This window comes from Cydia amplana, chromosome 26, assembly GCF_948474715.1.
Source record: "Cydia amplana chromosome 26, ilCydAmpl1.1, whole genome shotgun sequence".
NCBI lineage: Eukaryota > Metazoa > Arthropoda > Insecta > Lepidoptera > Tortricidae > Cydia > Cydia amplana.
In genome coordinates this window covers 5,382,957-5,516,674 of record NC_086094.1, presented here as the reverse complement: position 1 = coordinate 5,516,674, position 133,718 = coordinate 5,382,957, and the positions used below count along the sequence as shown (strand labels likewise).

At 39.7% G+C, this 133,718-nt stretch overlaps 9 protein-coding genes and 1 long non-coding RNA gene across 10 annotated transcripts; 6 read left to right on the top strand and 4 right to left on the bottom strand.

Annotated features, from left to right (window-relative positions):
* The first annotated feature begins 18,624 nt into the window (after positions 1–18,624).
* Positions 18,625–35,288, top strand: LOC134660246 (spermine oxidase-like). Its single transcript, XM_063515992.1, has 8 exons — positions 18,625–18,768; positions 21,046–21,225; positions 23,095–23,304; positions 24,753–24,969; positions 30,602–30,780; positions 32,140–32,410; positions 34,050–34,159; positions 35,022–35,288. The coding sequence occupies exons 2-8, from the start codon at positions 21,053–21,055 to the stop codon at positions 35,260–35,262; spliced, it is 1,401 nt and encodes a 466-aa protein (XP_063372062.1). The 5' UTR covers positions 18,625–18,768; positions 21,046–21,052; the 3' UTR covers positions 35,263–35,288.
* A 3,241-nt stretch (positions 35,289–38,529) lies between these two features.
* On the top strand, positions 38,530–40,757 carry LOC134660252 (uncharacterized). The gene is made up of 3 exons (XR_010097862.1): positions 38,530–38,665; positions 39,413–39,566; positions 40,652–40,757. It is a non-coding gene; the product is annotated as an uncharacterized LOC134660252 (long non-coding RNA).
* A 30-nt stretch (positions 40,758–40,787) lies between these two features.
* Positions 40,788–43,784, top strand: LOC134660235 (uncharacterized). Its single transcript, XM_063515980.1, has 4 exons — positions 40,788–41,020; positions 41,680–41,901; positions 42,742–42,793; positions 43,635–43,784. Exons 1-4 carry the CDS (start codon positions 40,984–40,986, stop codon positions 43,747–43,749), a joined length of 426 nt encoding a protein of 141 aa, XP_063372050.1. The 5' UTR covers positions 40,788–40,983; the 3' UTR covers positions 43,750–43,784.
* Positions 43,785–46,155: 2,371 nt separating this feature from the next.
* LOC134660075 (zinc finger protein 136-like) lies at positions 46,156–48,777 on the bottom strand. Its single transcript, XM_063515774.1, has 3 exons — positions 48,668–48,777; positions 47,567–47,693; positions 46,156–46,747 (listed from the first exon to the last, which is right to left on the bottom strand). Exons 1-3 carry the CDS (start codon positions 48,775–48,777, stop codon positions 46,160–46,162), a joined length of 825 nt encoding a protein of 274 aa, XP_063371844.1. The 3' UTR covers positions 46,156–46,159.
* A 4,457-nt stretch (positions 48,778–53,234) lies between these two features.
* Positions 53,235–56,317, bottom strand: LOC134660329 (uncharacterized). The gene is made up of 2 exons (XM_063516077.1): positions 56,216–56,317; positions 53,235–55,744 (listed from the first exon to the last, which is right to left on the bottom strand). The coding sequence occupies exons 1-2, from the start codon at positions 56,305–56,307 to the stop codon at positions 53,242–53,244; spliced, it is 2,595 nt and encodes an 864-aa protein (XP_063372147.1). The 5' UTR covers positions 56,308–56,317; the 3' UTR covers positions 53,235–53,241.
* Positions 56,318–59,739: 3,422 nt separating this feature from the next.
* LOC134660073 (uncharacterized) lies at positions 59,740–60,480 on the bottom strand. The gene has a single exon (XM_063515773.1). The coding sequence runs from the start codon at positions 60,478–60,480 to the stop codon at positions 59,740–59,742; it is 741 nt and encodes a 246-aa protein (XP_063371843.1).
* Positions 60,481–68,115: 7,635 nt separating this feature from the next.
* LOC134660191 (uncharacterized) lies at positions 68,116–69,403 on the top strand. The gene is made up of 2 exons (XM_063515917.1): positions 68,116–68,570; positions 69,255–69,403. The coding sequence occupies exons 1-2, from the start codon at positions 68,262–68,264 to the stop codon at positions 69,393–69,395; spliced, it is 450 nt and encodes a 149-aa protein (XP_063371987.1). The 5' UTR covers positions 68,116–68,261; the 3' UTR covers positions 69,396–69,403.
* Positions 69,404–70,218: 815 nt separating this feature from the next.
* On the bottom strand, positions 70,219–70,758 carry LOC134659923 (protein LLP homolog). The gene has a single exon (XM_063515615.1). The coding sequence runs from the start codon at positions 70,687–70,689 to the stop codon at positions 70,258–70,260; it is 432 nt and encodes a 143-aa protein (XP_063371685.1). The 5' UTR covers positions 70,690–70,758; the 3' UTR covers positions 70,219–70,257.
* A 483-nt stretch (positions 70,759–71,241) lies between these two features.
* On the top strand, positions 71,242–94,199 carry LOC134660072 (serine/arginine repetitive matrix protein 1-like). Its single transcript, XM_063515772.1, has 20 exons — positions 71,242–71,548; positions 78,093–78,216; positions 78,704–78,871; positions 79,417–79,538; positions 81,222–81,297; positions 82,337–82,505; positions 85,328–85,450; positions 85,853–86,014; positions 86,329–86,619; positions 86,658–87,047; positions 87,088–87,363; positions 87,506–87,574; positions 87,724–87,792; positions 87,939–88,217; positions 88,361–88,534; positions 88,570–88,746; positions 88,901–89,071; positions 90,182–90,306; positions 92,040–92,634; positions 93,679–94,199. The coding sequence occupies exons 1-20, from the start codon at positions 71,482–71,484 to the stop codon at positions 94,180–94,182; spliced, it is 4,131 nt and encodes a 1,376-aa protein (XP_063371842.1). The 5' UTR covers positions 71,242–71,481; the 3' UTR covers positions 94,183–94,199.
* A 23,724-nt stretch (positions 94,200–117,923) lies between these two features.
* Positions 117,924–127,044, top strand: LOC134660116 (uncharacterized). Its single transcript, XM_063515820.1, has 8 exons — positions 117,924–118,038; positions 119,732–120,538; positions 121,259–121,377; positions 121,880–122,014; positions 123,298–123,412; positions 124,652–124,776; positions 125,689–125,802; positions 126,929–127,044. Exons 2-8 carry the CDS (start codon positions 119,768–119,770, stop codon positions 127,008–127,010), a joined length of 1,461 nt encoding a protein of 486 aa, XP_063371890.1. The 5' UTR covers positions 117,924–118,038; positions 119,732–119,767; the 3' UTR covers positions 127,011–127,044.
* Positions 127,045–133,718: the final 6,674 nt, after the last annotated feature.

Sequence of the window (133,718 nt, the reverse complement as noted above, 5' to 3'; positions counted from 1 at the left end):
CATAGATCGTGAACCGCTATTTTATTATGTTACTTGCTGTTACGGAACCCTTCATGCGCGAGTCCGGCTCGCACTTGGCCGCTTTTTAGGGTTCCGTACCCAAAGGGTAAAACGGGATCCTATATTACTAAGACTTCGCTGTCCGTCCGTCCGTCCGTCCGTCCGTCTGTCACCGGGCTGTATCTCACGAACCGTGATAGCTAGACAGTTGAAATTTTCACAGATGGTGTATTTCTGTTGCCGCTATAACAACAAATACTAAAAACAGAATAAAATAAAGATTTAAGTGGGGCTCCCATACAACAAACGTGATTTTTGACCGAAGTAAAGCAGCGTCGGGCGGGGTCAGTACTTGGATGGGTGACCGTTTTTTTTTGCCGTTTTTTTGCATTATGGTACGGAACCCTTCGTGCGCGAATCCGACTCGCACTTGCCCGGTTTTTTAGTTACTTGGTATTGTATTGTACCCTTTTTAGGATTCCGTAGTCAACTAGGAACATCTCCTCTACAAGTTAAGTGGAAGTGAATTTTTTTGTACTTTGTTAATACCAGTGAAAATGGTAATTATATGCTAGTTTTGTTTTAAAAGTATTTTCACACAGATCTCAAGATCACGTTGCTATTCGAAACCTATATTCCGATTTGTGAACATTTTTAGGGTTCCGTAGCCAAAATGGCAAAAAAGAAACCCTCATAGTTTCGTCATGGCCGTCTGTTCGTCCGTATGTCACAGTCATTTTACTCCAAAACTATAAGATTATGGGTATTTTAATAAAATTTGGAACATGTGTTTTTATATGACATAGGAGGCAAACGAGCACACGAGTCACCGTGATGGTAAGAGATTACCGTTGTCCATGGATACCCGCAACACCATAGGGGTTGTAATTTCATTGCAGGCCTCTTTTATTGAAAGTTTGAAGGTTGTAACGGTCCGAAAATACCACACGCGACAGTTCATTCCACAGTTTGTCTGTGCGAGGCAGGACGTGTCTGGAGAAACTCATAGTTGATGGTCTTCGCATGCTCTGACTGCTTTGTAATAGTTTACTTGAGGACTCTTTACTAGGTACCTACTACTCCTACTAGATAAGTGAGATTTGCTCTCACGCGGACGCCGATATGCATGTCTTCAAGCAGGTTATTAGTATCAGCTATAAGTAGGTCAAATAGATCGGTATAAGGGCCCCCCCACATCTGGCGTCTTTCGAGCGTCGGCTTCTACAATTCTATGGCCGCTGCTCGATGCAACGTCGACGCAGCGTCGACGCAACTGCGCAGCGACGTCATTTTCCATAGCGCTGACCAGACGCCGACAGACGCCGACGCTCGAAGGACGCTAGATGTGGGGGGGGCCTAAAACAGATAAGAATAAGTTCAAAGTAATGTACATACCTACATATTTACACTTGGTTTACCGCCTCCGCCTACTAGGACTGACAAATAAAAATAAGTGATGGTACTAACTAATGTATTATGTACCTACCTACCTATGATTGTAATTTCTTTTTGAAACTTATTTTAACGTGTGAAATTTCTTTAGATAATTTAATGTAGGTATGTATTTTTTTGGGTTCCAGCACAAACTTCATCAGCTGCTGCATCTACCAGTACTAGCCAAGCTTGTCTGCAATCTGGACTATTAGGCATTCAACCGGATAAAGGTACCTTTTTTAACCGACTTTCAAATCTCAAAAGGAGGAGGTTATCAATTCGGTTGTGTTTTTTAGGGTTCCGTAGTCAAATGGCAAAAAAACGGAACCCTTATAGATTCGTCAGGGGTCATCCATTAATTACGTCACACCAATTTCTATGTTTTTTGACTCCCCCCCCCCTTGTCACACTTGGTCACATTTGGCAAACCCCTCCACCCCTAGTGTGACGTCACATTTTTTCTACGAAATCGCCAAATAGAATTAAGTAAGTACCTAAGTATTATTTTAATATACTAACTTGGTCAACTTCCGCGGATGTAGTATTATGTTTGCATTGTACGAATAATGCATTTACGAGACCAAAGATTTCTACGGAGTTTCTTTAAAATTAATTTGGACTTGTTACAGATTACACTACAACGAAGAATGAATTGCTGAAGAAGCTCCAGAAAGTGTAATCGACTTTACTTTATTCAGCTTTTTGCCATCTTAAAACCATAGCTAGGAGTACAGAGGGAAGTAGGATATAAATAGTAAGCCTAATTCATAACTGCCATAACGAAAACTACTTAGAACACAGTTATAGGATTATTTGTATCTTGTTGAAAATGAACATATTTTACATGTCAAGATATTAGGTACATTTTATTCACAAAAAGATTGTCACATAGGTATATTTATATATTTATTTAAAAAACACAAGACAATAACAGTGACATAATCTAAACTAAAACAATGAGCATTAAAGTAATAAGTCCTCGCTGTATCACAATACTTATTCATGGCACGTATTTAACCGGTCAACTAATTAATTGAATTTGAGTAGTTTAAAAAAATAGAAATGGGTACTAAAATTAATAGATTGGCAACAAAAACTGAGCCTTAAAATATATCAATATGAGACAACATTTAATGCCGTTGCAGCTTTTGTTTATTTTTAAGCAGGTACCAAATATTTATTTGGCAACTGAATTATTATATTGGAGACCATTTATGAAGCACATTTTAAAAAGAAAACGGCTATCTATTAATTAAAAAATTAAGTTCTTTTAAAATATTTTGTCTGGTCACTACACGATCCTGTTTTCTTTTCAAAATGTGCTTCATAAATAGTCTCCAATATAATAATTCAGTTGCAAATAAATATTTGGTACCTGCCTAAAAATAAACAAAAGCTGTAATGGTATTAAAATGTTGTCTCATATTATATATTTTAAGGCTCCGTTTTTGTTGCCTAACTATTAATTTTAGTACCCATTTCTATTGTTTTAAACGTAGGTCAGGAAATGAATGCTCAAAAAACGTTGTAGAGGGAAATGCTAGGAACACAATTTTTGACTCCGTAACTTTGTTTGGACTAGTTAGGAGGTGAACATATCAAAAGTCCCCGGCTGTAGCCCCAGTGCTGGGGGGTAGAGGGGGGTAAGAAGGTCGGATTTTTCGATTTTTCATTGATATCTTGGAATGTCTTGGAAACTTTGCGTCTTAGCGACATGAATACTAAGACAAACCGAAAGCTTGTAAAATTAGTTACAAGCTTTATCCAGTCAAGTTTTTCGATATCTTGAATAGTTTTTGAGATACCCGCTCTTGAAAGTTTATTCAGGGATTTTAATTTTATCTTGATATCTACATCAGTGAAGCTGTTAGGCCATGTTTGGTATCATTTTCGTATAAATCGGGGGTGCTGAATTTTATTTTTGTTGGGTGGTCCACCACCATTCCTAAGAAAAAACTTTCAAGAGCAGATATCTCAAAAACTATTTAAGATATCGAAAAACTTGACTGAATAAAACTTGTAACAAATTTTATCAGCTTTTGGTGTTTCTTAGTAGTCATTTCGCTAAGACGCAAAGTTTCCAAGATATAAGTGAAAAACCGAAAAATGAGACCTTTTTTGCCCCCTCTACCCCCCCAGCACCGCGGCTACGGCCGGGGACTTTTGATATGTTCACCTCCTAACTAGTCCAAACAAAGTTACGGAGTCAAAAATTGTGTTCCTAGCTTTTCCCTCTATAACTTCTTATTGCTTGCCCTACCTACCCAAATTCGATTAATTAGTTGACCAGTTAAATACGTGCCTTTTGTTTTATTCGTATTAACTTGGTGATTGTACTTATGTAGCCATTCTGTGTCAGGGGTTAATAAGGGTCACATCACACAGTCCACAGCAGATCCGGCTTAAAGTTACCTACCTAGGCATATATAATTTCGATTCTTAAGTGTGTTAGGTATATATAATTCGGTTAGTTCCTACTTCCCTCCTACAGTTATATTTTTGTTTACCTTATCCTATTTAAATATATTAAATTCTAAGATTGGGTAAAAAATCTTTAGACCAAAATATTTGATTTTGTAACGAGCACAGTGTATCCGTTTTTAAATTCTACCTGAATATATTTTGTACAGTTCAGTGTGTAAAAATATAGGTACAGCATAATTATTTGTACATTCAGTATTCAAATTGTGCAATAAGAACAAATATGTATATACCAAGTATCAACTTAAGAAATTAATAAACTTTGTTATAAACTCACTGGTGTTTTATTTTCTACGATAAAAAAAATGTATGAGTAGGAGAGGAGTAGGATTATCAAGCGGACGGTTTTTATCGGTTTAGGAAGTCACTATTATCGATTTTTCGCAGCACTACTTTCCATAAACTAATTGTCATTTGGCTTAAAGGTCTCGTAACCAGGCCATAAAATCCCAGAAAAAAAACTTTTCATTATGTTGGTATGAATGGAACTCCGACGATAAACGTCAAACCAAACCGTTTGACAAGTACTGTCAAATAATTACGTACTATGGAGTTCCGTCTCTTAGAACGTAGTGATTATATGCTCTTTGCATATACCACTAAATGTCAAAAAGAAAACAGATTTAGTATAATTACTAGGTAACAAATTATATATAAAGTTTAAATTTTAAACCAATCGTCGTGGGTCCTAACCCCGGCTCTTAGCAATGAACTTCTTGTAACTTGTGTGAAAAATATCATTTGATATTACACCAATTACTTTATGGTGAAGTAAAATATCATGAGTCATGAGGAAGACGGAGTAGCCAGTAGCCACAATAAGCTATATTTTTGTCCTCTGGGTTAGATGGCAGTGAAATAGGGAGAGATAGTGAAGAATGCGGCAAAATAAGCATTTATTGTGTTGTTAGTAGTTAGTAGACTAGTTTTTTCTTCTAAAAATGAAAATTGACGCAACAGCAAGCTCATAGCCCCCTATGAGCCAGTCTGTTAGGTGCAGGCTTAAGGGCTAATCCCGGGGGAAGCGGAGCGTCGGCGACTAGCTGGTGCATCTGCTTATTAACCTCTTCTCACTTTTACCTCAGGTCCTTTGATTAATAAATTAAGGTAAAATTCGTAAGAACTAGTGCCTGTGTCATATTCTAAATTGGACGCTATGCCTAATTAGTTGTTATAAATTAAATACAATAATTATTTATTTAATTAAATTTATAACAACGCAACGTGGGGTTATTCATGATGAATTTTAATGGCTTATATAAGACAGCGGTCGTACGAGGGGCGTTCAAAATATTCTCGGTATTGATATCTTACAACCTCTTCTAAAATTTCTTTCGTTACTGGCCGCTAAGGTTTATTCATTGACATTAAAAAAAAGTATAATTCGAACCGAGATGTTCTTTTGTTCTTCTGCAATTGCTGAACAAACATGAACATCATGTGGGAATTGACAATGTTAACTAAATTAGAACATCGATGCGTGATAAAATTCTTGACAAAACAGGGTAAAAATCAAAAAACCATAAAAGAGGAAATGGATTGTGTTTACCGTGAGTCTGCTCCTTCTTTATCTACCATTCAAAAGTGGTCAAGCGAGTTTAAACGTGGAAGGGAGAGTGTTGAAGACGACCCTAGACCTGGCTAGTAGCTACTTCACAAGAAAATATTGATAAAGTGGAAAAACTTATATTGGAAGATGGTCGAGTGAAGGTAAAATCTATAGCACAAGTAACCAATCTCTCTATTGGTACCGTACATGATATTATCCATGACCATCTTAATATGTCAAAAGTAAGTGCAAGATGGGTTCCGCGAATGCTGACTCGGCTTCAAAAAGACATGCGTGTAGCTTGTTGTTCCGATTTTATTGACCTGTGCGGTGAAAATCCTGATGAGGTGCTGCAAAGAATAGTTACTGGAGATGAAACCTGGGTTCATCATTATGACCCAGAGAGTAAACAAGAGTCCATGCAGTGGCACATTAAGGGTTCAGCTCATCCCAAGAAGTTCAAGGTCATCCCTTCAGCTGGCAAGGTCATGGCCACGATATTTTGGGATTGTGAAGGAGTATTACTGATCGATTATAAAGAAAAAGATGTAAATATCACAGGACAGTACTACGCTAACATTCTACGTCAATTAAAGGATGCAATCAAAGAAAAGAGGCGAGGAAAGTTAACCAAAGGTGTTATGCTTCTGCATGACAACGCCCCCGTCCATACTGCTCATATTGCCAAGGCAGCTATTGTTGAATGTGGGTTTGAAACTGTTACTCACCCACCGTATAGTCCGGACTTAGCCCCCAGCGACTTCTTTTTGTTCCCCAATCTTAAAAAGGATCTGCGTGGAAATAAATTTTCCGATGATGAATCATTGAAAGCGGCAGTGGAGGAGCATTTTTACACCAAAGATAAAAAATATTTTTATGCAGGATTAAAAAAAATAATTGATCGATCTTTTAAGTGTATGAACATAGGGGGGGAGTATATTGAAAAATAAAAATATCAAACTTTTCGTACTTGTTTGTTTTCATTCTCATACCGAGAATATTTTGAACACCCCTCGTATATTGCCTCAGAAATTTGGATTTTGTCAGTTTGAATGAACAGCAAACTGGAGACATTGAGATTAATTTTAAACTTATTATTTTAGGTGTTCGTAAGAAATAAGGTATTGACAGACATTGACGGAAAATCGCGAAAACCCGGCCAGGTGCGTCGGACCACGCAAAACGGAGGAGGATTCCATACTTACTTCTTCTACCATGTATCCATATGCCAAAATAGCAACAAAAAAGCCGAACAAAAATACCGTTTCTTCGCAGCACTAGATTTCAGTCCTTTTTTTAGAAAAGTAATATGTTTAGGTACATAATATATATATGTAAGTAATTTTGTTATGTGAAACTTATATGTTGTGTTACGAGACTTACGAGTAGGTAACTTTAAACTTTAACAGCCTAACAGATCCCAATAAGGCCTAGTTTACCCTCTGGGTTGGAAGGTCAGATGGCAGTTGCTTTCGGAAAAACTAGTGCCTACGCCAATCCTTGGGATTAATTGTCAAGCTAACAATAGGTTCTCATGATCCGTGGCAAAATCGAGATAACGCGAGGAAGAATAACTTTGTCACAAGAATATTTGGCCAAATATAAATCCTTACTCTCGTGTATTTGACCTACCTACTCGTATTGAGTCGTATTTTGCCACCTAGTAGCCTCGAATTGGTTGTTATATGTGGCTTTCCATAAATTAAGGGTCCTTATGCTTCAATAAGGACGTTTTCATGGGGTCCCGTTGTTTCCCATAAAGTTTTAAGTCATAATGTATTGTTTGTCATATTATCATTACTCATAAAACTGAAACCGTTAACATTTCAAGATTTTAGTTAGGTTATCCTATAGATAGGTTAGGTTAGATTTGTTTTATGGCAATCCTGAAAAGTGACGCGTTTCTGAACTAAATGAATTATGACTAACGAAAATTCGAGCAAACAATACATTATGGCTTAAAACTATTTGGGAAACAATAGAGACCCCGTTTTCATCTGAAGTTGCAATAGAAATTGAAAAAGCCACATTTTTTCAAGCTTTTACTTAGTTTTATCTGTCCCGTTGGTTGTCTGTCTGTTCCAATGTGGTTCCAATCAAATCATGCAAATTAAATCCCAACAAAAACATAAATGTGAAATGAGAGCCAAGTTCAATATTGAGAATACGTGTCGTTGTTGACTCGCCGACAAAAGAATTGAGATCTATATGGGTGCCAAGTTCTGTGCTGTGTAGAAAATCCTGAAATTATAAAGGATTTGTCTTGGCTAGTTTTTAACAACAAACCAAGTTTTTGAAAAACTAACAGAAAAATATATATTACCTATATGCCTATACGTAAAAACTAGCCAAGACAAATCCTTTATAATTTCAGGATTTTCTACACAGCACAGAACTTGGCACCCATATAGATCTCAATTCTTTTGTCGGCGAGTCAACAACGACACATATTCTCAATATTGAACTTGGCTCTCATTTCACATTTATATTTTTGTTGGGATATCATTACTTTTTGTACAGAAATTACTATAGTATTCATCATGAAAGCAGTTTGCCTAAGCTGAAAAGGAGACCCTCGCTAACGCGCGGTTAATTGACAAAAAGTGTATACGCCTTATAGTCTACTTTCATTCCAAATATCAAGTTTCTAAGTAATCTAGAAGTGGGTTAGGTTTTTGGTCTATAAGTATGTTTTTTTCCATCGATATATCAATAATTTCCAGTTTTCAGATTTTTCCCTCTATATGCACCTAATATTCTACCTTGATGCCAAATATCAAGTTTTTAAGTCATCTAGAAGTGGGTTAGGTTTTTGGTCTATAAGTATTAATTATTTTTTTTTCCATCGAAATATCAATAATTTCCAGTTTTCACATTTTTCCTTCTATATGCACCTAATAGTCTACCTTGCCAAATATCAAGTTTCTAAGTAATCTAGAAGTGGGTTAGGTTTTTGGTCTATAAGTATTAATTATTTTTTTCCATCAAAATATCAATCATTTCCAATTTTCACATTTTTCCTTCTATATACACCTAATAGTCTACCTTGATGCCAAATTTCAAGTTTCTAGGTCACCTGGAAGTGGGTTAGGTTTTTGATCTATATGTCAGTCAGTCACAAAAATGCCGGTTTTTAAACGTTAATTTATCAATAACTGTTTGAGCTATGTTTATGAAATAGTGTATTTTGAACAAGCTAAGGGACTTGAATACATGTGCCAAATTTCATGTGTGTAGGTTAAGTAGGTTTCAAGTTGTGAAGGGGTCAAAAGTAGCTCGAAATGGTTCGTGTAATATTACACACGGTTGCTGCGTCGCCAGTTCCTTTTTCTTTGAACTTGGCTGGACACGCTACCGCGTGTCTAGATTTGACCCACTTCTCGGGTGTTCAATGAAGCTGAAAATTTACATAAGTACATAATATGTAATATGGGTGACAATACAATATTTTTATGGTTACCATCGAGTTGATCTGATGGTGATGATACAGACAGTGGTATTTTAAGTCTTTTTAACTTTGTGATAAAACAACGCAACTTAATTATATTTGAAAATATTTAAAGAAAAATACAGTCAGAAATTAGAAATATTGTTATCTAACCTCTCTATCACTCTTGCATATTCGAGCGATAAAGAGGCAAATAGCTGAGTTTCGATTTTCGCACTTCCCGATAGGCCCCTTTGTAAACAAACCGCCTTGATGCGTCTATGTCAAATTATTAATTGTCTGTGAAAACTTGTTAAAAAAAGTTTAAAGCAAAGGCGTAGGCAAAGAGTAGTATAATATGTATATAGCTGGTCAACCAAATCTTGTCAGTAAAAAAAGGCACGAAATTCAAATCTTCCATGGGACGATATCCCTTCGCGCCTACATTTTTCAAAATTGCCGACTTTTTCTACTGTCATGATCTGGTTGACCAAGTATACCTATATAGCGCTGGCGGTACACCGAGAAATTCAGTAAAATGATGCAAATGATGTTAAAGGTATGAAAATCGGATCTTTAGAACATTTGAAACAATTTGACCCGAAGCACCAACAAATAAAAAAAAAGAGAGGAGTTATGACGTCATCTTTTTTTGTAAGGAATAAAAAAATATTGTTTAAAAACCTATCGTGTTTGGTATTAAACGAAAGGGCTTTCTGAGCCGATTCCAAACATATATCACATCATTACATTTCAGTATTTTTTTTAAATTATAATATAAATAATTTTCAAAACATACCAATTAAGTTTGGGATTCTCCAGATACAATACGGTAATTTTTTTTTTGTAAAATATACCTCTAATCTTATACCTAATATCCTCATATCTAACCCTAATAAAGCAATTTTGAAATTATATACATTTAGGTTTTTTTTTATTTTTCAATTTTACATAGTGTGATCTATGAATCTCTCAATTAAATATTTAAAAAGAAAGCATAAAATTAATATATAACGGTTTTTTTCAGAAAGTCGCTTATATCTCGGAATCTATAAGTCGTAGTAAAAATTGTCTATGTAATAATTAAGAAAGAATTAACCGAAAAAACTCACCTTTAACGTCCCCCCTTTCCCGAGTTCTCCACCCCCCACTCATCAGAACTTTTTCTTACTTAAAGCTTAGATATTACCAAAGGAACATGTAATAGTATTTTATGCAACTGTTGTTTAAGAGAGGTCAAAAAAGGCGAGTGGCGTGAGTAACAATAACAACAAACAACAACCGAAAATTGTTAATAAAGACGCCACTAGTATTTTTTGACTCGGTTAAACAACGTTGCATACAATACTTTTTCTACGACCAAGCTCTTACTTTGAAATGCAATGAAATAATAATAAAAATGGATGATGATGATTGTTTCATGTCCTAATGTGATAGGTTGTTCAGTGCGTGGGTTTCTTAAGGGGAACGAAAATTTTATTATTTTTGCGCTACGACGCACGGTTTAGGAGATACAGCCCTATAAATATTTTTCTTCCTCTTTTTCTTTTTTTTTCTTTTTTTTTCTTTTTTTTTTCTTTTTTTGTGTTTTTTAAATCTTACTTAGGGGTTTCTTAAAGGGGAACGAAAATTTGATTATTTTTGCGCTACGACGCACGGTTTAGGAGATACAGCATTATAAAGTTTTTTGTTTTTTTTAAATCTCTTTTTTGTTTTTTTTTTAATATTAATTAGGGTTTCTTACAGAGGAATGAAAATTTTAATATTTTTGCGCTACGACGCACGGTTTAAGAGATACAACCCTATAAAAAAAATTCTTAATTTTTTTTTTGTTTTTCGTGTTTTCTAAATATAACTTAGGGGTTTCAAAGGGGAACGAAAATTTGATTATTTTTGTGCTACGACGCACGGTTTAGGAGATACAGCCCTATAAAGATGAAAATAATCTTACCATTAACCAAAACATGTCTATGGTTTACTCATCTGTCAGAAATGACAATTAAAATTAGGTTGGAAACAATGTATTCCATACAATATTTTTTAAATGGTGATTACACGAAGTATCGTAAAAGTGCCAAAAAGATACTGCGTGTATGCACAAATATTTTTTTGGGGAATAGACTCAAGACTTGTGTTGATAACTATAAGTTAGGGGTTTAAAGGTGTGTGCACGACCCTTTAAATGACAAATAAAAGTACGGGAGTAGAAAAAGCAAGTTTCAATACTCTTATTTTACCCGAATGACATTATTACTCGTATTGAGTAATTCGGCAGGGCTATTATTACACTTTGTAAAATTGAAAAATTAAAAAAAAACCTAAATGTAAATAATTTCAAAATTGCTTTATCAGGGTTAGATATGAGGATATTAGGGATAATTTGAGGTATATTTTACAAAAAAAAAATTATGGTATTGTATCTGGAGAAGCCCAAACTTGGTATGTTTTGAAAACTATTTTTATTATAATTTAAACAAAATGACTGAAATGTAACTATGTGATATATTTTTAGCATTGGCTCAGAAAGCCCTTTCGTTTAATACCATACACGATAGGTTTCTAAACATTTTTTTTTTATTTCATACAAAAAAATATGACGTCATAACTCCTCTCGTTTTTTTTTATTTGTTGGCGCTTCGGGTCAAATTGTTTCAAATGTCCTAAAGATCAATCGTACCGATTTTCAGACCTTTAACACCATTTGCAGCATTTTACTGATTTTCGCGGTGTACCGTCAGCGCTAGAAGTGGGCAGCAAAGAGTAGTATAATATATATATATATATATATATATATATATATACTCTCCCGGCCGATTTCGACCACGGCGACTGTTTCAACTCCGCTGCTGAAGACAGGACAGTCGGCAGTCAACGTTTGTTCCTAATAAATATAACATTGATGAATCAAGGCGGTTTGTTTAAAGAGGGCCTGCCGCGAAACCAATTTCGTTATCTGCCACCATTAAATTTCGCTCGTATATGCAAGAGTGATAGAGAGGCAGATAACGAAATTTCCCCCACCCCCCTTTGGATGGTTCTTGTTTGAGTTATAATGTCACTGTATTGAGGACTCAACCTTTCCATTTTTAAAGTGTTTTTATATCGACATGACACTGGCTACTGTAGTACGTAAATGCCAAAAAAGAAAAAAAAACGCTGTCATAGTAACGAAAATAATAAACACGTCAATCGAAATAAACAACGTAATATCCAAGAAAAATTTGCAAAATAGTATATGATAAATATGTAAAACATCATTAATTATCGAATTAAGATTACATACAACTTTGTGTAAAAAAAATTGAGGCAATTATACAGCCCGATTATACGGGTTACATTTTGAAAAAGATGATTATCTTGGAAAGAAGAGTAAATATACATAGGTGAACATAATGGTGAACAAAGGTATAGTAAAATAGGTAGGGACATAATTCAGGGTTTGCTTGTCTGGTCCACGCATGCTGTACCTATCACGACCACGGCACGGCCGTCTCCTGCTAACTTTTCGCTATAATAGTAAAATCATAGGTCTAATACCTATGATTTTAATATTATAGCGAACAATATTTCATGTTCATGATCTCGAATTTAAGACTTTAGCTTAGATTTATGGCGTGCGGCCTAGCGCGCGTTGCCTCTATGAGGAGCTGTCAAAGCGCTTTATATCTGTATGCTTTTGATGATGCGGATCAGCATTCTTATCCAGCGGGGCAAGCGGCCAGCCTGCAGAAGGGCACCCTACCGCACTTGGTAGGTCACTACACTCACTACCAGGATTTAGGGCTAATAATTTATTTATAAGTTTTTAATACCTTTAAACGAGCAATTCTTGTATATTTATTTATTTATTTATATGTATAATATATTTCGGGGATCTCGGGAACGGCTCTAAACGGATTTAGATGAAATTTGCTATATGGAGGTTTACGGGGGCGCAAAATCGATCTAGCTAGGTTTTATCTCTGGGAAAACGCGCATTTTTGGGTTATTATATGTTTCCAGAGCAAAACTCGGTCTCCCAGACATTAAGTTTTTAATTTAAGTGTTTTTATCATGTTTCATATTTAAACTTACAGATGTGAATCACCAGCAGAGTTTTTGGAGAGGTGTGGTTTTCTTATTTCCTGTTACCAACCTGAAACACCATACCTACCTAAATATCAGAAAATAATAAAGTGAAGAAAATTAAATAAAGTTGAATGCTTAAAAACTTTAATGTTTTATTAAAATTAAACGAAAAAAAATGTGTAAACTGAAATAGATCAATTTTTTTTATTTGTAGTTGAATAACATATATGTATTTAATCTCCTTTAATTAAAAATCATCTCTGAGTAGATACATATTAAACAATAGGTACTATTAGGTCTTGGTAGTAATGTTAGGTCTTATGACCTACTGTATTTGACTATATTACTTACCAAGACCGGAGCCTGACCTGTCAGTCGCCAACTATTTTGATGCTCTTTGTAGGTAGCATCAAAATAGTTGGTGACTGACAAAGTTACCAAGTTACTAAGGTAGTAGGTACCTATATAGTAGCTACCTACTATATAGGTACCTACTACCTTAGTAACTTGGTAACTTTAGGGTCAGTAGCGCAATATTTAGTCAAAATATTTTGACTAATTTAGATTATTTTTATGCCAAAAAAGTAATACAAGCTATTCATGTTCCACTTAGTAATAAAATACGGACTTTTCTGAATATGTGGTTTACGAAATGTGTTAAGGTACAACTTGTGGTTTATTAACGTGGTTTAGAAATAGGCAGCTTGAGTTGAGAGAGGTGATGAGTAAATTGTTTCATTTTTTTACAATTTTGAGCGTTTATAGGAGAATGTGTGGAGCAAGCATTATTTGACGTGTAGGTGTGGGTTCAACAAAAAGATCGCTTGTCAATAAGGCATTCTTGCTGTTAAAATTCAATTATTAATAGCCTTTATCGACCATCAGCAATGTAGTCCCTTTTTGATTGATGGAAATTGTCACGTAAGTTCCACTACTCGCCGCCGCATCGCCTACAGCGCATTCGTTGGTCTATCGCTCACAAGATGTCATTAATTCATGTAAACTTACGTACTGAAAAAAAAAAGTTTTACTCTTTGCTATAAATTACCCTTTCGCACGTCAAAAACTCCAAGATGGTGCTGAAGGTCATAGAGAACCAAGTCTACCTTTGGAATCATTACTTGTCAAAATTTGACATTAGCAATCCACAGTTAGGTGACAACCAAACCAAACCATTATAAACCTTAAAGTAATAATAAAACAAAGTTGTTTTTTGTTAAATTATTGTTTGTACCAAATGAACTTCAGCACTTGATGAACTTCAAATGAACTTCAACAGTTGAATTTCAAATGACGCGAAATTTGACAGTTGCACATGTCGAATAGGGGCCCTGGAACAGGACAGGATAATAGATCAACAGTGAATAATAATAGCACTTATAATTTACAGTATAAATATCTGGGAGACCGAGCTTTGCTCGGAAAACATAAAAACTCAAAAATGCGCGTTTTCCCAGAGATAAGACCTAGCTAGATCGATTTTTCGCCCCCGAAAACCCCATATAGCAAATTTCATTGAAACCGTTTGGGCCGTTTCCGAGATCCCCGAAATATACATATATATAAATAAATAAACATACAAGAATTGCTCGTTTAAAGGTATAAGCTTATACATATGGTGCTACTTTGCGGCACTATTACGGTAATTAGTTACGTGCCTATACGTCGAAAATTTAAAGGGTCATATCATATGTAAAAACGTTGTACATTTAGGTGTGAATTATTAGGTAATCCGCGACTCGTGCCGATTTAAAACACTCCCTTCGCTCGGTGGTGTTGTAATTTTCGGTGTGAGTTTCCCACTTTTAGTACTTTGTATCGTAATTTATTTAGGTACAAGGGGCAGTAACCTCTTGTGCTAATGATGAAACTCGAGCTAGCAAAAATAGCAAAGATCTTGAGCGTTGCGAGGGTTTCAAGGTACTAGAGTAAAACAGGGCCGTGTCCGCTTCGTTTTCTGTGGAAAGCATCAGGTGATCACCTGTCATTGTCATAGAAAAGTCGGCGACGGAAGCTCCGGCCCGGACACGGCCCGGTATAACGTGAGTCATCCTTTAAACGCAACATTCACAGCAAAACGTGGAAACACTAAACGTAAAACATAACAAATCAAATACAAAAAGAACGAAAGAAGAATTTATCATTCAATATATATTATCACTTAAAAGTCAAATCACCTCGTCACAAGGCGGCACCCTCGTCCACCTATTGGTTGCCTCAGCGTGAGCAACCATGGCTACGACAACCAGGACGACCAGGAACATTACTTTAAAGGACATCTTTTTAATGATTGACGATTGAAAACAGAAATCTTATGAGACGCGTTAAGTTGCTGAGTTGTTAGCGCAGTGATATTGTGAAAATCAGTGATTCATTTATATAGTATGCCCTAGGTAGACAATGAATGTAACTTTTTCCTTATTTTTCTATACCGGAGGATTCCGTAGCATGCTGGTAATCATTATCTATTGACATTATTTATGAAGGACAATTCTAAAATAGGTAGGTACCCACTTATTTTAAACTTAGGTAGGTATAAAATATTTATACAGCGAGACATAGGTAGGTGTTTTTTTAAAACTTTGATCACGTTTTGTAAAACTACTGGCTCTATACAGGCAAACTTAGTTTGAGATTCAGGTGCCATTGTTATATAATAGGGTAGGTACCTAAAAGTTGTAATAACGTTTTTTATTTTTATATTTAATATGTTACTCCGCTTCCTACATGGCTCCGCCATTTTGAAAAAAATCCAAACACTGACAAAAACCTAATAGAACCTGGTTATAACATAACCGCGAAAATCGAAGTTCGCAAATTACGGGCATCTTTCTATATCATTCTTATTACGCCATCATTGGAATAAAAGAGAAAGATCGCCGCAATTTGCGAATTTCGGTTTCCGCCCCCCTGCTCACATGGTTTCACATGAGAATCGGTCGAGAAATGCGATTAAAAGCGAAGTTTAGACTAGCAAGAGCTTGCACGCAATTTTCATTGAATTGAGATAACTGACCAAAGTTTTAAATGCAATTTACCTTATTAGTCGGCAATGTGAGTTTAATTTGCATGCAAGTTGTTGCTATTACTTAGTCTACCTTGAGCCTACCTATAAGCTGAAACTGGGACGCTTTGGTCGGTCAATTATGTATTTGTGTTTGTGATCTGCAATGTAACTAACTTAAGTAAATAGAAAAAACGGTTGCACTGCGGGAGTGCCGGCAGAAGTGAAAACTCAAAGACTAGTGCAAAATGTCTGCAGCACTATGTATAATTGAGGTTAACGCCATCTAGCGTTATTTCGTCGCATTCGGTTACTTGAAACCCCTAAGCACATCCCTGTTAGTACTCGAGTTATTATACCAGTTAGAGGGAAACTCACTAGATGGCATCTAAATCAATAAAGAAAAACTCAATGACATTGTAAGAGTTTTTCGATCAGGTCACGTGTCCGTCTTGCGGTCACGTGATCTGTCGCGAGTTTAACATTTTTTCCCCCCCTCAAAAAGTGCACAGCGCCGCTAAAGAAGTTTTCACTTCAATAATTTCAGAATCAACCTTTAAGGAAAATAACACTCGTTAAGGTACCTGTTAAGCTAAACAAAGCCTAAACTGCATATCTCGTAGCACAGATCCTTACAATACACCTGTCCATCGGGTTTCCCATTCCCACAGACCAATATCTTCTAGATGGAGCGTATAAAATCACTTATACTCTGGCAAGTTTGTCAGTAGAAAAAGGCGAGGCGAAAGATTTATGTTTAACAAATATTAATTTTATGATTTAGAAGCGTTGGTGGCCCAGCGGTAAAAGAGCGTGCGACTTTCAATCCGGAGAGTCGCGGGTTCGAACCCCGGCTCGTACCAGTGAGTTTTCCAGAACTTGTGCGAAATATCATTTGATATTTGCCAGTCGCTTTGGCAAGGAAAACATAGTGAGGAAACCGAACTAATCCTAATAAGGCCTAGTTTACACGGCCCTCTGGGTTGGAAGGTCAGTAAAAGCGAGTGGTCGAAAATACTCGTATACGAAAATTTGTCACGATTTTTTTCGCATGATCCTAATAATACCTATTTTTGAAAGTCACCATTCGACCGTGTAGTGATTGACTTTCGATGGTAAGGACTTAAAAAATATTTATATTTCAATCAAAAACTAGCTAATCTAATAAACACATAAAATCTAATAAATTAATTCCTTTAAGATATTTTTTTATTGGCGGCATATAATACAAATATGTGACTAAAATTGTGGATTCCTACTTTCTACTGATAGAATTGAATACGAGTGGTCAATACCACTCGATTCTCAAATTCTATCAGTAGAATTTCAAAAATAGCATTTCATCGTTTTTCACTGATTTTCGAGTGACGAAATCGAATGGTCGAGATTCAAAAATCGGCCCCCTGGTGGCAGTCGCTTTCGTAAAACTAGTGCCTACGCAAATTCTCGGGATTAGTTGCCAAGCGGACCCCAGGCTCCCATGAGTCGTGGCAAATGCCGGAATAACGCAAGGAAGATGAAATATTAAGTTTTAAGCGAGTAATATTTTTACTCATATACCTCCCATACAACTTAATGATTAATCCTTAGGAACTGATGTTTGGAGTGAGCATTCACTTATTTCTGTATACAGAGTCCATAAGAGGTAGTCTATGCCTTTCAAATCGTATATAAACGGAGCGAAATCTCAATTGAGCGCACATAAACACTCAGCTTTCCAAGATGGCGGCACTAAAGGTAGCCATGTTGTTTCTCGTCGTGTTCGCCCTGCTGGCGATGGCAACGGCGATCCGCGTGGACCCGTGCAACGAAGTCTGCAACCGAAGCTTCCCGGAGAAGGACGAGTGCTGCCGCGCGCACGGCTACAGCCGGGGCCACGCCGACTGCCGCTACGGATGGATGAACTGCTGGGATAATTAGACATCGATTTTGTGGAATTTGTTTGAATAAAGAGCTTTATCGCTTTATTTGTGATTATTCTAATTACCCATACTTACTCAAAAAGTACATAGGTACGGTCGAAGATTTTAATTTATGAACCATTTCGTACCTCGTCACTGACCAAAGAATATAATACTCACTAGCTGTCCCACCTGGCGGTCTAGCACAACTTGCGTTCTCGCGCGTAAGTCCATACTTGAAGTCGCGCCAGATGTATGGAGCCGCGCGCGAGAACGCAACTCATGCTACCGCCTGGGGCCTATTTCTCGAATGGTATTCGACTAATATTATTAGTCCACAAACTGTGAAATCGTATGGGTTTCCATGACAATTTTTCGCCAATCTGATTAAATTGTCCAATCAAAACAGGTGGTGGATCGCAAACTCCAATCTTATATTTATGGTGATATTTGAGCGCTCTAAACTGAAATAATGCCACAAATTGGTATTCTTGCGTCCGCACCCCATTTTATCGGTAATATCGGCCATAATCAGCTGTCGAATTCGGCGAGCCAAATTGGTGTTTGCGTCCGCACGGCCTGATTTGATGGGACAATTTAATCAGATTGGCGAAGAATTGTCCCCGTCTGGATAGGCCTTTACTTGCACCCTATTTCTGAACGAAAGGAAAATGTCATAATAAACGTCAACGTCAATAACAGGTGTTCAAGGTTCATGTTCATTCGGTGCCCTTTTCTCTCTGTCAACTAAAATAGTACTGATTAGAATCGTAATAAATTCTTATCTTTTAAAACCCTAAATCCCTAATTATTACATAACATTTGTACTGCTGATAATATTATGTAGTGTTTATCAAATCAGTGTCTCTTTATCAGTTCACGAAGCAAGTTTCAGTGAATAAAGGTGAGAATAAAATGCATAACCTAAAAAAAAACTTTAGTTAATAGTTATTTATTGTTTGGTGATATGTTTCGTTACTACGGTGCACCGTCTCTTGAAAGGTAGCTACGTAGTTATGTTAAAGTTTTCGTCTTTACTATTGGTTAAAAAGGAAAGGAATATTACAGAAATAAAGTACGTTTAGTGAAAGAAATCTTCAGAACGCCAAATATCGTGTGTTATTTTGAAGTTACATTAGTTACACATAGCTTGCGTGGCATCAACCCCATAGTTATCTCCCAAAATACAGTAAAGCAAATCAGCTAACCCCTTTTTTATAAGCTTTTATTTTTGTACTAGGTATCTAACATTGTAAAATCCTTTATGTATCAAATAACATGTTTTTCAAATGTTCGATACTCCTGTATTCATATTGTTCTCTTGTAAACTCTAATCTATTGACATTTTCATCTTTTGCTAACTAAAGTGCTAACAAAAGATACGCATAAGAAAAAGATACATATACTTATCTCATCATCATCTTCATCGTCTTCCTCGCGTTGTCCCGGCATTTTACCACGGCTTATGGGAGCCTGGGGTCCGCTTGGTAACTAATCCCAGAAATTGGCGTGGGCACTAGTTTTTGGGCATTAGAATACATATACTTATCTAGTAAAATAATATGTACAAAAATGTGTTTATGGTATTATTCACATATGTTTAGTCACTACTAGGGTTGCCAACTATTTTTTGGTGGAATATAGTATTTTCCAGAATAAGGCATCAAAAATATAGTACATTTCAAAAATATATAGTACTTTTAGATAAAATACTATACATCAGTGTAATACAGGGGGTCTCTGACCATGGGGCTTTAAATCCAGGGCTTGATTCTACTCGCTAAACTGAGCTACTTTTATTATGGCACCAACCCCGAAATCTCTAAAAAATTTTTTTACTTTTTCATACAGTTTAGCTGATCAGATGTCGACGTTTTCTATGGAAAAGGCAAAAAAAATTCCCCGATTTTAGGGTTTGTCCCACAGTAAAAGTAGCTCAGTTTAGCGAGTAAAATCAAGCCCTGGATTTAAAGCCCTATGGTCAGAGACACCAAATACGTTTAATCGGAAATATAGTATTTTAGCGTACTATATATTTTTCCAAAAATATATAGTACAGAGAGCCAAAATATAGTACAATACTATATAATATAGTACGGTTGGCAACCCTAGTCACTACATGATGCATGAGTAAAACATTAAATTCTTATGTCAGAAGAATTTTAAATTGAGAATTATTATAGTAACTGATTGTCATACATATATGTAATTGGATGTAATTTAGAGAAAAGGATCCCATCCACAAATTCTGTAAAATTAATTCACTGGCAACGTTTTAGCACTACACTCGTACCCAATTCTAGTGTTTTTCCGCTTTGTAGAGGAAGTCGACTACGAAGAGAGTAACACTGATTTAAACTTTCACGATTTTTACACATTATTAAATTATACAACGGGACTTAATCGCGTATCTAAGTTTTAAGATTTACCTCCGACGTTTCGAGGACGGCGTTGTCCCCGTGGTCTCGGAGAAGACTGGCTTAAGTTGACATCAGCATCGTCTAACCGCGCGAGTTTTTCGAACTACCCGCACTTGGTCTTGTTTATCCGCTTGAACGTTTTGCGCACTAGGGATGTCACTCTGTCGACACACAACACTAACGATATTCGATTTATCCACTGTCGATATTCGTTTACGCTTACATTTACTAATGACTGGATTCCATGTGGATGAGATCTTGAAACCCTCGTCCCGATTGAAATTACTATGTTTTTTGATTTCAATGGCTTCCCGTACTTTCCTGCTGTAGAAATGACGATCCGTGGACAGGATTTTAAGGTTATGCAGCTCAATCCAGTGGTTTGGTCCTGACTCCAGTAAATGCTCAGCCACGGCAGACTTGTTCACCTGACGATTTTTGACAGCTGCAATATGTTCCTTAACTCTTTCTGCTATTGTGCGCTTTGTTTCTCCGATATAGGAACTACCACAACTGCAATCAATTTTGTAAGTTCTAACGCGGGTCTAACGCGAAATTAATTCAATTACCTTTATTTACCAACGTTTTGACACAGGTTTCACTGGTCGTGGTCGCTGCTAACTCAATTCGCGTTAGACCCGTCTATAAATGTGAGTTAATATGTGTTCAAAACGCGAAAGTTTTAAATATTATATTACAACTATGTTGACTACCTGATGGTAAATGAAACTATATTGTAACTCAATAAAATAAATTTTCAGCTCAACAATGGTACACTATGACACAATAGTAATCGGGCTGGGAGCAGCCGGTGTTACTGCCGCCACTACCCTGATCCGAGCGGGGAGACGGGTGCTGGCGTTAGAGGCGCAGTCCCGTATCGGTGGACGGGTCCATACTGTGCCTTTCGGGAATGGACTTATAGAACTGGGCGCTGAATGGTGAGTTGATTTGATACAATAAGGCTTGCTTTGTTTTTTATTTTGATATTACGAGGGGCGTTCAATAAAAAGTGAGAATGAGTATGTTATATACAACTTTTATTAAATGTTATTTTATTTTTCGACATAGTCACCTTTTAGCATAATACACTTAGTATATCTTTTTTCTAAACTTATAATTCCATTTCTAAAAAAGGTTTCATCTTGAGTACTTAAAAAATCTTGTACTGCAGCGACTACCGCGTCGTCGTCTTCAAATTTCTTGCCTCTTAGGTATTCCTTCAATCTCGGAAATAGGTAGAAATCACTAGGGGCGAGGTCTGGTGAATACGGAGGATGCTTAAGGATATCGAACCCAGCATCACGTATTGCAGCCATTGCAACGGCGGACTTGTGTGCCGGTGCATTGTCCTGATGGAACAACACAATTTTCGAGAGTTTACCTCGCCGTTTTTCACGGATCTCATTGCGCAATGTTGCTATTTGTTTGGCATATAAAGAGCCCGTAATAGTGGCTCCATGCTCGAGATACTCAATCATTACGACCCCTTTACCATCCCAAAAAACAGAGCCCATGACCTTACCGGCAGATGGGCCCACCTTGAATTTCTTCGGAGTTGGAGATGATGGCCTTTTCCATGTCATAGACTGCAGTTTCGTTTCAGGGTCGTAATGATGGAGCCATGTTTCGTCCATTGTTATAAATCGCGTCAAAAAAAGGTCCCGATCTTGCTGTATCAGATCCAAAGCTTCTTGACAAATCTCGACTCTAGTTTGTTTTTGCGTGTCAGTAAGCATTCTGGGTACCCAACGCGCTGATACCTTTTTCATACCCAAGCGTTCATGTAAAATATTATGCACGCTCCCCGTTGAAATCTTTACATTTTCAGCAATAAAACGAACCGTGACACGACGATCCGCCAAAACTAAGTTTTCGACTTTTTTCACAATTTCTTCAGTTACTGCTGTAGTAGGGCGTCCGGAGCGGGGGTCATCCATGGTCGATGTTCTTCCACGTCTAAATTCGGCGCACCAACGTGCAACTGTCGAATATGGAGGAGCATTAGACCTTAAAGTGTCCCGTAAATCTAAATTGACTTGGTCCGTAGAAAAAATTTTCAAACACAAGTATTTGATAACGGCGCGCAGTTAAATTTTCTCAATTTTCGCTAACATACTCAATAGCATCGCAAAGAAATCGCCGTAATTTTTTTTTTAACAAAAAATCAGTTAGTTTTTTTTTCATGGCAATCAGCTAGGTAGATTAGCTTTACCGGCCAGTATTTACTTTCCTAATATTTAAAGAGTTTGCATCTCATTCTCATTATATATTGAACGCCCCTCGTATTAAAATACACAACAAACTGCTGATGGCTTTGTTCTGTTATAAATCTAATGAATCTAATCCAATCTAGAACGACTCAGCCATGAGGTTACGACAAGGAAGAAGAATAAATAAATTTTTAAAGTGAAAACTTCTTTAGCGGCGCTGTGCACTTTTTGAGGTGGGTAAAAAATGTTAAACTCGAGACAGCGTAAGACGATCACGTGACCGTAAGATTTAGATGGCCACTCATTTAGATGGCATTTAAATCAATGAAGAAAAACTCAATGACATTACATGAAAAACTGTTACATGTCATGTCATTGAGTTTTTCTTTATTAATTTAAATGCCATCTAGTGAGTTTCGCTCTAACTGGTATTAATATAACTCGAGTACTAACAGTGATGTGCTTAGGGGTTTCAAGTAATTAACGCTAACGCTAGATGGCGTTAACCTCAATTATACATAGTGCATTTTGCACTAGTCATTGAGTTTTCACTTCTGCCAGCACTCCCTGAGTGCAACCCGTTGTTTTTTTTCCCAGGATCCATGGCAACCAAAAAAGCCGCGTGTTCGACCTGACCACCCAGCACAACATCACCACCGTGCCTCAGAGCCTGATAATGGCGCCGTTCCGGTCAGATGGTTCAGGAGTTGACGCAGAACTGGTGAACGAACTGCTGGACATAGCTCTGCACATAGTCGACCATCCGCCGGACCAGCCTGAACCGCTGGGGACCTTCATTACTTACAAGTAATTAATTAAGCATTTTAATTTGACGAAGCCTGAGGTGGATGAGCTTTCTGTATGATGACGAAGCCTGCGCTGTGGATCCTATGCTACCTATGCTGTGATTATTGTGTATTAACAATATCATATTCTATATTCTTTTAAATAAAATTTAGTTCAGTAATTTGACATTGGGAAAGGAAAACTGACATATTTTCTTGTGAGTTTTGAGCGAAATATTAACTATTACCTAAATTAAATTACTATTTATTTATTAATTAAGTTATTTTCATACGTTGAGCAATCACTACATAGTATAAAACAAAGTCGCTTCCCGCTGTCTGTCTGTCCATATGTATGCTTAGATCTTTAAAATTACGCAACGGATTTTGATGCAGTTTTTTTTTAATAGATAGAGTGATTCAAGAGGAAGGTTTATGTATACTTTGTTAACCCGTGCGAAGCCGGGGCGGGTCGCTTGTTTGTAATAAATTACATAATTTTAGGGGAAGCAACGGTAAGCCTTTAGTGTCCTTAATTTTAAGTATTACGTTAAAATCCTTATTTAAATAAGTAGATTCTATAAGAGCTATTACAAACTAAGAGGAAAAACCGAGTTTGACAGCCAAACTTCGTACCTATACCACGAGTTTGACACTGACACGTTCGCTAAAATCTGCGTAGCTTACTTTCTATACATCTCGCTTGCACCACCTCACACTAAATGAAATGAAATAAATGAAATATATTTATTTGTAAAGAAATGGGTATACATAAATGATCTTATTCTATAGTTAGTGTCTCCATTTTCAGCCTATTACAGACATACAAATTAAATAACCTTACAACTATATTTACAGAACTTATTATATCTAATTGTATACTAGTACGAGCGAGATGTAAAGAAAGTAAGTTGCGAACATGCTAGCGAATATTGTCTGGTCAGTGTTAAACTAGTGGTAGGGCATGTTTTGTGGTAACGGTTTTTTTTATATGAAAGCAGATTTTCTATCTGTGGCTCATAGACAAGTTTTATCAAAATAGGTTCATCCATTAAGGCCCGTCTCCATATTGCGCGGCAAACTATCGAACATTGGCTCGCGAGGCAGCCGCGCGCAATGGATACCGGGTTGGCTCGCGAGCCAACGCGATCTGATCGAGTTGGCTCGCGAGCCAACCCGGTATCCATTGCGCGCGGCTGCCTCGCGAGCCAATGTTCGATAGTTTGCCGCGCAATATGGAGACAGGCCTTTACGTTAGTAATTGTAAAACGTTTAATTTACAATATCGTTATATAAAGTTAGTCATTGAACCAATTTGTCAGTAAATAAGAACAAAAAAAACTGTACTCATCCTTTTCTTTTTGGTGCTAGTACTAGTGTAAGACAAAGATAGTATGATTCTCTCTGTCTATGTTTGAAATGAGACAGTCCTTTGAAATACTATATGTAACTACTTTTTTAAAATTTCAGGCTAAGGGAATACATAGCCGAGCACAAGCCAGACCTTCTAAAAGACGAGGACTTCATAACGGAATTTCTCGAATTCGCGAACCTCCTCACCAATAACTACGAGGCGTCTGACGACTGGACGGAGGTGACCACCATCAGCCGGTACGAGGAGCTGGACGGGCCGCAGCTGATCAGCTGGCATGGATATGGATACAAGACCTTCTTTGAGATTATGCTGGTAAGTGTAATAAGTTTTTGTCAAAAATTTCATTTTTGATACAAGCTTTTCGCTGACTGTATTTTTCTTACGACAGACAACATTTACTCATCGAGTCAATTCTAAAAACCCCTAACACAATTAGGTTGCGTTGTTTCATCACAGAGTTCCTATGGCCACCTCCTGTCTCCATCATCAGATCAGCTCGATGGTACCATAATATTGCATTGTCACCAGACTTACATGTGTATGCAAAATTTCAGCTCAATCGGAAACCGGGAAGTGGATCAAATTTAACTTGCAAGATTCCATTACATGTTAGTTACATACAGGTCGACCTAATAAAAGCTTGTTAAAAATATGGGAGCACACATCATACTCAAAAATATGTCCCATAGCTCTTATCTGAGCGAATTAAGTACTATGGGACATATTTTTGAATTCCTCGAATTCGCGAACCTCCTCACCAATAACTACGAGGCGTCTGACGATTGGACGGACGTGACCACCATCAGCCGGTACGAGGAGTTGGACGGGCCGCAGCTGATCAGCTGGCATGGATATGGATACAAGACCTTCTTTGAGATTATGCTGGTAAGTGTAAAAATATGGCACACATCATACTCAAAAATATGTCCCATAGCACTTAAGAACTATGGGACATACTTTTGAGTATATATTTCAGGCTAAGAGAATACATAGCTTGACGGAGGTGACCACCATCAGCCGGTATGAGGAGCTGGACGGGCCGCAGCTGATCAGCTGGCATGGATATGGATACAAGACCTTCTTTGAGATTATGCTGGTAAGTGTAAAAATATGGCACACATCATACTCAAAAATATGTCCCATAGCACTTAAGAACTATGGGACATACTTTTGAGTATATATTTCAGGCTAAGAGAATACATAGCTGGACGGAGGTGACCACCATCAGCCGGTATTAGGAGCTGGACGGGCCGCAGCTGATCAGCTGGCATGGATATGGATATGTCGCAGGGAAATGATCAAAACAGAGATTTGAACAAATCTCTAAGGGATATGATCAAATCACGCAGGATGTTAAAATGGCGAATCCATATCATCATTTCCCTAGAAAAATTCAGTCATTTGACCAAATCACCGACTCTGTTTAGTGAAAAGACAAAATCGGCCAAGAAACGCGAAACGCTTTTTCATTTCACTAGATTTGTTTAGGGATTTGACAAAATCCCTAACCACGACAGTAAGTTGACGAAACGAACTCAAAAAGTCAACTAGTTTTATCATTTCGCTAAACAGGTTTAGTGAAATGATAAAGTCTCAACTGGAAGATGGTATATGGCGATTTGATTAAATCTCTGAACGGTTTAGTGAAATGACGAAAGCAAGTACAGAATACAACAGTTTACTCTCTACAGTTAAGCGATTTGATCAAATCTCTCGTTTTGACAGTTCTAAAAATGTAGCTGATTTGACTAGTATGAAAGTAGCCAATCATTTGTTAAAACATGTGTAGATTTGTGGCATCTTGAGTTACACATATGGCATTTTTTTTACATGCACATCTATTTCGTCGGGTGACAAGTAAAAGTCACTAAGTACTATCAAAAAATTAAAGTAACAATGCACTTTACGAGTATTACACTTGTAACAGTTGTAACACGGTTTATTGTCCAATAATTTCAATGATGTTAGTTAGTGACTTTTATTTGTCACCCGACGATTTGTTTTGCATTGTACTTTGGACTTTTTACAGGAACACTTCTTGAACCCCTGACCTCCAAATACAGATAACTTAGCTGCAATTTCACGTAGACTGTACTTCGTAGAGGGGACTGCTGCAGTGAATGACGTTGTGGTTGGCTGAAGTGCGTTTCTAGACAGCCAGTCTTTTATGATGCCGACAGATTTACCGATTTGGTACAGATTATTTTTAATATTTAAAATAATCCCCGGTACATTACTTCCATCTAATGGACCTCTGTCTACCTAGGGACGTCCACCAACACGTTTGATTTGATTAGCAACTCTTTGAATTTGTGCAGAGAAGTCTCAATCATTTATTCAGCCGATATAAAAAAAAAAACACTTAATAATCGCTTAACTGTAGAGAGAAAACTGTTGTATTCTGTACTTGCTTTCGTCATTTCACTAAAACGTTCAGAGATTTAATCAAATCACCATATATCATCTTCCAGTTGAGACTTTATCATTTCACTAAACCTGTTTAGCGAAATGATAAAACTAGTTGACTTTTTGAATTCGTTTTGTCAACTTACTGTCGTGGTTAGGAATTTTGTCAAATCCCTAAACAAATCTAGTGAAATGAAAAAGGGTTTCGCGTTTATTGGCCGATTTTGTCTTTTCACTAAACAGAGTCAGTGATTTGGTCAAATGACTGAATTTTTCCAGGGAAATGATGATATGGATTCGCCATTTTAACATCCTGCGTGATTTGATCATATCCCTTAGAGATTTGTTCAAATCTCTGTTTTGATCATTTCCCTGCGACAGATACAAGACCTTCTTTGAGATTATGCTGGTAAGTGTAAAAATATGGGAGCACATCATACTCAAAAATATGTCCCATAGCTCTTATCTGAGCAAATTAAGAACCATGGGACACATTTTTGAGTATATATTTCAGGGTAAGAGAATACATAGCTGAGCGGACGTGACCACCATCAGCCGGTACGAGGGGCTGGACGGGCCGCAGCTGATCAGCTGGCATAGATATGGATACAAGACCTTCTTTGAGATTATGCTGGTAAGTGTAAAAATATGGCACACATCATACTCAAAAATATGTCCCATAGCTCTTATCTGAGCAAATTAAGAACCATGGGACACATTTTTGAGTATATATTTCAGGGTAAGAGAATACATAGCTGGACGGAGGTGACCACCATCAGCCGGTATGAGGAGTTGGACGGGCCGCAGCTGATCAGCTGGCATGGTTATGGATACAAGACCTTTGAGATTATGCTGGTAAGTGTAAAAATATGGCACACATCATACTCAAAAATATGTCCCATAGCTCTTAAGCGAATTAGGAACTATGGGACATATTTTTGAGTATATATTTCAGGCTAAGAGAATACACAGCTGAGCGGACGTGACCATCAGCCGGTAAGAGGAGCCGGACGGGCCGCAGCTGATCAGCTGGCATAGATACGGATACAAGACCTTCTTTGAGATTATGCTGGAAAGTGTAAAAATATGGCACACATCATACTCAAAAATATGTCCCATAGCTCTTATCTGAGCAAATTAAGAACCATGGGACACATTTTTGAGTATATATTTCAGAGTAAGAGAATACATAGCTGGACGGAGGTGACCACCATCAGCCGGTACGAGGAGCTGGACTACAGAATAAATAATAGTACTAAGTACAGAAGACTCACTCTCTAACAAAACGCGTCTGTTACGATCAGCACAGATATGGCCGCTAGGTGGCGACAGCGCCACGCGCGGCTTATGGCTTTCCCCAAAATTGGGGCGAACGGATGTACTTTTAGCTACCTGTAGCAAAGCGACGAAATCGCGGAGTGAGACACGCCTGGCTGGACGGGCCGCAGCTGATCAGCTGGCATAGATATGGATACAAGACCTTCTTTGAGATTATGCTGGTAAGTTTACTGTAATGCGCGAATATTTTCAGCATGGTCTTACAGAAATATAAGTAAAGAAAGAGTGGTAAGTCCGTCATAGAGAAAAAAATACATAGAGTGCTCACATACATCAGTTTTAGTACCAAAAAGACTATTAGCATCTAGCATCGAGTAGCGGAACTATCAGTACTGCTACTTGACAATAGATGTAGCACCAACTGGAAAGTCTTATGCTGTTGAGATAAGATTTTCCGGTCGGTGCTACATCTATTGTCAAGTAGCAGTACTGATAGTTCCGCTACTCGATGCTAGATGTAGACACTGAAATTAATAGTCTGAACTGATGTATGGAGTGAGCACTCTTGTCTTACTATATTTCTCTATGACTCCGTACATCAGTTTTCTTACCAAAACGCGAGTTATTTCGTAGTCGACATCTAACGTCAAGGTAGTGCAACTATTAGTACCGCTACTTGACACTAGATGGCATAAGTTTCGCTACTGACGAAAAATGTATTACTAAAAAAATTTACAACTAATATCACCTATAGTCCGTCAACCAAATCTTGTCAGTAGCAATGTAAAGCAAACTAAAGTAGGGCAACACTCAAAGAGCAGTATTGCGCTAAGAAAAGCAGCAATGTACATCGAACCAACAGATTTTTTTTTCCGCTGAGCGCGCCCTGCGTACGTCAATTCAAATTGTCACTCGCGGCTTATTGAAAAAAATTGAAACATGGACGGACAATTTAAAAGCGATGTTAAAACAATGTTAATCAAAATGATGAACAAATTTGAAGATATCAAAAACAACTGCTTATATTCTCTTTGTTCCCTATCTATGTCTTCTAAGTTTACTAAAATAAAATCATATCAAAATGCAGATAATTAGATAGTCCATATATTTGTTATTTACAATATAATATGCCACTTGTTAATGTAAATTAGTGTACTATTCTGGATGAATATGACATACCTGTGTAATTTTTTTGATTGGTATATATTGTACAATATACATATTAAAAATAAAACAACTGATATTTGGGTGTTTATTTAATTTAAAGGTAAATAAGATAAGGGTCACTTTTCAACTTGGTTGCGTTGTACACGTACATAAACCGCCATAGGTAAGTATTGTCTGAAAAGATACTACCTACTACGAACGCCTTATATTGGGCAAGATTTAATCCTGCAACAAACATGTATGGATTAGGTAGATATTGCGAAAGAACGGCGATATAATCAAGGCTCTTAATACTGTTTAAAAGGTTTACCTTTGTAAATAGTCACAACTGATTGCTGAAAATATTAGACATGTGGGCCTATGGACGGTTTCCAGGACACAATTTATGGTCTTGTTGGATAGATTTAGGCATACGTTTTAATTTTATTTATGCCTTTTAACCCTAAAACAAAAAAACTGAACATAATCTTAAAGGTTCGAAAGAGTTCTTCCAATACTTGTCATAACCTCAATTTTTAGTAATGTTTACCATCAACGCCAACGAGCATGATTGTACATTGTAGGCCCCTTAGCTTTGCTTATTCTTATTTAATGTATTGGTATTTAATGGTGACAGCAGAAATATCTCTTGAAACAGAAACGATTCAGAATGAAAACCAAATGAAAACAAATAAGGTGACGGCTGTCATTCACGATCCACATTCCACAGATAAAACACAGATGACACGCGTTTTGGAATTATTTGAACACAGTGTTGCTAACCCGCGATTTTTCAAATTTGCCGCCTTTTACTACTGACAAGATTTGGTTGACGGACTTTATAAGCAGAAGGAGTTGAAAATATAGTTCCGGTTAATCTGGTTATATTATTAGCTAAAAATTGTTAAGTGTTAGAGATTTTTGGGTCGGTGCAACATCTACTGTCAAGTAGCAGTGCTGATAATTCCGCTACTCGATGCTAGATGGCGACTATGAAAATAATAGTCTTTTTGGCGCCAAAACTGATGTATGGAGTGAGCACTCTATGTATTTTTTTCTCTATGTCAATATATCGATATGCATGCACTCAAGCTTTGGTCTTTTCTCACCACAGAACACATACAAAGACGGCCCAGGTCTCCCCAACCTGGATATAAAGCTGGGCACCGAGGTGGCGGTCATCAGGGCTCCGCGGAACCCTACCGAGCGCGTCACCGTCGACTGCAGCGATGGCAGTTCCTACGTGGCCGACACTGTCATAGTCACCGTGTCCCTCGGGGTTCTCAAGGACAAGTGAGTGTGCTAACTTGACGCTCTACTGGACATGTAGCTGAATAAGGCGCGGGTCATCAGGGCTCCGCGGAGCCCCACCGAGCGCATCACCGTGAGTGCAGCGATGGCAGTTCCTACGTGGCTGACACTGTCATAGTCACCGTGTCCCTCGGGGTTCTCAAGGACAAGTATGACTTTTAGGTCTCATTTAGACGGTGTGAGAACTCGCTTGCGAGTTTCATTACATTGCGTGATTTGATCGGTCGGCTGAATTGATGTAACCTCAATGGTCCGCAATGTAACTAAAATCGTATACGAGTTCGCGCGCCGTCTAAATGAGCCCTTAGTCTCCTATGTCGGAAGATTCAAATGATATAATATTTAAAACTTTCGCGTTTTGAACACATATTAACTCATATTTATAGACGGGTCTATCGCGAAATTTATTCAATTACCTTTATTTACCGACGTTTCGACACAGGTTTCACTGGTCGTGGTCGCGGCTCACTGATGTCCCAGCAAAATGTCAAAACAGATTTGTGCAACTACCCGTCTATAAATGTGAGTTAATATGGATTCAAATGATATTCAATTAATTCAATGCACAATCGTACATTATCAGTTCTGCTAGTTGACAATAGATGTCGCTCATGTCGCAAACCAAAACTCTAATGCTCGACAATTTTTAGCTAATATTATAACCGGATTAACCGGAACTATATTTATCAACTCCTACTTATAATATTAGTTGTAAATTGTTTTAGTAGTACATTTTTCGTCAGTTGCGAAACTTATGCCATCTGGTGTCAAGTAGCGGTACTGATTGTTCCACTACCTTGACGTTAGATGTCGACTACGAAATTCGCGTTTTGGTAAGAAAACTGATGTGTCGAGTTACCACTCTTTCTTTACTTATATTTCTCTATGGTGAAACTGGAATAAAATAAAATATATGAAAAAAATTAATCTAATAAAAATCTATCTACTTCTTGTTCCATTGATATAGATATAATATTTTTGAAGTGAAAACTGCTTTAGCGGCGCTGTGCACTTTATGTGATGGGGAAAAAATGTTAAACTCGCGACAGGTAAGATTCGTAAGACGTAAGACGGACACGTGACCTGATCGAAAAACTGTTAATTCAATGTCATTGAGTTTTTATTTATTGATTTAAATGCCATCTAGTGAGTTTCCCTCTAACTGGTATTAATATAACTCGAGTACTAACAGTGATGTGCTTAGGGATTTCAAGTAATGCGACGAAATAACGCTAGATGGCGTTAACCTCAATTATACATGGTGCTGCAGACATTTTGCAATAGTGATTGAGTTTTCACTTCTGCCGGCACTCCCTGCAACCCGTTGTTTTTTTGTTTTAGGCATACAACGCTCTTTTCTCCGCCGCTATCCAAAGAAAAACAAACGGCCATAGACAAAATCAGCATAGGCGTCATGGACAAAATCATTCTATCCTTCGACGAAATATGGTGGCCGCACCACACTTCGTTCTTCGGGTTCATATGGAAGGGTGACGACAAGAGGAAAGTGGGGAAAGATGATTATTGGACCACGAGGATATATGGGGCCAGTCGGCCTATGGGATCAAGCAATTCGTTGACTTTGTGGACTAGCGGAAAAGTTGCTAAAGAGGTTAGTATCACAAGGTTCTAAGTTTTCATTTTTAGGGTTCCGTACCCAAAGGGTAAACACGGGACCCTATTACTAAGACTTCGCTGTCCGTCCGTCCGTCCATCCGTCCGTCCGTCCGTCTGTCACCAGGCTGTATCTCACGAACCGTGATAGCTAGACAGTTTAAATTTTCACAGATCATGTATTTCTGTTGCCGCTATAACAACAAATACTAAAAACAGAATAAAATAAAGATTTAAGTGGGGCTCCCATACAACAAACGTGATTTTTGACCGAAGTTAAGCAACGTCGGGCGGGGTCAGTACTTGGATGGGTGACCGTTTTTTTGCTTGTTTTGCTCTATTTTTTGTTGATGGTGCGGAACCCTCCGTGTGCGAGTCTGACTCGCACTTGGCCGGTTTTATGTGAGAATAAATTTAACCTTTTCCACGCCGTGTCAAACACAAAAGCTTCACTCAGACGCCACATCATTGAAGTGTCAAAACTGAAGTTGAACTTTATGTATATGCACGTAGGTCGATGTTGCTCTGTGGTCTGTGACCGATTAATCGGTCTTTGGCGTTGAACCTACGGTGCGGATATATAGGTCATTAGCGTCCAAAAGGTTAAAAGTGGAAAAATTACTGTATTGGGTTGCTGGGTATGGATGAGGTCTTGGTGGCTCAGATGGCAGAGCGCTGGAGTATCGATCCAGTGGCCGTGAGTTCAAGTCTCACCCAAGACAGTAATTTTTCCACTTTTAAATTTATTCTAAGCTTAACAGCATCGTTCGCAGACGTTTCTGCTTGTTAATTTTATTTTTTTAGATATTTCTATAACTAAGCATAGTTTCTTTGGCCTACTGTCGAGTAGATGGCGTTAATTTTGGACATTTAACAAATTTACACATATCAGTGAAAGAATAAGGATCAAAGTCAAATGGCGTTCTAAAAGTTTTAATCTTCTGTCGAAAGATGGCAGTAAATGTACTATGGCTACATAGTTTACCATGACAGTAACTCTCTATACACTATATACATGCTATATACTCTTTGATTATACTACGGCTACTCTGCTTGTAATCATATATTTAACTCATGGTATAATAATATACTCCGCCTGGTACTCTCTTCCGACCACGTGACTGACACAAGCCTACGTCATCATGCGACTGCGCTATATAATAATATGCAATAGCGCTATATAAAGTGGCAATGTTATTGTGACGTAGGCTTGTGTCACTCTGGGAAGAGAAGACCATGTTTTATTAGACTATTTATTTATTTTAATTTTTATTAAGATAAGATAAAAGATAGTTTATTCAAGTAGGCATATTACAATGCGCTTATGAACGTCAAATAAAGCTACACCGGCTCCAACCCTACACCTCTGCCCCGAGAAGATTTAAGTCCCCCCTCAATTGGAGGAGGGTATCCCAATATGGGACCGGCAACAAACTCGGCGGGACACATCTTTTCAAAAAAAATATACATCTTATAATTAACATGCATTACGAGAAAATAAGTAAAAAAAATACAATTGCACAATACATGAAGGTACAAATGGCGGACTTAATGCCTTAAGGCATTCTCTACCAGTCAACCAATGGGTCAAACCAGAAAGATAAGATAATTTATTAGACTATGTATTTAACTTATAGGTTGAGACACTGCCAGAAGAAATAGTGAAGACGAAATGTGTGGAGCTTCTACAGAAATTCATCGGTGATACGATACACATTACCGTGCCAACACCCACTGCCATTATAAGGTAAGTTCACTTGATATTTTTAGGGTTCCGTACCTCAAAAGGAGAAAACGGAACCCTACGAGTTGATCCGAACCCTACGAGTTTTGTAAAGAAATTTCATTCACGTTCCACATAAAAAAATACATTATTAAAAATTGGGTAATGTACGGAACCTTTGGAACTCGAGTCCGACTCGCATTTCGTTTTTTTTTTCTATTATCTATTTGTAGGACCTTACATTAAAACTGGATGCCAGTTTTTTTTAACTTGGCTTGACCTGCCGCCTGTTCATTTATTCAGCCCTTTGATCGCCACGCCTCTCGTGCGCGACGCGCCATCGTGAACCTTGTCGGAATGCACGAAGGTTGATATTGGCCTGTAGCCGCTAGCGTCAGTTGCCGTCTTTGGCGGTCAAAGGGTTAAAAAAAACGGTATTGCTACGTGATTCTAGGTCATATTTCGCGCCACAACCAGGCGTGTCTCACTCCGCGATTTCGTCGCTTTGCTACAGGCAGCTAAAAGTACATCCGTTCGGCCCCAATTTTGGGGAAAGCCATAAGCCGCGCGTGGCGCTGTCGCCACCTAGCGGCCATATCTGTGCTGATCGTAACAGACGCGTTTTGTTAGAGAGTGAGTCTTCTGTACTTAGTACTATTATTTATTCTGTGCCACAACAGAGTTATCCAGAATCTATAGTTAGAATGTAAAGTCCCTGCTACAACAGCAGAAGTTGCAAAGCGGGCGAGGTGTTCAAAATGATCTTGACGCGACTTTATTGTTAAGAGAATAAGAGCGTGTCAAAGTAATTTTGAACACCTCGCCCGCTTAGCAACTTCTGCTGCTGACTGTAGAAACGGCCTAATCAAATTTTAATTATTTCTAGGTCAACCTGGCACTCGAACCCATATACCCGCGGCAGCTATTCCTACGACAACCTGCTCACCCCGCAATACCCCGACGCCCGGGCATGGCTCGGTACCCCAATCCCAGACTCTTCGGGCGCCCCTAGGGTACTGTTTGCAGGGGAAGCGACGAATTTGAACCATTTCAGTACGGTGCACGGTGCGAGCGAGACAGGCTATAGAGAGGCCATGCGTCTGTTGCCTCACACCAGTAAAATATAACTTCAATGTGTAAAACTAATGTCAAAATGACAGAGACGATTATCAACTGTGAGGTAAAGCCGGTACATATGACCATTTTGATACGTATAAGTTATACAACCTAAATTACCGATAATAATTTGAAAACTACTATTAATACCGGTACTCATTTGAAATATTACCGTAATACCGGTAATGATTTTAAACGGTATTTAAATATATCAAATTAGCCGGTATTGATATTAGCTAAGATATTATTATAAAATACTGAAATGACTAACCATTTTTCTAGTCTACACTATTTTGATAAATGTGGACTACACAAATATAATAACCATACAAAAATTACCGGAAATACCTATTTAAAATACCGTTATTGAGTAACAGCAGCCACTGCACCAAATTACCGGTAAGTATTAATTAATTAGCTAAACCATCCAAAGTTACTGAGTAAGTGAGTAGTTACATGAACCAAAGTTACCGGATAGTAACATTACCGTTATCGATAGCGATGTCAAAATTACCGGTACCCAGATATTAAATACCGGTATTTAAATTACCGATACTGGTTTTTTAATGGAACTAAAGTTATAAGAATATACAATTATACAGCTACGAGGGGTGTTCAAAATATTCTCGGTATGAGAATGAAAACAAACAAGTACGAAAAGTTTGATATTTTTATTTTTCAATATACTCCCCCCCTATGTTCATACACTTAAAAGATCGATCAATTATTTTTTTTTATCCCTCGTAAAAATATTTTTTATCTTTCGTGTAAAAATGCTCCTCCACTGCCGCCTTCAATGCTTCATCGTCAGAAAATTTATTTCCACGCAGATCCTTTTTAAGATTGGGGAGCAAAAAGAAGTCGCTAGGGGCTAAGTCCGGACTATACGGTGGGTGAGTAACAGTTTTAAACCCACATTCAACAATAGCTGCCTTGGCAATATGAGCAGTATGGACGGGGGCGTTGTCATGCAGAAGCAGAATACCTTTGGTTAACTTTCCTCGCCTCTTTTCTTTAATTACATCCTTTAATTGACGTAGAATGTTAGCGTAGTACTGTCCTGTGATATTTACACCTTTTTCTTTATAATCGATTAGTAATACTCCTTCACAATCCCAAAATATCGTGGCCATGACCTTGCCAGCTGAAGGGATGACCTTGAACTTCTTGGGATGAGCTGAACCCTTAATGTGCCACTGCATGGACTCTTGTTTACTCTCTGGGTCATAATGATGAACCCAGGTTTCATCTCCAGTAACTATTCTTTGCAGCACCTCATCAGGATTTTCACCGCACAGGTCAATAAAATCGGAACAACAAGCTACACGCATGTCTTTTTGAAGCCGAGTCAGCATTCGCGGAACCCATCTTGCACTTACTTTTGACATATTAAGATGGTCATGTATAATATCATGTACGGTACCAATAGAGAGATTGGTTACTTGTGCTATAGATTTTACCTTCACTCGACCATCTTCCAATATAAGTTTTTCCACTTTATCAATATTTTCTTGTGAAGTAGCTACTACAGGCCGGCCAGGTCTAGGGTCATCTTCAATACTCTCCCTTCCGCGTTTAAACTCGCTTGACCACTTTTGAATGGTAGATAAAGAAGGAGCAGACTCACGGTAAACACAATCCATTTCCTCTTTTATGGTTTTTTGATTTTTACCCTGTTTTGTCAAGAATTTTATCACGCATCGATGTTCTAATTTAGTTAACATTGTCAATTCGCACATGATGTTCATGTTTGTTCAGCAATTGCAGAAAAACAAAAGACTATCTCGGTTCGAATTATACTTTTTTTTAATGTCAATGAATAAACCTTAGCGGCCAGTAACGAAAGAAATTTTAGAAGAGGTCGTAAGATATCAATACCGAGAATATTTTGAACGCCCCTCGTATGTATTAGGAAAATATATTTTTATTGTATGGATGCCATGTATCTGCATTTTATACTTTGCCGTAAATTCTTGATACCATAGGTATATTTTTTATTATTATATATATTATATCATATTTGTATTTAGAATTAAACCGAAAAGACCTTTAAATTTTGAAGAAATAATAGGGAGCACACACATGGTGTATACTCTGGCAAACGCACTATGTCAGTGGAAAAAGGCACGAAATTCAATTTTTCTATGGGAGCACAATCCTTCTACTGACGGAAATGGCTTGCCAAACTATAGTCAAAACTTGCCAATAATGTTCCAATTTTATAGTTTTTTTATTTTTATTCAAGGCTCAAAAAATATCCAAATACTCAGCCATCTAACGTATTTACAAATTTATTAATACATAGTATTATGAATTAAGTAATCAAATTAATTTTTGATAAGTATGTGTTTGTCATTTATTATTATTTTATATTACCTATTTAACCATTTATTTTTATTTACTTACCTATAATATTTATTCATATTATTTGTCGTAAAGTTAGCAGGAAAAGTTTACATTAAAGTCCACTTAAGTACCTACTTTTGGTGATGAATTAACATTTAATCGACCATTTTACCTATAGATGACAGGAAAACCTATTAGAAATGTGCAGTCAAGCGTGAGTCGGACTTAATGTACGGAACCCTTGGAACGCGAATCCGACTCGCACTTGGCCGGTTTTTGAGTCTCGATATGGTTTATTAAATTTCTAAATGAATGTTTAAGGTTAATATGGTCTGTAGCTGCGTGCGTTTTTTGCTGATGGACTTGAGGCGTATTCTGATTATGACAGGTTATGAATTTGATGTTAATTTGTTATATGCCTGTTTGTATAAAATGTTTATCGATGGTAAATAAAGTGTGTTGCTTCCATTTGACTTATAGAATGTATTAATTTAAACCTAGTTTTTATTGCTTATTTTATGAATGTTTATGTAAGCCAAATCTATAAAACATATTTTATTAGTGTTGCAATAAAATGTTATAAAATCGTAAATAGTTTTATTTAGGTACACGATACATTTGAGTGGTGTTTTACCGGTAGTATAATTATAGTATTTACCGATATTAAATTTAGGTATCATAATACTTTTTTTTAATCTGTTAGTCAATTCCCTTCATTCGGAAAAGGAGAAAAAATACTGATTAAAAAAAGAGTAGGGGGAGATTTTTTGTGCTAAATTGGGTCACGAAAAAAAACTCATTAAGGGGGCAGAGTTAAGAAATAATACGAAAAGAGAGCTACAGCAACAATGTGCAGTATTCAATTTATATTTTCAGTATCTAACTAGGAAGTGTAATAGAAAAACTATGCGTTTTTCCCAGACATGATTACAATAATAAGCTATAATGCTAATCAAATATATAATTATATTGTATATAATAACGCCGGAGTACAACTACAGTTTGTCTATAAGGAAGGATATCGAATTTGCTAAACAGTTTTTGAAATACCACGGGATATCAGATAAGGTAAGATTACAGAATTATGGTATTTAACACACTCACGCTTGACCGGGTCGGGGCCGGGCCGGAACTGCCGGCGCTTCGTTTCCAATGGAAAGCACCACGTGATCGGTTTTCACTGATCACCGATCAGCAGTCATAGAAAATGACGTGTCGGACGCGGCCCGGGCACGCCCGGTCTAGCGTGAGTCATCCTTTAGACGGGTTCTCTGTCCGACGCGCTTTTCGCTACAAACGGGAAAAACCGTGTTATCGGCTACGCTCGCAGCGCTCAGGCCCTGGCAATGTATTTGTTAAGACCCTATAATGTAACTTTTATTTTCTTTAAAATAGTGGCAAATAGCCACAGAACATATTAAAGAGGTTAGAACGGCTATCGCGCGCAGTTAGTATCGGAACCGGTGTCGCCGCTCGTTCCTCTCCACATTTCCACATTTCTCGCGCAACGGTAGTAAAAACTTGTGTGCCTGGTGAATGGATACGCCTCCTTTAGACAGATTTGATGTCTGGCTTCTTAATCTGAACGTTATTGTGGCGCAAAAGCTTCGCAAAAGGCATGTTTACGTTTTTCGGTCAGCGCGGGCGAGTACTAGCATGCGAGCGTTTGCTCATAACCGGCGGCGACACGTACCCTGCTCGCATCGCCATTCTACTTGTTCTGTGCAAATAGCTATAAAATGAGAATAATGAAATAAATAAGTTACCTATGTAAAACCATTGCGATAAAAAGTAAAAAAAATATCTTTCTTCCAGAATGTATGTGTAAAAAAGTACATAAAACAACTATGCTCAAATGATCAAGAACAAGTATGCAGCGCTCGGCTGTCGGGAAAGAAAATGGAGTTCAAACAATTTAATAACCCATGTTACATGGATTTTAATAATTTTTGCGATTCTCAAGACAACAGTACGTGAGACAGAGACATATTTAATATATTAAAACGGGTCACTCACGTATTTTAAGTCGCTCCATAATGAGGAGTTTCAACGGGGAACACGTTGGCGGACCGACCGACGCAGCCTTTAATCTTCAACTTAAAATAAGTGAGTAACCCGATTTAATATATTTAATGCAATGGTACCTACGTATTTATTTATTGTTACGAGGGGCGGCTGAAAAGTTCGCGGCCTTTAAAAAAAATGAAAGAGAGTATTAAAGTGAATGTTAATTATTAATCGTTATTAATGGCGGCAATATTTGAACTGCCAAAGAGGCGGGGAAAAAAGTAGCATAGCTTTTTTTAATTTTTTCTTTTTAGGGTTCCGTACCCAAAGGGTAAAAACGGGACCCTATTACTAAGACTCCGCTGTCCGTCCGTCCGTCTGTCACCAGGCTGTATCTCACGAACCGTGATAGCTAGACAGTTGAAATTTTCACAGATGATGTATTTCTTGCCGCTATAACAACAAATACTAAACACAAAATAAAATTAAGATTTAAGTGGGGCTCCCATACAACAAACGTGATTTTTGACCGAAGTTAAGCAACGTCGGGCGGGGTCAGTACTTAGATGGGTGACCGTTTTTTTTTGCTTGTTTTGCTCTATTTTTTGTTGATGGTGCGGAACCCTCCGTGCGCGAGTCCGACTCGCACTTGGCCGGTTTTTTTTCTAGCTTAGGCCTTAGGCCGCGAATATTTCAGCCTCCCCTCGTATATAGATGTTACTACCAACCACCAAGTGCTTACCAGCCCTAGTAGCACGGTCGCATTTTTATCGTTTATCACCATGCCTGTCACGTTCTAACAAGTATGTAAGTGCGAAAGTGACGGGCATAGTGATAGTCGATAAAAACGACGGCCGTGCTGAGCCCGCAGCACTTACCACTGGTAACAAATGAGATTTTTCTCGTCTAAACAAAACGGTAACACATGACTGTAACTATTTAGGTACTAGGATTATTTCTTTGTCGTTACCACTGGGAACATTAAAAAAAATCAGTTGTTAAGTACCACTGGTAAGGATAACTTTGTCGTTTTTTTAAATATTATAGTATGGGCTATCAAAAATCCTGGCCCCTGCGTAATGAACGCCGAAATGAGACGATTCGCAAAAGAAATTGAAAAAATAGCGGAGACTTCGCCCAAATCAATACCAAATGACGATGATAACACAACTGGAACAAATGATGACGAAGTGACCGATGAAACCGCAAATGAAACAACAACCGATGAAACTGAATCAGTCACAGAGTCGACTGATGAAACTGAATCGACAGATGAAACGGAAACCACAGATGAAACTGAAACCACATACGAGTCTATAACTGATGAAACTGTCACAGTTGCAACTACAGCTAAAGTGACTGGTGATGAAAATTTAAGAATGGGAGAGGAAATTGGTAATATAGTTTATGATGACGGTGAGCATTCAAGTCAAATCTCATTTATTTTCAGGCAACTAAGGCCCATAGATAACTTATTAAGCGTAGTCCAGACGGGATGATCAAATCGACCGATTTGATCAGAGAAAAATTGGCGTTGATCTCCAATTTAATCACCAATTTCAGTTATAGCCTGACCAGTAATATATGATAATTGTCAAGAGGGCGCTGTTATTCTCATGTATAGGGTGACAATTCAGTGTAGTATGAAAAAATTAGTTCCAGTGAAATTCCGCAACATGGCGCACCCTCAATAGATCCTGGTTCACCTATATATGGCGATATTGGAGCATTCTAAATTTAAAAAAGTGCCCCCAAAGGCGAATACTGGAGGCACAGATTGGTATTTTTGCGTCCGCACCTCCATTTTATCCGTAATATTGGTCATAATCGGCGATTGAAATCAGCGAGTCAAATGGGCGTTTGCGTCCGCACGTCCTGATTTGATCGGACAATTTCATCAGATTGACGAAAAATCGTCCTCGTCTGGACACGCCTTTACTGTCAAAAATCAAATCTTACATTAGGTAGAGTCTGTGCGGAAAGAGAAGAGTCGTAGATTGTATTGGACCCCATACATTTCGCGACTCTTTTCTTTCCGCATAGACTCTACTCTGACACTTTGTTGTCTATTTTAGGCTCCAAGGTAGCCCTTAGACAGGGAAACGCGACTCGCTTCCCCCCAATGAAAGGTGTTAAAACATATAAAGGTGAACCGTGCGAAAAATATGTAAAACCGTGCCCGATTCTCTACTACCCTGTATGCATATATTACGAGAGGGAGAACCCGAATAATGTCACATATTTCTACTTTATAAACAGCTGTGAAGCGCGTCAGTGGACTTGCTATCATCCTGAGCGTAAGTGGAACGTTTAGCACCATCTTCCCCTTTTATAAAAGCTAGATGACCAACTTTTATTAATGGTGCCTATACGTCAGGCGTGGCTCACTCCGCGATTTCGTAGCGTCGCTACAAGTACATGCGGCCCACACCAATTTTGGTGTCTAGCCATAGTAGACGTAGTAGCCGCGCACCGCTACGGAACGGCGCTGCTCGCGCTTGCGCCACCTAGGGGTCATATCTGTCGTAAAAGACGCGTATTGTTAGAGAGTGAATCTTCTGTACCTAGTACTATTTTTTGTTCTGTGGCCAAGTCTCTCTATCACATCATATCATATCACACATCTCATGTTTGTAGGTATTCTTCCAGTAGTGCGACAGTGACAGTTGCGTTTCATTCGCTACGTGAAGCCGATGGTCCTGGGTTCGAATCCCGGTAAGGGCATTTATTTGTGTGATAGACACAAATATTTGTTCCTGAGTCATGGGTGTTTTCTATATATAGGTATATGTGTGTATATAAGTGTAAGGCCTGAGTGGACGCTCGAGTTGGGCGTGCAGCGGGGCGGGGCGTGCGGCATGCATGTTAAACAAATGCAAGCGTATAGGAGCGGCCTTAGTACACGCTGCTCAAATTACTTGTGAGCCCGACGCCACGCTGCACGCCCCGCCGAACACTCCGCTTCGAGCTTCCACTCAGGCCTTACACTAAGTATGTATATCGTCGCCCAGGACCCATAGTACAAGCTTTGCTAAGTTTGATTTGGTCTAGGTTGATCTGTGTAAGGTGTCCCTAATATTTATTTATTTACGACCTTCGCTAAGCACCCTGAGTCTTTAAAACGCTCTTTCTTACAGATCCAATACATGGCTCGAGCAGTTTGAGAGCTGGATACTGCGCTCACATACAGTAAGTTTAACTTATAAAAATTAACTAAAAACTAGATGTTATAGAATATAGACTAAAAAAAAAGGTGACCAAGTCCACCAGAGGCCACGGCGGTTACAGTCAGCAGCAGAAGTTGCTAAGTGGCTAGGCGTAGGCGTTCATAATTACCTTGGCGCGATTGAACACCTCGCCCGCTTAGAAACTATTGCTGCTGACTGTATTTTTTGGAGTTTGGGAAGGGTACTGTCACTGTACTCTTCCTAAACTCTCTAATATATTAAACAATGGACATGCATTATTAAATATGTATATATACTTAGTAAAAAATATTAAACTTAAAGTCGAAGATTGCTCGACATGTTTTGCCCTATAACAAGGAGCTGCAACGGGAGCACGCGTTGGCGCTTCCCGCAGTCTGCATTCCGAAACCCCACAACACAAGCCTTATTGGGTTATACCACCAAGTTGTTACCAGTGGTAACTACTGTGATTCTTTTACCACTGGTAACTATACTGCGAAAAATAATTCCCAACCAACTCGGTTTGGTGAGTTGGGTTTGGAAATTTTAACCTTTTCGACGCCGTGTCAAACACAAAAGCTGTCACTCAGACGCCACATCATTGAAGTGTCAAAACTGAAGTTGAACTTTATGTATATGCACGTAGGTCGATGTTGCTCTGTGGTCTGTGACCGATTAATCGGTCTTTGGCGTTGAACCTACGGTGCGGATATGTCGGTGATTGGCGTCCAAAAAGTGGGAAAAATATCCTAGTAGTTACCACTGGTAATAACCCGCCTTACTGAGCTTACTGTGAATAGTCAATTTGTGAAGATTGTCGTATAATCAGTATTTATTTATAGGTACATAAACTACGCCCGGTTCGTCCACGTAATCTCGGCTTACGGCCATTACGGCTGGCTACAGGGGCCTTGGCGGTTCAACCACATCCTGAAGCCCCACGAGCGCCTTAACTAAGCTCCCACAGCGTGGGGCCACTATGGCTGTCTACAGGGGCCCTAGAGCTTCAACCACATCCAAGCCCCATGAGCGCGTTAACTAAGCTCCCACGGCGTGGGGCCACTACGGCTTGCTAAGGGGCCCTAGCGCTTCAACCACATCCTAGCCCCATAAGCGCGTTAACTAAGCTCCCACGGCGTGGGGCCACTACGGCTTGCTAAGGGGCCCTAGCGCTTCAACCACATCCAAGCCCCATGAGCGCGTTAACTATGCTCTCACACGTCGGCGTGGGGCCACTACGGCTTGCTAAGGGGCCCTAGCGCTTCAACCACATCCAAGCCCCATGGGCGCGTTAACTATGCTCTCACGTCGGTGTGGGGCCACTACAGCTGGCTACAGGTGCCTTGGCGGTTCAACCACATCCAAGCCCCATGAGCGCGTTAACTATGCTCCCACGGCGTGGGGGCACTACGGCTTGCTAGCTTCAATCACATCCAAGCCTATGCTCTCACGTCGGTGTGGAGCCACTATGGCTGTCTACAGGGGCCCTGGCAGTTCAACCACATTCTGAGGCCCCATGAGCGCGTTAACTAAACTCTCACACGTCGTGGCCCGGTGGTGGGGCCACTGCGGCTTGCTACGGGGGCCCTAGAGCTTCAACCACATCCTAGCCCCATGAGCGCGTTAACTAAGCTCCCACAGCGTGGGGCCACTATGGCTGTCTACAGGGGCCCTAGAGCTTCAACCACATCCAAGCCCCATGAGCGCGTTAACTAAGCTCCCACGGCGTGGGGCCACTACGGCTTGCTAAGGGGCCCTAGCGCTTCAACCACATCCAAGCCCCATGGGCGCGTTAACTATGCTCTCACGTCGGTGTGGGGCCACTACGGCTTGCTACAGGCCCTGGCGGTTCAACTACATCCTAGCCCCATGAGCGCGTTAACTAAGCTCCCACAGCGTGGGGCCACTATGGCTTGCTACGGGGGCCCTAGAGCTTCAACCACATCCTAGCCCCATGAGCGCGTTAATTAAGCTCCCACAGCGTGGCGGCACTACGGCTTGCTAGCTTCAACCACATCCAAGCCTATGCTCTCACGTCGGTGTGGGGCCACTATGGCTGTCTACAGGGGCCTTGGCGCTTCAACCACATCCTGAAGCCCCACGAGCGCCTTAACTAAACTCACACGTCGTCGTGGCCCGGTCGTGGGGCCACTACGGCTTGCTACGGAGGCCCTAGAGCTTCAACCACATCCTAGCCCCATGAGCGCGTTAACTATGCTCTCACACGTCGGCGTGGGACCATTATGGCTGTCTACAGGGGGCATTTTTAGGGTTCCGTAGCCAAATGGCAAAAAACGGAACCCTTATAGATTCGTCATGTCTGTCTGTCCGTCTGTCCGTGTATGTCACAGTCACTTTTCTCCGAAACTATAAGAACTATACTGTTGAAACTTGGTAAGTAGATGTATTCTGTGAACCGCATTAAGATTTTCACACAAAAATAGAAAAAAAACAATAAATTTTTGGGGTTCCCTATACTTAGAACTGAAACTCAAATTTTTTTTTTCATCAAACCTATACGGGTGTGGGGTATCTATGGATAGGTCTTCAAAAATGATATTGAGGTTTCTAATATCATTTTTTTCTAAACTGAATAGTTTGCGCGAGAGACACTTCCAAAGTGGTAAAATGTGTGTCCCCCCCCCCCCTGTAACTTCTAAAATAACAGAATGATAAAACTAAAAAAAATATATGATGTACATTACCGTGTAAACTTCCACCGAAAATTGGTTTGAACGAGATCTAGTAAGTAGTTTTTTTTAATACGTCATAAATCGCCTAAATACGGAACCCTTCATGGGCGAGTCCGACTCGCACTTGGCCGCTTTTTTTAAATGTACTTCTCTTTGTTTTTCTTGGGTCAAATAACATATGCGATAAAATAAATTGTATTTAATTTTTATTGTTTACAATATCGTGAATATAAAATGTTCAAATAAATTACACAATACAATATTAATTGCCTTTTATTTTTCATACTTCCTAAAAACCACTTGTCAATACCATTCTTAGCTGTAGCGTTCTTTCGCGTCTCTAGTTAACCCTTTGACCGCCACAGACGTCAACTGACGCTCGCGGCTTCAGGCCAATATCAACCTTCGTGTATTCCGACAAGGTTCACAATGACACGCCACGCACGATAGGCGTGGCGTTCAGGGTTAAAATAGCCTCCTAAAACCCAAGTCCCTACCTATAGTACCTATTTTTTCGATGTAATTTTCCACGTCCAATTGGAACAGTCGCTTTTGCTTTGTTTCGTTCAATTCTCAAATAACGCAAAATCAACTATTTCCTACAATTTAGGTTCAAATTTCAGTGGCTAATTTTGGATGTTTCGTTTGTCTGGAGGATAGATTAGTGTAAGATTTCACCCCATAATACCATGCTTCCTCAAAATACTTATATCTATAACACTCTCATCAACCACCTGCTTAGGATGATGTATCAGATGCAGGAGTATCTTCGCCATCGAACTAGAAGTCCAACCACAAATCTGACAACTAAAACTGCCCCATTTGACATTATCATCTGTCAAACCGTGCTCTTTAACCATGTGTCGTTTTAAAAACGGCCTCGAACAACTTTTAAAATCGCAATCCTTACATTTGAACTTGTGGGTGCGTTCGTGTTTTTTGAACGCGGCTAAATCTTGAAATTGAAATTTGCAGCTGTCAAATTTCAGCCAATCAGCGTCCGTGTGAGTTTCTTCGTGTCTTTTTAGGGCTTTGGAATGTCTGCCTATGAAATCGCATTGCTTACATTTCAGTGGATTGTTTGGTCTATGGATCAATTCGTGTTTCTTTAAGTTTTTCTTTGATGCGCTCTTGTAATCGCATTGAGAGCATTTGAAGGGTTTAATTCCTTGGTGGATGCGGACGTGTTCCTCGAATAGGCTTTTGTTGTATGTGCTGTAGTCGCACATGTAGCACTGGAAGGGGTTTTCGCCTTTATGTACCTGAAAAAAGGAAATATTATTGATTGGAGTTTATTTATTAAAATTATTTTAAACGGTTCACGCATTATTAAGTGTAAGGCCTGAGTGGACGCTCGCTCGGCGACGCGTGCAGCGTGGCTGTGGGCTCACGCGTGATGCGAGCAGCGTGCACTAAGGCCGCTCCTATACGTGCGCATTTGTTCAACATGCACGCCGCACGCCCCGCCCCGCTGCACGCACAACAAGAGCGTCCACTCAGGCCTTACACTACGGATTTCGTTGCGTGTTCCATTTCCGAAAACTTTTGGCTTCGGCGGCGATTCCAGTATTCGTTGCGGATGGCACGCCTATCGTGTCATACGCCACACGTTAAAAACATTGATGACACGCCTGTCGTGCCATCCGCATCGTAACGGTTAAGTCAAATAAACGCTCGATATGTTTCGATCCAATTTTCGAGGATCTTCTACACGGAGCACCGACTCAACCGACTGCTCGTTTTACTGGTCGAGCGCGCGACGTGTATGATTTTCTTTGCTTGTTTATAGCGGTAAAATTGCCTTACACACAATGTTGCCAAAGTTAGTTTTTAGGGAGTTTAAATTTTGTACTTTGGTTTTTCCTATATTAAATACATAGAGTTGAAAGCCAATAGGTACGTACCGTCGCTAAACAAAACTGTGATCTCATAACACACCGACGTGTAAAAAGAAAGGCCTCCGACATTTCATTTCAAAGATTCCAAATCGTCTAATTAAAGTCTCGGTTTCGGCCGAAACTGATTCGAAACCGAACCTTCGGTTTCTGTTGTATTGACATATTTAACGTGTAAGTACGTACCTTTTTGATGTGACGCAGCATTTTTTCCTCATTCTCTGCGGTGTACCGCTGGCATTCGGGGCAGCGTATCCGGCGCGGCACCGGCGCTAAGGCTGCCTCGTCCGGTTTTTCTGACGCAGTCCTAGTACTAAAGTAAACATTAAGACCCTTAAATCATAAATTATTTATTTGCGTGAATAGGGTCAGATTACAGTTGTTATATATACATAAAGTTTCTCCTAATTCGACCGTCCACAAACAGCATGCAAATATTTGTTGTATTTCTTAAGCTAAGTATTTACATGGTTTACATAGTTAACCGCAGTATCCGAACGTTTTGTTCAGAGTCATTTCGCATAATATTCATTTGGCAGAATTTTCTAAGTGGGTTAGGTTACGGCAGGGGTTACCAATTATTTCAGTCCGGGGCGCACTTGCAAGATTAAAATTTCGGCGACGGCGCCCTTGCCTAGCTAGGCTATTCGAAATACTTAAGGCATTATAGGCAACATGGCCTTACGGCGCCCCCGTACCGTCTACGGCGCCCCAGGGCGCCGCGGCGCACAGTTTGGGAACCCCTGGGTATGGGTTTTCTGCCAAATAATATACGAAAAGAAATTCTGCGAAGTAATATTATGCGAAAAGCAGTATGCCAAAAGTATTAAGTTTTAAGGGCGTTTTAAACTTATAATTAATACGTTTTACCTGCTGTACAGCTTATTATTTATTAAATAAGGAAATTATGCATGGAGTGAACTAGGAACTTACTTATTTCTTATTTCTCTATGTTCAGGGGTAAAAAACACACAGATTATGTTGAACCGGAAAACCCGACAAGTGCGAGTCGGACTCGCCCACCGAGGGTTCCGTACTCTTTAGTATTTGTTGTTATAGCGGCAACAGAAATACATCATCTATGAAATTTTCCACTGTACCTATTCGTTATTCTTTCGTGATATCTATCACGGCTTATGAGATACAGCCTGGTCACAGACAGAGACGGACAGAGGAGTCTTAGTATTACTAAGACTCCTCTGTTATTAGAGTTATTAGTTAGAGGGTCCCGCTTTTACCCTATGGGTAGTATGGGTACGGAACCCTAAAAAAACAGAGTTTACTTACGTTCTCGTCCCACTTGGCTTCGATATAGCTTCATTTTGAGTTGCTATTGGTTGCATTTCTTGGTTTGAAGCCGCCTGGCTTGTCGGAGTTGGTTGATTTTGATCCGCCATTGGAGGGAACTGAATTAGCCCTGGATCGAATGCGTGGCTTTCCCCGCTACTATTAAAACAATCAGGGTTTGGTTTAAGACTTTTAAGTCAAAATATTTAAAATGTTTCATATGCTTTTATGAATTAGAAGTTAATCTCGAATCCAGCATCAGAAAGTATAAGTGTAAGGCCTGAGTGGACGCTCGAGTTGTGCGTGCAGCGGGGCGGGGCGTGCGGCGTGCATGTTAAATAAATGCAAACGTATAGGAGCGGCCTTAGTGCACGCTGCTCAAATTACTCCTGACCCCGACGCCACGCTGCACGCCCCGCCGAACGCTCCGCTTCGAGCGTCTACTCAGGCCTGACACTGCCTACTCCACACTAGCGTCTATTGAGCGTCGGCGTCTAGTCAGCGCTATGGAAAATGGCGTCGCTGCGCAGTTGCGCCAACGTTGCGTCGAGCAGCAGCCATAGAGTTGACTAGACGCTGACGCTCGGGATCAGGAGGAACTTAAACCGACATGCGAGCGTGACCGAGGTGCTTGTGGTGAATGTTTCCATGTAGGTAGAACTTATGGGGCGACTTAATAAACATAAACGGTTTTCCAAATACAGCCCCGACAGGCAGACGGACACCGGAGGCTTAAGTGTAAGGCCTGAGTGGACGCTCGAGGCGGAGCGTTCGGCGGGGCGTGCAGCGTGGCGTCAGGCTCACGCGTGATGTGAGCAGCGTGTACTAAGGCCGCTCCTATACGCTTGCATTTGTTTAACATGCACGCCGCACGCCCCGCCCCGCTGCACGCCCAACTCGAGCGTCCACTCAGGCCTTACATTAAGTGTTCTATTTATACCCTGAAAACGTTACCTAGTAGGTCGGCCTGGTAGACACATTTCTTGGGTGATAATAAACCGATCGGGAGCACGTTCCACGTCTATGAAGACCGGTACACTTCCATAGGGCTCCATGGTTCTGAAATGAACAAGCTTTTGTCAAATAATAGTAGTAAAAAATTAAGCTTTTGGGGTGAACCTGATCCATTATATGTACTACTAGCGACCCGCCCCGGCTTCGCACGGGTTAACAAATTATACATAAACCTTCCTCTTGAATCCATGAACCTATAATATTACGGACAGAGTTTCGCTTACAACACAACTGTGATTCCAACATCCACCAGTTTCTAAGTATTTACGCGTGACACACACACATTGACAGCCCACATCCACCAGTTTGCCGTCAGACGAATCGAAACGTCATTGAAGTAAACATGTCGAAGAAAAATATAAAATATGCCGGCATGCGTAGCTAAATCCTGCTAGAATTGTACCGACCGAAAGAAAAAAAGTCACGGAATAACTTTTCATACTTAAGTTTATCAATTAGCACGTAAAATCACGATAATTTGTTGTTTATAAATTATCAAAATGCAAAACAGGAGTGTGACCAGTAACATGGATAGGGTAATTTCCCGAAAGTAGGGTAATTGATACCCTTCTTATTAAATCATTATGTATTAAGAGATAATTTAGGTAAATGGTTAAATTATTGATTATGCATTTCAAACTAGGTCGCTATGGTAATTTCCCGATACTAAGGAGCGATACTTAACGTTTGTTTGTTATGTATTATATTTTTTTTGTTGGAAACCAGATATGTTTCAAGTTAAATGTATAAATTAAAAAAACATGACGAACTGATTTCATTACGATGCTAAATATCATTAGGTATTGAAAATAATGTTTGCACAAAGTAATTGTGCAATATTGCGCATTTTCAAGACCTATAAAATCAGATACGTACACACGCGTACACACCTTTTTTATTGTCTAACGTAAAACTGTCCTAATTTTTTTATTTGAAAACAAGGACGATATTAAAAATAATTGTTTCACCATTAGGGGAGAATTTGTGTTACATGGTAACACTCGTCTACACGCACACATTCAAACCGTCCGCCATTGCAGTGTCACAGTTTGTCTTAGGTGACAGTCCGTCCGTAATATTCTAGGTCCATGCTTGAATCACTCTATTTAAAAAACCGCATCAAAATCCGTTCCGTAGTTTTAAAGATCTGAGCATACATACAGACAGACTGCGGGAAGCGACTTTTTTATATTATGTGTTAAATAAATAAATAAATATTATAGGACATTTTTTTTACACAATTTGACTAAGCCCCACAATAAGCTCTGCCCTAGTAGCACGGTCGCATTTTTATCGTTTATCACCATGCCTGTCACGTTCTAACAAGTATGTAAGTTCGAAAGTGACGGGCATAGTGATAGTGGATAAAAATGGAACATGCTCGACTTGGCGGGGGCCCCCAGATATTATAATTTCGTATTATGACATTCTATACTTACCTATTATAGGAAAAATGTTGTAATTAAAGTTTGTAAACAAACAGGAAATGGAAGCAAAAATGTTATGCCGACTGTTTCTATTACAGTAAAAGTAAATTACCTCAAGTCCTCAAAAAAGTTGAATCGAAATCTTTGTATTTTTACCACTTTTTAACCAAAAACTATACACATAAATTAATGTTATTTCCTTGGGAGAATAACGACAAATACAACAACCAATAATTCCAATAAGATAACTAAGCCATGACAATGATATGTCAAAATGTTTTTTTTTTTACAGTCTCAGCTTGACATTTTTGATTCGTTCACCATTTTTAACGATAATCCATACTAATATTTTACACGCTTAAACCGCTGAACCGATTTAGTTGAAATTTGGTATGAAGATAGTTTGAGTCCCGGCATAAAGTAATAAGTAAAGTTACTTCTTTATTCTACGGTCCCGGGGAAGGACATAAAGTCTATTTTTTAATTCGGTAGACTGAAATGACAGTTAATAGTATGAAATGACATTTCATGTTCATACTATTAACTGTCATTTCAGTCTACCGAATAAAAAAATAGACTTTAGGATACTTTTTATCTCTGAACTCACCCCTTAAGGAGGTGAAAAGGGGGGTGGAAATTTGTATGGGCAATCAATAACCACTGAACTGATTTAGTTGAAATTTGGTATGGAGATAGTTTGAGTCCCGGGGAAGGACATAGGGAAGTTTTTATCCCAAAAATCTCCCTTTAAGTGGGTGAAAAGGGGGGTGGAAGGAATATGGGGCATCGTTATAAAGCAGATTGGGTAAAAATAAGCTACCCAAATTACTAACTCCACGCAGACGAAGTCGCGGGCAAAAACTAGTAAGTAAATAAAGAAAGAGTGGTAACTCCTTGGAGGATATAATCAAACGGAGACGCCATGTCTGTAATTTTCTGTACAAAACAGTCTGCCGATTTTTGCGGGGGAGGGGAACGTCAAATGTATGCGTAACGTAAAAATAGCCATGTCAGATAAACGTCAGTCCATACATTGTGTATGACCGTTAGCCGCCTATTTTCGACAGAGGGGAAAGCCTGTTAATGGCTACTCCGTTTAGTTGTATCCCCCAAGGGTAACATCAGTTTTCTTACCAAAACGCGAGTTATAGATGGTCAAACCAATTTGTCATTAAATAGGAACAAAAAAAACTATACCTACTCATCCTTTTCTTTTGGGTGCTAGTACTACTGTAAGACAGATATAATATGAATATGACTCTCCCTGTCTATGTTTGAAATAAGACAGTCCTTTGACACACTATATTTTGTAGTCGACATCTAACGTCAAGTTAGTGGAACTATCAGTACCGCTACTTGACACCAGATGGCATAAGTTTCGCTACTGACGAAAAATGTATAAAACAATTTACAACTAATAAGCAGAAGGAGTTGAAAATATAGTTCCGGTTAATCCGGTTATAATATTAGCTAATAAAAATTGTCGAACATTAGTTTTTGTTTGCCGCTACATCTATTGCCAACTGATGACTATTAGCGGAACTGATAATGTCCGCTACTTGACGTTAGATGTCGACTACGAAATAACTCACGTTTTGGTAAGAAAGTATGGAGCAGGGATGTTGCGAACATCCGCATCCGCATCCGCAACCGCGGAACTTCCGCATTATTTTCAACATCCGCATCCGCATAAAATCGATGCGGAGCTTATGCGGATGCGGATGTCGAACAAGTCGGTACAGGAACGTCTTACCGGCGGCGTAAGTGCTAGGTAATTTCGTATAGATATATAACGAAATCGTCTTGATCCAGAAAAGTAGGCCAAGTTCCTGTTTATTAAATATAACGCACCTATATTCTTGCTTAAATACTAAACGTTTCGTTTTTATGTAATAAAAAAAAATACTAAAAATGTAATATTTGACGTTTTTTAAGTACCTAATCTTGACATCCGCATCCGCATCCGCGGATGTCAAAAAATCTGCATCCGCAACATCCCTGGTATGGCATCCTCTTTCTTTATTTATATTCCTTATTTCTCTATTGTCCTGGGGGATAGATTTCTTCGTTAAAAACGAAAATCAATACCACTTACTATTTAGATCCATTTTTATTATTACACTTACACATAAATCATAATTGTTTAATTTCCAAGCTGTACGGGGTATCAAACGATACATTTTTAAAACATTTAGCATTGTGAAGTACCGTTTGATACATTCTCGTCCGTACAAAAAGTTTGAGCATATATTCATTTGGAAAGCACGGACACGGGAATTTCCAGGAAGGCACGTTTTTTAGAGCACGATATATCGTTTCCGCTGGATTCGTATGAAAATTATCATTAAAGCATGTTAAAAAATATTTATCTAATCTTTCCACATAGGCTGGTAATTCCATCGGTGGTAACTTTAATTTGCCATAAAAAGCTGCCTCTTTGTTGCAGTTTTCAAAATGAACGTACACTTTAGTTTTACTTAAATCAACCATACGTTTCATGAATTCCACAAATACTTTACATGTGTGAAGTATCGAGCATTTATACAGTAAATAGCTTGAAACGTAGACAATGGCGTATGTATCCGGCAAGGTAAATCTATAATCATTGTCTTTTAAACGAATTCGGTCCCCGCTATAAACTTCGTAGCAATCACTCACGCCGTCAGCCATTTTTAAAAAGTCATCCATATTGCCTATGGATTTTGGCGCGGGTGTCAAATCTACCAAGTATTTGACGAACAATTTTGAAAAAGACCCCGTGAATTTAATTGAAGACGGCTTATTTGTTTTAGCATCTTTTTTTATCAAATCAACGAATTTAAGCATCGGCTCTAAATTACAGAATCTGGTTTGAATCATCCCAATTTGCTGCGCATTTTTTAAAGCACAAGATATTAAACATAGAGACCTAAATGAAACTAGAAAGTATTTTATGCTGTTGGATCCATGATTGCCGCTGTTGTTGTCAAAATCCACAACTTTAGCCAGCTTTTTGAATACAGATAAACCATTATCAAGTGCTTTATTTTGTGCTGCAGCTAATTTCATCTTATCCTTATTTTTATGTCCACTAATTAACACGTCGAAAGCCTCGTTAACTTTCCTTATAAAATTTACTGTTGGTGTTACTTCTTCTTCTATCAATCCATGGTCTTTATAAAAGCATATTGCTCCGCAGACTGCTTTGCTAAAAACATGAAGAGAATGCTCAATGTTTTTCTGTTTCTTACCAACCTTCATATGTTCATCAGTCAATTTAGACAGCATTCTCTCTTTTTCTTTATCAATATCATAAACCAGCTTGACATACTTTCCGGAGACCTTTTCATTCTCAAATATATAGTCATTCTCCAAAAATTCTTCTTTAAACATGTTCAAAACATGTGGGATGTCAAACACGACATACAACTTGTTTGTCCCGATCCTCAGATAAGGCTTCGTCACGGAAATAAAGTGTTTTGATCTGCAATACTTCCAAAAGAAATCATCGGATCCCATCACAACTCCCAAAATTGTCAGACCTAAATTCTTCAGTTTCTGAATAATGTCCTTTAGGAATAGTTCTATATCATCAACTTCTGTCATAGTTGAGAAGAACGAATACACTAAAGGCTGACGCCATGGAACTATTAAGCCTCTAACCATAGCTATTAAAGCATATGTAGCCGCCTTATTTTTTTTGTCACCATTAACATTATGCACTCCTATTATATTATCGTTAGCAGGATCGTAATAGAGATGAGGCTTTAAAGGCATAGCATAAAGTCCTAAAGTGCAAAACTTTGCTTTCTTTGACAGCAATTTAAACTTTTGCTCCAGTAACATCATCATTTGTTCATCTAATCTTGGCCCTATCTTTAGCTGTACATCCTTCAACTCTTTTTCTTTGGGCAGTTGCCAGGTATCCATCAACATCCTGTAAGCTCTTGTGTTGATTGTATGTAGATTCAGTGCAAATATTTTAAAGTCTTTTTCATATTTTGACCCTTTCTGTCTGTTGGTTGTTCTTTGTCGCCATTTTAAGAACTTATCAAAGATAAATATTGGGTTTTGTAAACTAACAACATTAGTTATCACAGGTACAGTGTTATTTCCTCCATTATCTGGTACATTACATTTAGGTGTAACTTTGTCAGTATCAGTAACTGATGTATCATTATTTTCACTTACTTCAGTATTCCCATCTTCGTAAAAGGCAAATATTTTTCTATTCCCTGAAGCAATACTGTCTCTTGGTTCATTCTCACTATAGCATAATGAAAATGATGGCTCTTCATAAATTTCATCATCATAAAATCGCCTATCATCACAATCAATTTCACAACAGACAAACATTTTTCTATTAGGTTTGATTCTTTTATAAACTCTTTCATCATCACTATCAATTTCATCTTCATCATCATCATCGTCCTCACTACTGGAGAAGTCTGTCTGTGATGCGGTATTGGAACTAAATATGGATTCGCCCTTTCTTTGTCTTGGGACATGTCTAGTAGGGATAGCTGTAGGTAGCGCTTGTTTAAGGACACTAATATTGCTTTCCTCAAAGTGGATCGAGCACACTGCATAGTTGCTTGGATTTTGTGTATCATTATATAAGTCTGTTCTTCCTATCAGCTTTAGCCATTGCTGTCTCCTGTAAAATATTTTTTTTTTAATCTTCTTAGAAACTACATTAACAATACTTACTGGTTTTAGAAAGGAAGAACAAAAAATCAGCTAAAAATGATGAATTAAGAGAAAAAAATCTTTATTAACTTATAGGAAAATTAAATGAAATTGAGAATTCTTAATTTTACATTTATTTAACAGAATAAAAAAAAAGAATAATAGTTGTAGTCAAATTATTTTATTACTTATTAAATAATTGCACCAGAATATGAGGCTTTTTAATGCTTTAGATGCTGTTTTTTTAGATCTAGTAATGGGGTTAGCAACTGTGCCCTTTTTTCTATGAGATTTGGCTTAAAGGGCTGGCGTCTAGGGCATTAAAAAAAACAAAAATTTGACACAATTCTAGGGATTGACAGGGCAAGCTATGATGGTGCCATCTGCTAAATACTTCGACTGGCCGACTCCATTGTAAACTGGTTTAATTCTCACTCACCTCTCCACATTCGCAGGTAGACTGAAATATGTGACATCTTCTGCATTCTTAGCGGGGCAGTCTTTCACGCAGCACACTTTCTTATCTGCCATTGTTGACAGACACTTTAACAAATTTACTAACACAGTCATATACATATATGTATAATAGTTGCCTGAAAATAAAGATTTTCATTTCATTTCAGTATGGGGTCATCCATTAATTACGTCACACGAATTTCTAGGTTTTGTGACCCCTCCCCCCTCCTTGTCACACTTGGTCACATTTGGCAAACCCCTCCCCCTTAGTGTGACGTCACATTTTTTCTACGAAATCACCAAATCGAATTAAGTAAGTACCTAAGTATTATTAATATTTTATCCAAATATTTTTGACGATATAAATATTAGTAATTTTATAACCCAAAACTGCTTAGGAAAGAAAATTAAACGAATAAAAACGTTTATCGTTTTAAAAACTTGTTATTTAAATGTACAGCAAATAAAATAATTTAAATAAATTTTCGGTTACTGATGAAGTTAAAGTGACGTCACAAAGTTTGTGTCTCCCCCCTCCCCCATGTCACAATATGTCACATTATCTTGACCCCCCTCCCTCCCCCTAAACGTGTGATGTGATTAATGGATGACTGCTATGTTATTAATTTTTTTTGCATTAGAAAAAGGGTAAACAATCATGACATGAATTTAATATAAAAACACATTAAAAAAATAGTAACTACTATTACTTAGGAAAACCAAAAGAAATCACAATATAATATACCTATAACTATTTTTCAAGTGATTTTTAATAAAAAAAGCGGCCAAGTGCGAGTCGGACTCGCCCATGAAGGGTTCCGTATTTAGGGGATTTATGACGTATTAAAAAAAAACTACTTACTAGATCTCGTTCAAACCAATTTTCGGTGGAAGTTTGCATGGTAATGTACATCATATATTTTATTTTAGTTTTATCATTCTCTTATTTTAGAAGTTACTGGGGGGGGGGGGGGGGGGGGACATACATTTTACCACTTTGGAAGTGTCTCTCGCGCCAACTATTCAGTTTAGAAAAAAATCATATTAGAAACCTCAATATCATTTTTGAAGACCTATCCATAGATACCCCACACATATGGGTTAGATGAAAAAAATTTTTTTGAGTTTCAGTTTAAGTATGTATGGGGAACCCCCAAAATTTATTGCTTTTTTTTTCTATTTTTGTGTGAAAATCTTAATGCGGTTCACAGAATACATCTACTTACCAAGTTTAAACAGTATAGTTCTTATAGTTTCGGAAAAAAGTGGCTGTGACATACGGACGGACAGACAAACAGACAGACATGACGAATCCATAAGGGTTCCGTTTTTTGCTATTTGGCTACGGAACCCTAAAAAGACATCAAGATTGTTTACCCTTTTTCTAATGCTAAAATATCGAAGTATAGTATTAACTTTAAAACAATACAAGTAATTCATATTGGCAGGGCGATGAATAGGTCACAAGTCGCAATGCAGAAAGAATAAAAAATGATACTGGAATAAATAAACTAATAATTAAAATGAAAACTAAACTTATAAATAAATGTTAAAGTTGTTCATAAATGCCATATTTGATCTCATTATATATAACGTGAATGTTGTCCTAAAATGTGTTATTAGTAAGTATTTAGTCTAAAAATGTATATGATGATTGTTATATTATTTCCAAAATGTTACCTATTTTATTTTATTGTAACTAAGTGTACTTCAAAACACAATCCTGTATTGTTGATGAATAAATATGATATGATGAATATTTATATTATTATTTATTATAAAAACAACTTACCTCTGCTCACTTCAAAATTCGGTTTTAAAGCATCTTAAAAGAGAGTACTTTACGTAAAATAAAACAAATAAATACAAACAATTCATGAATTCACAGTAAATTCAGTAAATTCAATTTTGATTTTTTGACATTTATGACAGATGAAGTATTTGTCATTTCTTTTTTTTTATAATTATGACCTGAATGCGAGTCTTTTAAGCCAGCATTCTTTTATTTTCCGGTTTATGTTAGTGATGTGCAAAAACCGGCCAAAAGCATGTCGGACCATGCTCAGTGTAGGATTCCGTAGTTACCCGTCTGTCACAGTAGTCATTTCAAAAGGGAAAGGCAAGCGAAAGGAAGTATCTTCACATCACGTAATTTTACTAAGAAGGGATGATTTTTTGAGAAAATTATAAACGGTTTAATCGATCATTATTTATATAAGTAGTTTTAATTGACAGTCTTTATTATATTACACGTATCCCACGGTCCAAGAGTAAGAGGTTCCCCCTCAGTTGTTTTGATAGCACTGACTGTGCAAGTGTTATTTTAAATATCAAACTTATATGAAAATATGACGAATAAATAATAGATGTTCAATCTATACTGTTTAAATCGTTGCAGAGTTATCTTGGTCTGACTCTATCATGGGCCAATTTATTATTTGTTATGTTACTAATATGCTTATGTTTACAATTTTATTCTAAGAATGATTTGCTAAAAATGCTTTTTTAGTGCCATCAACATTTTCAATATTAGCCAGCTGTTCATTATATTCTTCATAATCTGGGTGATCATCTAAAACAAATTGTTTGTCTCCTTCTGTCCTTGTTGTTCTAGTTGGATTTTTGCCTTTTTCTCCTGATTTACTCTCATTACTAAGCCCTTCATTATTGTCACTTCTCGAATCTTCTAGTAGTTGTTCGTCTCTAGGTGATGGATGCTTAGGAGATTTTTTACCCCAAGAAATGGTTTGTCCTGTACCAAATGGATTCTTAAAGTCTTCATCGCTAATTGTTTTGATATTTTGATCTCTTTCACTGCTTTTGTTATTGTCAGTATTTACAGATTCGTCATTCTGCGAAGTGGCCTTGGCATGTTTGTACTTTAACTGTTTATATCTCAATTTTAAGCCACCTAAGGGTATATCTGGTTTCTTCAAAACAGCATCGACGTCAATTTTACCATGCTTATGATTATGATTATGCGGTAGTATCTCTCTAGGTTTCGTTTTACTACGATATATTCCATCATCAGTAACTAATTTTTCAATAACAATCGTTTTATGGAAGTCATTAAGCTTTTTTACCGCTCTATCTGCTATTCTATCCGCAATCTCTTCGAACTTATCGGCCTGTAGTATTTTTCCCAAGAATGTATTAACTTCTCTATCATTAGGTTCATTAATATGATCGATAGATTCGCTAAGTATAGTTTTTACACCACAAACTGCAAATGAAAATAGGTTTATATTAACGTTCGGTTGCAGAATGCACCAGGATTATTGCTGCAGTATTGCAGCGTGATATTGTTGGGTGGAGAGGCGGATGAAAGAAATAAATATTATATGTAAACGTTTGTTTTATTTTACTAATATCGAATCAACACAAGATCATACATTTTTCAGTTATATATCAGAATTGACAGATAGCTAAGTGACACACTCTTTAACCTTTGTAGTTGTGATGTGCCAGTATCTTCATCGATCTCCAACACTCCTCCTCACAACACTACTACTGCAGCACGCCCAGTTTGCCTCTAAGCATAGCGAGTCTGGGCCCTGGTAGTGCCTTTGTCAAAAGGTCAGCCTCCATCTCTTCCGTACACTTGTACTCGATCTTTAGTACACCTTCTTTTACACAATCTCTGATGTAGTGTACTTTCAGATCTATATGCTTCGATTTGGAAGATACTATAGGGTTGTGTCCCAATTTTATGGCGGCTTGATTGTCGCTCCAAATTGTTATCTGTCCGAAATCAATGCCCAAATCTCTAAACAGCGATCTTAGGTGAACTGCTTCCTTCGCAGCTTCTGTCAGAGCGGTGTACTCCAATTCTGCTGTTGAAAGGGCCACGCTTCTTTGTTTCTTGGATGCCCAACTGATCGCTGCCCCGGCGTATTTGAAAGTATAACCAGAGCAGGACTTTCGGTCCAATTTGCAAGCGCCCCAGTCGGCATCCGCCATGCCATCCAATGGCTTCTGTGACTTAGTGTAAGTCAGGCCGACGTTAGTCGTGCCTTTCAAGTATCGTAGCACTCGCTTGGCCGATCTAAAATGTTCCGGTCCAAAACTATCGTTGAATCTTGATAGATAATTAACCGCATACGTTATGTCGGGTCGTGTAGCGACAGAGATATACATTAATGTTCCTATTAGCTTTCTATAGGGTAAAATATCCTCTCCTCCTTTCTTGTTAGGCTCCAGATTTAAGTTGATTTCAATCGGAGTAGTCGTGGTTTTGCAATCCTCCATCTTAAATTTCTTTAATGTTTCTTCAAATTTCTTGTGTTAATTTTATTTTATTTTCTTTGTATTCCATATCAATTCCGATTAGACGTTTTGGTTGTCCTAAATCTTTCATTTCGAATTGTTGGTTTAACTTTTTCTTAATTTCGGCCAGTATTCTCGGGCAAGAGTAAGCAATAAGAAGGTCGTCTACATATATGGCAATTATTGTCTTTTCTCCTCCTTTGACTAATATGTAGACACAAGGATCAGCTTTCGACGCTTGAAATCCTATTTTCTTTAGTTCGGTATCTAATCTTGTATACCATTGCCTTCCTGCTTGTTTTAATCCATAGAGGGCCTTTTTGAGGTGACATACTTTTTCTTGTTCGATACTTTTTATATCTTCTAGCATGTTCTTTGCTTTGTCATACAAAGTAAAATCATCCTCGTCGCATGCCTCTACCATTATTTCGGCTACGTATTGCTCGGTATACTCTGGAAACTTCATAAATATATTTTCTGCCAGGTCGCCATTCAGGTATGCCGTCGTGACATCCATTTGGTTAAGTTTTAAGTCCTCTTCGACTGCTAGTCCAATTACAGATCGAATGGTACTTAATTTGGCAACTGGTGCAAATGTTTCATTGAAATCAATTCCAGGTCTTTGTCCAAATCCGCGCGCAACAAGTCTGGCCTTCTTTATCTCTCCTTTTTCGGGAGTCCATTTGTTCCTTAGAACCATTTTATGGTCAATAATTTTCATGTCCTTCTCTTTCTTAACAATTTTCCATCTTCCATTCTTTATATGAGCTTTTATTTCCGCTTTGATAGCGTCATGCCATTCTTCGTTATTGAGATCATTTTCGCATATAAGTGAGAGTTCGTCCATGTCTTCATCTAATGGCACTTGATTTTCATCTGAATTTGAAGGTTGGTCAATCAGTTCATAATCTTTGTGCCATATTGGAGCTTTACGCGCCCTAAGAGGTCTTGGCTCTTCGTTTGTAGTACTGTTGACATTTATTTCACTATTTTCAGGTTCTGCATATTCATCATCTTCAGGTTCTGCAATTTCTTCGTTGGTTTCAAATTCACCATCTTCAGGTTCTGGTACAGGAGGTGCGACTACAGTTTCATGGGTAGGGTTTGAAGAGAATTCAACTTCTACTACAGGTAAGTTTTTCTTCTTCTTTCTTTGTTTTTCCTTCCTCTTTCTTTCTGTATTTTTATTAACCTTGATTTCTGTTTCAGGTCTCACACGTTCCTGTTGTTCCTGTTTTTCAAAAAAATCATCGTAGTTTTCTTCGGTACGATCAACATCCTCTTTATAATACATTTTGTCAATGAACTTCACGTCTCTGCTTATTACAATACCTTGTTTTTCAGGAATGTAAATGCGATAACCTTTTGCTAGCTGTGCATAGCCCATGAAGACTCCTTCTGTACATTTTGGTGTAAATTGACCTTTTCTGTGTTTGTTTAGGACAAAAGCTTTACATCCAAATATACGCAGGTGATTTCCAGATGGAGTACGGCCGGTCCACTTTTCATATGGTGTACAACCTTTCAGGGCTTTAGCTGGGCTTCGGTTGATGAGATAGTTCGCTTTGTATACTGCTTCGGCCCACAGTTTTTGAGGTATATTTCCTTCGATCATCAAACACCGTGCTCTGTCAAGAAGAGACCTATTTTTGCGTTCGCTTTGGCCATTCTGTTGAGGCGTGTACGGTGCTGTGAGCCTTCTCTTGATTCCATGTTCTTTTAGAAAGTTATCGAATTCTCTATTGCAGTATTCCGTTCCATTGTCCGATTGTAGACTTTTTATCGGTTTATTATGAAACTTTTCGACTTTGCTTTTGTATTCCTTAAATTTCTCGAATACTTCGCTTTTGTGCGATATGAAGTAGATGCAACAATATTTAGTGTAGTCGTCCAGGAATGTTAGGAAATATTTAGATCCGGCTAGTGTTTCAGTGTTGACGGGCCCGCAGACGTCACTATGCACAATTTCCAGCGCTTGTGTAGATTGTGGTCCGTCTAAGGATGAAAATGGCAGTCTGGCCATCTTCCCTTTGATGCATACTTCGCAGTCCGGTAAATTTCCTCCTCCTAGTTCGAGTCCTCTAATCAATTTCTTGTTTGCAGCTAACTTCAAGTAATTTTCATTAAGATGTCCAAGTTTTCGGTGCCAAATTTCAATGTTGCCGACTGTCTTTGCTATATTTGCTTTTTCTCCCTTTGTGTAGTACAGGCCGTTTTCTTTCGTGGCAGTTAGAGTTACTTTACCTTTTTGATCTTTAACGTATGCCTTATCTTTTGTGAACAGTACGGTGTTTCCTTTTTCAGTGATCTTTGCGACTGACATTAAGTTTGATGCCAAGGTAGGTACATACAACGCATCATGGAGGTTAATTGTTTCGTTTTGGATGTTTATACGTACTTTGCCTTTGCCTTCAACTTTAGCGGTGTGATTTTCAGACGCTAGCCGCAAAGTTCCAGTTTCCGAGTTCATGTTCTCAAAATTATCTTCCTGTGCACACATATGGGACGTGCAGCCGCTGTCCAGACACCAGGTATCTGCAGAGGTGATGGACAGGCAAGTAGGAGTTATGCTGAAGTTTTTCTCATCCTTTTTGTGGAATGTTTGATTTTGCTGATGTTTATTCTTCTTACTCCAGCATTCTTCGGTATTATGCCCCTTTTTCTTGCATTTCTGACAGTATTTAGGCTTTTTCTAGGAATACAATGCACCTTCTCTTCTTTCTTTTTGCGCATCTTGGTTTTGTCTAGCTTTGCTTTCTTCTATGATTTTAATTTTCAGCTCTTCAGGCTTTGGTAGGGTATCTCTCGATTCTACCGCTATACTGAAGTTTTCGAATGAAGCGGGTAAGCTGTATAGCATCATTATACTTAGTAGATCAGTATTTAAAGTTATACCCATGTCTGCTAATTTATCGACGGTGTCCATGAAGTCGTTAAGATGTTCGCGGACGTCACCGTTGTCATGTTTTTTCAGTATGAGATGCTTCAGCAATGTTGCTTTTCTTGCGGGACCAGTACTTTGGTAAATGCTTTTTAGTTTTTTCCAAAGCTCGGACGAAGTTTTGCAACCTTTTATTTGCTTCAACTCTGAAGGCGAGATGAGAAGTAATAATTCTGACCTTGCTAGTAGATCTTTGTGTAGAAATTCTTTCTTTTCCGTCTCGTTGCTAGTTGCATCCGGCTCGGGTATCTCTCCGCTTGCGTATCCCCACAGGCCATTTTTGATTAGCACTGCTTGCGCTTGGAGACACCACGTATCGTAATTTTCTTTCGTTAGGGCTTCGATCCGATGGTACGACGACGAAGCGGTTGCTGCCGATGAGCTCATCTTGGACGAAGTTTTATTTTTACCGACTACATTTAACTAGCGAACCACGCTCTGCTACCACTTGTTGGGTGGAGAGGCGGATGAAAGAAATAAATATTATATGTAAACGTTTGTTTTATTTTACTAATATCGAATCAACACAAGATCATACATTTTTCAGTTATATATCAGAATTGACAGATAGCTAAGTGACACACTCTTTAACCTTTGTACTTGTGATGTGCCAGTATCTTCATCGGTCTCCAACAGATATAACTGCCAACTGCACTGCTGCCGTAGATGTCAAATCAACATTTCGGGCTGTAATACCGATTTTGACATTTGCAGCAATAATTCAGTCGGCAGTATTGTCTTGTAATACTGCTGCAGTCGACTGCATTTCTGCAGGAAACGTGAAATTTCATATTTTATGGTAAATTTACCTTTTTGACTTTTTCTGTAGATATGCATTCTGTTGATATTCTGAACCAGTGTGCAAGCGCGACGTTGCTGTCGACTGAATTACTCTTTGATCAACACGGAAGGGATGCGGCATTCGCACTATTTCCCCTCTGCCTAGGTACAAGATCAACTGATCTAGCGCGGGTAATAAAACTAGTTGCGCTCGGATTTTTAACTAGACCGAGTCCAGACGCGCGAGTGAACACAGCAGCAGAAAAAATGCCTAATTGCTCGGTTTTTTGTTGTAAAAAGAGGTCGGGGACATCAAATTTACAAAAAGAAGGTGTTATATTTCACACGTAATATTTTTTTTACATGTCATACGTTTAATTATATTTAAACACAATTATTATATTTTAGTCTCATGTAATTGCTGGATTTATCGATTTTTCTCGCCCAGTACAAATTGCGGATCGGTCGAGCAACAAATCCGACTTCTCATCTCTTGACGAAAATATGTTAGTGTGCGTGTTGTGACACTTGTGACTCGTCCGTACCGTACACAAAAACAAATCGACGTGTGCAAGATTTGTCTGTGTAGGGTGTCATTTTCTATGTATTTGTGTCGTCATTACAGATTGGATTTTGTATGCAAGTGTGTGAGAAGTGCGACTATGTGCACGTTCCCCCCCGCGAAAAATGGCAGAATGATTTGAATGTCAAGATATGGCTTGGGCCTATCCCTTCCGACCTGTCGGAAGCCCGTGTTGATCGAAGGAATTACTGCCGCAAATGTTAAAATGAACGTTGCTGCCCAGAGGGCCTACCGCGAACCACGTTTGACGTGTTGCCTCCCTGTCGCACTTGTAAATTCGTACGTTAGTGTGACACGAAGGCAACACCTTTGGCCACGTAGGCCTTCAGATTTTTTTTAAAAATTAAGTGACACTAAGTTTTCAAACTTTTAAATAAAGTATCCAAGTAGTACTTACGAAACAATACTTTTAGAAACCACAACATGATTGCATTGTATAATAAAAACTCAACGGCCTCTTTTTATTGTAGGTAACTATAATAAAGTTTATCTGACTACATGTTTCTATTTTATGTTATTCAATCTGCGTAGAAGCATAAACAAGTTTACGGCCAGCGATGGAGTATGTTACATACCTACATGTATAACATGTAGGCACAACATTTTATCGCATGAATATTTAGGAGGCTATTCTTAACAGTCTTGAGTATAATGTATATGGACGGTCCATATAGTTCAAACTAAAAAATGAAATTTGTTCTAAATAAATAAAATAACAATTGATGTGTTCTTGGAGGATATAATCAAACGGAGACGCCATGTCTGTAATTTTCTGTACAAAACAGTCTGCCGATTTTTGCGGGGGAGGGGAACGTCAAATGTATGCGTAACGTAAAAATAGCCATGTCAGATAAACGTCAGTCCATACATTGTGTATGACCGTTGGCCGCCTATTTTCGACAGAGGGGAAAGCCTGTTAATGGCTACTCCGTTTAGATATGAGCGCCGCGCCGGCGCGCCGCCGCCGCCGACAAAATTTTCGCGCCGCCGCCGCCGACGCTGCGCTATCGGCGTGGCATCGGCGTGACCTTGGTAGCTAGTACTACTTTCAGAATCAGATAATATGTTTTTAATCGAGTTTAGATCATTAACGGCGCCACTTCAAATAGTTTATAGCCATTCAAAAGGTATTTTAGGCCCAATATAATTCAAAAATATCGAAGGCAAATGCAAACTTATCTGTATAGTAATCGCGCTACTAGTCTTGGGAAAACGAAATTATTTAATATCAATTTTAACATCAATATGCTTGTAATAAACATACTGATTTCCTTCCATTTTTATTGTGGGACATTCCACATTACAATTTATAGATTGTATATATACGATAGTCAATAGACATATGTCAATCACAATGAAAAAATTAACTGTGATCAACTCTGGCTAACGTGAGACTCGAACCCACATCTTTGGATTACCGATCCAATGCATAACTAATTTTGCCAGCTAACCATCATCATTTACCGCGATTTTAACCATTGCAAGCATGGTTAAACGTCTTTAAAAGGTATAAAATTGGGTTAATTTTGAGATATTAAGCGTTTCCACGTCCAAACGTCCGGCCGTTGGCTTCGCACGGAAGGGCGTCGGAATCGGGTCTCAATTAAACTTGGCCACTGTTCAAATTTCAAGCTTTGCTCTCTCACAGCTCAATCTTTGGCTGTGCATCGCTCGCATGAAATTAAACCGCTATCTGAACCTGCAAGTTTTTGGCCCTGGTTGGAGCTCAACTTTCGGCCTGTTTTAAAATGCTTGAGCATTGGGCCTTATCCGATCTTAGCTCCATTGCAGCTCGGCCTTTGGCGTCGCACGAATGCGCCCGCAGGAAAGCTCCAGATCTCTTTAACACTATGGCTTCTCGCTCTGCTCTCTAGCAGCTCGGCCTCGCACTGAAGCGCGCCGCAATCGGCGCTCCAGGCGTTCGGCCGTCAGCCATGCTTACACTTGGCTTTCGAACTTAGCTGTATGCTTACCTGCAGCTCTTCCTCTGGCCTCGCATTGGGAGGCGTCGAAATCAAGTCTTCGGTGTTACATGGAGCTCGGAGTTGGGCCTCACTTTTTGATATAAATCGGTTTTATTGGGTCGATATTGGTTAATGACGGAGCTCAATTTTCTTTGGACTGTCGACAAGACGTTTCCCTGATCATAGAGAAATATAGTAAGACAAGAGTGCTCACTCCATACATCAGTTCAGACTATTAATTTCAGTGTCTACATCTAGCATCGAGTAGCGGAACTATCAGTACTGCTACTTGACAATAGATGTAGCACCGACCGGAAAGTCTTATCTCAACAGCATAAGACTTTCCGGTCGGTGCTACATCTATTGTCAAGTAGCAGTACTGATAGTTCCACTACTCGATGCTAGATGCTAATAGTCTTTTTGGTACTAAAACTGATGTATGGAGTGAACACTCTATGTATTTTTTTATCTATGCCCTGATACAGCCAAACCGCAATTTTTAACTTAGCACAAAAGATAAGGGCCTCGCTAAGATCTTCCGGCCAGAGCCTCGCCAAGATTAAGACCGCCTCTGATGCCGCGCAATACCGCTTATCCACAGTTTATATGATATCAATTTTTTTCGTAATATTATTCAATAAATTATCCTTGAAAATAAAAGATGCATTTATTTCATAACTTTCTTACAGCAAAAACATGTTTTTTCGGTAAAATTTTGGTTTGAATTCTTTTTTCATTAATCGAAGGTGTTTCAAGGCCACGCCGCCGATTCGCCGCCGCCGCCGACCTATTTTGACCGGCGCGCCGCCGCCGGCTATATGCATATCGGCGCTCATATCTAACTCCGTTTAGTTGTATCCTCCAAGGATGTGTTGGAGCTACTGAAAACAGAGTATACAACTATATCTGGTCAACCAAATCTTGACAGTAAAAAAGGCGCGAAATTCAAATTTGCTATCAATCAATCAATATTTTTATTTGTTAAACATAGGTACATACGTGTTACAATTAATTACTTAGTATCACTATGGGACGATATCCCTTCGCGCCTACATTTTTCAAATTTGCCGCCTTTTTCTACTGTCAAGATCTGGTTGACCAAGTATATTAAACTATTTTTTGAAATTTTTAATAAATAATAAATATAGCTGGTCAACCAAATCTTGTCAGTAAAAAAAGGCGCGAAATTCAAATTTTCTATGGGACGATACCCCTTCGCGCCTACATTTTTCAAATTTGCCGCCTTTTTCTACTGTCAAGATCTGGTTGACCTAGTATAAAAATCACATGAATCGTAAAAGGTACTTACAACACTATTTTACCATAGACGATAGAATAGACAAGACAAACAGATTTCCGCCATTTCCGGTCTGGTTATAAAACTTTTGATTGCATTTCTCTTGTACATGGTTCGCACAAAAACAATCCTTTTGAAGATTGAATACGTGAAGTTTCAAGTTGAAATTACTGGGATTTTAATATAAGATAATAAGCCATGTCTGTGCCAGCTTTACGTCAACCGAAGATGCTGAATATAGTCCAAAAACCCACAGTGAATGTGCAATGTTTTTCAGATGATCAAAGTGTAATCTTGACTCTAAAAGACTGTAGAAAGCTTGTAATATCTTCAGACTCCTACCACGGAATTGTGATGGTTGGCATTATGTATAAATGTGTATTTTGTGCCGTTGAAATGGAGCTCGACAATAAGCTAAAGGAAGCTCACAAAAATCTTATGACACATAAGAAGTGTTTAGAAAGATACCCACATTTGGAGGATTTCTCGGAAAACTTGATAAGAAAGGTAATAAAAAATTTAACAGTGAAATAGGTACCTATATTTTCGTAGTCTCCAATTTCTTCCCTATACTAACTTTATGGAAAACATTTTTACACAATTTCTTATACTTTAATTGACTTATCTCGATTTTTTGATTCATAAAAGCTGTGTTTAATACACACCAAATTACTTAAAAGTATTTTCTATAGTGTTAATATATAGAGAGGAATATTATAAACAAAAGTGTTAATGTCACTGAGGAATAAGGAGACCATGTTTTTATGGAGAAGTGACTTTGTCCCCATTTCTCTGAACTCGCTGGGACCCGCAGTATGCCCTTTTATGCAGTGAGTTATTTGCACATAGGTACCATTTTTAGGGCTCAGTACCTCAAAAGGAATAAACGGAACCCTTATAGGATCACTGTGTGTCTGTCTGTCTGACCATTCCCCCCTTTATTTAATTACGCAGTTGTTGATCGGAGCCTAAAATATACCAACCGAGCCAGATGTATCTCAAAACGGGATGAATGGAAGAAGAGAGGGGGGAGGCCTTTGCCCAGCAGTGGGACACAATAGGCTCACAATAATAATAAGTTGTTGATCTGATCCCTACGGGTTTAAAAATGCTTGGAATGCAAGTCCGACTTGCACTTGTCCGGTTTATATATTAAAAAAAAATACATGTCTTATTTTTGTCATGTTTCAGCTAAGCAATAATAGCCTGTACTGCTCTCTATGTAATGTGGTGATGATGTCGACCGCAGCCACTCGCCACGTCAGCACGGAGACACATAAGGAACAGCTGGAGAAAGCAGAAATCAAAGCTACTACTTATAAGCCTTTTTAGGAACTTTTATTTAACCTTGTGCCGCCCAATGTACATTAAGCCCCGTCTCCATATCGCTCGGCAAACCATCGAATATTGGCTCGCGCGGCAGCCGCGCGCAATGGATACCAGGCGCATCGAATTCATTTGTCTCGTAAAATGTTCAAACAAATGAAATTCAACCTAATTGAAAATACAACAAGATTCTAATTTCCTTGGCTATAATTTGTATGGTTTGCGGTACGATGTTAATTGTTGAAAGGAGAGTTAACACATTTACTGCCAGGAACGCACCTGGTGGGCGCTCGTGAATTTTGCTCAGATGCTGGACAACCCGCTGGGCGGGTTGTTTTATACACAGCAGCTGTGTTGCAGCTATAGACGACCAGTTTCTTGGGTAGTGTGCCGTTTTTTGTCTGGCAGTTAATGTGTTAAAATACAAAATACGAAAAGTTTAATTAACAGGGATTGCCCTGTTAGGACAATAAAGCTTTATATTGATAAAGCCTATTGTTATTATCTTCTGTCAATTTCGTCATATGAAGCTGTAGTACCACGATCCTGACTATTGGGTCGTCCGTCCTGGGAACGAAATCATGAAATACCTGATAGTCTGGTTATCGGCACTGAATGTGTAAATTGTTCCATGCAAGTTATTAGAATAAAACTACTAACACTTGTTTTTGTGTTTACTTTTGTCCATACAATAACCCTATGTATAGCAAATAATTGATTTGAGAGCAAGAGAAGTTATTAGGCATACAACTCTGTAATGTGTAACGCATGTAAACATCAGAAATGAAGAAATGGGAGTAATTCCGTGACAGTAAATAAAACATTTACATTGAGAACTTAACTTTAATGCAATACCATATTCACTTAACTAACGTCTACGCTTCTTTGCTCGTTTCTTCACGTTTTTCTTGCCGACCTTGTTAAGTTTCGCGATTTTCCTCTTATGCAGCCATACTGGGTACTGTCCATTCTGATCTTTGAGCGTTTTACTGTTGAAAACACGTTTCTTGCCATCCTCCCCTTCTACCTCTATTTTCTCGTCATCAGAACTCATCTCAACGTCTTCAGGATCTTGTTCTGGCTCGGCAACTTTAGCTTTCTTCTTATTCTTCTTGTTTTTCACCTCGCCAGCATCCAAGAAAATAACTTGGTCGGATTCCATAACCTCACTTTCTTTGACCTTTTCTTCTTCTTTTATTCCGAGCATCTTCTTTAGCCTGCTTAGTTCTTTCACAGCATAGCGCTCCCGTTTGACGGCGCGACATTTTCGCTTCCACCTGCTGCGGAGAGACTTCGCCATCTCGTTTATGCAATAAAAATATAAACAAACGTGGAGCACGAGCTCCCGTCAAAATTGGAAAGATTTTTTTTTTAAAATTGACATTTGATTTGAGACATTTGAGAATATATTGTAAGCTGTTTGACTTCCACTTAATAACGCTTGAATCTATCATTGCTATTGTATATCGTTTTAAATATAGCTGGTCAACCAAATCTTGTCAGTAAAAAAAGGCGCGAAATTCAAATTTTCTATGGGACGATATCCCTTCGCACCTACATTTTTCAAATTTGCCGCCTTTTTCTACTGTCAAGATCTGGTTGACCAAGTATAAGTAATCATATTATACTTGGTCAACCAATATATTTGAACAATTTATTTTAAATATATTTGACAAAGTACATAATTCAATTATATTTTTCTAAATAAGGTAGATAGCCTTCAAATAAAAGTGAATAAAAAAACATTTATTCACTTTTTACTACGTTTAAAATCACGTTTAAAATGCAACCGGTTTTTTTTATTTTCATCTTGTTTCATCTTCATCCCAACCCTATGTGTCAAAGTGGCATCACGGAGTTTGACATTTGATTCGGAGTTTGCGTCCGACCGTCGAAAACGAAAACCAAAATCATTCATTTTCGGGTTCTCAGGAAAGCCAATCGCGTAATTGGAATCGTTCCAACATTTGTTTACGTTTGCTGCTATTAATCAGCACTTCGGCTTAGCCGGATATTCCTTTGTTCTCGCCTGTGTTTTACTTTCGTGTACTCGAGTGATTCTTTGCATGAATATACGTTTTGATTGTTAATAATGGGCTCTCTGCAAGCTGAAAGTGAAGAAAAGCAAGAGATGGACGACAGCGGCTGCATACAGGACGGTAAGTTGGTAAAATAATGTTTTCATCAATTATCCATCCATTGTTTTTGTGTGTTTATATGCTTTGGAAGCAACAAATTAAGATACGTTGGCCGTGACTTCGCGTTGATATAAACAGTGTTATTTTGATTTATTTCATGGTTTCCGGTTTGTAATCTAGGGTTAAAGGTGTACAAAAAATCTTAATTCCTTTGATTATCTGATTTCTTTTAACAATTTTTTAGAATAATTTAACTGAAAAAGGAAATTGTCCTTATAGTAGTCAAACTGTGTAGCAATTTTTTGATCAGTTTGCTTTTTGTAGCAGTTATTATCGGTACTGTTATATTTAACCAAGTTAACATAACTGAATTGCAATTATAAAACCTAAAGCACATTTTTACAGAGTCAACGTTTGCGAGTTGCTTATCTTTACAGAAAATAATGAAAACTTCTGAGTATCTATCTAGTTTTATTTACCAAAGCTTTTTTTGGGCATAGTTTTACTTGATACACAAGTATCTATCTAGATCAGGGCTCTCCGAACCCCGGCCCGCGGCCCAAATGGCCGGCGACGCGTTCCAATCCGGCCCGCCGACACCCAAAACGTCCGGCCCGCGGGAGCCAGGCGCCAATGGTGACCCGCGCGAAAGTTTCTGAGGCGTAATATGACAGCTATGGCGAAAATTGCAAAAATTCATTATATATTCTTTAAATTAATTTGACTATAACACATTCGGTGCCAGCGCGAGCTACGCGCTACAAGCGAAAATCCGAATCTAGTGAAAAGCAACTACGAACCGAGAACCTGCCTAATGGGTCGCTGGCAGTGAATGTGTTAACTGTAAAATTCAATAATAAAAAACAATAATAATTGTAGCAATAATCCTACTGTGTTGCCAATGCTGCCATGCCAAATTAATAGCTAAATAAATAAATAATAAATAAATATTAGGGCAGCTTGTGGCGAGCTGTTGGGGAGTAACGACCCCACGGACCCGAGTGCTCCAGAGAGTCGGTCAGGGTCTCCGTCTCCAGCGTGTCTTCGTCGTCGGTCGGAGTGGAACCTCAAGGGGACCCGCAGGACTCTCGGCTCTGGCTTGCCTTCATTGGCCGTCCAGAGAGGAGTCGTTAGAGCTATATGCTCCAGGGGTGGAAGTGAAATTTGCGTAAGCGCGAGTTGGCACAGTGGCTGTTTAAGTCACTGGGTAGAAAGCGGTGTACACCTCTCGACACCCCTGAGCCGCTCACACCGATGTTGCCCCTGGTCGTCTTCGCGACGGCAGTTTCAGGGGCCCATCTAGTGCGCGGCAAGTCACCACCTGCCTCGATAACTTGTGTAAACCTTGTTATGGCAGGTGTCCGTAAGTCTTTGCAATAGCCCAGTCTCATAGTCCAACCAAACTTCAATCCATAGACCGGTATTCTGTTCACTTTTTTGTACAATAGTCCCAATGCCTGCTGAGACCGGTTCATGGGTGTCTATTGTTGCACCTGTAAACGGGTCCCAGCAGTCGTTCTACATGACATTAAAACTCTCCAAAGGGCCTCTACGTGTTGGATCTATATCCCCACGCAAGCCTATCAAAAGACCGGGATTTATAGGCCCGTGATCCCAAAAAAGGAGATACAAATAATAAATATTAATGGACATCTTTTTTACACAAATTGACTAAGCCCCACGGTAAGCTCAAGAAGGCTTGTGTTGTGGGTACTCAGACAACGATAGATATAATATACAAATACTTAAATACATAGAAAACAACCACGACTCAGGAACAAATATCTGCGCTCATCACACAAATAATTGCCCTTACTGGGATTCGGTACCAGGACCGCGGCTTCACAGCCAGGGTCACTAGGCTAGACCGGTCGTCACACAGCTAAATACACTACAGAAGCCTTCGATCAACACGGAAGGGATGCGGCATTCACTCCCCTCTGCCTAGGTATGTACAAGATCAACTGATCTAGCGCGGGTAATAAAACTAGTTGCGCTCGGATTTTAAACTAGACCGAGTCCAGACGCGCCAGTGAACACAGCAGCAGAAAAAATGCCTAATTGCTCGGTTTTTTTGTTGTAAAAAGAGGTCGGGGACATCAAATTTACAAAGAGAAGGTGTTACATTTCACATGTAATATTTTTTTTACATGTCATACGTTTAATTACATTTAAACACAATTATTATCAGTTTCATGTAATTGCTGGATTTATCGATTTTCCTCGCCCAGTACAAATTGCGGATCGGTCGAGCGACAAATCCGATTTCTCATCTCTCAGAAAACGATAAAATTCTTTGACGAAAATGTGTTAGTGTGCGTGTTGTGACACTTGTGACTCGTCCGTACACAAAAACAGATCGAGGTGTGCAAGATTTGTCTGTGTAGGGTGTCATTTTCTATGTATTTGTGTCGTCATTACAGATTAAATTTTGTATGTAAGTGTGTGAGAAGTGCGACTGTGTGCACGCGAAAAATGGCAGAATGATTTGAATGTCAAGATATCGCTTGGGCCTATCCCTTCCGTGCCGGAAGCCCGTGTTGATCGAAGGTTGAGGATTGCGACCTGTAGAGAACATCCGGACATACGAAAGCGTTTTTGCCCAAGCTGAAACGGAAACGGAAAACTTCGCTAACGCTCGGTCAATTAAACTGCTGTGGTATACATGTAGGGTAACGATTAGAGATGCCCCGAATAGTGGTTTTGGCCGAATACCGAATATTCGGCATGAGAGGCGAACATTGTGAGTCACAATTATTATGAAAACTGTTCGCCAACAAAGCGCAACGTTTGCTAAGATATATTTTTTGTAAAACAGAACTAATGAATGTAGTTAGAGTCAATCAAATCAGACCCATGATAAAAACAAAATATTTCATAAACAACAAATGCTTAAAAAAAGAGCCTTCCTATTTAACAACTTTCCAATAATACTTTTTAAATATTAAATATACCTAATTTTTGGTATATTTTTTGTGTAATTTTTCTTTTTAGTTAGCGGCAACAGATATTCGGTATTCGGCCGAATAGTAGGCAACATTCGGCCGAATACCGAATATTCGGCAAAGTGGCCGAATAGGCCGAATACCGAATAGTTGCCGAATATTCGTGGCATCTCTAGTTGTAACGTACATTCACAAATATTAGACAAGGAACCTATGAAAGTAAACCCTAAATAAACTCGACAAAGAATACCCGTAACTGTGCACTTTAAACCCAGTTGTTGTAGTTGTCCATACACACATGTCTACGCATCAATGAGCACAAATGCCCCGATAGGTAACCTAGGTTACACGCCGGAGCTACATCGATCGAGCGTCCAGTGTCCAGCCCAGGCAACTAGGTTCCATTTCAATTTGCATACGTACATATCGGTTCACAAATATCTGAACACAGCCTCTATTATCAAGTTAAAGTTCAGATATTATTGAGCACCATGCCCGTTCCGATATATCTGATGTCTGTACCAACCTCTACACTGTTAAGAGCCCATCAACGTGCACACTAGCGCTACTGCTAAATAATCGTGATTACGAAAGGTAATCACGATTATTTAGCAGTGGCGCTAGTGTGCAATATTGTCGTTGTTATATTGCGTTTTTATACGTTTTAATCGAGGGCAAATGCCGTTAAAATATTCACATGGAGACTACTTTACAACCAGTTTGACACTGACATATTCGCTAGCGTGTGCGTAACTTACTTTCTATGCATTTCGCTCGTACTCGCATATTAGCGCGAGCGAGATGTATAGAAAGTAAGTTACGCACTACGCAGATGTTAGCGAATATGTCAGTTTGACACTGCTAAGAGTGCTAACGCGCTGGCCACGACATTGCGCGACTGGCTTAGGCTAAGGCGACAACCATATATTGGAGCGAGACACAGCGATCGGACCTTTCGTTCACACCTATGGTTTTCGCCTTAGCCGAAGCCAGTCGCGCAATGTCGTGGCCAGGCCGTTAGGCAGTCGTTTTAAGGAAGGATTACGATAGTTTTAACAATTACAAAACAAACATTTCAATAAAATGCGAGTTTTTATTAGGTATATGTATGTATACGGATTTTGTTCAACAGTCTGTCCATACGCTCGAAGTCGTTGGTGTCAGTCGCGGTAAAAGGGTCGCGGACCGTGCATATATACTTTTTGCTTTGTTGCACACATTTCAGTACCTATGTCAAAGCTTTGGCATGTTGCTTTCGATCCGCAAGGGAGCAAATAATGGATATGTGCGAAATACATGTAGGGGGTAAACACAGTCGGCAGCGAACCCCCATGACATGGCACCACCATCTTGTAAAATTTCCAAAAACTAAATCGATAACGAAATTTTCACGAGAATCTGTTGAGAAAAGCGACCTGTAGAGAAGAATATTCGGACATACGAAAGAAATATTGCCCATCCTAAAACGAAGACATTTGCTATCGCTCGGTCAAAAAATATATTTCCGGTAAATAACGCTTGCGACAGTCATTTTCAGTTTGGAAGGCGATACAAATTGACCCAATGAGATGTTTTTAGAGATGATACGGGAGTGACGACCGCGAGTCCTTGTCATGATGAGTCAATGTGAAGTATCTTTAGGATTCCAGAATCGTGACTGGTTGATGTATTTATATACCTAACTAGGGAACAAATCAAATTATATTCTTAAACTAGCGATCCGCCTTCGGGTTAACAAATTATACATAAACCTTCCTCTTGAATCACTCTATTTAAAAAAACCGCATCAAAATCCGTTGCGTAGTTTTAAAGATCTAAGCATACATACAGACAGACAGACATCGGAAAGCGACTTTGTTTTATACTATGTAGTGATGTTCTAATCTAACTAAGGGATTATCGATTAATCAAGTTATATTTTTTGGCCAAATTTTATCTAAAGGGCCCCACAGATTACCAGTTCCGCGGATGATATCAACCTGTCAGTTAAACGCAAAAGGTGACAGTTCCGAACAATTGACAGGCCGATATTGTCCGGTGAACTGGTAATCTGTGGGCCCTTAAATCACTTCAGCGGTTTAGCCCCCATTCGCACGGCAGCTTTTTCAACGCGCGTATGGTGGGGCTTAAGTGTGAATCAGACGTGAAACAGACAGACAGAGAGTTACTGTCGTGTCGCATTTGTAATATTAGTAGGAATAGGATTCGTTTTCATATTACAGTACACAATTAATACCAACCTCCCGACATTACTTATGTCTATTTCTCTATGGGATTTTGAACAGCGCGCCAAGCGGGACGTTCCGGGGAATTCCATACAAAATGAGACTTTACGTAAGTTACGCTATGGGGCTGTCCATAAATTACGTCATCTATTTTTGACGATTTTTGACCCTCCCCCTAAAATCATCTAAAAATCATGTTTCGAATGACCCCGTTTCCTCCTACGTCTTGCTACCATCGTCCGATGTCCAGACACCCCCCCCCCCCCCCCCCTTAATTTGAAATGACGTAATTTATGAATAGCCCCTATCCAATTAAATTTGCACTAAGGGTACTGACCAATAATATCATCTTACTATAGTTTGCCTTCCCTTTCGGTCACACTTTTTGGTCGTACCACAGAATAAATAATAGTACTAAAGTACAGAAGACTCACTCTCTAACAAAACGCGTCTGTTACGATCAGCACAGATATGGCCGCTAGGTGGCGACAGCGCCACGCGCGGCTTATGGCTTTCCCCAAAATTGGGGCCGAACGGATGTACTTTTAGCTACCTGTAGCAAAGCGACGAAATCGCGGAGTGAGACACGCCTGGTCGTACTTAGTCCTCCGTAACACAATTCAATTACCTTGATGTAGGTCGCGTGAGAGGGAGACAGTGTCAGAGGGAGACGGAAGGGGTTGTTGCATGCAGCCTGTTGCATTATCGATTGGCCCGGGAGAGTTATTTATGGGACTTCGGTGTCTTGTTTATTTCGAACTTGAACCAAAGGTTGAGTACTTGCGTCACAGAGATAAAAGTACCACATCAGATATATTGGAGCGCTTAAATTGTTCAGAAATATCTAAACATGTACTCTAACGACTTGATAATGGGGTTCAGATATTTGTAAACACATTGGCTACTCCGATATATCCGATAACTTATGCAACGGCAATGGTAATTAAATTACTTTCCTCTAATTTGGGCAAAAACCGAACGTTCGGCCGAAACACGATTTTTATGCCGAAACCTGCCGAAACTGAAACCGAATTCTTGGTCGAACACTAGTGGAAATAATGGATGTACTGATGGCCCCTCTGCAAACAAATTTCTATCCAGGGCAGCGTGGGGGTCACTTAACTCTGCAGCTTACTGTACCTATTCATCTCATCTCGTGTTGAAGCCCGAAATATTATCTTGAAGAATGACGTTGGAAATGCCAGCTCTCTCTGTAGGCCGATTCTCTTGAAAGTAGCTGTAACCTTGTACATATTTCGCTTGAAAGCTGCCGTTGAGATTCTTTCAAGAGAATCACCCAGCAGAGAGAAATTTAAAACGAAACGTCATTCAAAGTCATTCGCGAGAAGTTAAAGGATTAATCCTTTGGATATAATTCTTTTTTTTTGTCTACAGAAACGCCACCCTCAAAGCGTTATCCCAACGGGGTCCAGGAGGTCCAACTCCTGGACCTGTCAGATGATGTCCTACTGATGATACTGCAGTACCTCACGCCGAGAGACCTCAAGGCGCTCGGATAGTAAGTACTATTTATATAAGTTCAATTTATATACAGTTAGAAATCCTTTTGCCTTTCCTTCTTTTCCTCTGTTTTGTTTTTCTTTTGGATTTATGAATAAATAAATATTATAGGACATTCTTACACAGATTGCCTAAGTCCCACAGTAAGCTTAAGGAGGCTTGTGTTGCGGGTACTCAGACAACGATATATATAATATACAAATACATAAATACATAGAAAACACTCAAGACTCAGGAACAAATATCTGTGCCCATCACACAAATAAATTCCCTTACCGGGATTCGAACCCAGGACCGCGGCTTCACAGGTAGGGTCACTACCCACTAGGCCAGACCAGTCGTCAGTAATGTAGCTGTGTGTAGTTGTATCATTCACTATAGGTTTTATAGGCCAGGCCTATCCTATAGAGTTTTTGGCTCGTTATTAAGATTATACGGAGGTTTTTCGAATACCTTTGAGAAATAAAAATATTATTTTGGCGCAGCACCGGCCCCCGCCTAGGAGCGCTCATACTGGACCGGTCTCTCTGGCAGACCGTGGACGGGCGCGGGCAGCCGTGGGGCCGCGCCCGTCTGCGCTGGTACCTGGCGCGCGCGCTGCACGCCGGCACGCGCGAGCTGCTGGTCAGCGGCTACGCGAGGGAGGCGAGAGAGTGAGTAGCTAGTGTATACTGGGCCGGTTGCTATGGCAACTGTACACGTGAGGCTGCGCTGGTACCTGGCGCGCGCGCTGCACGCCGGCACGCGCGAGCTGCTGGTCAGCGGCTACGCGAGGGAGGCGAGAGAGTGAGTAGCTAGTGTATACTGGGCCGGTTGCTATGGCAACTGTACACGTGAGGCTGCGCTGGTACCTGGCGCGCGCGCTGCACGCCGGCACGCGCGAGCTGCTGGTCAGCGGCTACGCGAGGGAGGCGAGAGAGTGAGTAGCTAGTGTATACTGGGCCGGTTGCTATGGCAACTGTACACGTGAGGCTGCGCTGGTACCTGGCGCGCGCGCTGCACGCCGGCACGCGCGAGCTGCTGGTCAGCGGCTACGCGAGGGAGGCGAGAGAGTGAGTAGCTAGTGTATACTGGGCCGGTTGCTATGGCAACTGTAGCGTGGCGCGCGTCTGCGCTGGTACTGGTCACATGGTTTCGGGACAAAAAACAAGACAACGAAAAGAATTTTACCCATTTGACATAAACATGGTATTTACAGATGCCTCGGCCACGTCAACCAGACAAGAGAGGAGATAGAGGCAGCGAAAGAGAGGGGAGTTGATAAGGACAACGGGAAGGAAGAGGACAACAATAATCAGCCCGACGACCGGAGAGATACATGTACGTTTTAGCCTAATTTAGTGTCCGACTCTCGTTTCTCTTAATCGACCCTGTCGTTGGTGATGAAATAATCATAAATAAATAAAGTTGGTATGTTCCCATTTCGAGTAGAATGTGTCCAAGTCGTCCCGCCATCTCCTTATCGGTCTGACTGCACCCTGACCTTTTTTTTTAAAGAGGGGAAACGCTTTACGCCTACCACCCGGCGCGGGGACGGGCCGGGATGGTTATGTGGGACTCCCTGTTGTGGGCTAATGACCCCAGGTTTACCTACTAAACCCTTCTGTTGCCGCCTCGCTGCTATACGGCGAGGTCCCAGGAACGCCGAAGTACTCTTCCGCAACCTCGCCAGCGGCCGTCCGGACTCGGACTAGGGTTGCCAGATCGAAAGGCGCTATTATCGGGAAAATATATAAATTTTTCGGGATTTTGGGACTTAAGTCGGGAAAAAAAAACATTCAAATTAAAGTTATTGTATTAAAAACAACGATATTTTACATTGTTGGCACTACGTCAGCTGCTCTGCCTGACGCGCTCGACGCGGGTCTCTCGCTCGCTCGACGACAGTTCGGAACTTGAAATTATTGTTTTATAACATGAAGCTGTTTTTCGGGACATTTTTCACTTCGTCGGGAATCGGGAATACATGCTAAATATCGGGAGAATCCCGCCAAATCCCGACCATCTGGCAACCCTAACTCGTACCCGACTCTTGGGGAAATCACCCCTTCACCTCAGTGGGCGCGTTGGCTACACATCGCGCCTTTGTGTAGGCGACAGACGTCCCAAGGCCTGCCACCAACAAGTGCCATAGTATGTTCTACAACATAAAAAATTATGTTCAATATTAAACTGATCGTACTTTAAATTTTTCTTGCACCTATTACTGCTTGCTCTCTGTTTGGCCCGAGGGTTAACTGGTAGAGAATGCCTTCAGGCATTAAGTTCGCCTTTTGTACATTTTTTACTGTGCAATAAAGTTAAAAAAAAAAAGTGCCCTTATGGGGGCGGCTTAACAGGCGGTCGTATGCCAACCGCCGCCGCCCTACGCGATTAACGCGATTGCGGTGCATTGGCTGAGAGGCCGGATCTACCTCCCTGCCACGCTCCGCTGCCTTCTTCTGCACCATCACGTCCTCGCAGAAGGGGGCCGCACCAACTATGGTGTTCCGTGGGACCCATTCAGTAACCATTCTGGCCCACATGACATGTGACACTGTAGGTCCGCGGTCTTGACGCCTACATCTACAAGTCGAGTTCTGGAACGTAGGAAAAAAATACATAGAGTGCTCACTCCATACATCAGTTTTGGTACCAAAAAGACTATTATTTTCGTAGTCGACATCTAGCATCGAGTAGCGGAATTATCAGTACTGCTACTTGATGTCTAGTGAGTCGCGACTCACGAAATTGTATTAAACAACAATTTACAATACAACTAATATTAAAGCAGAAGGAGTTAAAAATAGAGTTCCGGCTAATTCGGTTATATTATTTGCTGAAAACAGTTGGGCATTAGACTTTTGGGTCGGTGCAACATCTATTGTCAAGTAGCGGTACTGATAATTCCTCTACTCGATGCTAGATGTCGACTGTGAAATTAATAGTCTTTTTGGTACCAAAACTGATGTATGGAATGAGCACTCTATGTATTTGTTTCTCTATGGTTGTGTCTATTTTTAGTTGCAGCACAGCGGGTCATAGAGGTCCCGTCGTTAGGTCCCAACGCGCAGCTGTACATAGACGACGAGAGATCAGAGTAAGACTTAGTTTTTTTTTAATTTTAAGTGGAGTCCAGACGAGACAATTTTTCGCCACTCTGATGAAATTGTCCGATCAATTCAGGACGTGCGGACGCAAACATCAATTTGATTCCCCGATGCGGACACAAAAATGCCAATTTTCGAAGTTAGTATCTATGGAATGCAAATTGGTCATTAAATTGTGTACGTGTGGACGCTAGATGAGATTGGCGCCTATTATTTTCCTGATCAAATCGGTCGATTTGCCCAGCTCGTCTGGACTCTACATTACGTACCGCTACTAGTACCCTGGCTCTTCCTTCCCCTTTGCTTTTATTTTAACTATATTTGTTAGTACCCTATCACTAGCCATGTATAGAAATATTACGGGGTCCCTTTGTTTCGCACAAAGTTTTAAGTCATAATGTATTGTTTGTCATATTATCATTACTTATAAAACTGAAACCGTTAAATTTTCAGGATTTTCGTAAGGTTATCCATTAGATAGGTTAGGTTAGGTTTGTTTTATAGCAATCTTGAAAAGTGACGCGTTTCTGAACCGAATGAATTATGACTAACGAAAATTCAAGCAAACAATACATTTTTATTTATTTATTGGGAAACAAACAGCTGACAATCTTACACAATATGAATTAATATGAATAAAACACAAGCCAAAACAGTTGTTATGACTTAAAAATTTAGATTTCGGGTTCGTTTTTCAAAAAGTGTTTCTCGAGACGGCTCATTCTGTGTGACTTAATAATTTGTGTAATCGACTCACAGACAAGACATCCTCTAGACTGAGCTAGACTGACCACTATATACGGTAGTTTTACTCCATCTTCCAGTCAAAGTGTCAGAATCCCGTGCCGTGATTGGTCCGTGTCTTTGAACGGACCAATCACGGCACGGGACTCGCTCACCTCGTCCCCCGCACCCCCGTATTTTTGGCAGCATCGGTTTCATGAAATAATTGCTCTAAACTCCGTCTAGAGGATTCCTAGTCTATGAGTCGTATGCACACGAGATCTTCCATGATATTTTTTTTTTCAGTTCGCCAGAAGCGTTCGCCTGGCCGCGTCCATCGGACCCAATAATCTCGGATAGCACGTGCCCGGGACCTCAGTTCACTCTGGCACCGTCCACGTTCAGGCAGCTGACCGACACGTGCCCGACGCTCACATCCCTCGCGCTAGAGTACTGCAACATCAACTGTAACTGTGTGAGTGTCCATACCATAGAGAAAAAAATACATAGAGTGCTCACTCCATACATCAGTTTTAGTACCAAAAAGACTATTAGCATCTAGCATCGAGTATCAACTACTAGGACAGTGTCCAACGTTAGGACATTTACGTGAAAACTAGTTGCAGTAGGTGATATAACTTTTCTTAGGTATAGATAATGATTAGTACGGGTTATTTGGAGTCTCGGTGTATAAAAATTGTATTTGTTTTTATATACACATATAAAACCGTTATAATATAATGAATGTATTAAACCAAAACATAGAGAAATATAGTAAGACAAGAGTGCTCACTCCATACATCAGTTAGACTATTAATTTCAGTGTCTGCATCTAGCATCAAGTAGCGGAACTATCAGTACTGCTACTTGACAATAGATGTAGCTCCGACCGGAAAGTCTTATCTCAACAGCATAAGACTTTCCGGTCGGTGCTACATCTATTGTCAAGTAGCAGTACTGCTAGTTCCGCTACTCGATGCTAGATGCTAATAGTCTTTTTGGTACTAAAACTGATGTATGGAGTGAGCAATCTATGTATTTTTTTCTCTATGCTATTACTAAGACTCCGCTGTCCGTCCGTCCGTCTGTCACCAGGCTGTATCTCACGAACCGTGATAGCTAGACAGTTGAAATTTTCACAGATGATGTATTTCTGTTGCCGCTATAACAACAAATATTAAAAACAGAATAAAATAAAGATTTAAGTGGGGCTCCCATACAACAAACGTGATTTTTGACCGAAGTTAAGCAACGTCGGGCGGGGTCAGTACTTGGATGGGTGACCGTTTTTTTGCTCTATTTTTTTGTTGATGGTGAGGAACCCTCCGTGCGCGAGTCCGACTCGCACTTGGCCGGTTTTTTTTTTACCAAAACGCGATTTATTTCGTAGTCGATATCTAACGTCAAGTAGCGAACATTATACAGTTCCGCTAGTTGACAATAGATGTCGCGGCAAACAAAAACGCTAGACAGTTTTTGGCTAATATTATAACCAGATTAACCGGACCTTTATTTTCAACTCCTTCTGCTTATAATATTAGTTGTAAATTGTTTTAGTAGTACATTTTTCGTCAGTAGCGAAACTTATGCCATCTGGTGTCAAGTAGCGGTACTGATAGTTCCACTACTTGACGTTAGATGTCGACTACGAAATAACTAGCGTTTTCGTAAGAAAACTGATGTATGGAGTTACCACTCTTTGTTTACTTATATTTCTCTATGTAGTACATCGCCACCCTTTGACCGCCAAAGACGTGAGTTGACGCGCGCGCCTACAGGCCAATGAAATGAAATGAAATCGTTTATTTCAGGCAACTAGTGGCCCATACATACCTTAAAACTAGCATACATATTATAAAAATATAACTAAACACTAAAAAACACATTATGATTGCGATGCATTACGCAACCCCGCGGTGTCAGGGAACCGGCCGCGGAACCGCCGAAACTTGACACCCTTCGGCCAAAACTCCTCCTTGGTGAAGGAATTAAAATTCGCATTGTGTCGAGATTCCAACTTCGCGACCCTCAGGATGAATCCGGTTTTTTCTTTCACATACTTTACGATATCATCGACCTTCGTAAGGTAATATCAACCTTCGTGCATTCCGACAAGGTTCACTATGACGCGACGCGCACGATAGGCGTGGCGATCAAAGGTTCACTAAATGTAGACCTCATGGTCAACTCTAGTAGTATAGCCATGCAGTCCAGACCAATGGTCAAGCAAATCTCGTAAAAAAATGCGCGAAATTCAATTTGTCTATGGGACGATGTCCCTTCGCGCCCAATTTAAAAAATGTATTTTTAAATTGGCCGCCTTTTTCTACTGACAAGCTCTGCTTGACCAGCTATACATAACAAAGTGCCTAATTTAAATCCTAAAGCTTCTACGATCCTAAAAAAAAGCCAAAATTCTGTTTTTAGTTTCAGCTTGGCAAGTTAGTAGCTAATCTTCCATCACCCTCATTACATCGGACCCTCTCTTTCTAAATTGCACCATCCTTTAAGTGTCTTTAAAGTAGATCAGTTAAGTCTGTTACTGGATAATGTTGACAAGCCAGTTCAAAATTCAACTGTATTTCTTCATACAAACGGTTTAATTTAAAGTGTGCAAAATATCAGAAGTGGGATTTTACTTTTTTAGAGTCGGAGTTTTAGATTATCCAGCACATGGGTCAATCAACTATTTCTTGTTGTTATTCTGTCCTATCAGCGAGGAGACAATAGTAGCATAGATTGTTAGAAGAACTGCTGTAACATGTTCTACTAACATGCTCAGTAGATGTCCCATTATGGAAAGGTCTTATAACTACCATAAAATGCAAGTTTGGTTCATTTGAATACGAAAAACCTAGAATTTTAAGAGTGACTCACGAGACCGTAACCATAGCAACGTGTGACAAGAAAGAGTTGATTAACCCAATTAGAATAATGTTTAAAGGACTTATATCTTTAAACGAGCAATTCTTGTATATGTATTTATATATTTCAGTGATCTCGGAAACGGCTCTAAGGATTTCGATGAAATTTGCTATATGGGGGTTTTCGGGGACGAACAATCGAACATTTTTGTGTTTTTATATGTTTTCTTATCAAAGCTCGGTCTCCCAGATATTATTCCTTATTGCTATTTTCTCTCTGTATTGTTTTTTTTTATTGAGGTCTTCAATAAAGAGTAAGGTGTATCCGTAGTTCAGAAAGGAAAAATCACAAAAAAAAAATCTTTAAATTTATTAAAAAATAAATATAAATCTAGGATACTAGGTTTAAATGATCACCAAAATGTTGTTTCAGACTAGCATCAGCATGTTTCCACCCACCCTCAAGAAGCTGTCACTACGCGGCTCCAAGTGTTTCAACCTGCCCCTGGATCGATCCTTCTTATTTAAGATACAGGATTCGCTGCCCGATTTGGAAGTAAGCTTTCATTATTCCAGTAGTGTTTTTACCCAATGACAAATATTTTTCACTAGCGACCCGCCCCGGCTTCGCACGGGTTAACAAATTATACATAAACATTCCTCTTGAAATAACAGGCTGTCTTATCGCTAAAGAGTCCTTTGGGCAAAAAAAAACCAATTAGTGTGAGTAGGTGATGATTTAAGGTGTATTCGGGTAATTCCTAAAATAAACTGACAGGATAGGATTCTGGATGATTTTCGGATAACCGACCTCGGGTTTGACACGAAATCACCCAAATCATTTCAATGAATAACAGTATATATTGTATCTGGAATAGGTATTCTTGCCTCGTATCGTTAACCGTCCTCGCTTCACTCGTCCGTCTAACTTCATTCTTTTAATATATTTTTTTTTCAGTCGTTGGACGTGAGCGAATGTGAGTGGATGGAGCCAGCCACATTACTGCCCCTGAGCAAGCTTCCCATACTGAAACACCTTTACGCTCGGGATTGCCTGCGGCTGACCGAGTTCGTGGCGTACGCCTCCCTAGCGACTAGATACGGGTTCACTAAACTACAGGTATTCATTTATACAGTGGAACCTCGGTAACTCAAACCTCGATAAGATGAAATCCGCGTTAACACGATATAAAATGCTATATACATATTAAAAGAAGCATCTTCTTTTCTCTGTCTTGTCTTGTCTAAATTTATGAAAACAATCGCTATCATACATATCGGAGCGTCCAAGGTGTTCAAAAATATCTGAACAAAGCCCCTATCTATTATCACGACTTTAAAATATGTTTAATTTTTTTGAGCGCCCTGGCCGCCTTGATATATCTGATGGCGACTATTTAGTGAAGGGCACCAATTATTAATGTATCGTTTCAGTCTTTGGACCTTCGCGGGTCTCCAGTTGGCGACTCGGAGGTCTCGGCGCTAGGGTGGCTCGCCACGCTGAGCCGGCTGTGGCTGTCCCCCGCGCGGGCCGCGCCCCCCCCCCCGCAGCACTCGCACCACAAGCGGGACTGCCTGCCCGCCGCGCCCACCAGCCCCCGCGACCAGTGGGAGGAGCAGGTGTGTGTGTCTCTCACTCCCCCCCCCCCCCCGCAGCACTCGCACCACAAGCGGGACTGCCTGCCCGCCGCGCCCACCAGCCCCCGCGACCAGTGGGAGGAGCAGGTGTGTGTGACTCTCTCACTCCCCCCCCCCCCCCGCAGCACTCGCACCACAAGCGGGACTGCCTGCCCGCCGCGCCCACCAGCCCCCGCGACCAGTGGGAGGAGCAGGTGTGTGTGTCTCTCACTCCCCCCCCCCCCCCGCAGCACTCGCACCACAAGCGGGACTGCCTGCCCGCCGCGCCCACCAGCCCCCGCGACCAGTGGGAGGAGCAGGTGTGTGTGACTCTCTCACTCCCCCCCCCCCCCCCGCAGCACTCGCACCACAAGCGGGACTGCCTGCCCGCCGCGCCCACCAGCCCCCGCGACCAGTGGGAGGAGCAGGTGTGTGTGACTCTCTCACTCCCCCCCCCCCCCCCGCAGCACTCGCACCACAAGCGGGACTGCCTGCCCGCCGCGCCCACCAGCCCCCGCGACCAGTGGGAGGAGCAGGTGTGTGTGACTCTCTCACTCCCCCCCCCCCCCCCCGCAGCACTCGCACCACAAGCGGGACTGCCTGCCCGCCGCGCCCACCAGCCCCCGCGACCAGTGGGAGGAGCAGGTGTGTGTGTCTCTCACTCCCCCCCCCCCCCGCAGCACTCGCACCACAAGCGGGACTGCCTGCCCGCCGCGCCCACCAGCCCCCGCGACCAGTGGGAGGAGCAGGTGTGTGTGTCTCTCTCACTCCCCCCCCCCGCAGCACTCGCACCACAAGCGGGACTGCCTGCCCGCCGCGCCCACCAGCCCCCGCGACCAGTGGGAGGAGCAGGTGTGTGTGTCTCTCTCACTCCCCCCCCCCCCCCCGCAGCACTCGCACCCCAACGGGACTGCCTGCCCGCCGCGCCCACCAGCCCCCGCGACCAGTGGGAGGAGCAGGTGTGTGTGTCTCTCACTCCCCCCCCCCCCCGCAGCACTCGCACCACAAGCGGGACTGCCTGCCCGCCGCGCCCACCAGCCCCCGCGACCAGTGGGAGGAGCAGGTGTGTGTGACTCTCTCACTCCCCCCCCCCCCCCCCCCCCCCGCAGCACTCGCACCACAAGCGGGACTGCCTGCCCGCCGCGCCCACCAGCCCCCGCGACCAGTGGGAGGAGCAGGTGTGTGTGTCTCTCTCACTCCCCCCCCCCGCAGCACTCGCACCACAAGCGGGACTGCCTGCCCGCCGCGCCCACCAGCCCCCGCGACCAGTGGGAGGAGCAGGTGTGTGTGACTCTCTCACTCCCCCCCCCCCCCCCCGCAGCACTCGCACCACAAGCGGGACTGCCTGCCCGCCGCGCCCACCAGCCCCCGCGACCAGTGGGAGGAGCAGGTGTGTGTGACTCTCTCACTCCCCCCCCCCCCCGCAGCACTCGCACCACAAGCGGGACTGCCTGCCCGCCGCGCCCACCAGCCCCCGCGACCAGTGGGAGGAGCAGGTGTGTGTGTCTCTCTCACTCCCCCCCCCCCGCAGCACTCGCACCACAAGCGGTACTGCCTGCCCGCCGCGCCCACCAGCCCCCGCGACCAGTGGGAGGAGCAGGTGTGTGTGTCTCTCTCACTCCCCCCCCCCCCCGCAGCACTCGCACCACAAGCGGGACTGCCTGCCCGCCGCGCCCACCAGCCCCCGCGACCAGTGGGAGGAGCAGGTGTGTGTGACTCTCTCACTCCCCCCCCCCCCCCCCGCAGCACTCGCACCACAAGCGGGACTGCCTGCCCGCCGCGCCCACCAGCCCCCGCGACCAGTGGGAGGAGCAGGTGTGTGTGTCTCTCTCACTCCCCCCCCCCGCAGCACTCGCACCACAAGCGGTACTGCCTGCCCGCCGCGCCCACCAGCCCCCGCGACCAGTGGGAGGAGCAGGTGTGTGTGTCTCTCTCACTCCCCCCCCCCCCGCAGCACTCGCACCACAAGCGGGACTGCCTGCCCGCCGCGCCCACCAGCCCCCGCGACCAGTGGGAGGAGCAGGTGTGTGTGTCTCTCACTCCCCCCCCCCCCCGCAGCACTCGCACCACAAGCGGGACTGCCTGCCCGCCGCGCCCACCAGCCCCCGCGACCAGTGGGAGGAGCAGGTGTGTGTGACTCTCTCACTCCCCCCCCCCCCCCCGCAGCACTCGCACCACAAGCGGGACTGCCTGCCCGCCGCGCCCACCAGCCCCCGCGACCAGTGGGAGGAGCAGGTGTGTGTGACTCTCTCACTCCCCCCCCCCCCCCCCCCCCGCAGCACTCGCACCACAAGCGGGACTGCCTGCCCGCCGCGCCCACCAGCCCCCGCGACCAGTGGGAGGAGCAGGTGTGTGTGACTCTCTCACTCCCCCCCCCCCCCCCCCGCAGCACTCGCACCACAAGCGGGACTGCCTGCCCGCCGCGCCCACCAGCCCCCGCGACCAGTGGGAGGAGCAGGTGTGTGTGTCTCTCTCACTCCCCCCCCCGCAGCACTCGCACCACAAGCGGGACTGCCTGCCCGCCGCGCCCACCAGCCCCCGCGACCAGTGGGAGGAGCAGGTGTGTGTGTCTCTCTCACTCTCGGCTGACTCGCTCAGGTGTTTACAGCATCATCAGAACACATTCGTCTGGACTGCAAACAAGTAGAAGCAGGCGTGTCTCACTCCGCGATTTCGTCGCTTTGCTACAGGTAGCTAAAAGTACATCCGTTCGGCCCCAATTTTGGGGAAAGCCATAAGCCGCGCGTGGCGCTGTCGCCACCTAGCGGCCATATCTGTGCTGATCGTAACAGACGCGTTTTGTTAGAGAGTGAGTCTTCTGTACTTAGTACTATTATTTATTCTGTGGTAGAAGTATATAGGATCAGGTGCCTAGGGTCTCCCAGACTACCTAGATAACCTACTATAACTATAACTAGAGGACAACCTGTAAACCTTGCAAGATTTCATGGAGGAGCTGGGGTGGTTAGAGTAGCGCTACCTCATTTGTCACGCAAAATAAGCACAATGGTTTTCAATTTGCGGAAAATGCCGAATAAAACTGCGTCTGTGTCACAGAAAACAAAACACAGTAGAAGCGAGACAACCTAGATTTTTTTTTTGTGATTTTTCATTTCTGAATTACGGATACACCTTACTCTTTATTGAAGACCTCAATAAAAAAAAACAATACAGAGAAAAAATAGCAATAAGGAATAATATCTGGGAAACCGAGCTTTGCTAAGAAAACATATAAAAACTCAAAAATGCGCGTTTCTCCTAGCTAGTTCGATTGTTCGTCCCCGAAAACCCCCATATAGCAAATTTCATCGAAATCCTTAGAGCCGTTTCCGAGATCCCTGAAATATTAAATACATATACAAGAATTGCTTGTTTAAAGATATAAGTCCTTTAAACATTATTCTAATTGGGTTAATCAACTCTTTCTTGTCACACGTTGCTATGGTTACGGTCTCCTGAGTCACTCTTAAAACTCTAGATTTTTCGTATTGAAATAAACCAAACTTGCATTTTATGGTAGTTATAAGACCTTTCCATGATGGGACATCTACTGAGCATGTTAGTAGAACATGTTACAGCAGTTCTTCTAACAATCTATGCTACTATTGTCTCCTCGCTGATGGGACAGAACAACAACAAGAAATAGTTGATTGACTCAATTATGTTTCAGGAACCAGAGTACTACAAGATAAAGGAACCTGACTATGACGATACGAATACTCCTGAAAAGTGTTCGGAAGAGACCAATCATACTTGGCAGGCCAAACTTAACGGAACGTCTTCGGATTTCAGTAGGTTAGTATAATTTACCATCCTGATTAAGACTTGCAACAAGAAGAAAAGACCTTAAAAATAGTTTAGTGCCTAAATTCAAAGTTGTACAACATTCGGCAAGCTACCAGGCAGTTCATCTTTTTAATAAACTGCCGATAGAGTATAAACAGATCTCCGACTGCAAAGTATTTAAGCGCAAGTTAAAGGCTTTTCTCATGGTCTAATAAAACATGGTCTTCTATTCCCAGAGTGTCACTTGCCTACGTCACAATAACATTGCCACTTTATTTCAACATAACATGTTACATGGGTACATTATATCTATGGTTAATAAGTTAAAATATTTCTTTATAATTTTATAATTTTCATTTATATGTATTTTATCTTCAATTTTACAATAACACGTCATTTTTAATTATTCGTTAGCAATATCTTCCGATTCACGAAAGAAATTTCAGACGTTCGGGTAATTCTGTTTACTACTACTGGCAACACAGGATAGCGCTGTCACATTTGACAATCCGCCATTTTGTCCCTGACCGTCATCCTTGTCGAACGCGTGTTAATTGTTATTTCCTTCTCGCTCAGTGTCAGCAGTCGCAGTGTTTTCCAAACTTTTCACGTCGTAAGCTTGGTAATTAATGTTTTGTTACGAAAATGGTTGGCTGCTCTATTCGGAACTGTAAGAGTAGGAGTGAAAAGTGCAGTATAGATTTGTTTTATTTTACTATGTTTCTACATGAATAACTTCAAATTAATGCCGTTAAAATAATTTTCACCGTTGGTTAAAATTCTCCCACATTTTAAAGTTTGAGAACCTGTAAACAGCATGATGACGTAGGCAAGTGACAGTTAGGTCATTCGCGAATTTCGGAAGAGGGTACCAGGCGGAGTATATTATTATACCATGGCTTTTCTTGTTGACAAATGTTATTATTCTATCGATGAATTTGTGAATGGATCTTTTAATTAGTATTGCAATGGTTACCAATTTTGTTATTTATTTTAATGGTTTTTTTTAATGTAAATGGCATACCTACCTATTGATCTATTGTTGACATTATTATTATTGTTGTAGAAGTATTAAATTTTATTATTATATCAATGAAATTGTGTATGACATATTTTAATGGGAATTGTATGTAACTATTTTAAGGCCTCGTTTTTGAATATGTACTTGGTAGAGATAAGATATATTTGACCCTAGTTTTTAATGTTTTTAATGTTTGTACTAATTATATGCATGTATTACTATTCGACACAATGTATATTGTTTAGAATAAAAAAAAAAATTATGAACGCATATACGTGCAATTCTAGTTGGTTGTTATGCTATTTATTTATTTTAACTTTATTGCACATTTTAAGAAAAAAGGGTACATATCACGGATCTACCAGAATGAATGAATGAATGAAGGGGAGGTAAGGGAAATAACTCTCACTCATATTTATCATACGTATTCAGTTGCCAATCAAAACTTAGGTCAAAATGTCTTTAACACATTTAGTGCTGAAAACCCGACTATCGACTATATCTACGTATTTTATGATTACGTTCGCAGGCCGGACGACCCGATAGTCGGGATCGTGGTACAGCTTTAATATATAACGAAATTTTTGTGGCCTGGCGCGGATGTCTTATTTGGCCGGGTGGCAATGAATGTGTTAAAATGTTAAATGTCTTTAATCAGCAGTGTATTTACGATATTTTTATAACATAAATAATATTTTCATCAACTATGTTTTGTCCACAGCTCATTACCAACAGTCCTCAGCTCTCCAACTATGATCATCAACGCATCACCACTTCGTCCAGGATCGACCCCAAGGTCCAACCCTCCAAGACCCCCAACAGGGTCAAATTCCCGCCACGGGACCTCCAATGACACCCCAACGATAATCGCATCTCCAATACGATCAAATGAACCAACCTCAAACTCATCGTCAAGTCCAACTATGATTATACACGCGACACCAACACGACCAGGCTCTTCCGACGATCAAAGATCAACAATATCCTGTCTATCTATGTCCCCTAATATATCGATAACTCCTCGACCAAATCTCAGTCCACCAAAAACGTGTTGCAATATCATTACTCCGTCTAGCGTATTAAAATCAAGATCTAATTCGACACCTGGACCTTCGAAAGCACAGAAACGGAAGACACGCTCGCCAAGCCCTGGGCCTTCGAAGCGGAAACGTGACGATAGCTCAAGTTCTGATGATGATGATGTTCCACTGAAGTGCCTCATTAAGCCTAATGTCAACGAAGGGGCTAGTACTTCGAAGGAACCGGAAGAAGAGAAGGAAGATGAGACAGAAGATGCAGAAGAGAATGGGCAAGAGGTTAGTACAGTAGTACAGATCATATTAAAACTTAGATTCCCGAATGTAGCTCTATGTTAGCTCATTTCAACTTCATCTGTACCTAGCTGATATTACTGATAATTGGTTTGTGTTTTTTTGCAATTATAATCGTTTTTAGTCATGTAATTTTTATTTCAAAAAGTTTATTTGCTTTAACATTGCTTTAATCAAAAATATTTTTATTAAAATAATAATACCTAATTTGAATTGCCCATTTCGTTGAAAACAATATTGCCAAAAATTTTACATCACACCATGGGTTGTCAAATGTGACAACTCCTAGTATGACGTGACGTATGTGTGACGTAATTTACGGATGACCCCCATTTCAATATTGAAAATCCTGGTCACGGCACCATATTGTAACGCATCTTGAAAATTTAAAATGTCTTTTTTCCACGTCTTGTTTTACCATAAATAAATAAATATTATAGGACATTCTTACACAAACTGACTAAGTCCCACAGTAAGCTCAAAAAGGCTTGTGTTGTGGGTACTCAGACAACGATATATATAATATACAAATACATAGAAAACACCCAAGACTCAGGAACCAATATCTGTGCCCATCACACAAATTAATGCCCTTACCGGGATTCGAACCCAGGACCGCGGCTTAACAGGCAGGGTCACTACCCACTAGGCCAGACCGGTCGTCCATAATATAAAGATATTACATTTCCCTTTTTTTTTTAACAAGCGCTGGTGGCCTAGCGGTAAGAGCGTGCGACTTGCAATCCGGAGGTCGCGGGTTCGAACCCCGGCTCGTACCAATGAGTTTTTCGGAACTTATGTACGAAATATCATTTGATATTTACCAGTCGCTTTTCGGTGAAGGAAAACATCGTGAGGAAACCGGACTAATCCCAAGGCCTAGTTTACCCTCTGGTTTGGAAGGTCAGATGGCAGTCGCTTTCGTAAAAACTGGGATTTGTTGCCAAGCGGACCCCAGGCTCCCATGAGCCGTGGCAAAATGCCGGGACAACGCGAGGAAGATGATGACATTTCCCTTTTTTTTTTCAGGATGAAGACGCCCAACCCCGCCACCACGTTCTATACGTAAACGTGGGCCAACGCCTCCACGCCGTCTATCGTCTGTCTCTAGACAACGAACACGTAGTCTCTTTCAACAGAAACGCCAACTTAAACCACTACGCAAGAAACATATTTCTATCACCGCCCGGCTCACATTTAGACGCGTCATCACTCGTCACTGACTCCGCTATTAGGAGATTTGGGAGAGCTGATGGGGAAGATATTAATTACGTTCACATAGGCCCTAATGGACCTTATCCAGGCGCTCAAGTACCCGGTGCTAGACCTGATAGGTCTTCTCTTACGCACCTAAGCGTTACTGGATTCAGGACTATTACAGACAGGAGTCTAGATCACCTAGCGACGTCAGCGCCATTGCTACGGTTTCTAGATTTGTCTGAAACTAATGTAACTGATGCTGGTGTAGCGGCTTTTAGAAGTTTAAGGCCTGATTGTGAGGTGATTTATAGTAAGTATGTGAAGAAAGATTGAATCTAGTATTAGCTGGTAGGTTAGGTAGCGAAATAGACGATACAGATACCCTAGTTACTAGTGTCGTAAGTTAAACTTTTCCACGCCGTGTCAAACACAAAAGCTGTCACTCAGACGCCACATCATTGAAGTGTCAAAACTGAAGTTGAACTTTATGTATATGCACGTAGGTTGATGTTGCTCTGTGGTCTGTGACCGATTAATCGTTCTTTGGTGTTGAACTTATGTTGCGGATATATTGGTCATTGGCGTCCAAAAGGTTAAGCCTTGCTCAATTCTTGAAGATTGCAATACTAACTATACTACTAGCCTTGTAATGTATATGCACAAAGAAAATCTTTTTATTTCAAAACGAAATATGAAACCTACTCTGATATAAAAAATTATATATTTAAAACGGAAATGTAATCATACGAGTTATTATAAAATATATTTGGAAACTGTTATGTGACAAACAGGATAATTTGCATATAAAAAAATGTACCTACATAATTTATGATATTGGATTTATTTCAGTAACTTATTATATCGAATACTCTTTGGTAAACAAAGACATTGGATAAAGTAAGGATGCTAAGCACAAAGAATTTAGTTCACTGACCCGACATTTCCTATCTCTATCGCACACGTAGGTAATTATATCGCTGTCCCGCCGATGATGCCGGCGGTCAATGCCATCGTGCGAGCGACACAGCGATAAAATTATACGCGTGCGATAGAGATAGAAACAGGGGAGCCAACGGACTAAATTCTTCGTGTTTAATGTTAAGTCAGGCGTGTCTCACTCCGCGATTTCGTCGCTTTGCTACAGGTAGCTAAAAGTACATCCGTTCGGCCCCAATTTTGGGGAAAGCCATAAGCCGCGCGTGGCGCTGTCGCCACCTAGCGGCCATATCTGTGCTGATCGTAACAGACGCGTTTTGTTAGAGAGTGAATCTTCTGTACTTAGTACTATTATTTATTCTATGGTTAAGTTACGATTATAAAGTCAATTTCAAACTGGAAGGGTACGCTGACAGGTGTCATCTTCATACAATTTATAACAGCCTGCGTTGTGTATATTTGACTTCTGTATTTCCTATAGTTCGTTTTTTTTAGCATTAGAAAGAACTTGAAAGAAGGTAAGCGATTTTGACATGTCTTTTAATTGGAAAACACTTTTTAAAAATCAATAACTATTACTTATTAAAGCAGAAGACTATAAAAGTAGTGATGGGTAGGACATCAATTTAAAATGAGTTTGTATGAGTACCTCATTTTCTAAAATGAGGTGTTACAATGTCTTACTTCAAATGAGGTGAGGTACTAGCATATTTTCAGCGTCGACTATTCCATTAATTCCAACGGCGACAAAAATATTTAATGTATATACATATTTATGTATTCATCACTTCCTTTATAAATAAATAAATAGTAACATTTAATTGGAGTGCAATTCTGGAGGTTAAGAATAGAACTTTTAGGAGAAAGATAATTTTAGAATCAAGTAAAATGAATAGAGGAGTGAAGTAAGACATTTTTGCGGTACGAAGTACTGCGACAAATTAACAAAATGAGTGGTACAAATGAGGTGCCTCACGAGTGAGCGACTCAACACTATATAAATATATAATAAATATATAATAAACTATATAAAAGATCGTATTAGATTCATAATTGTTACATATTTACCGTAACTTATTTTTAAAATGTGTTTTTCAATTAAAAGACACCAAGATTGTTTACCTTATTTCTAATGCTAAAAAAACGAACTGTAGTGATATAAATGCATTATTTGTAAAATTATTTATTATACAGATTTGTAATTGATTGAAAGAGTCACTAATAAAAAAAAAATATAACCTAAAAATGTCAAATGTCGCAAAATTGTATTTAATTTACATGTATCACAGCGTACCCTTCCAGTATGAAAAATACTTACTATAGAAGTAATGTTTTGGATAAGTAGGTATGTGATATTTGCTTGTTATAATATTAAGTGATATTTATTTACGCATAGATTTTAAATATATTTGTAATTCTACACGCTAAGTTAGAATAATATATAATATAATTAGTTATTTAATGAGGCATTTTGATGGTATAAACCTCCTACATAGTATAATTTAGGTTTAAATACATAAGTATTATGATAAGTTTTACATGCGAAGCATTTTTTATTTTGGGAGATACCTACTTACTTAAGTGTAATTTTAAATATATAAGGTGCCCTTTCCTTCAAGTTTCTGTTAAAGCAGAGACGCTACATTGACACGCCTGTTGCCGTCTCTATTGCACGCGCGTAATTATATAGCTGTCCTGCCCACACGAATCTAGTATAACTGGATTGGGCATGAGTGGTGGGGATAACTGACAGAACGGGATAGTCTTATGTATCTTTCAGTAGGAGTAGCAGCGAAAGCGCTATTATTGTTTGTCCTTGTCACAGTCTCACATCTTGTTTTATTCCCCACCGTAAATTGACCACCGTGATTGGTCGAATTCATTTGTTGCCCACCATAACAAATAAATTCGACCAATCATAGCGGCGCAATGCGATGCTATGATTGGTCGAATTTACATGTTTTGTCCCTCACGGAGGCACGCGTACACCACTTCTATAGGATGCTACCTTCTATGCCCGCCCATGATGCCGGTTGTGAATGTCACTGTGCGAGTTTGACAGCAATATAGTTATGTGCGTGCAATAGAGATGGCAACAGGCGGTTCGATGTACAAAAATCTACCTGGAAAGCGTCTCTGCTTTAGTTGATTTCAGAAGTTATCAATCTAAAATTGCATTATCGCTCATCACTACATAGTATAAAACAAAGTCGCTTCCCTGTCAGTCTGTCTGTCTGTATGCTTAGATATTTAAAACTACGCAACGGTTTTTTTTAATAGATAGAGTGATTCAAGAGGAAGGCTTATATATAATTTGTTAACCCGTGCGAAGCCGGGGCGGGTCGCTTGTAATAATGAAATGAACGCATTTTAACCGATTTGCTAGCTGAATTAATCCTATAAGTGCTCCGTGAAAATAGCTTTGTATTAAAAATAGGCAAGAGAACAAAGCATTTTAGGACGTTTTAGGCTGACAAGTTGTTTGTTTGTATACACGAATAAATGTTCCCATTTGTCTCCAAAACGGCTTGGCCAATTCAAGTAAAAGTTTCGAGAGATTAGCGATGGTTCATAAAGTTTAAAGTCACTAGATGGCGGTGTTTTATATTATCGTGGGTTTTTAAATGTTATTGATGTACATAACTACTTATAGTCATTATACTCGTAACATTCGTTGTGTACAGTTTCAAAACTATCTACATACAAAAAGTTACGAAATTGTCAAAATATACCTACTTAATATTCTTAAAAAATCGAATAATGGTACCAGTATTCCAGCCGGCTTTGGAAATGGTATCAAAAATATACTTATACACACATGGTGACAAAATTATTTTCATCTTAGGCGTAATAAACATGAGTCACTCGCTACGCTCAGGATTCTACTTTAGAATCCCTCGCTACTTTCGGGATTCTATTATAGAATCTCGCTTCGTTTAGAAAATACGTCATTTTGCTCCCTTGTGACACAATCTACTATTAATGGACACCCTGTGTTTAAGATTGTAACCTTCTAAAGTTTGGGATTAATTAAGTAATGAACTATTTTTAGATGCAAAGTCTGAATGTATTATTAAGTGTCATGAAATAAATGTCTCAAAAATATGGTTTTGCGTTTATATTCTTTAATATCATATTAATAATAAACAAGTAGTAAGGTAACCAATCGTAACCAAATTTGGAAATCTAAATGATTATGAAATTATCTGTGTCGGACCGTTTTGCTTTTTTGGCTAATTGATATCAGTTTTGAATACCACCCGTCTCATTGCAGCATAGTCAATTAGGCCATTTTGGCCATTTTTGAAGGGTTCAAGCGCCTTAAAAAACAATAATATCAAAAAAGCAAAACGGTCCGACACAGATATTGACAATATTAACCTTTTCAACGCCAAGAGCCACTAAAGTGGTCGAGTGCTGTCGTGCCCATGACACCAACAGCCACTAAAAAGGCTATGACGGACGCTGTCAAAGCAATTTTCCTGCTGACAGATAAAGTTTATTTTCGCTCTTCATATTGCAACCATTTGGCGTATAAGCCACATTTTAGCATGGGACGAAAAGCGTTGAAAAAGTTAATGTGTTGACATAATAATTGCTCTAGCTTCAAAACCCACGGAGGAAACAGTCGAGTACGTTTGTATGGAGAAATGACCACTCCTGTTGCCTCTTAAGTCATTGTCAATAGAGGTGACAGCAGGGTGCCATCTATTGTCGAGCACTAGTACGTTTACCTTAGTAGTAGTAGCCCAGACTATGCAAATGTATTTTAATCGTCATAATTTCATTGAAGCTTGCTGACGTTTAAAATAACAATTGAAGGGAACAACATAACTGACTACACTGGTTGACACCTGAAACGATTAACAATGTTCTTAAAAAAGTGTCAACCGCTCTAAGCAGTTGTGTTGTTTTTGTAAACATCCCTTCAATTGTTTTGTAGGAAGTTTTTTTTCTGTACGGTATAGGTAGTTCGTTTTTTAGCATTAGAAAAGGACTACGCGATCTAGACGTGTCTTTTAATTGAAAAACGCTTTTAAAAATCAGTAACTATCACTTATGAAAGCAAAATAATGTAACAATAAAATTAAATTGTAAATTGTTACATATAGCTGGTCAAGCAGATCTTGTCAGTAGAAAAAGGCGTTGCTATATTTGCCGTGACTTATTTTTCAAAAGTTTTTTTACAATAAAAAGATACGTCAAGATTGTTTACCTTTTTTCTAATGCTAAAAAAACGAACTAAGTATCGTATTATACTATTACTTATTCTGTGGTACAGGGGCCCGTTTCTTAAAAAAAAAATAGTAACTTGTAATACAAGCGGATGTCACTTTTTGACAGCATTTGTTAGAAAGGGACTTCCACTTGTATTATCAAGTTACAAGCTTTTGAGAAACGGGCCCCGAGGTCCCTGGACGTAGGTAGGTAAGTTTTACAGGTGACTTTCACCGCTCGGTCGATATTGTCATATTGTCACTCGAGGGACTGACACACTGCCGCGTATCGAGGAATTAGCATGCTGCGGGCCGGTGGCACTACATCGATGCCGCTAACCGTGCGCTACTGATGAACAGTCCGCCGAACGATATCGGCCTGTCAGTTAGAACAGAAAGTTGACAGTTCCGAACAACTGACAGGCTGATATCGTCCGGCGGACTGGTAATCAGTGGGCCCCTTAACGCCTACTTGCACCATTCCACTAACCCGGGGTTAACCGGTTAAACCGTAAACTCAGTGTCAAATTGTGCTCGTAACCATGGCAACTCCAGGTATAACTGGTTAACCCCGGATTAGTAGGATGGTACAACTGGCGCTAAGGATCGGTTGGTAGCACCAAGCTGTTTGTCATCGTTACAGAGTTCACTAAATTTTATTGTATGGAAAGTTTTATAGTAGGTACACCGCCGCGGCGCGCCGTGTGACGTTCATCAGTCTGTCAAGTGCGGATGGTGCAACTGGCACTTAGGCTCGAGATACACTTGTAAGTTTTACTTACGTAAGTAGGGACAATAAAGCTATTTGTTGGAATGAGATAACGATATTCATCGCTCATTCTGTAGTATAGCTGTGTCCCTACTTACGTAAGTAAAACTTACTAGTGTATCTTGGGCCTTAGTTAGTTGCTTAGTATACTTTGCTTGTCCGTATTTGGGTCATTGACTTTCGTATGTGTATTGTGCACCAAATTTTTATCTAATCGGTTCAGTACTTTCGGAGCAAATTGGCTTTGATAGGCAGGTTCAGTTTTATCGTTTTGCGGTACGGAACCCTGAAAATACTCTTGATAAATCTTCTTTTACCCGTGTAAACGCCATTCGCACCCTTAACCGTTGTTTAGCTCCGCGCCGCGCCACTGGGCCTTTCTAGGTCACTCGGGTCATCTTAGCAGCGCGCTAATGTGACCGTTACGGACCTAGATCTGCCGCAAACAGCCAAATTCACACATTAGCAGGTCTACTTACCGTCCCAGGGTTACTGTAAAATTGTATTTACGGACGACTCACGCTAGATCGGTCCGGGGCCGGCCTGGAGCTTCCGGCGCTTCGTTTTCTATGGAAAGCACCGCGTGATCACCGATCAGCCGTCATTGAAAATTTTCAATGCCGACTTGCCGAGTCGTCCTTTCATCAATACTCGCAGGAATATCGGAGCAGCCAAGGTTCTCACAAATATTTGAACACGCCTCTATTGTCAAGGAGTTAAAGTGCGTGTTCAGATATTTTTGAGCACCTCGGCCGCTCCGATATATCTGATGACGACTGTACCTATAATTAAATAATTTACGTTTGGATTTCTAAACAAGCCCGACTGTTTGCTTAATATCTTTTTGGCTTTCTACCTGTAAATATCAGGCCTAAACGTTTTACTCGGCGAAAACCACAATTTGGACCCCGCACGGAGAAATGGGCACAAATAAAATGACTAATAAACTAAAATTATTCGCATAAACAGTACGACATTTCTTTACTTTCGCCATCTTCGCGCGAAGCTAACAGTTCTTTAGTCGGCCAAAGGCCTGCGCGCGCATCAGACGTTGACGTTTAAGTACGCGCCAATTTTGTACTTTTTTTTTCAAAAAAGCGCGTTCGGAATAAAAAGAAGTGTAGTGATGTGACAGTTAGTTACCGATTCAGTGACTTTCTCATTTTGTTTTGTTAATCTGTTCCAGTTTACGGATTAAATAGCTTGGTGGGTACTTTTATAGGCATGCTTTTATTTACTATTGTTACCAAAACAAAACAACACGATTGTTTACTTGTTCTACCTTATTCTTATTTGAATCCACAAGGATATTAACTACCTATATTTTGGACATATGTACCTACATACATTTTGTACCTGTAAGTATGTACAGTTGCCATCAGATATATCGAAGCGGGCAAGGCACTCACAAATATCTGAACACGCCTCTATTGTCAAGGCGTAGAGTGCGTGTTCAGATATGGTGAACACCTTTGCCGCTCCGATATATCTGATGTCGACTGTAGGTACATATGTATGTATGTACATTTCGTTTCCTGGTAAACTATAAGTACCTACATGTGTATATGTTTAAATTTTCTTTTGTCGTATTATACTTCTTGTTTTGCATTCAATTTAAAAGTTTATCACCAATAGAATAAACGATTTCTGATTCGGATAAAATGTATTCGTGATATACCTACCTAACTTCTTTTATTTATACAAGTGCGTACCTTTATTATATTTTATAGCATGTTTTACCTAATATGCTTGTTTTATATTACTAACATAAATAAAATATTTTTTTATCTTTTCGGCAATTGAGTAAACTGAAGCATCGGTTTGCTATACCTACGATTTAATCACCTAAACTAAACCCTTAATTTGGCGCTCTGGGGGCTCTGGGGCCCGTTTCTCAAAAGCTTCTAAGACAGAAGCTGTCAAAAAGTGACATCCACTTGTATTTACAAGTTACATACAAGCTTTTGAGAAACGGGCCCCTGTACACAATTTTTGTATTGATCCTCTTTTTGTATTTTTTTTAACCAGAATCATTTATACACTTGAGCGCCGAGGAGCTTTAAACTCACGACCTGCCGTGATTTCTGCCAAATTAAGGGCTAAGCTACCATTAATACAATTTATGTTAATTTATATATAATAGTAGTTTAAAATTACGATTTAGATTTATTTATTTCATAATATGAAATTACATTATAAATTATTATTACGCTGCACAAACTTCTTCAATGATATATAACTATGTAGTACGCGCTTATCATTTTAGCCTATTCCATGAATGTTACAGAGAGGCAAAGCCAAAATTAAAAATATGTATCTGATTTATGAACGTAACTCCTACGTTGAACGGTTCCCGCGCTGTCAACTGTCAATGTCATTGTGTTTATTCATGTTAGCCTAGACCATTAGGGCTTAATAAAATATAACTTTTTTAATAGGAAATAATAGTAAATATATAATAAATATGTGAAAAAATAAAATATTAGTGTACGACAGTCCGACCAATTACAAAATTGGAAGAAAATACAAGAAGATTGAAGAAGAAAATGCTACTTTCGCGACCAAGGTCAAAGGCGGCGTCGTTTCGTGGATAGCATGACTATCCACCCGGACATGTTGCATATCAAAATAAGAATCTAGCAGCATCATCATCTCCATCTCCGCCAGCGGCGTAGAGAAAAAAGCGATTTTCGCGTGGCGTATAAAAAGCAATCTGTGCCCTCCTCGCTCGCCAGCGACCGAATGTACATATCTAAAATTCCGAAAGAAAATAAACGCAAGGTAAGAAATATTTGTTCATGATTTTCGACGTTTGTGCTAACCTGTGCATTCTGGATTTTTTGGAACACTATTCTAGCTAGGTGTATATCTGTCCGCTAACTGCACATGGTGACTGAGCTGTGCACTGCATTCTGGAGCACTATTCTAGGTGCATCTGTCTGCTAACTGCACACGGTGGTTGTGCTGTGCACTGTGCATTCTGGAGCACTATTCTAGGTGCATCTGTCTGCTAACCGCACACGGTGGTTGTGCTGTGCACTGTGCATTCTGGAGCACTATTCTAGGTGCATCTGTCTGCTACCTGCACACGGTGGTTGTGCTGTGCACTGTGCATTCTGGGCCACTATTATAGGTGTGTCTGTCTGCTAACTGCACATGGTGACTGAGCTGTGCACTGCATTCTGGAGCACTATTCTAGGTGCATCTGTTTGCAAAATAGCTATACTAAGCTTTTTGGAGTACTAACCTAGGTATCTCTGATGATATTTGGACTTGGCTTTCACATACTAATACTAGGTGCATTCAATGCCAGTATCTTTGGGGCATTGTGGTGTTGTCACTTATTCCTTACTAACAGCACTGAGATATGGCTCATATCCTACCTGCCAATGGCAGTGGAAGGCCACAAGTCTTGCTAGAACTGGGTTTTGTAGACTAGACACGGCTCTTAACCCCATGAGTTAATCAATGTGGTATGCAAAATTAGGCCGTCTCTTGGTATGTACTATGACTTCAAGTAGGTGAATTAAAACATTTATTCTTATTTCAGCAAGCAAGGAATTAAGCGAGTAAATCTTGACATCATGGGACGGAGGCACCAGAAATTTGGATATGGAAAAATCCTAATAGGACAACCTCGTTGTTTGTTTTCAGATGTACAATTAAGAACATTACAAAACCAGTATGACCCAAACAAGATTATGCAAAATAATCTGCGCTGTAAAAATTTTATTGGTGCTCTATTGGTGAGATGCTTGTCAGTAAGGAACAAGGCTAAGTATTTGTTTGCTAACTGTGATGATTTAGCTCTCAATCAATTTTGTGCTGAAACCGGCTATGACAAGCTGGTGTCGCTTTTAAGTGACTGACCGTCTTTTGTGTGATTATCATCACTGAGAATCTTCGCTAAGGCAGTGGTCCTTTAAATACTAAAGCACAATAAATGGCATTAGAGATTTTTTATTTTATTTTTAAACATGCTGTCGACAAGTGATATTATAAGAAAATCTAGCAGAAAAACGAATGGCTTACGGCCCGGTACTTCAACTTCAAGGGCTCAATTATCAATCATATTTTCCAATGTATGTTTTGCTGTTACTTGTATTTGTTTCATATAATAAAGTATTCATTTAACATTACAACATACAAAAACCCTGGTCAAAAGCAGCGATAAAGAAGCGGAGCAACACTTTCCTCTCTGCAGTCACAATGTGGTCGCACTCAAGTGACATTACAACAGCCTGTGTTCATTTAGAACAAATTCTCAAAAGCTGTGGTTTATTTAAATACACTTCTTTAATTGCAGTGACATCATATTCAATATTTACAAGGATTTTGTCATACAAAATTAAATTTTTGTCAGTGCCAATACCGAAGGTTACAATTCCGAAATATGATCAATTCTGTGAAATTGATAGTCAAATACTAGAAAACTATGTGACTGTGATATATACTGTGTGTATATGCCTATGATGTTCTTATAAAATAATGTACACTTTATACAGTTTAATATTGACTTTAATATTTTCTCTACCAAATCCTAAGAGAAATAAATACAGATACCTATATATTTAAGAAGTCAATTTATTGCAACTAAGCAGTTTAACCCGTCAACTCCCAGGTGTGACGTCACCCATAAGCGTTCTGGCTCAAATCTGAGCCGTGGGATCTGACAGGTTGTCAACAGGGAATTGGAACTGTTATGAAACTAATGAAGTAATGACAACATAAGTCCAATTATTAGACTATTAGACTAGGTGTCGATATGTGTCAGACCTTTCATGAAGTGTCTAAGATCTAGAGGTCACATAATGAGCAATTGTTTAGATTATATATCTATTGTTGAAGCTCATTATTATAAATGTTTTTTATACTATGTAGGTGCATACATATACAAAATACACTTAATTAGTCTTGATACCATTACCTATATGCAGCTATAATCAAATGAAACTAGCTCCTTAGTACTTACCTCAGAAAGCTGGGTAATACTAGAATTATTTCTTTAGCCGATAAGGACAAATACAAACTTAAACAACAGATAAAGTCCTTTATATATTGGTCGCATTGTTATTAGTTTTAATGAACTTTGCTCATATAAATGGGTTGTTGTACCTATAGCTACAAGTTTGGCCAATGAATATGGTTATGTGTGTATTTAAAGAGCTGAATAGATAAAAGTACCTATACTGAATTTCGTATATTGATGGCTAATTAAAATAAAGGGTTATAAATATATATTTTTTGCAGATATTTAATTACTTACAGTAACACTTACACCCGTGTGGAAATTATTAAATGAGCCTAATAGAATGCATTAGGTACATTAATTTTGTTCAGGTTATGGTGGTCTTGTTTATGTTTAAAGACCCTCTTTTCCGGTTTACCACACTGAGATACATCTGAGAGAAGACAACACAGCTATCGCAATTATTTATAAACCGGTGAAATGAAATACAGTATTTTTATGTCTAGGAACATTAGCAGTGGTGTGAAAAGAGACATTACAATATTCTACTTAAATGCTATATGTGCTTCAAGTGTCATAAGCTGATTGAGAGAAAATAATGTAAGATTTCAGATTTAACGAAAATTAAATTTGAAATTTCTTACAACATTTTGGAAATCCATATACCTACCGAGTTATTGGATATTATACAAATATCCTGGTGAAGTAACCCAGATGTTTTTTCTACATAAGTACTTAGATGCTTTTGCAAAAAATATTTTATCTATGTTTTCCTTCCAACTGAAACGAAATCTAAGGTATTAAAATTTAGGAAAAGTAGAAGGCATCAAGGCACGGTCATTGTAACTACTCAGTTTACGAAATATTTATATGCATACCTATGTACTTACATATAATTGTATAGATTTGCGCCCCAGCTCTCATATATAAAAGCATATTTTATTAACTGGTTTCAAGTTTCAACAGCGTTTTATCCTGGTTACCCTAGTGTTATCCAGGAAGTGCCATCAGCCATCACTGAAGGAGAAGAGGAAGAGGAGAAAGGAGTACAGTACAGTGTAATCCCTTGCGCCCTACACCGTCAAGCACACACACACACACACACACTTGAAATACTGGTGTATGTTATGTAAAAATAATTACATTAATTATTTTATGGCATCTGTTTCAGAAGTGCTTGCCGTTTTAATAGCATTACTTATGTAATGAGGGAGCTAGGTATAGATGTGTAAATAATTGTAAATCTGCTCTTGTGCTTTTATTGGAGAATAGGCTCTCCTCAAATGATAGAATTGAACACTTTATGAAGAACGTTTTTTCGATTACACAAAACTCAACCTTAAAGTGTGACCTAGTACCCTTAATCGGTCTTAAATTATTGATTAACAATGTCACCAACTAATGAAAATTATTCATTACAGTATTAAGAAAAAGTAAGAAATTACTTTATCACTTTTATTAGCTGTTGTGATTGTACACAACGTGCAAAACCCTGTCCTTGATAAAACATCAAACTTTACTGTTATTCTGATTGATAAATTTCAGCAACCCATGCTATCCATAGCATTATTTTTTTCAGGGAAAACACTAATTTTAAATTGAATGAGGTGTAAAACATTGATTACCTATATATAAATAATGAACAATAATATTCGTGATGGTAGTTATTAACTTGTTAGTGATTATTTATTGCCCTCAAAATCATGAAAAAATCACTTCCCAAACGATTTGTAGAGGGATTAAGTCAATTCTTAAAAGATTTATTTTTATTTTCACCACCTATTTAACCTGTTATGTGTTGGTGTCAACCGTAAATCGTTTAGGAGTTAATATTAGTGGAAGAAAAACATCAAGGTGGAGTGATTCTTGTACTTAATGATATTTCTCAATTTCATAATCATGGTTCCATCCAATAATTTTGGTAAATCCTTACTATGATAAATGAGAAAATAAGTGTTACTTAAAGGTGTAACCAGCAACACACTGCCAAGAGTTGCTTATACTTAGTTGTTGTATTCGCCAATAATTGCATCTCATGCTATCCTTTGATTTCTTTGATATTCCTATAATAATTAAGTTTTTATGTGGTATTTGGTGGTATAAATGAAAATACTTACCTATTACTAAATAAGGATCAAATTATTTTTGTTTCAACTATCTATATACTATACGATAGACAGTTTGATGAAATGATATCACTAGATCTCTAAATAATGTTGTAAACTAAATATACATACCTACCTATATTTTGGAAATAGTTACAGATAACTAAAAAGGTACCCAATTTAAAATGAAATAATAAATCATTGTTAATCAACGATTTCATTGTTATAATACAAAGCCAAAACAAACTTTGAATACTTATCTCTAAACATCTACATAGTTATATATCATTGAAGAAGTTTGTGCAGCGTAATAATAATTGGAAATTAAACGAACTTACCTGTAAGTGAAGTTCATTTCAATTATATTAGCTGCACAAACTTCGAAATGATAACCCATCCCACCCAGTACCCACGTTGTCCTGAGACAACCAGGGATTCGTGTACCTATAATCCCTGTCAAAGTTATGGTAATATTGGCTTTGCTGAATTGGGGGCCAAGTTGTTCCATCTATTGGCATATTCACTGCCAGCGTGAGCTACAAGCATAGCGGATACTATATGTTTTTTCCGCTTTGTAGCGATAAGTACCTAAGAATAGAGAACCCTAGCGGGCTACTGGCAGTGAAAGTGTTATGTCTTGGCTTGTTACTCTAAACTAAATGACATTGACAGTTGACAGCGCGGGAACCGTTCAACGTAGGAGTTACGTTCATAAATCAGATACATATTTTTAATTTTGGCTTTGCCTCTCTGTAACATTCATGGAATAGGCTAAAATGATAAGCGCGTACTACATAGTTATATATCATTTCGAAGTTTGTGCAGCTAATATAATTGAAATGAACTTCACTTACAGGTAAGTTCGTTTAATTTCCAATTATTTTACACTAATCTATACGAATTTATATTATGATCGCCAAGTAGGATAATAACAGTTGATTATAATTATACAAATGTCAAGCAATACACAATTTAAAAACCATTATTTTAAGCAATCGATTAATTAACTAAATTATTAACAATGTCAAATAAAATAAAATAAAACAAAACTATGTCAATATGGCTAAGCTAAGCACGGATATCTCATAATGATCGTCAAATTAAAATAAAATAAAATGAAAAACAGGAACATTAGGACAGGATTTTAGGAAACTATCACTTTAATGCCACTTTTTTAACCGAACTGCTTTATTTATTTGACTACCGCACTGCACCGCGACCTTGGTGCGCCGCACCCGTAAGTGATATAAAAATTTCGTCAAATTCGATACAAAAATAACGAAATTCTAGATGGCTACCGTTTCGTTTCATTTCAACTTCAGATTCGTGTTAAGGGGCCTCTCGGGTCCTCAGATATCGATTTTGACATATTTTGACCAAGATCGGGTTAAAAATAAAGAAATTCAAGATGGCGACCGTTTCGAGGAATTTTGACTTCAGATTCGTGTTAAAGGGCCTCTCGGGTCCTCAGATATCGATTTTGATCAAGATCGGGTTAAAAATAAAGAAATTCAAGATGGCGACCGTTTCGTTTCATTTCAACTTCAGATTCGTGTTAAGGGTCCTCAGATATCAATCAAGATCGGGTTAAAATTCAATAAATTCAAGATGGCGACCGTTTCGTCCCATTTCAACTTCAGATTCGTGTTAAGGGACCTCTCGGATCCTCAGATATCGATTTTGATCAAGATCGGGTTAAAAAAAGAAATTCAAGATGGCGACCGTTTCGTTCATTTTCGACTTCAGATTAGTGTTAAAGGGCCTCCTCGGGTCCTCAGAATCTTCAGATATCGTTTTCCTAAAAAAAACAATATAATGGCCATTTTTCAATTTTATAACTACCACCATCCAAACAGCACCCTAGTATTTGCGTCTCACATTTTGCTTATTGAGAGAGTGAGACGTAAAGCACATTGCACTAATTATAGTAAGAAGCAGGTCGGATATATCCGTGCAATGTTTTCCAGGAAGTTACATATTGTTTGATAAAGATGAACGAGTTACGTACCATAGGTAGGTTACCTAACGCGTACACGTACAGTCACCATCAGGTAAATAGGTATATCGGAGCGGCCGAGGTACCTACTCAAAAATATCTGAACACGCACGCCTTGACAATAGAGACGAGTTTAGGTATTTGTGAGCATCTTGGCCGCTCCGATATATCTGATGCCGACTATACACCGATTGGGTTGCAATTTGTTGGGATTCTGTGAAGACATAGATATAATACAGAGTGCTTCCTGTAACAGGAGCAATAAATTAAACTGTAGGCTGTACTCCTCAAACTGACCAACATTTGTTCAGCAACTTTTGAAAATAACTCAGGTTTTGATTTTTATTACACTTTAAAGTTTATTCTAAGACGCAATGTATTGCAAATTTTGTTATGTTTAAAGCGTGACAAGCAACGTCAATGTCAAACACACTGATGTCAGCGTACATTGAAGGCAATATTTATTTTGTATGAAAAAGAAGAAGTCTAAACTAGTCTAAAGGATTCATAATTTTTAAAAGTTGCTGAACAAATGTTGGTCAGTTTGAGGTTTGAGGAGTACAGCCAGGAAGCACCCTGTATATTGATCCTTTAAGGATGAATCACACTGAAACGGCCGCGGACGAGGCGTCTCCGACACGTAAGTATTCTATAGAAATTAGAAAGCATCGCGTGATCACCGATCATCCGTCATAGAAAAAGAAGTGTCGGAAACCTCGGCCCGGTGTGGTCCTAAAATTTTACAAGTATATAGTAATAGTTAAAATACATATACACTGTACAATATAAAGTATAGGTACAGTATCATCAAATATTACAATATTTTTCTACTCGTCGACTGCAATGCTTGAATTAAGACTTCGTATACCAAAGTGAAATCGCATACTTTTTTCACTATGGGACCCCAACTCAACTATAATATTAATTTCGGTACAGTTTAGTCAACTATAATATTAATTTCGATACAGTTTAGTCAACTATAATGAAATTGACCAATCGAAAGCGCGGAGCAAGTACCAGGGCCTCATGAGTTACGAGAAGGTGTCGTTGACCAACCGGCCGTGGGGCGCGGGGCGCGGGGGTCGGGTCGCGTACGAGTATGAATGAAGATATCGCGGCTGCTCGCGCATCTTAGCTGTATACTTTTGGTTTTTTTACCTACATATATGATTCTTCTACTAGTTTTAAGTATTTTTTTTTGTTGACTCGTAGAAAAAGTATTGTATACATTAGTGATATAATCAAGCTTTTCAATCTCGTACCTTACTTAGGCAACTCAGCAAGCTTCGTTGCCTAAACACGGTACTCGACTGAAAAGCTCTCCATTATATCACGATTGTATAAAATACTATTATAATTATGTCTATGACAATATCTGAAAAACGGTTTGTATCTAAATATATGTAGGTATTATTATGTAAGTAAACAGTTCGGGTACTGGCACAATAGTTCACTTGGGTCGCGATCTGAAAGTAAAATGAGCGTTGGCAAGTATTCGTAAGGCTGTAATAATTCAGGCAAACCAGACTCAGTGTGACCTTTGATAGAAAATAAAAGTTACAGCTTAATGTGTCAAGAGAAACTGGGAAATTAGTTGAGTAATGTTATATTTACATTTAATTAGTTTGCTGCGTGCTGCTTCGAAGTATTGGGTTTTAATTGTCATTACTAATGTTAATTTATTTGAACAAAAATAGACTAGTTAATGTACTTGAGGGTTAACTAAGGGTTCACGATCAAGATCACGGGCCTCTTAGCTAAATACCCTACCTATAAATGTCTAGGTACATGCCTATTCTTATCACTTATGGCTCATTTAGACGGCGCACGAACTAGTTTACGATTTCAGTTACATTGCGGACCATTGAGGTTACAACAATTCAGCCGACCGATCAAATGACGCAATGTAATGAAACTCGCATGCGAGATCTCGCACCGTCTAAATGAGATCTTGGTGCGATTAAGTTTCTTTAAGAGAAGAATCTATCACACCCAAGGTTGCATAGCCAAAATGACAATCTTTGATGGAAAATGTCAATCGAAACTTGAAGAATGTATGCAACCGTCATCCCACAGACTTGTCATTTTCGCGCTCGCGCTTGACAGACAGCTGAAGTGTGCGAAAGATCTCACATAGACAATTTACGCACACACTTGCATTTCATTTTTGGTCGCACTTTTGAAGATTGACAGTTGTTCTTGTCTATTCTAATTCTATGCGTCATCCCGATACATGTTTTCTATTCGTTGGTCGATGTATGTACGTTTGTCATCTTGGGTAACATAAATATGTTGCAACTTCGAAATATGTTTGCCCGAAGTTTCATTTTTCTAAAACCGTTAAAAATTCCGTACTATGGAAAAAGGCATCCTATAGAAACCATTGGTTTAGTTTAGGTTAGATTGGTGACCAGAGGGGTCACAAAATAAAGTTTTTAGAATAAACGCGTTCGGTCAAGTGAATGATAAAACATTTCGGGGTTTTAATAATCGGCTTCAAAGGTTTACGGAGATGAGATAGGTAACCGTTTTTTCTCTAACGCAGCGGTCGGCAACCCTCGGCCCGCGAGCCGGTCCGTGAACCTGTCACTTGCGGCCCGCGAGTCTCCCTGGCTATTTTGTATGTAATATTGACAAACGACAATGTCTCATTTTAAAGTCATAAATATTAACAAAGTGTTAACTACTATGTGGCCCTTGGCTGCTAAAAGGTTGCCGACCGCTGCTCTAACAGTTTCTAAGTTGTCACCAATGTCGCTTGACCCATTTAGGCAGGTGAAATAAGAAGACGCCGGCCACCGGCCCCGGACACGGGAAATGGCACGTGACGACACCGGCACGCAAGACGGGGGCACTGGCGCGGGCAGATCTTCGGTGTCTCGCTACATTGACATATATCTCAGGACTGGCCTTACGGGCAAATAATGGGGCATGAAGAAGAAGAAAGCATTTATTAGCACAATAACATTAACCTCAAAAACTAACAAAGAGAACACAAAATGAGAGGTTGCGCTAAATGGTCCTCACTCAGCTAGGTGTCACGGTATGAGCCACATGGCACATTCCGCGACGCTGATTTTCAGTAAGGCCCAGTGGATGGACTAGGTGGCACTCAGTAAAGGACACAATGTACTTACAAAAATAAGGGAAAACTTAAATAAAATTAACATTAACAATCAAATCAAATTACTCAAACAGCCCAGGGGGCCAGTACAGCGGTCTGACACCGCTACAATGCGATTGGTTGATGAGTTCGCATCACGCGCGCGATTGGTCGCAACTAGTTGCGTTAGTCTGCACGATTGGCTCGAGTTCGTGAGTGACACCGCTGAACTAGTACCATTTTTAGTGCCCGTAAGGCCCGTCCTGAGATATACGTCAATGTATATGGCCATATTAATTTAATTTTAATGTATTAAACTTAGATATTAATTAAAATTGGAAAAAATCACTGTCTTGGGTGGGACTTGAACCAACGACCACTGGATCACTGCTTTGCTTTGCCATTTGAGCTACCAAGACCGTACCCAATACAGCAAATATTTCCACCATATATAAGCCCTAGGGAGGCTCTAGCGACATCTACCGTACCTGGGTGCTGGATGGGTATATAGCGACATCTAGAGTGGTCATGGGTTCAAGTCCCACCCAAGACAGTGAATTTTCCAATTTTAATTTATTTCTAAACTTAATAGCATCATTCGCAGACGTTTCTGCTTGATACAAAATTAGTTTAATTTTTCAGTGTTGTAAATATATTTTCCGCACCGGCCCGAGGGTTGACTTGTAGAGAATGCCTTCTTGCATTAATTTCGCCTTTTACACATTTTTTACTGCGCAATAAGTTTAAATAAATTAATAAATTAGCAAGAATGACTTCTGAGTGACACCACAAGATGTAATTGCTATTTATTAACTTTAATTAATAGGTAGCATTCTTGAAATAACTGCCTAAGTTTGACCTGCCCTTGATGTAGGTAAACAATAGTACGGTAGTAACTGTGGGACCACTCATAGATTTGAGATACGAACATTGACGTATAATATCTAAGGACGGGCTAATGGGGCACTAAACATCGTACTAGTTCAGCGGTGCTACCCACGAATTCCAGCCAATCGTGCAGTCTAACGCCACTAGTTGCGACCAATAGCGCGCGTAATGCGAACTCGTCAACCAATCGCGCGCGTGATGCGAACTCATCAACCAATCGCGTTGTAGCGATTTCACACCGCTGTACTGGCCCCTGTCATGCCTCATTATTATTGCCCGTAAAGCCAGTCCCTAGATATCTATGTCAATGGATACGAAAGACTATGAGCTTAGTTTGGAACAGTTAGTTTAAATGCAGACAAAAGTACATAATAAGCTAGTTAATAATACAATATATTATAATATGATTATTATGCCATAATGGTTGATTGTTAACTAAGGGATGAAACGCACGCAATTCGGTCGAGGTAGTTTGGTGCTCTAAAGCAGTGGTGTAACTATGGGCCCGATCCGGATTTTGAACTAGACATCTATTAGATGTCTATTAGACATCACCAAGATACGACAACGATATTTTTAAGATCTAGCCTGTCAAATTTGACAGTTCCGCGATTCTGGAGATACTCTTGAACGATTTCCACAAGATATTATTAGGTACGATATTTTAACATAAAAGTGACATTTGTTGCCCGAATTGAGCTGCAAAAGAGAACTAGTTGAAATCTAAACTACAACGGATCTAGTACATATCGTATCGTTCTCTAGTCTAGAACGGATCTTGTTTTCCGAATACCGCGGTATATATGTATGTACATACAATGTTTTTTGACTATCTTGTAATCTGAAAAGTAACACTAAAACTAAAAAGACTGGTAAATCCTGATTCATTAATCGTAAAAAGAACACTGATGTCAACCACATTTATATAGGTAGGTACCTAATCGGGGAATATTCCCATTGTCTTATTGTCTACGACGCCCCATTTGTCCCCAAATAACCTAGTTTACGGTACCTTATTTTCGAGGGAATAAAGAACACTTTTTCCGCTAAGCAACCGCCCTGCTGCGGACTGTACCTTCTTAACTGTTACAAAAATAACTGTAATTTTTATGTCTAACTAGTAGTTAGTCATAAAAATGACAGTTAATTTAGTAACAGTTAAGAGGGTCGTTAACAAGTATTAAGGTATGTTGGTCGTGTGAATATCTCTCAATCATGCCATGAATCTGTCCTCAGGCGTCATTATTTTTAATAACTACATACTTAACGTGTTAATTACGCTATTCGTGTTATGACTATTGTGATTCCTTCCTAAGCATTATCTTTTATAGCACAAAGGCTTTCTATCTTAGGCATTTGTCAGTATGTTATTTATCTTCAATTACTTTGGTATTTAAATCATTTCTTTCTCGCAACAACAATGTGTATTAGCACGTATTAGGTACCTATAAAGTTAGACCACGCTAAGTTGGCAGCGATTTTGATACACCAGACTGTGCAAGTGTTATTTTAAACTTCAAACTTCATGAAATTATGACTTTTACCAATTACTTAACACTTGCACAGTCGGTGCTATCAAAACCGCTACCAACTTAGGTTTGTCTGACTCTCGAAATTTCACAGATAAAAGTTAAAATATATTATCAACAATACTCCTAGTTTTAGGGTTCCATACCTCAAAAGTAAAAACGGAACCCTTATAGGATCACTCGTGGGTCTGTCTGTCTGACCATTAATTATCTCCGAAACTACTGGGTCTATAATTTTCAAAAAAATGCACAAAATAGTTCTTTACCTATAGATGACAGGAAAATCTATTAGAAATGTGCAGTCAAGCGTGAGTCGGACTTATGTACGGAACCCTTGGAACGCGAGTCCGACTCGCACATGGCCGGTTTTTCTCTTAAACATCTCCTCCGTTAGGGCTCATTTAGACGGCGCGCGAACTCGTCTACGATTGCGGACCATTGAGGTTACATCAATTCAGCCGACCGATCAAATGACGCAATGTAATGAAACTCGCATGCGAGTTCTCGCACTGTCTAAATGAGCCCTTACTTAGTACCTATTCCATGGAAGCCTCTTTCCCTTTACATTCTCACGTCACTTAGTCCGTCACGCTCCGCACACGTCACGGAGCCGTCACGGTGCTGAGCCCTAATGCTCATCTTGTCTATGGGAAAACGTGCTTAGGCTCAAGAGTAGTACCTAGATGACCTAGATCCAACTGTGGCTCCGTGAGCTGTAGACCTCGCGAAAAGCTTGATAAAAAATAAGTTCAAAAACGAAAACCACAACAAACTCCTGCAATAATGCTGGTTTCAGTGGTTTCGAATAGTACCTTAAATGATAATGGCAAAGGCTACATGTGACTTCTATCAGGCGTGGCTCACTCGCTACAAGTACCTACAAGTACATGCGGCCCACACCAATTTTGGTGCCTAGCCATAGTAGTTGCCGCGCACCGCTACGGAACGGACGCCTGGTCGCGCCTGCCACCTAGCGGTCATAGGTGTACCACTGTACCTATCTGTCGTAACAGACGCGTTTCGTTAGAGAGTGAATCTTCTGTACCTAGTACTATTATTTACTCTGTGCTTCTATGTAAAAATATGTCTGTGGTTAGCAGTTAGTAATAATTTTAGTTATGTAACAGTACATAAACGGTGGTAAATGAGGCAACGGTAGACACGATGGTTAGGTTCGCAAGACTAGGACACAGACGCAGTCTAGATTTCTCGATAAGTTGTTTTACAACTGTTGTGTTGTGACTTTCAATGATTAGGTACTTCTGATTTACCTAGGTAACTTACTACCGTATTCGAACTTCAAGATATTCACAAGAGACGACACGTACTAGATCCATTCTAGATACGTTATAGTTTAGATTTCAACTAGTTCTCTTTTGCAGCGCAATTCGGGCAACCAATGTCACTTTTACGATAGATCGTGTTAGATATCTATTAGATGTGAATTAGATCTCTAAGTAATATCTTGTGGAAATCGTTCAAGAGTATTTCCAGAATCGCGGAAATGTCAAATTTGACAGGTTAGATCTTAAACATATCGTTATCGTATCTTGGCGATGTCTAAAAGATATCTGATAGATGTCTATTAGAAAATCCGAATCGGGCCCTTATTCTTTTATACACACAGCTTGGGTACGGTGACAGCTATCTTCTCTATACACCTTAAAACGAAACAATGTATTGAGATGACGACTGTCACCGTACCCAAGCTAGAGCCGAACCAAGTTAACTCTGCATGCCATTTGCAATGAAAAAGTGTGGCCATGTCATTATTAATGTCAAATTTCTATAAAATATGACCATTATAATGACACTACTTCACTTTGTTCTGTTGAAGTCGGTGCAAAGTTAGCCGAAACGGACTCTAATTCCATTTTTCGTGTTAATGTAATTTTTCTGATTTTGTTTTTTTTTCGCTTGCGTACGGTCACGTCTGAAAATATCAATACGGACAAAGTGCCAAAAATATGTATGTAGTATGTACTACCTTATATGGCCAATAAGGTGTTGTACCTATACATATTTTTGGCACTTTGTTCGTATCGATATTTTCAGACCTGACTGTATTTATAAGAGCGACTTGCACCATCCCACTAACCTGAAGTTAAGCGGTTAAACCGTTAACGCAGTGTCAAATTGTACTGGTAACCAAGATAACTCCAGGTTTAACCGGTTAACCCCGGGTTAGTGAATGGTGCAAGTGGCCCTTATATACTGTGTGATTTCTAAATTGCGTTTGCAGCAACCAAGTTAACATTGAATCTATCATTTCAGCAAGATGTTCCACTACGAATACGAGAAACGTCCGCCTTCTGCGTCCTCCTGCGCAAGCCGCGCCACGACCACCACCGAATACAGCCGATCTTGCCCCAGCGAGTACCGGCGAGCGCTACCAAGCGTAGAGCGAGCGAGACGACCATTACCGCCGACACCGAGCGCTTGTAGACTGCCTACGAAGACCTCGGTGAGATGATCTTTATATTATAGATACTATACTGTCTATACTACAGCCGAACTTAACCCATCGAGTATAGTTAAGATATGCCGAGTGCATACCGAGTTAACAACGAGCGCTTGTAGAATGCCTACTACCAAGACTTCTGTAAGCTAATGTTTACAGTATTAATACTAATGAACAGTCATCAGCCAGCAACATCGAGAGGTTTTGGCGGACGCCAGACGCTCTCATATACGGGTATTACATTTTTAGATTTCGGTTATGTAAGGGTTGTTTAGGGACAATACTATAAACATGAAATGTTGGTGGTTTTGCTCTCATTTGGTGAATTTGTACATACAATTGAGCAGCTGAGGTGCTCCAACATATGGGAACAACCAGTTTAAAAATAACGTCTTGATAATATAGGAGATGTTCAGATATTTGGGTACATTTATTTGCTGGCTATCACATAAAAAAAATATCTTGGCCAATTGTCACCTCTTTTTTAATTTTTATTTACTTTAGGTACACAAAACCCTTAAATACAACATTTTCTTTAAAACTTCGCCGAACTGCATGACAGTTTGTAGGCTAAAATAAACACTCAACTCAACTCATCAACCAGTGTAAACTGATCTTTATTCTTCTGTTTTGTTTAGGTCCCGTTGAAGGTGTGGATCATAGCCAGCGCGTCCTGCTTCGCTGTGTGCGCTGTGCTAGTGCTCGCCACCGTGGTCGTCACTCGGTGGGGCTACGGGAATCAGGTCTACGAGACCCCGGTATGTTCACTGTGGAATAAACTGTCTTGTTCAGGTCCCGTTGAAGGTGTGGATCATAGCCAGTGCCTCCTGCTTCGCTGTGTGCGCTGTGCTAGTGCTCGCCACCGTGGTCGTCACTCGGTGGGGCTACGGGAATCAGGTCTACGAGACCCCGGTATGTTCACTGTGGAATAAACTGTCTTGTTCAGGTCCCGTTGAAGGTGTGGATCATAGCCAGTGCCTCCTGCTTCGCTGTGTGCGCTGTGCTAGTGCTCGCCACCGTGGTCGTCACTCGGTGGGGCTACGGGAATCAGGTCTACGAGACTCCGGTATGTTCACTGTGGAATAGTCTTGTTCAGGTCCCGTTGAAGGTGTGGATCATAGCCAGTGCCTCCTGCTTCGCTGTGTGCGCTGAGCTAGTGCTCGCCACCGTGGTCGTCACTCGGTGGGGCTACGGGCATCAGGTCTACGAGACCCCGGTATGTTCACTGTGGAATGAACTGTCGTCCGCGGTATTTCCGAACCAATACGATTCAAACCTTCAAGAGCGGACTCCCATCTTAAAGGCCGCTGTTTAGGGTAGGAACAAGCTTTGCGGCCTAGCCAAGGTGACAATCGCTTGAGCTTTGCCATCGAATCGCTTTGTGTCTCTCTATCACTCTTCCATATTAGTGTGACAGTGATAGTTGCGTTTCGTTCGCTACGGAGCGTTAGCGATTGGCATGTTGTCTACGAGGCCCAATTCGTTACCTAAAGAGTGCCCATGCAAGCGTGGCGTTGTTTAATAAAGTATCCATAATGGTACACACATAGTAAAGTGGTACCCACGCGTAATGGTACGCATAATAGTACCGTAATAGTCCATCATTTGGCGACGTATATATGCTTCGGTGCGTTCTCAGGAAACTGTTATTACAGTAGAAAGCTTACGCTCTTCCGATCTTTACTCGCAATCAACGTTCTCAAGGCTTCGCAAGGCTCTTATCATAATTTTTATACAATTTCGTGACAGACAAGCAAACGTACCGCCTAATGCTAATGGGAAGCAGTTACTGTAGTTTTTACCTCCCGTCTACCAGCTACCGCGCTACCATCCCTTTTTCTCCCTGTAACAGGGGTGGTCTACCAAGCTTCCGACGGTCCAAAGTAGGTCACAAACCTAAAGTAAAATATAATATGTACCGTAAAATGGGGTGAGTAGGGTTCGCGGGGAGAGTTGGGTTATGAAAGGGGAGAGAAGGGATGAAAGGGGGGTGAGATGGATTTCTAGGGTACTGCTACAAAAATAATGTATACTTATTCCAATTTAAAATGGAGCTATATATAGTAATACTCATAATAAAAAAAATCGATCCAACAATCTTCCAAAATCACCTTTGTATGAAATTCCATCTCACCCCAATTACGAGGGACTACGGGGTGAGGTGGAATTTCCTGTTTTAAACAGGAAAGTCAAAGTCAAAGTTATGAAATGGAACTACGCAAAATAAAATAAAAACTAAAATACAAACGTCCGGAACACTTATTATATACACCATTCAGTTTGCATATGTAAAAATAAAATGTTATCGAGGTTTGAATGTCAGTTTTGCCCCTACTCACCCCATTTTACGGTATATTTACTTAGTGTTATGGTCTTCGAATGGGACATTAGTTACCTTAATATACCTATAAAAGCAGGTTAATGGTTTTTGCAGAGGTAAAGGGTGAAGATCTTTTTACTGAACTAAATGGCACTTTTAAATGACCATTAGAACCTACATATATTTTCTTTCTGCATAAAAAGGTTTAGAAATGGTAACTTAATACACACATACAATTTAATTTTTAACAGTTCACACAAACAGATAGGTATTTTACTGCTAGAAAACAATAAGCAAAATCCCTTTTCCTCACAACGCACACTAAAAAAAATCGCTGCCCACGCAACTTATTACCTATCAGTTCACATGTATGTATATTTTTTATATTGCGTACTTTATATATTCCCGCCGCTGCGGTGAAAAAATTGATGTGTTAGAGAGACCAATGTTTTTCAGTCTTTTGAGCTGTCGTTACTCTCAAGATTATAATCTAATATACTCATCTGACGGGAAGGTTCTCAACAACTTTATTCTTTGTCAAATAACTCGTTTAGAATATTCTCATTTTATTTTCCTTTAATTTTTACAGGAACCAATATATTCTCAGCCAATTCTGCAGCCGAGAATGCTACCAACAACTACCGAATCAGAGCTGTCCAACATTGACAACGACAGTTCAGAAGAACTAGAAAATGATATCCAATTCCCGATCTTAGAGAAGCTATCCATATTCAAAAACATAGTTGCGAATAGAGATAAGAAAAAAAACCATAGTCTCCTAGCAAAACCTCAAATGCATCCAGTGCATGATATTATACACCATGCCGAACGAAAGATTGAAAAGAAGGATCACGCAAAAATGCTAGACGCAACAGAAGTTGCAGTCACAGAAAAGAAGGATATACCTGACTTTAAACCTACTCTACCTGATGTTTTCATTAACAAACAAGATATCAAACTTCCGGATGGTTATGTAGCAGTTTTAAAAAAAGACGAAAATGATTTCTACGAAGAATATTACAATGACGAGAATCTATATGACGATTATATGCAAAGCAATACAATGACCAGTTATTTAATAGAAAAAGTTCAAGATCTACACGATTGGATAGTTTCAGATCCTGACTTTGAGGTTGCTGGTAATTATTCAAAGAAAATTAAGTCTGGTAATGATTTTGGACAACTTTTAAAAGCACTGAACGAGAGTTTGATAGAAGGGAATGTAAGCATAGTGATGAATAAACTCAAGGATATATACTTTGGTGATAATTATACTAGTACGAATCATAGTAGGACGATTATTTCGAGCAACAGTACGGATTTACTGTCGTTTGGGATTCTCACGTTGGATGTGATGTTGCTACATAATATTCAGTTGATGGCGTGGGAGAATCAGGTAAGCATTAATACACTTAGCATATAATGTCTGTGAAGTTATACATTTAGCTTTATCATAACTGTATGTTTTGTTAAGACCTTGAAGTTTGAGTGGCATTTTAAAGTGTGCAGCCTAAATGTTATCAACTTGAAACTTTCATTACTTTCATTCAGCCAGTTGTGTTTTCGGTATCGTTTCTGACTTTGATCAGACCTAGACTAGGCTCAGCGACCGGGCAGTTGAACTTGGTCTAGAACTGTAGCTGGGAGTTGGAATGGGATTAGGAATAATCCTGCGAGTGGGAATTATAAAGTCAGCACTCGCAGCAAAAACTTACTTTGCTCTCAGGGACCTTATTCGACAAGCGACGTTTGACGTATCGTGTTGAACTCCCGTTGAATCTGAACAATCCTGTGTCAAAATTTTACTAAGTTAGGTGACAACCAATCCAAACCGTTATAATCTTAGTAGTAATAAAACAAAGTTGATATTTGTTGAATTATTGGTTGTACCCAATGATGAAATCCGCACTTGATGAACATGCGATTCATTCAACTGTTGAATTGAAGTGGACGCAAAATCTGACAGTTTTACATGTCGAATATAAATAGGTTCCCTGGTTGCACAAATATAAATAGGTTCTATACAGCTGAACGAAACCACATTCACACGAATAAAGTCCAGTTTTGAATGAAAAATAAAAAAGCGAGGTATTTTATTATATAATTGTTATTACAGGAAGGTGTTCGAAACAAGATGCTGAAGGACCCAGACGTGTTTGCGTTCAACGCGCTGTTCCTGGACCCCAGCAAGGTGGAGTCCAAGCAGAATGAGATCTACAACACTGCCGCATTCTCGTAAGTTTAATATCATCTTCCTCGCGTTGTCCCGGCATTTTGCCACGGCTCATGGGAGCCTGGGGTCCGCTTGGCAACTAATCCCAGTAATTGGCCTGGGCACTAGAGAAAAGATATCACGTGGAATCAAGAATTTTGTTTTGAAGCGGGAAAGCCAAAAACAACAATATTATACTCAAAAATTTAATCAGATCAAATATAAATCCGCTCTATTTTATTTCTATATATAAGTGATAAGCAGATTTTTACGATGCCTGTTTCTGAGAGATAATCTTGAACATATATATACGCAATACAGAAGAAACGACATTAGACTTGCTTAGCGTATAAGTCCCGCATCATAATTATCACGTGATCTTGTGGCAGGGGGGAGGGGGTTGCGTTAAAATCACCAAATATCACCAAGGGGTAGGGGGGGTCAAAAATAGAACTAATATGATCACATGATTTCTGAATGACCGCAAATCATAACTAAATCTTATCATCTTATATATTTTTCCAGTAAACGCCAGAATGTTCGTCAAGAGAGCGTGGACGAGTTTGACGTCGGCAAGAACCTGCTGGAGAACGTTCTAGAGGTTGGCATGAGCACGGCCCGGGCCGCCATACATCTCGGACGAGCTTACAAGAACACGAAGTAAGATGCATGCTGCCGGGAATGGCCACAGCCTAACTAGTAACTAGAAGATTGTTTATCCACGATCAAAAGCGCAACGAAAATCGAAATGATGTCAAGTGTTAAGAGGGTAGTGGACTAGCGGACGACCCCTTCTGTACATAAACGTAGTCCGTATTTACCTCCCTGGACGAATGGAAAAATGTTTTCTTTGGTCTTAAGTGTTTTAAGTATGGAATTCGGAATTAATATGAGATTTTATGAATTTATTGCCTTTTATAACATCTTTTTAGTATTTCCGCTATTTCGTTCGTTTTGGTGCATTATTAATTTATTAGGCTACAAAAAACCAAAAGTACAGTCACGTTTTGCATTTGTTTCGAATTCATCAAAATGCCTTGTGTATGGATGTAGTACGAGGGATGTTTTAATCCCCGACCCAAAAAGAGGGGTGTTATATGTTTAACATTAACAGATTAACGGGCGTTTTTTTTTTTTGTTGTCCCAAACACTTTTTTTTCAAATTTGGGATTTTATATGTTATTTCTACTCAGAATCACGAGCTCTTTCTATCCTAATAGGAGAAAAAAAGTGTCCCAAAATGTCCATACATTATTCGATCTTTACATTACGCGACCACCATACAAAGTCTATGAAAAATGGTGACGGAATAGAAATAAAAACCTTAGGACACTTTTTTTCTCCTATTAGGATAGAAAGAGCTCGTGATTCTGAGTAGAAATAACATAAAAAAACCCAAATTTGAAAAAAAAGTGTTTGGGACACCAAAAAAAAACGCCCTAACACCAATGTATGCCTGTCTGTCGGTCTGTCTGTGGCATTGTACCTCTCCAACGGAACGACCGATTTGGATGCGGTTTTACGTGATAGCGAGTTTCCGGTTCTTAGCCATGTTTGATAGAAATCGCTCCAGCAGTTTGAAGAGTATCAGCTCTTTTCCAAAATGATGTAAAGCATCTTTGGCATGAATTGAATTTTTTGGCATATACATACATACATATAATCTCGCCTATTTCCCGGAGGGGTAGGCAGAGGCCACGGATTTCCACTTGCTACGATCCTGACATACCTCTTTCGCTTCCGTTACTTTCATAACACTCCTCATACACGCTCGCCGGTTTAGGGTGCTCTTGACCTGGCCTTTCTTCAGGATTTCCCCGATCTGATCGGAAAAAGTCCGCCGAGGTCTGCCCCTTCCAACTCCCTCATATGTAGCGTAGTATTAATTTTAAAATGTTTTCATTTATTAGTTATCCTAAGTAATAATTGTTATATTTTGACAGAATGGTCCTCAACCAGATATCGAACCGCGACGCCCTGAACTCCAACATCCAGCAGCAACTTTCTAGAGACATCGATGGCAACACGCATGCGCTAAATCATCTGAGCAGTCAACAGGTCAGATTGTTGTTCTAAAAGGTGTGCAAAACGTGATACGTTTCTGCACTACAGCATTTTAGGTTCCAATTGTTTTAAGATATATCAATTGAAATTTGGTTTTAAATGGATTTGTTATACAATTTCCATTCTGATTTTTAACTCTCCATTCCATAAATAACGATTAACCTAAATTGTTAACCTAAATTGTAAGTAACCGCGAGAAACAGTACCTATAAAATGTATACTCAGTCATGTTTTTTAAAATCATATGCAAATATACTTTCCTCGTATTCGAAATGAAAAATAGAGATACTGCGTTCGAGCACCAAACTGCCTCGGCAGAAATGAGTGCCTTTAACGGCACGGGTGAGCGGGGTGCGCCGCTTTTACATAAAAAACGCTCACGCCCCACCCGGAAAACGCGCCTTTGTGCCGAAGCCTTTAGTTAACAATCTACTATAGAAACATATACCTAAATCACTATCACTCCGCCTTATAAAACAAAGTCTCCCGCCGCGTCTGTCTGTATGTTCGCGATAAACTCAAAAACTACTGGACGGATTTTCATACGGTTTTGACCAATCAATAGAGTGATTTTTTAGAAAGATTTAAGTGTATAATTTATTAAGGTTTTGTGTGACCCGTGCGAAGCCGAGGCGGGCTTTGGTTAGCGTTGGAATAGCGGTTAGGAGGTCTGCTTTATTGATATTAACATAAAATATACTGAACGAAAATAGAGTTTACTTAGACAAAAATTAACTCTTGCATTTTGCTCTTAGAAAGCACTATTTGGTGAGTGGAATTGCGGAGAAATCAACTCCTTTTACTTTTAAATCATATAATTTGCTTCACAGTCGATTTCATTGGCATCGTCATGATATGATGATGAGATCCCGGACAAATCGAGGAAACTCTTCAAGTATTAAAGGCACACCTTTGTGCCTCTGCTCTTGATAAAGATTAGGAATTTCCATTTGGAGTTGAAACTCTAGGTCCATGGGGTCCCAGCGCGCATAAGTTGTTCGCAGAAATCGCGAAGCGTCTGGTTGACGTAACGGTGACCGAAGAGCTGGCGGCTACCTCGCACAACGTATCAGCATTGCGATACAGCGAGGAAATGTCGCCAGCATCCTTGGTACAGTGCCTCAAGGGCCTATTTTAGATTTAAGCTAGATTTTAAGTTCTTTTAGTACTGTATATATCTTGTTTGTAAATAAATGATTATTTCTTAGTATTTAAATGTGTTTATCATGGCAGGCAACGCAAACGAACGCTCAGGGCACCTACACAGAGCTAGACTGCGTGTGGCTGCTGTACTGCAGAAACTTGGCGGCTACTGCCAAGCTAAACGCACCTCTTGCCACCATGGCCAGGATAAACGGGTGAGTTGGAGATATACCTGCCTCATTTTATATTATAATATCTGGGAGACAGTATGCAAAGAAGGAGCAGGAATTATGTACTGAAAATTATACTGAACTGAAGAGTGAAGATCACTCAAGAAATATATATATACAGGGTGGCCAAATAAGAGGTATACACTTTATTTTTGAAATTTTATTCTATAAAACATAAAAAATATTATGTATTCCTTGTTAAATATAATATGTAGGGTCAGCAATTACACATGGAAAATAATGTCAGACAAATGCCCACCTCTAGCAGCTATGGCAGATGCGAACCCTTTTCATCGCGTTTTTCATCACTTTTTCACACATTTCTGGCGTTATCTCAGCGACAGTGTTTCGAATATTTTGTATTAATTGCTGAAGGTTCGTTGGCCTATTAGCATAGACACGTCCCTTTAGATAGCCCCACAGAAAAAAATCAGGAGCTGTTAAATCAGGCGATCTAGGGGGCCAGTCAATGTCACCGTTTCTCGAAATTAATCGACCGGGAAACGTTATTTTTAATGTTTCTATTGTAACTCGTGCCGTGTGACACGTGGCCCCGTCTTGTTAAAACCACATGTTTTCCAAGCCCAATTGCGTCACTTGATTCGAGAAAAAATTGTTTATCATCTCACGGTAGCGATCTCCGTTCACTGTAACAGCATCAACCCTAGCATCTTCAAAGAAATTAAAACACGTTGTTCCGTCGTAAAACGCTCCATAATAAATTTGCCGTATCTACACAAACTAATTTTCATGCAATAACCGTCATATTTACCGCCAAAATAAAATGGCGGCAAAAAAAAGTTGTATACCTCTAAGTATTTTATGTAACTCTTACTGTCTCCTCCATATATTGTTTACGTCGATACCTATGTCACTGTTTATTTTATTTTATTATAGTATCGCGCTCCGAATGCTGACGGGGGAGCTGCCGGCGGACAAGGCGTTGGACACGATGGTGTACGAAGCGCTCACTGGCTGGACGGAGCTACGTTGTAACGATATGTTTCCAAGGTAGGTATAGTCCGTAGATCGGAAGCTGGCCCCGAACGGCTAATCCTTTGTCTATTGTGTTAAGTAAAACCGCACGTGCCTGCGAAAAAAGGGTAAGCCGGCACTCAGTAACCGTAGTCTTGGGTGGTCCCTGCCACACAAGAAATGGCAAATTATTTTTCCATTTGTTCATTTTGTACCTTATTGCAATCTCCATAGAGTGGTAATTCAATAACCGGTAAAAACGGCCCAACTATTTTTTTAGGCAGGTAAGAAGCACGTGCGGTTCCACTTAACAATAGACAAAGAATAAGCCGTTCGGGGCCTGTTCCGAATCGACAGACTATAACTTCGCGCATTTGAGCGGGTGCACGCACGCGGGTAGGATCGCCGGTAAAATCCGTCGCTCGCGTCCGCGCCATTCAGCCTTCTACCCTCTACAGTGCCTTGATCTGACCGATCCACTGACGATCCAACCTCTAGACTGAGCTTAGGCCAATTATTTCATGAAACCGATGCTGCCAAAAATACGGGGGTGCGGGGGGACGAGGTGAGCGAATCCCGTGCCGTGATTGGTCCGTTCAAAGACACGGACCAATTACGGCACGGGATTGACTCGAAGATGGAGTAACGCTACCGTATGTGTGGCAGAGGGGGTAGCGCGACTATGTTATGTCTAGAGGTTGGATTGTCTGTGGACCGATATCCTTCACGATGTGACCTTTTACTGCCTCGACCCAAGTGAACGAGCCTGTCCAACTTGCTCCGTGTCCCCACCACCTACCTTTACCGCCCGTACTGGAAGCGAGGACCTACAACTATAATAATAGAAGAAAAAACACCTTCCGTGTTGCCAGCAGTATTATGTTATTTTCCCAACTCCCGGGGCATCGTTATAATGTTGCCAGTAGTACAATTAGTATTTAACTGCTATAAGATGGTCGAGCATATCTTGTCAGTAGAAAAAGGCGGCAAATTTGAAAAATGGAGGCACGAAGGGATATCGTCCCATAGAAAATTAAAATTTCGCGCCTTTTTCGACTGGCAAGAATTGCTTGACCATCTATATAATTATATCTTAAATGTAAACAACATAAATCAATCATGAGTATCATGACACTATTATACCAGTTTTTTTGTTCATTAGGTGCAGCAACGTAAATCCAGCGACCGTTGTATTAGACACCATCTTGCAGCCAATGAGAAAATCGCAAGCCAACAGAGTGTAGTAATATGTTTAATATTTACCATAAAGTGTACAAGATATATTTTATAGCAAACTTCAAAAACTAAGTGTGAGGTTTCAGATATGACTGGTTACATACCTATACATATACACTAGGTATTTAAAGTTATGTGAATAGATGGCAGCACCAATCTCTCTCGCTATATCGAATCCCGTAAGGTATTCGCATACGAGGTGCTCGCTCTTAGAGTTAGTCAACGACGCCTAAGCGCCGCTTGCGCCGTCCCACTAACCCGGGGTTAACCGGTACGATTAAACCGCTAACCCAGTGTCAAATTGTACTGGTAACCATGGTAACTGCAGGTTTAACCGGTTAACCCCGGGTTAAGTGAATGGTGCAAGTGGCCTAAAGTCTTTCTAAGATGGCATATATATATGTACTTAGTCGAGAAATTGGGACCGATTCCGCCGTGGCGAAGTGGCCTAGGGGTTCAAGGCAAGACGTTAGCTAAAGACGCCGGTTCGAATCCAGCCTTCAGCACTGGACGGTTTCGTCACTTTTTATATATATGACATATTTTTCAGTTTACTATTTAAATTTATTAATAAAGAAGTACAAGCACGTATTATCTTTCTTACCAACATATCTATAATCTATATTATAATGTTAGATAATAAGAATCATGCTCAAATTATGTGTAAGATTTATATTTACCTAAGTATAAAAAATGGGCTATTATCAATTAGAAAACATGCAACACCTAGTGTTAAATTTCGCATACATACTTGAAAAGTTTATAAAAAACCAATGAAATAATTGTTGTAGATGGTTATAATGGTTATATTATACAAAAGCATTTACAAGTGTATTCGGGTATTTCCGAATGAACGATAGTCGCGGATAATTCCGAAAGCTGACTCTTACTACAACGGAAAATGAGTGATTTTACAATGACTTTCGGGATTACCCGATTTCCGGAATTACCCGAATAAACCTTGTGTAATATATTTATAGACGAAATATATTATATCTAATTTTAAGAGACGACTGTTGTAAAGAGGCTTATTTTTTAGTAGTTTAAGCAAAATTTTCTGACCGCAGACTTTTATCTTACAAGTCCCAGTGAATTAAAACATATACATAGGTAGGTACCTTATGGCGGTTGGCGCTTACGCTATTATGAACGCCGCTCCAATAATTTTGCGGTGATATGCGACGTTAGCGCCAGCCGTCATAAAGGTACCTTTTCTCGTGGAACGTCACATTTTTACTTACGTAACAACAAAAATCAGCTTCACGCGATCAAGCTTTCAACCAGTAACTGACCATAACATAATATACTCTTACCAACACCGTCAGTTCACCGGTAAATCTATGGAGTAAGGTCTGTCAGGATTATTGAAATATAGGGTGTTATTCCACCTATTCAATTTCTTTGTCCAATGTCATTGCGTTATGTCTCACTCTCTCATTAACCTTTTCCACGCCGTGTCAAACACAAAAGCTGTCACGCTGACGCCACGTCACCGAAGTGTCAAAACTGAAATTGAACTTTATGCATGTGTACGTAGGTCTATGTTGCTCTGTGGTCTGTGACCGATTAATCGATCTTTGGCGTTGAACCTACGGTGCGGATATATCGGTCATTGGCGTCCAAAAGGTTAAGCAAAATGTGATAAATTGGACAAAGAAATTGGACAGGTGGAATACCACCCGAAGGGACAAATGCAACTCTAAAAATACAAAACACGAGTCTAGAGCTAAAGCAAAGCGACTTATACCATTATGTGAAATCTTTTATGAGTGGTGAGTGTGCCATGAATACAGGTATAAGTTGCATAGGGACCGTGCATAAACTATAGGGGTCAGCATAGGAGCCGTCAGATTTTTGACGCGAGGCGTAAATGTGTGAAGATGTAGCCCACAAGATGGCAGAACCTCCAACGCGCACGGTCACTATTTTTAGAAAAGTTTTGCATTTGCCCCATAGTTGCAATTGTCCTATTGATTTTACAGAAAAGGTATCGAGGCCGTTTAGTAACACGAGGCAGGAAATGCTTGTTTGAGTTGGTTAGTTTTTTTTTAATCCTTTAACTCATAAGAATAAATATAATATTCGCCGTATTATTCGAGCATACTACATTTTCACTTCGTGATTCAAATTCGCGTTTTCTATTTGTTATTATTATGATATAAGTATGTGGTCGGATATTCCATATTTGTTAAAATTATAGTTGTTGCTTTTTATGCCGTGTGATGTATTCTAGTTATAAATAAAACAAATAAGTTAAAAATATATTGTTTCATTTAATTTAATACGCATACTTACTTGAACGGTCAAAATTTGGCAGCATATGTTGTAAACACTGTGGAGCAACACTGTGCAATAGTATGTAGGTAACTACTAGCTACTAGGTAAGTTATCTAATGTTACCGTGTTGCACACTGTTGTTCCGCTAAAGTTAACTGCGGTGTGGATGCACCTTAAAACTTCGCTTATCTTTTGTAACAAAATGTTAATGAATACATTGATATTTTTGTTTGTCTATTAACCATAGATGAGACCTTGTGCGTTTTGAATTACTCCATTATTTGGTGACGCATTAAAAATAGATTTCAAAGCAGACATTAGACTAGTCATTACGGTATTGGTATATTTAACTTTATCGAAAACGTCTAAAATGTTTGCCTCCGCCCATTCCTTATTATTCTCATTTATACCTTCTCCCAATTTTTTCAAGTTTTTCTCTATTAGATCGACGTTCGCCATTATATAACCTATGTTAAAAATGTTATTTGTGTTGTAAGTATTCTTAACATTTTTAAGTGAATCGATTTTATTCATAGTATCGCTTATATGTTCGTGGACATAAGATAGCAGTCTTGTTCGTACAACTTTAGCTATTTCCATGTCTGAATTGAAGCTTCTTCTGCCACTAGCTTCGGTAGAATTACTAACTTCGGTAGTATTATTCGGATCGTTATTCAACCAATCATAGTAATCATTTGCAACCTCCGTTGTTTTATTTTCTTTGACTATTTTTGCTTCAGTAACATTTTCAACATCATTTGTTGGGCCCATTTTAACTTCAACAGGAATCATATTAGTACTGGTTCCAATTTTTGTCGTATTTTCTATACTTCTTTTCTTTCTAGGAAATTGTGGGAAAAAATCATAAATACCATTGTGAAGAACTCGCCGGGGCGACTCTTTTGGTTTTGGCTTTGCTTTTTCTAAATGTGCTACCAGTTTTTCAACAGTTTCCTTCAAATCTTTTATTAATGCTGTTGTATTTTCATTGAATGACAGTGTAACTTCAGAATTATTTTGTTTTAATTGTATATTCTGCTTGTCTGTTAGTATTTCATTTTTTCCGGTTTTCACTTGAGTATCATTCGAAGTTGTCTGATTTGTTGGTTTTGCTTGAACGCTGATTTCTGGATTAGCGATAAGAGCCAAGCCTATACCTATGTAATAGATAAAAAAAAATTAAATAACGGTTTAAAAATGTCATGTAAACTTAGTTTATTGTGCTCGATACAAGAGAAACCGAGGAAGGTAGAAACTTGAGTATTTTAAAGTAAATTTTATTTATGCATTAGTTTTATTTTTGGTATTATCATTTAATTTAGTTTTTAATATCTTTAAGTATCTCTAACTGTTTATTTTCCCTACAAGTGTTTCTGTGACCTCTTGACCCATAGTTTGTTTTCCCCACCTAACCTTATACAAATGCTTATTACTTGACAATTGACATGTAAGTAGGTTTATGCTAAAGGATACAGAGAGAGACATGTAGGGTTTACCTACTTTACATATTTTCATACTGTTAGTATTGCAAACCAAGTTAGCTTGAACCCTATGTGGCTCAGGAATTCAAGGTCGCGACTGTACAAGAAACATGGTAAGGTGTATTCGGGTATTTCCGAATGAACGAATAGTGGCGGATAATTCCGAAAGCAGACTTACTACAACGGAATACGAGTGATTTTACAATGATTTTCGGGATTACCCGATTTCCGGAATTACCCGAATAAACCTTAATTTAACAGCATTTAAATTACTTACATAATAACAATATAAACATCTTGACTGCCTTTGAGTTTCCAAATGAAACTAATTTAAATTTTCGAAAATTCAATAATGGCCGTCGTGGTATTATTAGGTTGTATTGGAAATCAGAAGTAGTTGGCAATTTTCCAATTAATATAATACCGCCAACAAAAAAATATTTTGCTTTTGAAAAAGTACGCTATTAGGCACTTATTATACGCTAGGCACGCACGTGAGGCCCGCCCCGCTCGATGGCAAGAGGTTACCGTAGCCTCTGGATGGCTGCAACTACAGGGGTGTCACATGCACGTTGCTGATTCTTTAAAAATATGTAGTTACCTTTATTAGTCGGAGCATTCGCGAGAGATTTTTTTCTGAAAGGGCACAGGGCGTAACCATTAAATTTAGGGTCTACCGCCGACATCGAAAAATCTAAAATCGTTATCTGGCTCCTTTTCGCTCGCGCGTGTGTCAGCCCACTGGCTTTTGCACCTTCTGAGGTGCGCGTCACTTAGGTATAGATTCGAGGTCACGTAGGCTATAGGCCTCTATAGGCCTGGTCTGGACTGTATCTAATTGTAACTACTATAGTCATTTTCTACTCGTCGACTGTAATGGTTGAATTAAAATTTCGTATACCAATACCAAACTGTAATTGCGTACTTTTCATTTATGGGCTCCTGACTCAACTATAATATTCATAAGCAAACGCTGTAGTCAACTATAATGACTGACCAATCATGCTGCTATTTCAAGAGTAATATTCAGATAATATGCACGCGTTGATGTCTCTTGTACTACTGAGGTACTTACCTGATTTTCTTTAATTATTAATATTCATTAGATGTCTTCTCTTCTTCCTCGCGTTGTCCCGGCATTTTGCCACGGCTCATGGGAGCCTGGGGTCCGCTTGGCAAACTAATCCCAGTAATTGGCGTGGGCACTAGTTTTTTATATATAGTTATATATTGAATTTATATTATTTCACTGTATTATTTGTTTGCTGTCGCTCCTCAACTCGAGAGGCGTTAATGTAAACCATGTAGACATTAGTCTCGCGATATTGAGTTATTACTTATTTATGAACGGCAATGAAATGACTCATCGGCATTATACAACCGTTTCACAATGATGATGACGTAAGTATTACAATGAAATATGTGACGTTATCTATGAAAAGGGACCTTATTGTCGATGGCGCTTACGCCATTATTAACGATGCTCCGATGTAAATACAATGCCGCGCGACGCTGTGCGGCGTAAGCGCCATCGACAATAAGGTCCCTTTTCATTGATAATGCCCCATATCATTTGATATTTACCAGTCGCTTTTCGGTGAAGGAAAACATCGTGAGGAAACCGGACTAATCCCAATACGGGCCTACTTTACCCTCTGGGTTGAAAGGTCAGATGGCAGTCGCTTTCGTAAAAACTAGTGCCCGCGCCAATTCCTGGGATTAGTTTCCAAGCGGACCCCAGGCTCCCATGAGCCGTGGCAAGGTGCCGGGGCAATGCGAGGAAGATGATTGACGATCGTCATGGTGATTGGCGCGCATCTAGCACGAGTTTCATTTCATTCATGCACCAATCAGCGTGAGCGATCTTTAAGGTCGCAACTGTAAAATGTTGCTGAAATACTTTTATAACTAACACGGGACTTATTCGCGTAACGTCACGTTCGAAACGTCAGGCCATAAATAAACGTAAGCCTTACGCGATTAAGTGCCGTACGTTAGTTATAAAAGTATGAGTAAGAATCGTGTTAGTTTAAATCATAGACTAGGAATCCTCTGGACGGAGTTTAGAGCAATTATTTCATGAAACCGATGCTGCCAAAAATACTGGGGTGCGGGGGACGAGGTGAGCGAGTCCCGTGCCGTGATTGGTCCGTTCAAAGACACGGACGTCACACAAAGACACTTTGACTCGAAGATGGAATAAAACTACCGTATATTTGTGGCAGAGGGGGTAGCGCTACTATGCTCAGTCTGGAGGATGTCTTGTCTGTGGTTTAAATCAATATAAGTTACTAAATGTAGGTCCTTCCTAACCTCATACGTATAGGAAGTAAAAAAAAAATTTATTATATTTCAAGTTGAGTTTATTTCATAAATTAGTTTCATAAAGATGTAAGTGAAGTACAGTATCTGTATAACAATTATAACCTAACCCTTACGACGCCGCGTTGTCGCTGAAAAAAAAATACAGAATACATTAGTAGAGTCTGTGCGGAAAGAGAAGAGTCGTGGAATGTATGGGGCCCAATATATTCCACGACTCTTCTCTTTCCGAACAGACTATACACACAGTAATAAGTAGATTTTATTAATTATCGGAAAATAGGCAAGTCCGGAGGACTCGGAGGAGTAAATATCTCGATTTTCCGTTGATTTAAAATAATTGCAGTCTCGCGTGCAGTCGGATCGTATCTGGGTGCGTAGCCAAGATGCCAAGATGATCCTTTATACCGAACCGAACGATACCGAACGAAACGCAATATCTCGATTTTCCGTTGATTTAAAATAATTGCAGTCTCGCGTGCAGTCGGATCGTATCTGGGTGCGTAGCCAAGATGCCAAGATGATCCTTTATACCGAACCGAACGATACCGAACGAAACGCAACTGTCTGTCGCACCACAGAACATATTAAAGAGGTTAGAATGGCTATCGCGCGAAGTTAGTATCGGAACCGGTG

What these genes read in the sequence shown, in the direction of transcription:
- LOC134660329 (XM_063516077.1), bottom strand. Translation starts at nt 56,307, where the DNA reads ATGGCAGATAAGAAAGTGTGCTGCGTGAAAGACTGCCCCGCTAAGAAT. An exon ending in CTACCTGCGAATGTGGAGAG is followed by an intron (nt 55,745 to 56,215) that starts GTGAGTGAGAAT and finishes AATATTTTACAG; the next exon opens with GAGACAGCAATGGCTAAAGC.
- LOC134660235 (XM_063515980.1), top strand. Translation starts at nt 40,984, where the DNA reads ATGGGAGAGGAAATTGGTAATATAGTTTATGATGACG. An exon ending in TAATATAGTTTATGATGACG is followed by an intron (nt 41,021 to 41,679) that starts GTGAGCATTCAA and finishes TGTCTATTTTAG; the next exon opens with GCTCCAAGGTAGCCCTTAGA. An exon ending in GGATACTGCGCTCACATACA is followed by an intron (nt 42,794 to 43,634) that starts GTAAGTTTAACT and finishes ATTTATTTATAG; the next exon opens with GTACATAAACTACGCCCGGT.
- LOC134660116 (XM_063515820.1), top strand. Translation starts at nt 119,768, where the DNA reads ATGCTACCAACAACTACCGAATCAGAGCTGTCCAACATTGACAACGAC. An exon ending in TACAACACTGCCGCATTCTC is followed by an intron (nt 121,378 to 121,879) that starts GTAAGTTTAATA and finishes ATATTTTTCCAG; the next exon opens with TAAACGCCAGAATGTTCGTC. An exon ending in TGTAACGATATGTTTCCAAG is followed by an intron (nt 125,803 to 126,928) that starts GTAGGTATAGTC and finishes TTTGTTCATTAG; the next exon opens with GTGCAGCAACGTAAATCCAG.
- LOC134659923 (XM_063515615.1), bottom strand. Translation starts at nt 70,689, where the DNA reads ATGGCGAAGTCTCTCCGCAGCAGGTGGAAGCGAAAATGTCGCGCCGTC.
- LOC134660246 (XM_063515992.1), top strand. Translation starts at nt 21,053, where the DNA reads ATGGTACACTATGACACAATAGTAATCGGGCTGGGAGCAGCCGGTGTT. An exon ending in ATAGAACTGGGCGCTGAATG is followed by an intron (nt 21,226 to 23,094) that starts GTGAGTTGATTT and finishes TTTTTTTCCCAG; the next exon opens with GATCCATGGCAACCAAAAAA. An exon ending in GGGACCTTCATTACTTACAA is followed by an intron (nt 23,305 to 24,752) that starts GTAATTAATTAA and finishes TTAAAATTTCAG; the next exon opens with GCTAAGGGAATACATAGCCG.
- LOC134660073 (XM_063515773.1), bottom strand. Translation starts at nt 60,480, where the DNA reads ATGGAGGATTGCAAAACCACGACTACTCCGATTGAAATCAACTTAAAT.
- LOC134660191 (XM_063515917.1), top strand. Translation starts at nt 68,262, where the DNA reads ATGTCTGTGCCAGCTTTACGTCAACCGAAGATGCTGAATATAGTCCAA. An exon ending in CGGAAAACTTGATAAGAAAG is followed by an intron (nt 68,571 to 69,254) that starts GTAATAAAAAAT and finishes GTCATGTTTCAG; the next exon opens with CTAAGCAATAATAGCCTGTA.
- LOC134660072 (XM_063515772.1), top strand. Translation starts at nt 71,482, where the DNA reads ATGGGCTCTCTGCAAGCTGAAAGTGAAGAAAAGCAAGAGATGGACGAC. An exon ending in GCAACATCAACTGTAACTGT is followed by an intron (nt 82,506 to 85,327) that starts GTGAGTGTCCAT and finishes ATGTTGTTTCAG; the next exon opens with ACTAGCATCAGCATGTTTCC. An exon ending in GCGACCAGTGGGAGGAGCAG is followed by an intron (nt 88,747 to 88,900) that starts GTGTGTGTGACT and finishes CCCCCCCCGCAG; the next exon opens with CACTCGCACCACAAGCGGGA.
- LOC134660075 (XM_063515774.1), bottom strand. Translation starts at nt 48,777, where the DNA reads ATGGCGGATCAAAATCAACCAACTCCGACAAGCCAGGCGGCTTCAAAC. An exon ending in AAGCCAAGTGGGACGAGAAC is followed by an intron (nt 47,694 to 48,667) that starts GTAAGTAAACTC and finishes TGTTTACTTTAG; the next exon opens with TACTAGGACTGCGTCAGAAA. An exon ending in TGCTGCGTCACATCAAAAAG is followed by an intron (nt 46,748 to 47,566) that starts GTACGTACTTAC and finishes TCCTTTTTTCAG; the next exon opens with GTACATAAAGGCGAAAACCC.